Below are 144,179 nucleotides of genomic sequence, written 5' to 3'. Positions count from 1 at the left end.
CCCTGGACACACAGATCACTATTTGGCTAACCAATTAACGACCGCTACAGGGCGGCCGCTGTGCGCAGGATTGTGTGTGTGTATATCGAGTAGGGGGCAGTGATAGGGGATCTTGATTGTTCATTCCCTGCTGTGGCCACCCCTCCCCTCTGCTGCCCATTCTGTGCATTTGTATTTTGGGAATGAGTTCACATAATACAAAGGCTTCTGTGAATGGGCATAGTAGTTTCAGTGACTTTGCACTTGAAGGGGCTCTGAAAGTTTATCTTCTTGGAGCACAATATACCTGTCGGGTGTAAATAATAGAGAGAAGTCTATGAGGCAGCAGACACCTCGTTGGACTCCTAAAGGCTCCTGTTTATTTAAAAAAAAAAAATCATACTTGCCTCCACTGTGCAGCTTGTTTTGCACAGAGTGACCCCGAACCTTGTCTTCTGGGGTCCCCCCCGGCGACTCTCTCGGCGCCCCCCCCCCCTCCCCCAGAGAAGTGCACTCCGGAGTCCAGCATTCTGCATCTATAGACACAAATGCCGGACTCCGCAGCGCACGGTCAAAAGGTGAATGGACGTAAGTTAGTGTCGATTCGTCCAGGGGAGCCGACTGCGGCGGCTGGTTAGCAAGCGGTTAATGTTGTTTACAAGCCTTGTGAATACTAGTTGGCAGTCAATGCCCATTGAACAGATAAAGAAGTTTTCGTAAACATTACACTACTTTAACTAAACCTCTTTCCTGTGCTTGGGCCTGTTTGTAGGTATCCAAAGAAGGGTTTGGTTTGTCGTCCTTACTCCCTGAACCGAAGAATGCCCGTGTCGGGGACTCCAAGCGCACTCTCCTCCCTTACATCTTCACAAAGAAACAATCTGACTCTTCCGATGAATTAAAACTTCCCAAGCAGATGTCCAAGCCCAAGCTCACCGCCAGCTCCGAGGTGTCCCACACACCGTCCCCATCGGCCATCAAAGTGGCAGCCAAGAACGCCGCCCTGCAGGTGACCAAGCAGATCACGCAGGAGGAGGAAGAGGAGAGCGACGAAGAGTTCCAACAGGGTAACTTCTTCTCATTGACGGACAGCAACGAGGCTGCTATGGCTCCTGACGAGAGCTATACATATCCGCTTCCACCAGTGAATGATGATGGCCCCCCCGGGGGTCGATCCTGGTCAGTTACAGAACGATGCATCGAATGCTCCATTGGAGTTCAAGACAGCAGCTGGCCCACAATAGTGGTCAGCCATGTCTACAGAAGACTACGGCGGCCAGGAGTACAGCCAGTATCAGGAGTATAGCAACCCACAAGCTGCTGCATACTATCAGGTAGGTTAATGAGCCGTATTCACAAAAGTATCGCTTTTGGTATCGGTGGAGCCTGTTGGGCTGAGTCAGTCCCTGTGTGCTTGTATGCCTTGGATACTCAAACAGTGCAATCTCTATCATAATTCCCAGTATTGCTGTCCACCTGGGAGAATTGGCTGTCCCTGTCCTCGTTTGTGTGTTCCAGATCCCTTCTTGTCCTGTATTTCAGATCCCTCCACCCCCCATTCCAGCAGAGATGGTGGGAGCTGCTCATTTATAGGCACAGCTAGTGTGCAGTCTTAAAGCGGTTCTTCACCCTAAAGGGGAAGTTCTGCTAATCTGATCCCTCCCCCCCTCCGGTGCCACAATCGGCACCTTTCAGGGGGGAGGGGGGTGCAGTTACCTGGATAATCCAGGTAACTGCATCCACTTCCGGCCAGACGCCCCGCCCCCCCGCTGTGTTCTGGGAAACACACAGTTCCCAGAGACACAGCGAGGGACCATAAGAGACGTGCAGCACGACTCGCGCATGCGCAGTAGTGAACCGGGTAGTGAAGCCGTCATGCTTCACTTCCCGATTCCCTGACAGAGGATGGCGGCGGTGGCAGCATCGAGACGAGCGATCGCTCGTCATCTGCCGCCGACATCGCTGGAACCTGGGACAGGTAAGTGTGATTTTATTAAAAGTCAGCAACTGCACTATTAGTAGCTGCTGGCTTTTAATATTTTTTTTTTTAGGTGCAGCTCCTCTTTAAGAGCTCAGCACAGAGACCTCAATAATAGTCTGAAGAATAAGGTCATATAAAGTCCTATGTTTGCTTCTCTTCCTCGTTTGTATTGCATATAGGGATGGAGGCATATTACCATATTGCCTCATATAAAATCCCAACCTTTCTTGTCCCTCCTCATTGCTAAAGAAACTAGATCTTTAACCTTTTCGCGCCGGCGCCTCCCGACCCTTTAAGAAATTTATAATGCCGGTGGTGGGGCTTAAGATCACGTGATCCAAAAATTCCTGATCGCTAGCAGTGGTAGGGAGCTTTCGATTGGGTGTCAGCCACTGCCAGGAGCATGCAGCATGTTCGCTCTCAGCACCATTCTAGCTAGTGACAGCAATTTACGCAAATATGGGGTCTCTCAACACCAACACAAAGGACCAGGCGCTGGGAGGCTGCATATTTTCTTGCAGCTGGCGTCAAGGGATTAACGACTTGAAAACCAGGCCTTTTCTGGCACATTTTGTTAAAGCGGACTTCCGTTTAATTTTATTTTATGTTTTTTTTAAAAGTCAGCAGCTACAAACACTACAGCTGCGGGTTTTTAAAATAAGGACACTTGCCTGTCCTGGGTGCCCGCGATGTCGACTCGGCTTTTGGGGGTGGAGGCGCCGCCATCTTCGGTATGGGAATCGGGAAGTAAAGCCTTGTGGCTTCACCTCCTGGTTCCCTACTGTGCATGCGCAACCCCACTGGTCCCTGCTGTCTTTTGGGACCTGTGTGTCTCCCAGAAGACAGCGGGGGGCGGAGAAGGCGCCAGAAGTGGCGTAGAGACCCGCGGGTGGCTCAGCTATCAATGCCTGTAAGTGGGAGCAAAATACCTGGATTAGACGGGTATCTGCTCCCCCCTGAAAGGTGCCAAATGTGACACCGGAGGAGGAGGGATGTGAAAAGCAGAAATTCCATTTTTGGGTGGAACTCCCCTTTTAAATTTAAAATGTCCCCTCCTACCGCTACTTCTGAAGGCGATAACATCGGCTGATAAACCTCTCAGACCGCTTTATAAGCCAGCTGAAGACAAAAATACCGGGGTTATGGCTGGTAGCTTCATCTATAACTGGGTATAGTGGTAAACCACTTGCAAACTACAACATATATAAACGTATTGTGGTCGGAGCGTAGATGCCTCCATTCCAGCAATGAGGTGTCCAGGAGCTGCCTGCCGGCCACTGACTTCTTCAGTAGGTCTTGCGGGCCGATTCACGTTGTATACGATGGCAGACATCTGTCATTATAAGGACACTTAGGAAACGATCAGTTCCTGTGTGTCTCATTCACGCTTCAACGTGGCATATAGCCTCACTAGAATGCAGATAATGCTGCGTTTTATCGCATCGCACCGTGCCGAATAACGGTCGCTGAATCACGCACCACACGCCCCCCCCCCCCCCCCCCTTCCGACAGTTACTGTGTGAATACAGACTCTGTGTTGTGACGTTTTGTTTGGCCGGGCCAAGATGTCACGTGTGTAGGGGCTTCAGGCATCTTGACAGGTGGCAAAATCTTACACCGCGCTGTACAGTGCAAACAGGCAGGCAAGAAATCTTTTACTGCAGAAGGGACGTGGGGGAGATTTACTAAAACCGTCAAGTCGCAAAAGTGTGAGTGGAGCCCAACTAAAACCGGTGCACACAGAATCTGGTGCAGCTCTGCATAGTAACCAGTCAGCTTCCAGTGTTTGTTTGTTTTTGTTTTTTTTTACCACTTGCTTACTGGGCACCTAACCACCCATACAAAACTATTTTATATTTTGTTAATAAATTTTGCAAACAGCTAATTTTTCCTCCTTCATTGATGTAAGCTGATAGGCGGCATTGATGGGCACTGGTAGGTGACTTTGATAGGCAGCACTGGTGGGCACTGATTGCTGGCACTTGCTACTGTGGGCACTGATTTGTGGCACTGGCAGGTGGTACCTGTGGGCACATATGAGGCAGCTTCGCCTCTTCGGGACCGATGTCCCTTCAGAGGCCAGCAATCGGCTTATTTTCCTCTCACGCTGTCGGTGTGAGAAGAAAATTACAGATCCTCTGTCTACATCATTGGCTGACAGCTGATCGTGTGGTAAGGGGTCGGGATTGGATCTGTGACCAGCCGCGTCTCATTGACTCGGGTAATCGCAGCGCGTGTGAGGTGCCCCCTTCGGGGGGGGGGTTTGGGCGGCCAGCTTTGAAAGGGGAGGACGTCAATAGACGTTCTCCCGGCAAAGCAGATCCACGCTGTAGCTGTCATCCGCATCTGAACAAGTTGAAGCTTAATTAAACAAGCTGTTAGCAGCTGATTGGTTACTATGCACAGCTGCAACAGATTCTGTGTGCGCCAGTTTTAGTCGGGGTCCACTCACGCTTTTGTAACTGTGAACACACGGGGCTTGATTTACTAAAACTGGAGAGTGCAAAATCTGGTGCAGCTGTGCATGGTAGCCAATCGGCTTCTAACTTCATCTACTACGGCAGAGCGGCTTGGCTGCATGAAACGACGTACCTGGTCTGGGGCGTACCGCTGGTGACCCGCTGATGGCCTCCGCGATCGTTCGGGGGGAATGACCGAAAGGTGCTCTGCCAATTTTAAACAAAGCAGACCATTGTTTGGTCACAGGAACGGAAAGATCTGTGATTCCTGCCAATCAGGAACACCAATCTCTCTATTCCTGCAATCGGTCCATCCCCCACACAGTTGGTAAGCACACCTTGGGCTCGATTCACATCTGTAAATGTTGCTTTTGAGTGTTTCTGCAGTGCTTTTTGCTGTGCTTTCCACGCTTGTTGCATTTTTTTTTTTTTTGCGGTATAAAATACGCTACTTGCTTTTCTGCAGCTCTTCGTTGAAGTCTATTGAACCAAAAAAAGCACAGCTTTTGCGATTAACCACTTGACCACTGGGCACTTAACACCCTTCATAACAGACCAATTTTCAGCTTTCGGTGCTCTCACAATTTTGAATGACAATTACTCAGTCACGCAACACTGGACCTATATGAAATTTTTGTCATTTTTTTCACACAAATAGAGCTTTCTTTTGATGGTATTTAATCACCGCTCTTTTTTTTATTTTTTGTGCTATAAAAGAAAAAATACAGAAAATTCTGTAAAACAATGAATTTTTCTTTGTTTCTGTTATAAAATTTAGCAGATTAGTAATTTTTTTCTTCATAAATTTTGGCCAAAATTTATACTACTACATATCTTTGGTAAAAATAAGTACAAATTGTTGGATATTATTTGGTCTTTGTGAAAGTTATAGAGTCCACAAGCTATGGATATACATATATATATGTTTTTTTTAACAAACACCCTGGAGAATACAATGGTGGTCGTTGCAACTTTTTATCTTGCACGGTATTTGCGCAGCAATTTTTCTAATGCTTTTCTTGGGAAAAAAACAGTTTGTGCTTAAAAAAAAAAGAAAAAAAAAAACAGTAAAGTTAGCCCAATTTTGACATAATGTGAAAGATGAAGTTACGCTGAGTAAATAGATACCTAACCTGTCACTCTTCAAAATTGCACACGCTCGTGGAATGGCGCCAAACGTCGCTACTTAAAAATCCCCATAGGCGACGATTACATTTTTTTTTTTTTCTGGTTACATGTTTTGAGTTAGAGGTTGTCTAGGGCTAGAATTATTGCTCTCGCTCTAACGTTCGCAGCGATACCTCACATGTGTGGTTTGAACACCGTTTTCATATGTGGGTGGGACTTGCGTACGTGTTCGCTTCTGCATGCAGGCACATGGGGACAGGGGCGCTTTAAAAAAAATAATAATAATTTTTATTGTTCATTTTACTTTATTTTTAGTTTGACTTTTTTTTTTCCCCAAAATATTTTTTTTGATCACTTTTATTCCTATTACAAGGACTGTAAACATCCCTTGTAATAGGAATATGGCATGACAGGTCCTCTTTACAGTGAGATATGGGGTCAATAGGACCCCGCATCTCACCTCTAAGCTGGGAAGCCTGAAAAAAAAAATAAAAAAGGATTCTGGCTTTGATTGTATTGGCAAGTCGGTACTAGCACCTGGGACTGACAGGAAGGAAGGGGGGCTGGCGGGGAGCAGCTGCACCATTAGCAGTATTATTATCGGCATCACAGCATGTGATACAGCCGCTGCAAGTGGCCTCTCATGTGGCCCAGCCTGGCCCCTAATGGCGTTGGGCCCCCGGGCGGTGTCCGAGTGACCGACCAGTCAGTCCGCCCTGGTGAGAGACAATGTGAAGCCTGAAGCAACTGGAGGCACTGTCAGCAACCAATCTACTATCGCCTGTACTTGTCCTGGCCTCTACATTCGTAGAGCCCGCATTAGGCCCGACCAAATACCGCTGCAGGATCTGTGCCTACTCCCACCTGAGGAAGGGGTTTCACTTGTGCGTGTAGCTGGCACAGATCGACCACGTCCTCTCCCTGCAGCAGGAGCTGCACCACGACCGGGGCCACGTCCCTTATTTGACGTTCTCCTCATATTTCTCAAATTTAGGATCTTGCCCTAAATGGATGTTTTTTTGAATAGCAGAATATAGCAACAGTATCTAAATCAGGGGTAGGGAACCTTTTTGGCTGAGAGAGCCATGAATGCCACGTATTTTAAAATGTACATTCCATGAGAGCCATACAATATGTTTAAACGAAATACAAGTAAATGTGTGCATTTTATGTAAGACCAACACTTTTAATGTACAACATGTCTCTGAATTAAACAATCAGGTGTTCTTTATCAAGGGATAAATCACAGAACAAAGAAATACGGCAAAGTTGCCGAACATGACATGACCTCTGAATTCTTTACAATAACGTTGTTATGCTGTTGCTAATCTATGATGAATAAATTACTTCTTACCATTAATCAGGGGGTCAAGTCCTGAGGAAAAAAGTGTGGGAACTCCCACCCAAGATCCACTCCCCCACCAAAAAAAAAAAGATACTCTCATATGCCCGAACGCTTCAAAAGTGGTATTTTTCATCCAATTTTCATATTGTGTGTATGAAGTAGTGATGAGCCAAACACCCCCCCCCCCTCCCCCGGTTCGGTTCGCACCAGAACTTTCGAACCGACCACAAATTCGTAACGAACGTTAGAACCCCATTGAAGTCTATGGGACTCAAACGTTCGAAATGAAAAGTGCTAATTTTAACGGCTAATATGCAAGATACTGTCCTAAAAAGGGTTTGGGGACCTGAATCCTGCCACAGGGGACATGGGTCAAGGCCTAAAATATTTTTAAAAAAGGCAGTTTTTTCGGGAGCACTGATTTTAATGACGATTAAAGTGAAAAAAAGTGAAATATTCCTTTAAATATGGTGCCTGGGGGGTGTCTGTAGTATGCCTGTGAAGTGCCACGTGTTTCCCGTGTTTAGAACAGTCCCTGCACAAAATGACATTTAACAGAAAAAAAGTCATTTCAAACTGCTTGCGCTTTTAATGTTATATCTGGTTCCGGCAATATGGATAAAAATCATTGAGAAAAATGGCATGGGTAGCCCTCCCTGCCCATTACCAGCCCCTTTTGGGTCTTGTACGGATATTAAGGGGAACCCCGTACCCATATTAAAAAAAGGAAATGTGTGTGTGGCCCCCAGGCCCTATATACTCAGAACAGCAGTATACAGGCGGTGCAAAGAAGACAGGGACTGTGTAGGTTTGTTGTGTTAAGTTGAATCTGTTTGTAATTTTCAACTGGTACATTTTTAAAGTGTAGCTCCAGTCAAAAAAACTATTTTTAAGCTTTTTGGAAAACATAGGGAAGGGTTATCACTCCTGTATAATTTGTTTTGTCGTCCATCTTTTTTCATCTCACTTGCTGCTGTCTCCTTGCGTTTGCAAGTAGGAGATGTTTGTAAATTGGATGTTTGAAAGTAGGGGCCTGCCCTATATGCTCTGCAGAAATGGCGGAACAAGGTGTTGGTTTTGCCACAACATTGTAAGCCCTCAAAGTGACTCTTGGTGGGCGCTGGAGCGCCCTGCTGTGAACGATTATATCAAGAATTGGAATTACATGCCATTGTTGAACAGTGGTAGAAAAATTGGGCCTTTGGTGGTTGTGGTGCTGGTGCCACAACACTATAAGTCCTTACAGTTACTCTGGATGGGCACAGGAACGGGCCTGAAGTAACTGATCAATTCAATCTATTATTGTTATTATCAGTTATGTATTCCTTTGTCTAGTCCCTATAGTTCAGCTAGTCTACCAATACGCCAAGCACATGTTATCGTTAATATCACAATACTATCACCCTTGGCTATGAAATCAATACATGGTCTAAGATCAATCAAATCTCATTTATTTCCCAAGGAAATAAGAAAGCGTGCATAAGGTATCAATAGAAGTTACAATTAGGGATGCACCGAATGGGTTTTTTTGGTGCCGAAACCGATACCGAAAATGAAAAATACACTAGGCCGAAAACCGAAACCGATACCGAAAATGAAAAATACACTAGGCCGAAAACTGATACCGAAAATGACTGTTTTAAAAAAAAATTTTTATACAGGAGGTGGTCAGAGACTGGGGACATGGTACAGGAGGTGGTCAGAGACTGGGGACATGGTACAGGAGGTGGTCAGAGACTGGGGACATGGTACAGGAGGTGGTCAGAGACTGGGGACATGGTACAGGAGGTGGTCAGAGACTGGGGACATGGTACAGGAGGTGGTCAGAGACTGGGGACACGGTACAGGAGGTGGTCAGAGACTGGGGACACGGTACAGGAGGTGGTCAGAGACTGGGGACACGGTACAGGAGGTGGTCAGAGACTGGGGACACGGTACAGGAGGTGGTCAGAGACTGGGGACACGGTACAGGAGGTGGTCAGAGACTGGGGACACGGTACAGGAGGTGGTCAGAGACTGGGGACACGGTACAGGAGGTGGTCAGAGACTGGGGACACGGTACAGGAGGTGGTCAGAGACTGGGGACACGGTACAGGAGGTGGTCAGAGACTGGGGACACGGTACAGGAGATGGTCAGAGACTGGGGACACGGTACAGGAGATGGTCAGACTGGGGACATGGTACAGGAGATGGTCAGAGACAGAGGAAGTGGTACAGGAGGCATCCCCCATTGCAGCCAGTGTGTCCCCATTGCAGCCAGTGTGTCCCCATTGCAGCCAGCCTGTGCACTGTGTGCAGGGAAGAGAGCCGCCTCCGCCGCCTGTTTGATAACAGCGCCGGGAACATCACAGCTTTCATTTCAATTGCTGTGTGTTCCCGGCCGTGCGCCGTCACACGCAGCCCCTCCCCCTTGTCCGGGCACTTTGATAGACAGATCACCCGTCCAATCCTGCGGATGATCTGTCTATCTAAGTGCCCGGACAAGGGGGAGGGGCTGCGTGTGACGGCGCACGGCCGGGAACACACAGCAATTGAAATGAAAGCTGTGATGTTCCCGGCGCTGTTATCAAAAAGGTGGCGGAGGTGGCTCTCCTGCGCTATGATGGGCGTCACCAGGGGCGGGGGGCAGAGCCCCGCCCCCACCCAGGCCACACCCCATTTTCGGCTCCATTATCGGCCGTTTTTCTCTTTCGGCAAATTGCCGAAAAGGGCATTTTCGGCCGATATGTTTCGGCGGCCGAAATTTCGGTGCATCACTAGTTACAATAATACATAGCATACAATCAAAGTACAATATAAGCCTTATACTTATCCGACCTTCGCAGCTAAGCCTCATGATGGAAGTGAGAGGCCAAACTCATTGTTGCAACCCTTTTTGTTTAACATACCTCAGCCATACCACACCCTACTGCCAGTCCCATTTGCTTTGGACCAATCAGTGTTCACATGACAGCCCTCCTAAAATTACTGACTGTCCTGCCATACTTGGCTTCTGTGGCCAGTATTGCAGTCGATGTGCCCTGGGCCGTCTTCGTCATCAATCTCTTTGAAGCTTTGTGCATACCAGGTGGGCTGAAGATAACTCCTTTGCTATGCAGATTCTGCCACATTCCTCTACACATTCTAAACATGTGGGACTGCAAACATCAATATGGCTATTATATATATATATATATATATATATATATATATATATATATATATATATATATATATATAGTTATATAGTTCAGTTGTACCAACAGATGTGTAGAACTTTAGATATATAACGTTACTTCTTGTTCACTTCCAACAATTACACGGGTTCTGGGGCTGATTAAGGTGGTAATTAAACTCACTTGGTGCCAGGGGCAGACTGAAAACTCATGGGGCCTCCCTCTGGGCAATAGGAGATTATGGGCCCCCCCGGGCAATAGGAGGTTATGGGCCCCCCCCGGGCAATAGGAGATTATGCCCCCCCCCCTGGGCAATAGGAGATTATGGGGCCCCCGGGCAATAAATTATGGCCACACAGTATATACACACACACACACAGAATACACATATACACACACTGAAAAGGTACTGGAGAGGCGGGGCAGCTATAATCTTGGGATTTTTTTTAAAAATGCAGATTTTTACATACTGTCCCTGGTTTTATTGAGGCTGGCAACCCTGATGGGGCCCCTTGGTGAATTGTGAGTCTGCCCCTGCTTGGTGCCTTATCTGCATTAAATTAGCCTCGGAACCCGTGTAATTCATATGTGTTCGGGTTTAAAGGGATGAGGTGGCAACTCTAGTACAAAGGGCCATTGCAATACATGGTGATCACTGTCTGTTTTGGGCGTCGTTATCCTTCAGGGCCATATGAATACACAGCGAACACCGCACATGTGTTCCAGAAGTGATTTCAGAAACGCACTGGAAAGCACCTGGTGTAGATGAACCCAAAGACAGTACGTTACCACACTCTGGGCTTTTTCACGCTGCAGTTTCTGCATTACCGACGCATTTTTTCCATGTACTTTCACGCTCATTTTTATACGTTTTCAATGCATACTTGTGCGTTTCTTCCTCTTTTTTTATTTTTTTATTTTGACACCTTAAAGTGGAGGGCCACCCAAAAAAATAATAATTAATTGATAAAATAATAATAAAATAAAAAAGAAAAAAAATTCACTTACCTGAAACGCTGTTGCTAAGCAGTCTTCCTAATCTGCCTCTTCCTATTCCGCGGCGGTTCCTCCTCTTCGTTGAGCGGCCCCGTTGCCTTTTGGGACATGTGTATCCCAGAAGACAACGGGGTCAATGTTAAGTTAATGACGCCTCCAATGCAGGTCGCATGCCCAGTCGCATGGTGCAGACGTTGCATGCAATCCAGTTCTTGTTCTAAAAAATGTCTTGTATTAATTAAAAAAAAAAAATTCTCTCTCTTTCTCTCTCTTAGGATACGCGAGGACCATCATCCTGCTCATCATCCTTTCCATGGCCATGAACGGACCAGCTGCCAACGTGTTGGAGAACGTTCAGCAGGTCACGAATTCCAGCGTCTGTGGTGTGCAAGTGGTCATGAATCAGACCATCGAGATCGCGGAGCGCGTCAAAGAACCGCTAAGGAGTAAGTAGAATTATTGTGGCCCTTAGGGCCCCTTCATGACGGCAGTGCTGGGACAAGGCCATTTGGTGCCCAGGGCGAAGATGACAATCTGCGCCCCCACCCCCCCGTTTTTAAGAAAGAATCAATGTCTTTTCAAAACAAGAATATACTTAAAACACTACAAATTCAATTATCACCATACACACAGTATTTCACCCTTTACATGACCCCCCCCCCCCCACACACACTATTGTTACTCTTATGCCTGTTAACAACCCGCCCAGGGCTGTCTTTAATATTGTTTGGACCCTGGGCAAGCATTTTCCTGGGCTCCCCCCCATGCAATTTTGCTCTTCATCCCAAAAAAAGTACACACACTCTGTATAGCCCCCCTGTCCACGGACACCTCTGTACCCCCCCTGTCCACCTCTCTACCCTCCGACCACGTCTGTACCCCCCCATCCACCATCCACAGCCACCTCTGTACCCCACCATCCACAGCCACCTCTACTCCCCATCCACCTCTCTACCCCCCGCCTACGTCTGTATCCCTCCTGTCCACAGCCAATTCTGTACCCCCCCCCCCCCCCCTGTCCACAGCCTCCTCTATATACCCCCACTTCCATAGCCACCTCTGCACATCCCCCTTCCACATCCACCTCTGTACACCCCCCTTCCATAGCCTCCTCTGTATACCCCCCCTTCCATAGCCTCCTCTGTATACCCCCCTTCCATAGCCTCCTCTGTATACCCCCCCTCCATAGCCTCCTCTGTATACCCCCCCTCCATAGCCTCCTCTGTATACCCCCCCTCCATAGCCTCCTCTGTATACCCCCCCTTCCATAGACGTAGTCCCGGAAATTGAGATCCGCGCTATACACGTCATTTTACTATAGCGCGGATCTCAAGTGGTTAAGCCTTAAAAACCATTTAGCTCACTATGTAAAACGACTTGCTTTTTATGCACTGCAATACAAATACTATGCAACTGTATCTATGTTGCAGATAAAGATAAAGTCACACAAAATGTAAGCCTCCCCTTAGGAAAAAATACATACCAACAAATTTCCGAAACATGTCGGGATGAATGCTACAAATCTTCATGGACTGACCTCAGCTTGACTCTCGCAGTGCCTGGATTATTAGCTTTGGTTTTGAAAAATGTATCAACTGGTTCATTGGTATACCTTTTATATTTTAATGTTACGGTTAATGTCTAACATGTATTACATATTGAGTACCCAAAAAAAGTGGCACTTTGCTGCCTTTTACCTACTCCTATTTTACCCCTTAAAGTTCACTGCTGCACTTGTTGCATTTTTCCTCTCTTCATGTTTTAAGGATGTTAGCAGTCCATACATTCAATTCCCATAAATATTTTTTCTACCCAAATTACACAATTTTAACTAGAAAACCTGTTTACCATAATGCAAAATAGCCTGCATTTTCTTATTTATTTGATCAGTTTTTATCCTACTTACCTTGGATTTTGCAGAAGCTGCATACTAGGAATTATCAAATAAAGCAGGGGATCATGGATATGATTGCCTTTCAAAAAAATAGTTCTCACCAAGTAACAATATATTTAAAATGCTCCAGTACAAGTTAGTGACATGTTACATCAGCTTCCGATTTATCTGGGCCTTACCTCTTGATAGCCATCTTGATAATAAGATCCTTTGTGTCCTCCTCTGCCTCGACCTCTATCCTTACGCATCATCATCTTCTTATGAGGACCACCTCCCCGACTATAGTAATACCCTTTTTGTTGCTGCTCCCCTACAAACCAATAAAAAGCATTTGTAAATACACAAGTGTGAACAAATTTTAAAAGTTTTATAAAACCTATATTGATGCAAAAACCATTTAACGTAACTATTTACCATTTAACTAGCTAAAAAAAAATTGTATTGACTACCAACACATTATAAATTGAAGTTCTTCAATATAAGGAAAATCATGTGCATGTACCTTTTCATTTTTTATTCCCTACTAAATACAGTCTTTTCTTGCCATAAAACCCCTATTTTAATTAACTTCTTGCTTCTCAGCTCACGCCTCAAAGATGGCAGATTTTTGGACGATATTATTGCATGGTGGTGGCAGAGCTCATCTGTCACTCTTGTGTAGTGAACTCGCCTGTTGCGAGTTTGTGATGTACGCCTGTGTGGCATAGGCATAGGTGACATCATCCAAAAATGTACTTCTCCAAACCAACAGTTGAGAAATACAAGTTTCTATAATAAAGGCAACGACCAGCTGTCGGTGCCCCCACAACACCAATCCTGATGGTCTCCCCAACCCTTTTTAAAAATATACTTTGTCTCCATTCCTAAGAAACACATGATAGATATACAGTAGGTGACATTGATGTATGTAGAAAAAAGAAGAAGATGGCAACAGGTGGTCTCCCTGCAAAATATTCTGCATACTGGCTTATCTTCTCCTGAGAATTTTGAATATATTGAGTCTACCTCCGACAAGTAACAACAAGTCCTGAAGTCTCATCGGTGTCTATTGTACTCCCCTGGGTCCTCTCTTACATAAGCATGCACTTTTTCTTCAAGTGTCACTAACCCCAGGAGCCTGCATTCACCATATCTGGTATCCCACAGTACACAGAACATGGAAATGCAATTTTTTTATACTAAATATAAACTGCTAAATACCTTTTCCCATTAGCAGTTAGAGAAGTCTTGTGATTTCTATCAGTGTCCAGCCAAGCACTGATTAAAGCTTGTAGGAGTTTTCTGACTGTCCTATGAGACTGCAAGACTAGTCTAGACCCTCTGTCTGGACAGTGCTGATTGGCCCTGTGCTGATCACATGCACTCTTTCAAGAAAACATAAAACCTCTCTAGCAATACACACCAAACTGAGCGTGTGCAGCCTGAATCCATAGAGCCTGTCTTATCAGGAAATTATCAGGGGGCAGTGGAAGGGGGGGAGCATGTTTTACTGCATATACACACTGATATGGTACATATGGGTTCATTCAGGAAAATTAAATGTTTCAGCTTCATATTTTGGTAACTTTCATATAAATAACATTACACAAAGGGGGTGGGTTTGGAGGATTTACAATTTTATTTTACTTTAGATTTAGTTCAGCAAGACTATAGTACCTGATAGGCCAAATATTGCTCATTTTTTCGCTTTTGTTCTTTGGTCTTGTGTGTCCTTTTAATGTTATTTTATTTTTTATTGTTGTACCACTGCAAATAAGTGCAGTTATAAAAACAATAAAAAAAAAACCTGTCTGAACATTATATATACATGCAAATTTATATATATATATGGCATTTGCATATATATATATATATACACACACACACACACACACACACACACATATATACACATAGACACATACAGTATCTCACAAAATTGAATACAGCCCTCACATTTTTGTGAATATTATATACAGTTGTGCTCATAAGTTTACATACCCTGGCAGAATTTATGATTTCTTGGCCATTATTCAGAGAATATAAATAACACAAAAACTTTTTTCTCTCATGGTTAGTGTTTGGCTGAAGCCATTTTATTATCAATCAGCTGTGTTTACGCTTATTAAATCATAACCACAACAGAAACTACCCAAATGGCCCTGATCAAAAGTTTACATACCCCATTTCTTAATACCTTGTATTGCCCCCTTTAATATCAATGACAGCTTGAAGTCTTTTGTGGTATTTGTGGATGAGGCTCTTTATCTTCTCAGATGGTAAAGCTGCCCATTCCTCTTAGCAAAAAGCCTCCAGTTCCTGTAAATTGTTGGGCTGTTGCGCATGAACGGCACGTTTGAGATCTCCCCAGAGTGGCTCAATGATATTGAGGTCAGGAGACTGAGATGGCCACTCCAGAACCTTAATTTTATTCTGCTGTAGCCAATGACAGGTCGACTTGGCCTTCTGTTTTGGATCATTGTCATGTTGGAATGTCCAAGTACGTCCCATGTGCAGCTTCCTGGCTGATGAATGCAAATGTTCCTCCAGTATTTTTTTGATAACATACTGCATTCATCTTGTCATCAGTTTTGACCGAATTTTCTGTGCCTTTGTAGCTCACACATCCCCAAAACATCAGCGATCCACCTCCGTGTTTCACAGTAGGAATGGTGGACCTTTCATCATAGGCCTTGCTGACTCTTCTCCAAATGTAGTGTTTATAGTTGTGGCCAAAAAGCTAAATTTTGGTCTCATCACTCCAGATGACTTTGTGCCAGAAGGTTTGAGGCTGCTCTGTGATGTTTGGCATATTGTAAGCGGGATACTTTGTTGCATTTGCATAGTAATGGCTTTCTTCTGGCGACTCGAACATGCAGCCCATCTTTCTTCAAGTGCCTCCTTATTGTGCATCTTGAAACAGCCACATCACATGTTTTCAGAGAGTCCTGTATTTCATCTGAAGTTATTTGTGTTTTATTTTTTTCGCATCCTGAACAATTTTCCTGGCCGTTGTGGATGAAATTTTAGTTGTTCTACCTGACCTTATTTTCCACTTCTTGATTAGAGTTTGAACACTGCTGATTGGCATTCTCAACTCCTTCTCTATCTTTTTATATCCTTTCCCTGTTTTATAAAGTTCAATTACCTTTTCCCACAGATCCTTTGACAATTCTTTTGCGTTCCCCATGACTCAGAATCCAGAAACATCAGTGCAGCACTGGATGAAAGATGCAAGGGTCTGTCAGGAGTCCAGAAACCCACTGACCTTTTTTTTTTTTTTTTTTTTTTTTTTTTTTAAACAAACACACTAATTACAAGCAAACATTGTAGCAAAGTGTAATTTCTTCAGTGTTGTCACATGAAAAGCTATATATTTACAAAAATGTGAGGGGTGTACTCACTTTTGTGAGATACTGTGTGTGTATGTATATATATATATATATATATATATATATATATATATATACATACATTGTATATTTATTTTAACAGCTGGTCAAACACTCTGGTCAATAAAAGCTGTTGTGCTGGCGGTGTGAATACTAAGAAGAATCCAACATTCACATAGAGGATAATAAATTGCTACAAAGCACTCTGATCTAGTATCTAGAACTGGAAGCCTCAAAATGCACTAGTTGTTTATAGATGATAGTGAACTCAGGAAAGGTTGTTTTGTAGAGGAACTGAATTAAACAATGCTTTACAGCTCAGGTATTCAACATCTATCATCTGCCACTTGATAGGCTGTACTATTCAATAGGAACACTGTATGCAAAGCACACACTACAGTGTAATGACACTAAGCAATCAGATAGAGCAGAATGGAAGGGTAGTATCATTCACAGCTATGAGTGTGCAGCCACCAAGAATTCTAATGAACCCCAAGCCATATAAGGCTAATCCTCTTTAGATGAAGACAACTGCAACAGCAAATGACTCAGTTAGAAAGACTAGAATGTGAAGAGAAAGGTAACAGAGTCAACGTCAATGAGCTGGTAACGCAGAAAAGTAACCAGTTCCTGTTTGTGAATTAATTTAGTAATTTGAAAATGTTTACCTAGTTCTCCCCCTTTCATACCCATCTTTTTATAAGGGGGTTCTCCCATGTTCGGACTTTCCTTTGCTTGTCTGTAGTGTTTCAGCTGTTCTGCATAGTCCTCCTCATCTTCTTCATTGTAGTTCCCATCACTGTAATTACTGTAGTCATCATAACTGGGGGTACTTTTCTTGTGGGGTCCTATGTAACTCCCGGGTCCATGGCCGCGCTGTAAGATAGTTTACATTACCAATGTTAATAAAATCTGTGTTTCTTCCAATTAAAATACCCAACATAATAAGTAGTTAGAACCTCTGTCAGGTTTTAAATGAGGACATTTGTTATTGCTGCCTGCACCTCTGTAGGGAAGGACTTCTCTTTGCTTCCTGTTCTGCCTGAAACCCAACAAAAAGACTGGAAGGAGTATCTTCCAAATGAGGACACAAGCAGCAATAAAAAGCTGAGATATGAACTCTTCCAAACTCTAAATGGACAATTAAGGATTAAGGGAAACCATAATGGAGTTTTGTCAATTTTACTCTTTTAGCATCGACATGATCTTCATTTTATTAATAAAAACTTATCTGGTTTTAATATGTTGTGTTCCCTGGGGTGCTAAGAAAATCCAAAACATATTTCGAACAGTCTCTTTTGCTTTGACATGTTGTTTAAACGTAAGCCTTACCTGCGAATAATGGGAATCATAGTCTCTGTACATGGGAGGTTTGTGGGGCCTCTCTGAATGTTCATCTGAATCATAGCTGTAAACTGAACTGTTGTCACTATGCTGCAACACAAAAACATAAAAATCAAAGACCATAATGTAATAGTGGCAAAATAGCTGAGAAAGTGTAAAAAAACATTTTATCAACACAAACTATTTTGCATCAACTTTGGTACCTCAGCTTAGATCTTGTCTTCTCATAACAATAAAAAAAAATCTACCCTATATAAAATCTAATGCCCTGTACACACTACTGGTTTCCCCTGTTGGAATAAACTCTGAAGGGCCAAGGTTCAACCGTCAAGAACGCGGTAACTTACAACATATACGATGGGACTAGAAAACGGAAGTTCAATAGCCAGTAGTCAGTAGCCAATAGCCTCCGTCTCGTACTTGCTTCAGAGCATGCCTCATTTTTGGTACGTCGAAACAGCATACAGACGAGTGGTTTTTCCTGATAGGAATTGGTTCCGTCAGAAATATTTAGAACATGTTCTATTTCTAGGTCCGTCAGAATTTTTGATGTAAAAAGTCTGATGGGGCATACACACGATCGGAATACACGATGAAAAGCTCCCGTCTGACTTTTTCTGTCGGACATTCCGCTCGTGTGTACACGGCATAAGAAATAAATAAAACTGTTTTCAGGTATGAAATGGATATTCCTGATGGCTGCTGAGGTAGCTAATGATAGTGATGGGCCAGTAGAAATAAGCGAAGGGTGGGAGAGAGCAGGCAATCTTTATCACAAACAGAAAGTGTCAAAAACTGTTCTTATTCAGATGGGTGCTGGCACCTGACCTGTGTGCACGTGGTCTGCATTCAGGTTCATGCACCCACTCCTGGATACGTTCTAGATTTTGACATACAGCTGTGTCCACGCAGCCACTGCATCCACTTCTATAGGCTGCCTCAACGCAGCTCAGGGCAGATGCAGATATGAAAAATATGGCTCATGCATGGAGGGCGGGTAACAGCACCCAACTGAATGAGCACTTAGAATGTTCTAGCATGGGTGTGTAACCACACAGGTGTGTAAGCTGCTGCATACAAGTTACTATATATTTTACATAACCAAGTGTATTAGCATAGCTTCCCGTCACCCTTTCATTTTTAATTAGTACACATTTCTCACCTTGTGCTTCTCTCTACGCCTGCGTTTCTTCTTCTCCCTCTTACGTTTTCTTGACTTCTTGTGTGTCTTCTCACTAGGGGGCTTCTCCTCTTCTTCCTTGGGTTCTTCCTTTACTTCTTCTGGCTCAGGCTCCTCTTCAAATCCACCATCCTCTATTTCACCGTCCTCCAGCTCTCCCTCCTTTCTGTAGGAAGAAAAATAATTTCACATTAGGAGAAAGCCCATCAAGAAAAATATTTTTTGGTGAGGACAGATTAATTCTATTTTTTTGCGATGAGAGATTTCAAATATCACAAATTCAAAAAATAAGGGATGACTCCCTCCTGTTAGGATAGTAGGACCCATGCAAATGTGGTTTAGTGGAGGTTTTTTGATCCATTTAGGCCATCTTTAAATAACTTGTCCAGTTATATCAATGGCTCCCACTGCTGCCTCTCTGTCCAGTGAGGAGAGAGAAGGAGAGAGAGAGAGAGAGAAGGAGAGAGAGAAAGAGAGAGAAGGAGAGAGAGAAAGAGAGAGAAGGAGAGAGAGAAAGAGAGAGAAGGAGAGAGAGAAAGAGAGAGAGAAAGAGAGAGAGAAAGAGAGAGAGAAAGAGAGAGTGAAGGAGAGAGAGAAGGAGAGAGAGAAGGAGAGAGAGAAGGAGAGAGAGAAGGAGAGAGAGAGAGAGAGAGAGAGAGAGAGAGAGAGAGGAGAGAGAGAGAGAGAGAGAGAGAGAGAGAGAGAGAGAGAGAAGACAGAGCCGCTGATCTCAGGCACATTGCTGGATCGAGATCGGGTATCATAACTGATCACACATGCAGCACCATGGCAGTTGCAGATCAAACAGATGCTTAGAGAGCAGCTTTCTTGGCTGAAAAGGACAGGAGGGTTTAGTTCCACTTTAAAGTGATACTGAAGTCTCATTTTATTTTTTAATGAAAAATAACAAACATGTTATACTTACCTGCTCTGTGTAGTGAATTAGCACAGAGCAGCACCGATCCTCTTCTTCTCGGATCCTTCGGCAGCACTCCTGGCCCCGCCCTTCTGCCAAATGCCTCCACAGCAAGCAGCTTGCTATTAGGGCACCCAAGCCGATCTGCTGCTCGGTGTGCCCATTCAGACATGGAGCCACAGTTCGGCCCCGCCCCCCACTGGCTCACTGACTTTCATTAACAGCAGTGGGAGCCAATGGCGCCCCGCTGCTGTCTCAGCCAATAAAGAGGGAGAGACTCTTGTGAAACATTGTTGGATCGAGATGGGCTCAGGTAAGTATTAGGGGGCCTGCTGCACACAAAAGTATTTTTTTTTTTATCTTAATGCATAATGAAAAAATAAAAATAAAAAAACCTTCTGCCTTTAGAACCACTTTAAGTGATCGGTTTACATAAACAGTTATGAATAGAGATAAAGCAAAACCTCAACATAACCAGAAACACTCATCAGCTACAAAGCACAGCTAGAGTACCAACCCCAACTATAATACTATGGTAATTATATGTTCATTTTGATGTTCACAGAAAAAGTACTTTCCAGAATACTTTGTCACAGAAAAACAAATTGTCAGTAACACACGGACACCAAACATTTCTTTCACGCAAAGCAAAATCTGGTGCCAACATGCAAAGCAATACATTTTAAATTTGAATTAAACAATCAAGGAAATCTCTCCATGTCCTCTCACATTTTATCATTCATTTAAACAAAAAAAAAAAAAAAAACACTTGTTTTCTGTCTTTGCTGCAACAGAAAATGGCAGAAAATGTATACTTCAAAAGCCAAACCAGAATATTAAATTCTAATTAAAGCAGTTCTAATCTAACTTAGGGATAATTCACACCAGCCGCTGAGTTACAACACAGGGGCGTGTGTGTGGTGCTGTACAATAGGATCACTGCAATGTTGATATGCCGATCGCAGTGTATCGCATCGTTCACTTTATTTTTTTTTAACCAACATTTTAGAAACGTCAATCAGTAACATTTCATTAAGTGTGAGCCGGTGGTCTGCTTTGCATAATGCTGTAGTGAAAAAAGTACTGCCTGCCGTACCTCTTTTTTCACCATAAACGGGTGGTGTGAACTGGGCACATAGGAGACAAGGAATTTTCCCTTAAAGCAGAAGTAAACCCCATCCATTTACCAGTTTCAAAAACTGTAACACTCCCATTGGCTGTGCTCTCAACCAAACTGAGAAACCATCCAATGGCTGGTGTCATAACTGATCACATGTGCAGCATCATGGCAGTTGTAGAGGCAAAGAAGGCAGCTTCCTTGGCTGAAAACAATAGGAGGGTTTACTTACACTTTAAACAAACCCTAAAGCTGCCTTTCTTAACCAGGGTTCCCTCTGAGGTTGCTGTGGTAATGTGCTATGTGCTATGGTGGACTGATCTCCACTGACCACTAATGTTAGGGGACAACAGTTCTCACTGCATTACTTTATCATTTGTTTCATTCCAAGATTGTTTCTGAAAATAGCGTAGTCATATATAGCAGGAGGTGGGGGCGGACTGACAACTCATGGGGCCCCCGGGCAATAGGAGATTATGGGGGCCCCCCAAGTATACAAAAACACACAGTATACAATCACACAGTATACACAGACATGTTTCTATTGGCTGAGAAGGTACTGGAGAGGTGGGGCAGCTATAATCTCAGGATTTTTAGATGAAAAGGATGTAGGTAAGAGACATTTCAGAGACAGATGTAAAAAAATAAAATAAAAAAAAAACACCGATTTTTACATAGGCCTGGGTTTACTGAGGCTGGCAACCCTGGTGGGGCCCCCTAGTGGCCCAGGGGCCCTCGGGCAATGCTCTAGATACACAACATTCTTTATTCTCTTAAATACTACAACTTAAAGAGGTCCTTCAGCCTCAGCCCCCCCCCTTTTTTTTTGTATTCCCAGCTTACCGGGAGGCTTTCTCTGCACAATTCGGATTCTCACCCAGCCACTGGATCCAGCGTTGTCCTATTGACATCATTCTCTTAACAGACATCGCTCTGTCACATGCTGTCATCTTACTTCCACTTGTCCGCTTACATCTTACTTTTAGTAATTTAGAGTCCCATCGGCTCTTCCAAGTTCAGTTGGCAGGGCCTTGCATTGATGCTCTGCTAGGTCCCCCCTCCCCCTCCCCAGCTGAAAGACTAAAGGCCTCCTGGGATATGTGATGAGCATATCCCAGGTGGCCCAGCAAGCAGTATACACAGGGCGGCACAATTTGTTTAAAAAACAAAAAAAGTAAAAAAACAAACAAAAACAAAACAAACACTGCCCTATTGCTATAGAAGAGGGAAGTCAACACATAGATTCAAGATCCATGTAAATATGCTGTGGCTATAATCATTTGTAGTAGGGTTCCCTGAGATCTAGGCTGAACTAGATGATAGTTTGCTAAAGCACGGTGTAGCAAATGATTTTCTTTCATTAAATGCTTTTTTTTATTATTTATTTTTTTGAAACTTCAGTGCTGATGATCTCCCAGCCTTTTTGGGTCATTCAATGCTTACAGCCGTGGCCAAAAATTTTGAGAATGACACAAATATTAAATTTTCACAAAGTCTGCTGCTTCAGTGTTTTTAGATCTTTTTGTCAGATGTTACTATGGTATACTGAAGTATAATTACAACCATTTATAATTACAAAGGCTTTTGTTAATTACATGAAGTTTATGCAGCGAGTCAATGTTTCTGGTATTGACCGTTCTTTTAAAAGACCTCTGCAATTCACCCTGGCATGTTGTCAGTCAACTTCTGGGCCACATCCTAAATGATGGCTCCCCATTCTTGTCAGACTTTGTGGGGTCTTTTTTGTTCACCCGCCTCTTGAGGATTGACCTGAAGTTCTCAATGGGATTAAGGTCTGGGGAGTTTCCTGGCCATGGACCCAATATTTCAATGTTTTGTTCCCCAAACCATTTAGCCATGACTTTTTCCTTATGACAAGGTGCTCCATCGTGCTGGAAAAGGCATTGATCCTCACCAAACTGTTCTTGGATGGTTGGGGGAAGTTGCTCTCGGAGGATGTTTTTATATCATTCTTTATTCATGGCTGTGAGCACACTCCCATGGCTGAGAAGCAACCCCACACATGAATGGTCTCCTGTGTCATGCTTTTTTGTTGGCATGACACAGGACTGATGGTAGAGCTCACCTTTTCTTCCCCGGACAAAGTTTTTGGTGGGTGCCCCAAACAATTGGAAAAGGGATTTATCAGAGAAAATGACTTTACCCGAGTCCTCAGCAGTCCAATTCCTGTACCTTTTGCAGAATATCCGTCTGTCCTTGATGTTTGTCCTGGAGAGAAGTGGCTTCTTTGCTGCCCTTCTTGACCTTCACTTCACACCGACCTGCTTTCATTCCTGAGAAAGCTCTGCACTGGTGGTGCCCCATCCCCACAGCTGAATCAACTGTAGAAGACGGTCCTGTTGCTTGCTGGACTTTCTTGGGCACCCTGAAGTCTTTTTCACAACAATTGAACTTCTTTCCTTGAAGTTCTTGATGATCCAATAAACTGTTGATTTAGGTGAAATCTTAGTAGCAGCAATATCCTTGCCATGCGAATCCCTTTTTGTGCAAAGCAATGATGACTTCATGTTTCCTTGCAGGTAACCATGGTTAACAGATGAAGAACAATGATTTTGAGCACCACTCTCCCTTTAAATCTTCCAGTCTGTTATTCTAGCTCAATCAGCATTACAGAGTGATTTCCAGCCTTGTCCTCCTCAACACTGACACCTGTCTTAAAGCGGGAGTCCGCCGGGACTCCGGCGTTTTTTGTTTTTTTTAAAAGCCAGCAGCTACAAATACTGCAGCTGCTGACTTTTAAAATAGTGACATTTACCTGTCCAGTGCGCCCGCGATGTCGGCACCCGAAGCCGATCTCTAGATCGTCTCTCGGGTGCTGCCGCCGCCATCTTGGGTATGGGAATCAGGAAATGGAGCCTTTCGGCTTCATTTCCCGGTTCCCTACTGCACATGCGCGAGTCGCGCTGCGCAATAAGGATGGTCCGCGCTGCCTCTGGGATCTGTGTGTTTCCCAGCAGGCAGCGGGGCACTTGCGGAAAGGGACGGGCACTTGCGCAAAGGGGCGTAATCTATGCCCCTTTCCGCAGAGAGCTATCCCGGAAGTGGGTGCAGATACCTGTACTGTACAGGTATCTGCACCCCCCTCCCCCCTGAAAGGTGCCAATTGTGGCGCCGGAGGGGGGAAGGGTTCCGATGAGAGGAAGGTCCACTTTAGGGTGGACCTCCGCTTTAACGAGAGAATCACTGACATGTCAGCTAGTCCTTTCGTGGTAGGGCTGAAATGCAGTGTTTTTTTGGGGGGGGAATAATTTGATTTTTATGGCAAAGAGAGACTTGCCAATTCATCTGATCACTCTTCATACAATTCTGGAGTATATGCAAATTGCCATCATAAAAACTGAAGCAGCAGATTTTGCTGAAAAGAATATTTGTTTCATTCTCAAAACACTTTGGCCAGGACTGTACATGAACGAGCTCCGGCTCATCATGGCTGGGGTCTGGTTGATAGTGAGGACTATGAAAAACCCCTTTGCAATGGGGTTGATTTCCTAAAGGAGAACAGACTGTAGCAATGTGACTGTTCACTGAGCTTGGTAAAAAAAAAAAAAAAAGGTCCCCAGTAGTGTCCATAAAATCAGACAAGTGTCTCAGTGCCTGTCAATCACCAAAATCATTTCCTGCTATAGTGGTTCCACTAGTCAGGTATCAGAGACAGGTAGAATAAAAACAAGAGGCTACAGATGGTGCTGGAGCCTTGTGGAGGGCAGCCAATAGTGCAGGAGAAAGAAAAGAAAAGTTCTTAGCTAACAAACACTAAAACCATTCCTTGGCAATGCTACTGTTGCACTACTTCTTTATACGCAGATTCACACACCCCTTTCCAAAACATTACCCATCAACTATTTGTTTATAAACGGCCGCATAAAAATACAGTTCAAGGCTTTATTCACACGGACAATGACTTACATGCATTTATACAACATTTCTAAATGCATATAATGATTTTAAATGGTCAAAATCAATCTGCGCATGTATGTTAAGGTGCATTCCATTCACCTGCATTTAGAAAACACAGACATCTGTGTGTCCGGGGGGAGGATTATATGCTGTGAACATGGCACTGAGGCCCGTACACCATGAATAGGCAATTTGTTCATGTGGTTGGAGCTGGTAGGTCTAAGCACACCCTCCTACATGCACGCCTGAGCTAAGGGCAGATGGATTCCAGAAAGAAAATGCTACACGAATCATCTGCCCTAGCGCAAAAAGGCCATGGCTAGAAATGCAAGAGGGGCATTTTTCAAAGTGATTTCTCAGAAAAATAAAGCATGGAGACATGGATGGATGAGTTTGCACTGAATATTAAAAATGAATTACAGTGTAAGCTTACCTTTATCCTGCTCTGCCAGGGACCAGAACGCTGCTTCACCAGTCCGGGAAATTGAGATTCCTGCGGCTTAATCTTCCATACCTCTCAGCGTGTACAGACAAGAGGCATCCCTACTTGGTCAGTACTGTCACATGGACAACGCTGACCAATCAGAATCTGTCTAGCCCATCCTGTCAGCGTTGCAGGGAGAGGAGAAGAGAAGAAATGAGAGAAAGCCAGGAGGATTTCAAATCCCCAGGCCGGTGAAGCGACATTCTGGTCCCTGACAGAGCAGGATCGCGGGACTACAGTACAGCGGGGGAGGGGGTACAGTGTAAAGTCACCTTACAGATTTTCTGTAGAGGTGAACTTACACTTTAAATAGTATTTTTGTTTTGTGGTGCTCAGATGCAGAGTAGTTCTGCTATAATGCCCACGTAAATTAGGCCTTAAAAAGAGAAGAACATGATCTGGGATGTTTAAAGTGGAACTTCACATAAAAGGGGAAGTTTGGCTCTTCCTCCCCCCATTTACATTTGCCACTTTTTTTGGGGGGTGGGAGAAAGTACCTGATTTTGACAGGTCCCCCTTCCCCACATCCGGTCGGATCACAGCCCACAGAAGACTGTGGGACCAATCACAACGCACAAGTTCAGTGGGAAGCCGGCTGTGAAGCTGCAGGGCTTCTCTGCCAGTTTCCCTTAGTCAAGATGCCGGCGCCTGGACCCAAAGCCAATTGAAGAATCAGGTTGGGCGAGGACAGCTCTGGATCCAGGACAGGGGAGTGCCCTTATATGAAAAGTCAGCAGCTACAGTATTTGTAGCTGCTGCTTTTTAATTTTTTTGGGGGGAGACTGGAGCTCCTCTTTAAGTTTTTTTATAATTCTTAAATCAACTTTTTTCTGCATTTTAAATAAAGCAAACCTTGAAGTCCCGTGTGAATGAGCGAGACGGAATACACTGTATTTAAAACAGATGCATAAATTACAGGAAAATCCAATTATAACTAAAAGCTTGCTTTCGTAATTCAACAGAGAACGCGGCCTTTCACTGCAAATGTCATTTTTCAGATGCACTGCCTTCTAGAAATTGAAAATGATGACATCATAATGATTTATCCCACATTTGCTCAAATCTGCATATTTTACACATCAGAACAAAAGACATATCCTCACACCGATTTTAATAGCTACAGATATGAATTCCCTGCCTGATCAAACCAGGAAAATCTGATAACGCAGAGCAGGTTACATACAACACCTTTTCATGGAGTACACACTTTACACACAGCTAACAAATATTTTCTAGGTTCAGTGAACTAGGAGCAAACACTGGCAGGCTGAACTCTCCACTGGCTTCTTGCCTCTCCCAGGAATGGCAGTAGTAACATCTCTCCAATAGAGATTATCGTTATACAGAATTTCTATAGCACCTACAGTTTGTGCAACAGACAGTACAGTTACAATACAATTCAATATAGGTGGAATCAGAGGGCGCTGATTGTTAGAGCTTACAATCGATCTTCATTCTAAAGCCGCCATCAAGGAGTCCTATATCACTTCTGCTACACTCAGTCTAATGGAAGGGGGGGGGGGGGAATGAAGGTGGCATTCATCTGCCACATCCATCATAATGAGGTCTCGTGCTCCGCTTGAGGAGTCCCAAGAAATTAGAAGAAGTTGCTGGAGAGAGAAGGCCTTATCTGCATTGCACCTGAGCTATGCCTCCAAAGACAAGAGCCGCAACATGTCAGCATGTATCTGACAGCTTCCATTATAAAGAAGCAGTCCTATAGACTTCAGCCTCACACTTGCAGTGTCAAACCTGCATTTATAGGACTTTTCCAAATGCATATAAAGCAGATAATGCTTTTTCAATGGTGACAATTATACTCAGTATTTATGTACGGCTAGTTAACAGAGTTTGGAAAAAACTGAAATCTATCAGAGAGTCTAAGAAACGCTTTTGAATTCCAGCGTGCCTCCAGAAACGTTGGCATAGGCGAGTTTCATGGGGTACACTCGGAATGTGGAGGCGCACTGAGGCTGGAGTGTCCATACAGACTCCCCCAGTACAATTGTACTTCCTCCCTGCTGCTGCACCTGACAGACAGCACTGCGGTGGGGAGATTTGTACTGGGGTGGGGGGTGCAGAGCCTGATGGGGATTCACAGACACCGGTGCCCCATCAAGTCCATTCCCCTTGTGACTGATGACAAGCAGTGGGGGGATCGTTACTTAGAAGACAGCCTGCTATTGGTTATAGAATCCCAACACTGCCTTCTGTCAATGAGGAACGAGTGTCTCCACTTCCACATCAGGCTAGCGTCTTTAAAGTGTAAGTTCACCTTTACAGAAAAATGTGTAAGGTGAACTTACACAAGACCCCCTCAGATCTCCCGTTCTGAGCCCCGGTATAACCACCTCGCAGCTCTGCTGAGAGGATGGGCTACACAGGTTCTGATTGGTCTGTGCAACCCATGTGACGGCACGGACCAATTTGAATTAGGGTTGCGCCGATACTAGTATCGGTGCCGTTACCGAGTATTTGCACGAGTATCGGTACTCGTATAAACGCACCGATACCTGAAACTGATACTTTCAGGCTCGGCTCTTTGAGCTGTCAGCGGGTCTCCCCTGTGTTAAAGAAGTTCGATAATTGGAGCTGTCAAAAAAAAAAAAAAAAAAAAGGGAACCGGTGTTCTGGCACATTCAGTCCGGCCATCATATAGCGTCCGCCCCGTACTGTGCATGTGCAGTACGGGGCAGAAAAAGCTTTGTAAAATTTCCGAAGTTGAAAGGCGCCTGCGCTGTGAGTGGAGGTGGTAGCCCCACCATCCAAGCGGACATAGGGTTGTGAAAATGAGATGGCGCCTCGCCACGCTTCGGGCTCGGCTCTTTTTTATTCCTACTCTATGTCCACTTGGATGGTGGGGCTAGAACCTGGACTCAGTGCGCAGGCGCCGTTCATCCTCGGCTATTTTTGGAATCTGTAGTGCTGTGCGCACTACACAGCGGACGCTATGTGATGGGGGACCTTATATGATAAAACACCGGCAAAGTTTATTACCAACATTGCTCAGCCCCCAAACATTAAAATAAAAAGAAACATTGTTTCTTTTTGTATATTTCTGTTTCTTCATCTTCAAATCAAAAGGGCTGGACAAATGTTCCTCTGTTTAACCCCTTATTAACCCTTAATTTACTTTAATCAGCCTTAACTCCCTATTCTCCTCCACTCTATTATTTTCCTGCTTTTTTCTTTTGTTCACATCTATTTTAAAAACGATAAACAGTTAAAACTTTTTTTTTTTTGCTTACTTTGTTAGTGAATATTTTTACAAATATATATTAACATATATTTACACATTTCACATTGAAAAAGCACTAAATTAAAAAAAAAATCAATTCACTTGATTCATAAATAACTTTTCAATGCTTTGCACCATTGCTGACAGCGGAAGTGAAAACAAAACAGTTCCGGTAGGTATAATTGATATCGTCGAGGACAAAAAAAAATAAAAAAAAAAATAAAAAAAAAATAAACAACGACTGGTACTTATACTCATTGTAAAAAAAAAAAATGGTATCGGTGCATCCCTAATTAGAATGCTCCTAACGTACCTCCTGAAGGGGTACATTAAGGAGATTACGCTTCGGGGATTTCTAAGCCCCAGGGCCACAAGGCGGCTCAGAGAGGGAGGACGCCGCATTCCAGGTCGGTGGGACGGGAGGGGGGGGGTACTGTGTAAGTTCACCTTACAAAATTTTCTGTAAAAGTGAACTTACCCTTTAACAACCAGCTACAGGGAGAGGGTAACGGTGGCAAACAATCTGCTCTGGTACACTGCGTACAGAGAAAGGCACTCTGCCTGTCTTTATAAACCAACTTACAGCAGGCCCTAATTACCTCCCGTTTCCTTATCTACAAAGTGAAGATAATTATTTAATTCAGTGCTATAACACCACCACTTTGTAAATGTGGAGCTATTAAGAATCACATGAATCTGCCACAAGTCAGTAAACTACAGTCCATAACTAACTATATCAGAAAAAATGATTCAATTTATTGACATTCTGTTAGGAAAAAAATATGGGAGTTGCCATTACCGACTTGCTTTAAAGAATAAGTTCACCTTCAGGAAAATGTTACATGTTCCACCCATTTTTGAGGAGTAATAAATAAGATATTCCAGCTCCTGCAGCCACTCAGCGATCCGCTGTTTCTGTGTGACAGCAGTACAGGGAGAAGTTCCCTCTACCAGCAGTCACTTTTTAAAAAGAGCGCGGCTCTGCCCACATCATTCATGCACAGAGTTCTGAACTACAAGTACCAACATCCTTTGCGGCTGTCAGCTTGTAGATCTCAATAAACTACCATGGCGCTGTTGAACGCTGTGGTAGGTCATTGATTTTTTCCTGTTATTGTGTAACTGCCTGCCGGTACGAGGTAAAATATATGGGGCAGACAGCTTACATTGACAGTCTGCAGGAGACCTGCGTGGCATCAATGATCTGCTGATAAAAATAATAAATGCACATTTTTTTGCCAGAAAAAAAAATGTGCATTACTTTTTTTTTTTAAAGGTGAACTTATCCTTTAAAAGAGTCTTCTTCAATATGACACCCTGGCCCCGGCTTCACTAATCAGAAAATGAATTGATGATGAACAAGCTTCCAATAAGTAAAAATCGGAAAAGTCAAAATATAAGACCCTTTTGACACGGGAGTCATCTGTTAAGTCACACTTTTACCAAGAAAATAATGGATTCAGTTTACATCCATCGTCATCCGTGTTTGCATCTCTTATTTAATTGTTGCAGAGATGACAATTGCATAAACAAATGTTTCTTGCCCAAAACTGGACATAAACAGAACAGACGTACACAAACACCCTCTGTTTACATCCATTCCTTTTCAATGGAACTAGGACGTTGGATGTTCCGTACAAAAACCTGGACAGATGTGAACGGATGATCCATCAATAGATGGATGAAAGACAGACAGACAGAACGTTCATGTAAAAAAAAAAAAAAAAAAAAAAATGGGCCTCTAACCCAATATTACAATTAACATTCATGAAATAACAGCAGTTACATTTGCTTTCAAAGGTAAATTGCTTTTTCAGCTAAACGTTAAGTAGATTTACTAATGATGCAAGTACAGCTTCCTGTAAATACTGGCACATCTACTCCAACATCACACCAAATGTAAATATTGGCTTGCGAGTATATAATTGTAATTCTATTATTCAATATGTAGAATGGTTTGCCTTTTAACTTTATGAAATATATAATGAAATATCATAAAACATTTTATTTTATTTTACAATATACAGTAGAGCTGCATGATTTTGGATAAAATGAGAATCACTATTTTTTTTTTCTTAGACTAAAGATCACAATTCTCGGTGTGACATATTTTACATTATACAATAAAAATGGGCTAACTAAACTTTTTTTTGTTTGTTTTTAATTAATTGAAGAGCATTTCTTCCCAAAAAATTGTATTTGAAGGACCGTTGCACAAATAGTGTAACATAAAATATTGCAATGACCGCCATTTTATTCTCCAGGGTTCTGCTAAAAAATATATACAGAATGTTTGGGGATTCCAACTAATTTTCTAGCAAAAATACCGATCCTAACTTGTAAGCAACAAGCGTCAGAAAAAGGCTTAGTCTTTAAGTTGTTAAACTGCCCTCATCTACAGGGAAAAGTTCATGCCTTTGATCTAAAAGAACCAATCGATACAATGTTTCTTTTTATCTGAGCAATGTTGTCATGAACTTTGAAAGCTGCTCTTTTTTTTTTTTTTTACAGCTTTGAGCAGAAAACTGCTCTTCACTTATTACATGAATCATGGAAATGCCAGATTAAGATTGTGAGGGGGGGCTGAATCGAGATTGCGGATTTTTTTTAATGATCATGCAGCTCTAATATACAGTATAAAATATATAAAAAATACAGTTGTACTAAATTCATTTAATTTCTACTACATTAACAATGTATTATGAACACAACTTATAAATATATTTGACTATATAATATTAAGTATATATAATTTTTATATATATATATATATATATATATATATATATATATATATGTATGTATATATATATATTAAGTTAAAATGTAGTTTTCTATTTTTTAAAGAGTAGGAAAGGGTTAAAACCCTTCCGGTAATTTTTTTTCTTTGGGGGGGGGGGGGGCTGGGACGACTGTATCCCAACGTAAGGGCCAGTTTACACCTGAACTGCACAGGTTTGTGATCCATGCTCCTGTGCTATTCAATACGGTGTGATTTTCAACCCATCCATTTTAATGGGCTGAAATCACACTGGATCGCACCAAACCAAATCACATGGTAGTATGGTACCATGCAACCTGGTGCAGGCAAATAGATTGCGTTTTCAGTGTTTGCAGTGTTGTTAAGAATATATTGACACTGCAGCAGACTGCACAGGCAGTCTGTTTTGAACACAGTGCATAAAACCTGCTTGGAATGCAACTTTCCAGGACCGCATTCTGGTGTGAAGCGGCCCTCAGGTCAATGTGCTCTTAAAAACAGTTGTCACCAGAACAAGTGTAACTATTGAAGATTGCTATTCCTGGTCTAATGACAACTCAAAACGTAGGATTTTCTATCTCTATCTCTTAGTATTGGTTATAATCGTCAAAGAGAAGCAAAAAAATGCTGAGGAAAAAAAAAAAATGGTATTACATGGTCAATTGTTGATTCTCAAACTAAAATAGCTGCTATTTAGAGCATCATACCAAGTATTTATATTTATGGCTACACACAAATATAATACAGGTGTGTTTTAGGTAAAAAAAAAAATAGTGCTGGAACTTTTCTATATATTTATAAAATATTTTCTATAAAAAGCAATGTAGGTGTCAAAAGATTTTAGAAATAAAAATATTGTTTAGACAACCCTCGAATGCTTCTAGTAATATTTTAAGTCCAAATAATCATGCAAATATTGCAAGACCGTGCCCTAAAAAAGTAAATGGTATTACTGTTACTGTTGATTACAGACAGAAATTGTATCTATAGCATTCTACTGAGCATGTATATTTATGTGCACAGAAGAACATATTGAAAAATCTATTTAAAAAAAAAGTGCTGCTACTTCCACATAAACAATACATAAACTAGCACCAGTTAAAAAAAAAAAGAAAGAAAATTTATATATATATATATATATATATATATATATATATATATATATATATATATATAGAAATAAAAAAAAATAAAAAAATAGGGATGGTATTTCTGTTGTAGATTGTCATCCTACTGAGAATGCAAAAATAATGTTTAAAAAAAGTATTGAAAAATTGTTTCTATATAAATTAGAAAACAATGCCGGTACCTTTATATAAAATTAAAAAATAGTACCGGTACTTTTCCATATAAAATAGAGCTAGAGACAAATTCTATCATATATGTATATACACACACACACACAGAAAAACAATGGCACTACTTTTATATCAAATTATAAAATAGTGCCAGCACCTTCCTATAAATGGCCAAGTTGATATTAAATGATTATGGAAAAAAAATAAAGATTTAGACAATCTTTTAATCAGTTGTAGAGTCCCATTCTACCGTGTGTGTGTGTGTAAAAATAATAATGCCAATAATTTTCTATAGCTGCCAATGTGGATTTTAAAAGGTATCAGCAATAAAAATATTTTCAGACAATCTTCTAACTATCCCTGTGATATCAAAGTCAATATAATCATGCAAATATTGCATAATGGTGCCCTACAAATATAACAAAAATTCCAACACTATTCACAGCGCTGATAAGAGAAACAGGATGACGCTGAGATAAGAAAACAATCTTGTAATGCTGTAGTTGATTCTCATGCTACCGAGTGTATATATCTATGTGCACACGCAAAAATATATTAATTTTAAAAAAGTTTAAAAAAATAGTACCGGTACTTATTTATACACTGTGCATCTATATATATATATATATATATATATTTGGTACTTTTGTATAAAATTTAAAAATAGTGCCTGCACCTTTCTATAAATGGCAATGTGAATATTAAATTATTACTAAATTAATTATTTTTAGACAATCTTTTAATACTGTTGTAGATTCTCATTCTACCAAGCATATACGCACGCATGCAAAAATATGTAATTTTTTTTTTTTTTACTTATTCAAAAAATAGTTTTGGTAAATATATATAAAAAAAACTGTGCGAATACTTTTATATAAAAATAGTGCCAACGCCTTTCTATAACTGCCAATGTGGATATTAAAAGATTTCGGTAATAAAAATATTTTCAGACAATCTTGTAACTATCCCAGTGATGTGAATATAATCATGCAAATATTGCATAATGGTTCCCTAGAAATATAAAAAAAATTGCACCACTATTCACAGCGCTTATACACTGTGTTCGTGTATGTATATATATATATATATATATATATATATATATATATATATATATAGAGAGAGAGAGAGAGATATATTTATTTTATTTTTATATGCAGGTACTTCTATATAAAATTAAAAAAAATAGTGCCTGCACTTTTCTATAAATGGCTATGTGGATATTAAATGATTACGAAATAATTTTTAGACAATCTTTTAATACTGTTAGATTCTCATTCTACCAAGTGCATATGTGCCCATGCAAAAATATGCAATATGTTTTTTTTTTTTTAACTGAGTTATAAATAGTTCTGGTACATATATTTAAAAACAATGCCGATACTTTTATATAAAAATAGTGCCAATAACTTTCTATAACTACCAATGTGGATATTAAAAGATTTCGGTAATAAAAATATTTTCAGACAATCTTGTAACTATCCCAGCGACATTAAAGTCCATATAATCATGAAAATATTTGCATAATGTAAAAATTAAAACAAAATTTGCACCACCAATCACAGCGCTGATAAAGAGAAACGGGATGACGCCGAGATAAGAAAACAAATGGAGTTACACCATCACTGTTGTAGATTCTCATTCTACTGAGCATGTATATTTAAAAAAAAAAATATGTCTATTTATAGGTTTACGTGTATGTACATGGGCTCATACAAAAACAATATACTACAAAAAAAGAATTTAAAACGGTTCCAGTATTTTTCTATAGAATTATAAAATAGTGCCGGTACTTTGATATAACTAGCGCTGGTATATTTCGTTATCATAATAAAACGCCAGCACCTCCCTATATACGGCAATGTGGATATTTAAAAATGTATGTCGTAAAAAAAAATATATATATATATTTCCAGGCAATGCCAGCGATTGTCCAGCCCATATCATGCAAATATTGCGATATTGTGCCGTAGAAAAGCCGAATGCGATCACCAGGCACAGCAACTAGGCCCCAGCAATACACAGAATGCAATGGTCACTGTATACGATGTATATATATATATAGATATAAGATATATACATCCAGTTGGTGATCAGACAGATGAGAAGACAGTGGGATCACAATGGCCCAGGATGAGGCCCTCTCTCCCCCCCTCCCCCACCCCCATATAAATACATGATGAGCACAGAATGAGCATCAATTCATCAGAAATCAGAAGAATGAGAAGAGAAGGTAATATTACTCGACCTTTCGTCCCCTGCATGCTGACACTCTGTCATGTGGGTGTCTAGTAGGGCAGAGTTGGGGGGTCTGGAGAACAGGCTCTCAAAGGCCATGTCTGCACTACACACACTCTCTCAGTTTCTCTATTATTAGACTGTTTTAGCTTATTCTCTTTTTTTTTTTTTTTTTTACACCGAAACCAGGAGGGAACCGTGTACAGCAGACATCCCAGCTGCGCGGCCGGAGCCGAGAGAGCAGCGTCTAACGCCACCGAGTAAACGAGTGAATACGGTGACCCGGAAGCAGTATGGGAGAAGCGTAGCAACTACTTCCGGGCGAGGCGCAGGTGAGCGATGGGCCAATGACGGCGCGGCTTTTCTGATAAGCGCGGGGTGGAGAAAAGACGCGCCGTGAGTGGTTGCTAGGAGAGCCGCGTGACTCCCAAAGGAACCAGTCCCTCCCTCTGTACCGGATCTAATTTTAGAGGCTCGCGGGGAGGATGTGACGAGAGCGATGATTGGATGGGTTCTTTAGCTATGCCGCGCCTCGCCGTAGAGAGCTCTGGGAGTTGTAGTTTTTTTATTTCCATTTCGGTGCTGAGGGGCGCGAAGTGCGTCTATATTGCGCAAAATGCATTCCCTACAAGGATGACGCTTCTAGGGAATTTGCACTTTGTTTAGATTAAAGCAAAGCTCTAACAAAAGTAACAAATATAAAAGTAAAACTCCCAGAAAAATAACAAAGTGATAATAGATGGCCCATTAACCACTTCAGCTCCACAGACATTTTTGTTTACACGTTAAAAATAAAACATATCTATATTTTCTCTGACAAAATGACATTAAGTAAGGCCCTTTCACGCTGAGGCGGTTTTCAGGCACTACAGCGCTAAAAATAGCGCCTGAAAAAAACCGGCCCCTTTCACTCCAGTGTGGGCCGGAGGGCTTTCACATTGGAGTGATGCGCTAGCAGGACGGTGTAAAAAGTCCTGCTAGCAGCATCTTTGGAGCGGCGAATACACCGCTCCAAAGAGGAGATCAATGGGGCAGTGCGGCTATACCGCTGGCAAAGCGCCGCTACAGCGGCACTTTGCGGGCGGTTTTAACCCTTTTTCGGCCATTAGCGGGGGTTAAAACCGCCCCGCTAGCGGCTGAATACCGCCACTAAAATGACATTAAAACAGCGCTAAAATAGAGCCGCTTTACCGCCAACGCCACTCGCGGGAGTGGCGTTGGCGGTAAAGCGGCTCTACTTTAGCGTGCTAAAGGCACATTCACGCCAAAAACTGCACATAACAGCGTGTTTTTGTCGGCATGTTTATATGACTGTGAGTTAGGGACGTTAGATTGTAAGCTCCTTGAGGGTAGGGACCGATGTGAATGTACAATGTATATGTAAAGCACTGCATAAAATGAAGGCACTATATAAGTACCTAAAATAATAATAATAATGTTTACATGCATTAGAAGCATGTTTGACATACACTTATGCCACGTACACACGACCAGACTTTCCGGCAGACTAGGTCCAATGGTCTTCCCGACGGACTTTCAGTGGAGTTCCGACGGACTTTCTGAACAAACAGCCACACACAATCACACCAAAGTCTGACGGATTCAAACGCGATGACATACGACCGCACTAGAATAAGGAAGTTCATAGCCAGTAGCCAATAGCTGCCCTAGCTTCGGTTTTTGTCCGTCGGACTAGCATACCCACTAAGAGATTTCTCGATAGGAACTGGTTCCTGCGGAGTTCTGGAGGAAAAATTTGAGACGTGTTCTATTTCTAAAGCCCGTCTGATTTTTAGACAGCAACCGTCCCATTAAGCCCATACACGATAGAATTGTCTGGCCAGCGGATTTGTTCCCGTCGGATCTTTGCTGTCGGAAAAGTCCGGTCGTGTGTACATGACATAAGCTTGAGTTTTGCATGCATTTAACGTTTAGCACTGCATATGCAGTGCATCTATTATATGTTTTTGGGCTTCCTTGGCTTAAAGGGGCTCAGTGCGTTTGAAACACATTTGTAGCCCATTACCTGGATTCGCAGTACAGAAAAATGCAGCATGCTGTACTTTTTTTAACCACTTCAGCCCCCGAAGATTTGGCTGATCAATGACCAGGCCATTGCGTCACTTTAACTGACAATTGCGCGGTCGTGTGACGCTGTGCCCAAACAAAATTGACATCCTTTTTATCCTACAAATAGAGCTTTCTTTTGGTGGTATTTGATCATCTCTGCAGTTTTTATTTTGTTGCACTATAAACAAAAGAAGAGCGACAATTTTGAAAAAAAAACACAATATTTTGTACTTTTTGCTGTAATAAATAGCCCCAATTTTTTATTTTTTTTAAAAAACAACATTTTTTCCTCAGTTTAAGCTGATATGTATTCTTCTACATATTTTTGGTAATAAAAAAAATAAAAAAAAAATAAAAAAAAAAAAATCGCAAAACACGTATATTGATTGGTTTGCACAAAAGTTATAGTGTCTACAAAATAGGGGATAGATTTATGGCATTTTTATTATTATTATTATGATTTTTATCGAGACTGCAACATTATGGCGGACACATCGGACACGATTGGCAATTATACAGCGATCAGTGCTATAAAACGCACTGATTACTGTGTAAATGTCACTGGCAGGGAAGGGGTTAATACTAGGGGGCGATCGAGGGGTTAACCATGTTCCCTGTGTGTGTGTTCTAACTGCGGGAGCCGGGAGGTGGGACTGCCTATAGGAGATGAGAGATCGTGGTTCCCAGCTTGTAGGAACTCACAATCTCTCTCGCATCTTCTCACAGAACTGGGACATGTGTATGTATACACACACATCCCTGTTCTTCCACTCGTGCCCACAATTACTTGCCAGCAGTCATCGCGACTGCCGGTCAATGCCCGCCCCTCCCCTCACTTGAACACCCGCCGCTCTCCTCCCAATTTACCAGACCCTGGTTTCCCTAAGATTGAGAACCATTGCCCTATGGGATAACATTGGGCAGGTGAGGTTCTCTTTATAATGTCTCTCCTGCCCTTTTGTGCCAGCCTATCAAGCACAGACTTGATCTATTTATTGACTCCTTGTGTGCCCAGCTTTCAGCAAGGCGTTTGGAAGCTGAGAACCTGAAAATGCTCAGAGGTGAGCTCCAAGCCCTTGTACACACGGTCGGACATTCCGACCACAAAATCCGTCAGATTTTTTCCGACAGATTTTGTCCGAAACTGGTGTTGCATACACACGGTCGGACAAAGTTGTCAGAAATTCCGATCGTTTGGAACGCGATGACGTTCGTTCGTTACGATGGGACTACGTTCAGACTAGTAGCCAATAGCTTTGGTCTCGTAATTTGATCCGAGCATGCGTGGCACTTTGTCCGATCGGAATTCTCTATAAACGATAGGACAAAGTCCGATCGGATCATGTTGTTGGAAAATTTTATATCCCGCTCTCAAACTTTGTTGGTCGGACATTCCGACGGAAAAAGTCAGATGGAGCCCACACGTGGTTGGATTATCCAACAACACTGATCGGACATTTGTACAATGTATGTACAAGGGCTTACGGGCCCTGATTCAGGTTCATATTTCGCAGCGAGCCCCAATCTCCTCTTAATCACCATCTGAATTCTTATGGTTCTGGGCTCCTGGGAGGAGTAGGAGAGCCTGGGAACCACTGAGGGCAGGTGCCAGCAAGAGGGTACGTAAGTCATGTGAAAGTGACTGGGTGGCTCTACAGCTACTGGGATCACTTTTACAGCAAAGCCAGATGGCAGCTACACAGAACTGGAACAAGCTCATGGCTGCTGTCCAGGCTTGTATTAAACACATCCAAAGAGCCAAACAAGGTCAAAAGATTAAAAAAAAATGTTTTTTTGCTGCAATATTCAGCTTGAATCCAGTGTATTCCTCAACAGTATTTGTATCTGTTTTTAGATGTCTGCAGTTTGGACAACATAATTTAACTCACTCCTTCTGAGCCCAGGTCATCATGGACCTGCCCCAACCTGTTTTGATAGGGTGACCAGACATTTGCCAATGGTTTTTTTAAGTTACCGTATTTATCGGCGTATAACACGCACTTTTTTCCCCTTAAAATCAGGGGGAAATCGTGGTTGCGTGTTATACGCTGATCCCCTGCCGATTTTGAGCCTCTGGGTGGCTTTCGGCTACTTTTGGCCATTCTCGGCAGCTTTCGGCCGCTCTCGGCGACCGAGTGCACCCGAAAGCAGCCAAGTGCGCACGAAAGCTGCAGAGAGAACGGCGGAGAGCTATCGAGCGCCGCCGAGATACACAGGACATCCGGCTCTGTATCTCGGCGGCGCCATTTTTAAACGCCAAAGCCGAAAATGACACTGACAAGGCCACATTGATGGGCATTTAAATGTACGTTTTTTCCTTAAAATTTCCTCCTAAATTTGGGGTGCGTGTTATACGCCAATAAATACGGTACACATATTTTGAGGAGTAGGAGTGGTGCAGACTTTCTAAAAAAAAGAAAGGCCTGCTTATTTATTCAAGGCCCTATACCAAAATGCTACATAAAAAACTGATGTAAAAATAGAAAATGTACTTACCTTTCCTTCAACTTCCGCACTGCGGAATGTGACCGTTTTTTTAAAAGATCCTGCAAAGAATCCGGATCCCAAATCTTGTTAGAAAATGCTCCAGCACAAGTAGGGGCATCGGTCAGGAGCGTCTCACACTCCTGCTCCTCATTCAGCATCCTGGTTTTGGCCGTGACATTCTCCTTGTTTGTCTGTCCACCTGCAAGGTGATTAATATGGCCAGTTTCTGGGGTGGAGACCAAACCTGATTTAATCACTTCAGCCCCAGAAGGTTGATTGGTCTGTGCAAAAGTTATACTTTTTTTATAGCGTCTACAAACTATGGTATATTTTTATGGAATTTTTACTTTTTTTTTTTTACTAGTATTGGTGGTGATCAGCGACTTATAGCAAGACAGCAACACTGTGGCGGACAAATCGGACACTAAGTGACACTTTTTAAACTTTTTTGGGGACCAGTGACACCAATACAGTGATCAATGCTAAGTAATATGCACTGTAACTGTCCCTAGGGAGTGCTTTCTAACTCTGTGTGTGTGGGGGGGGGGCTTGTACTGTAAGAAGACAGAGATTTGTTATCCTGCTTAGCAGAAACACAAGATCTCTGTTTTCTCCTGTCATGGAACGGCAATCTGCCTTGTTTACAAAAGCAGACTGCTGTTATGTCTGCCTCTGCAAAGATCAGCGGGTCCCGGCGGACATCAGGTCTGCTGGGTCCACTGACCGGTTCCCACTGTGTCCAATCATCGTGGGAGCTGGGCGTTAACGGCGTGCAGGCCCCAGACCAGGAAGAGCGAAATCATATACAGGTACTGGAATTCATACAGAGGCTTCCCCTCTGCAGTAAATGTATGCGGTGCAGTCCAGAAGCGGTTCAGCCAGCCAAGCCTGCAGTCTCATGTGTGTGATAGCGTGTCTAATACCTGATCAGGCTACCCATATGTCTGCCCTGCTCTGCTAGATTGGATTACCTCGTTGACGACCTCGGATCACATATCAACTATTTTCTGAACACTGCCTGCCTTTTGACTTTCTAATTTTGACCCTGACTATTGCGAACAGTCTGCCAGCTGCAAGTACCTGTTTGCTGTGCTCAGTTCGATCATGGCTTGGCATGGTAGTCAGGCACAATAGCATTGTGTATAAGTCCTGGGGGCAACCCAGTACTGGTAGGCCTGCTTGTCTTATGGGAAAGTGGGCTGCTATAGTGAAGAACACACAAGCCAGCTATAGTTTCTGACTACCTGCATTAAGGGTAAGCGGGACAGCATCTTTGCACAAGATTTAGGATCTTTGTTGTGAATCTACCCAGATGTGATGTCCTCCACACAAAGGCACTGGAGGTACATAGTTTATTGTGTGCAGAAAAGCAAATGTAATAGAAGGGTTTCATTTTTTTTAATGTTCCCTTGTCCTGAGGTTTATGTGTGTCTATCAGATAGTCACTTGTGTCACCAGTAGTGTCATCAGCAGTATTTTGTGAGTACAAGGACAGTGGTATAATGTATGTGTGCAGTGTATACAGAGAATAGGCATAGGCTTTGTTTAATCAATCCCCTTTAATTCACTTTAACTATTAGGTGCATCTTACTATACCCACCAAGTTCAGGATTCTATCCTTGGGGCCCCAGGCCTGCCAATGGATGACCACCAGCACCCACTGAACATTGAGGAGGAAGACAAGACAGAGCTCTGTCAATGTAAACAACGCAGAGGTCTGTCTTGTCAGCAAGGATGTGCCAGTTTTTGTTCCCCTAAAAAGCAGGAATTAAAAACTGCCACATCCCTTAGTGAAAGCACACATTTACCCCTTTGATCTCCCTAGATGTTTAACCCCTTCTGAGCTAGTGTGATTAGTACAGTGACAGTACATATTTTTAGCACTGATCACTGTATTAGTGTTACTGGTTCCCACAATGTTTCAGATTGTCTGCCGCAATATTGCAGTCCCACTATAAGTCGCTGGTCGCCGCCATTAGTAGTATAAAAAAATAAAAATTCCAATATACTGTAACGCTGTAACTTTTTCACAAACCAATCAATATACATTTATTGCGGGTTTTTTTTTTTAACAAAAATATTTAGGAGGATACATATTAGACTAAAGTGATGAAGAATTTTTTTTTTAATTCTTTTTGGATGTTTATTATAGCAAAATGTAAAAAAAAAAAAAAAAAAAAGTTTTTTTTTCCCCAAATGTGGTTAATAGCAATAAAGCATATCTTAACCCAAAAACAAATGATAATATTACAGCTTACCAATTTTCAAATGTGGTGGTTGCATACTTTTTTCTTTTTTTTTTCAGACAAAGAACATTTTCTTCAAGTATGGAAAATATCTGTCGATCTTGCTAGAAATACAATTTGTAGCAGAATACATATTGGCCTATATTTATGAAGAAATTTTTAAACTTTTTTTTTTATTGGATGTGTTTTATGGCAGAAAGTAAAAAATATATATATTTTTTTTTTTTTCAAAAATTTCAGTCTTTTTTTCATTTATAGGACAAAAAATTTAAATCCAGTGGTGAGCAAATACCACCAAAAGAAAGCTCTATTTTTGGGGAAAAAAATTGCGTTGCATGTCCACACAAGTGTCTTGAAAAGGTTTTCATACCCCTTGAAATTTTCCACATTTTGTCATGTTACAACCAAGAACATACATTTATTTTATTGGGATTTTATGTGATAGACCAACACAAAGTGGCACATAGTTGTGAAGTGGAAGGAAAATGATAAATGGTTTTCAATTTTTTTTTACAAATAAATATCTGAAAAGTGTGGCGTGCATTTATATTCAGCCCCCTTATTTCTGATACCCCTAACTAAAATCTAGTGGAACCAATTTCCTTTAGAAGTCACCTAATTAGTGAATAGAGTCCATCTGTGTGCAATTTAATCTCAGTATAAATACAGCTGTTCTGTGAAGTCCTCCAGAGGTTTGTTAGAGAAACTTAGTAAACAAACAGTATAATGAAGGCCAAGGAACACACCAGACAGGTCAGGGATAAAGTTTTGGAGAAGTTTGAAGCAGGGTTAGGTTATAAAAAAATATCCCAAGCTTTGAACATCTCATGGAGCATTGTTCAATGCATCATCCAAAAATGAAAAAAGTGTGGCACAACTACAAACCTACCAAGACATGGCCGTCCACCTAAAATGACAGGCTTGGCAAGAAGAGCATTAATCAGAGAAGAAGCCAAGAGGTCCATGGTAACTCTGGAGGAGCTACAGAGATCAACAGCTCAGGTGGGAGAATCTGTCCACAGGACAACTATTAGTCGTGCACTCCACAAATCTGGCCTTTATGGAAGAGTGGCAAGAAGAAAGCCATTGTTGAAAGAAAGCCATAAGAAGTCCCATTTGCAGTTTGTGAGAAGCCATGTGGGGGACACAGTAAACATGTTGAAGAGGGCGGTCTGGTCAGATGAGACCAACATTTAACTTTTTGGCCTAAAAGCAAAATGCTATGTGTGGCAGAAAACTAACTCTGCACATCACAATGAGCACACCACCCCCACTGTGAAACATGGTGGTGGCAGCATCATGTTGTAGGGATGCTTTTTTTTCAGCAGGGACATGGAAGTTGGCCAGAGTTGATGGGAAGATCGATGGAGCCAAATACAGGGCAATCTTAGAAGAAAACCTGTTATGCCGCATACATGCGGCCGGACTTTTCGACAGCAAAGGAACTAATCCGTCAGACAATTCAACCGTGTGGGGGCTTCATCGGACCTTTGCTGTCAAAAAATCAGATGGACTAGATTTATAACATGGTTCAAATCTTTCCGACGGACTCACAGTCCTAAACACTCGTTTTGCACAGAGTGGCCCCGAACCTGCTCTTCTGGGGTCCCTTGGCGGCTGTCTCGACTTCCCCCCACAAGTACTTCTCACATTCATGCGAGCTCCCTCGCATGGTGAGAAGTACTTGCGGGTGCGCTCCTGTGATACAGCCGGCAGCTATAGCCGCTCACTGTATCACTCGGCCCCGCCCCGGCGCGGTGCGTTATTGGGTGTGAGTGACAGCAGCGCGAGCCAATGGCTGCGCTGCTTTCAATCCATCCACTCTAGCCAATTAGCGGCTAGGATGAGCAGCGAAGAGGATGTCGAGGCGAACGCGGGACTTTCAAGGGGTCAGGTAAGTAAAACGGGGGGGCTGGCACTGTCAGATGTTTTTTCACCTTAATCCATAGAATGCATTAAGGTGAAAAAAATATTTACCTATACAACAACTTTAAAGAGGAAGTAAAGGGGAAAAAAACACAACCTGCAAGGCAAAGGCATAATGAGCTAGTATGCATAGCATACTAGCTCATTATGAATAACTTACCTGAGAACGAAGCCCCCGAAGCGGACCTCCGTCTTATTCTTCGCCGCTGCTATGGATCTTGGAGCACGGGAGCCGAAACTCGCGGCATATCGCCACGATCTGCGGCCTGCCCAGTGAGCCTGCGCGCCGCTGTCTACGGCGCATGCGCCATAGACAGCGGTGACTGTCTTCTGGTAAATATCTCCTAAACCGTATAGGTTTAGGAGATATTTCTTGGACCTACAGGTAAGCCTTAATCTAGGCTTACCTGTAGGTCAAAGTGCTTTGTAAGGGTTTACAACCACTTTAAATTAACTTCTGCAAGTTACTAAAAAAGTGTCACAGGCCCAAACTCATCTATTATGAGAATGTTAGTATTTATTAAAAAGAAAATTGAGAATCTTGTACATAAAAGAAAAGATCATTGGCTGAAAATTTCTTAATAATTATGTAGCACCCTCCTCGATAAAGTACTTTTTGGCTCCACTGTAATCACTGGTGCAGTGTGTGATTGCTTTGGGCTATTCTAGGTTCCTCCAGTTGCAGGTTTGATTGTTTCTTCCTGCCTTCTGTAGAGTTCCAGAATATAGTGAGCTGGAAAGGCTAATCAGCAACCTGAATATTTATGTTGCCTCATCCAATCCCTAGGGGAAGGTGTCCAGCAGGTGGCTGGGGAGTGCATGCATATTTGGGGAACTCAGGCAGCCCTGTTCTTGTCCAGGAGAAGATGTTTCCAGCCCGAAGGGCTTCAGCTCTTCCAAGCAGCCCAGCTGAATTGCTGCCTGTGTTCACCAATGTCCTAGCTTCTGCTGAGCTGGGGGGTCTACTTGTTGAGGTTGGCTGCAGTTAATCAAGAGGATCTTGCTGAGGATCCAGTCTGGAAAGTTCACTAAGGAAAGTTTGTTGGATATTGGAAGGTGGCATTCAGGTATCCTGTGTGCAGGATTCTGATGACTGCTGCAACCCCTTGTGCATTATGGCTAAAGCTTGCCTGGCCTGGTGTCATGGTTATGCAATAGTTTGTCTGCTTACCTGTTCCCATGTGTTCATCTAGAGACCAGCCGACCCTCACCTGTCTGCTTTTGTAATCCATCCTCTGGCATGGCTCCACCCTAGCTCTTATCAGGGAGCCCTATATTAACCTGTGCACTGCAGGCCAACGCTGCTGATCAACCTTTGTGTGTTAGCTTCCTGTTGTGTGCTCTTCTGTTGTTCCGTTACCGACTTTGGCGTGTCCTTGACTATCCCTGTTTGCCTGTGATCCTGACCTTTTGGCGTGTCCCTGACTATTCCTGTCTGCTTGTGGCCCCGACCTTGGCTTTGTCCCTCACTATCCCTATCCTCCTGTGGGTGTGAGCTGGGGGACCCTGGGGGTCGCGACCTGGAGCCAGTTGCAGCCAAGTCCATCCTCCCCACTAGAGGCGCTGGTGAACACCTGCTGGCTCTTAGACTCCGCGCCCCAGGGAATCTTACGCTCTAACCCCAGTCGGATCTGTCCCCCATCTGCAGCAGTCAGCGGTAGGGTCCACAACCTTGCGGTGCACTCCTGATCTCTATGGTGTGCATCTGTCACCTCGCCTCAAGGTGACCTGACACCTGGGACATCGCATATGGTGATTCAATGCTGTCCATTTTTGGGCTACCACTAAAGGGACTGTTCCTAGGAGTAGCTACAGAGTGAAAAGTGTCCTTTTGTTACTGCTCAGGGTTTCTGGAGTATCCCATAACCCCCTAGGCCCAATCCCAGGTATTCAGCAATAAATTTGAAAGAAAAGCAACCCCTAACCTGTTTATTGAGCTTCAGGAGCAACTGTTGCTGTGTGTCTAACTGCTGCCTCACTAAACTGGAAAAGGAACCTGGGGCAATTCAGTTTTGGGGGTGGGCGCTTCAATTAAAACCTAGGGGAATGTTTTTAGTGCCTATGCCAGCCGGCTTTCAGCTTCAGTCAATGCCATCAGTTTGAGATACTTATGAGATCAACCAGAATTCACGGACAGGTGCGTTTAACTTGCAGTTGACATCCTTCTGAACTGCATTTGACTTTCTTCAAGCGTGATTTGCATTCTTGTAAACTTGTATTGGAATACAAAACCTGCTTGAAGCAAGCAACAGCCCATCACCACGGGCCTTTGAAGCTGTTCTCTTGGCACCAACTGGACTTCAAGCAAGTCTTTCTCTCTTTATCTCTGTTATATGGGAGATGAAAAAAATGTTGTTTCTAGAAGAAAGATAATTTTATTTGTGCTTTCAGTTCACTACACAGGAAATGACAAAGACATTGTATTTCTAGCAAGATCGACATATATTTTCCATACTTGAAGAAAATGTTCTTAGCCTGAAAAAAGAAAATGAATGCAACCACCACATTTGAAGATTGGTAAGCTGTAATATATCATTAGTTATTATTTAGATATGCTTTATTGCTATTAACCACCTCAGCTCCGGAAGGATTTGCCCCCTTAATAACCAGGCCATTTTTTGCGATACGGCACTGCGTCGCTTTAACTGACAATTGCGTGGTCATGCGACGTTGTACACAAACAAAATGTATGTCCCTTTTTTCCCACAAATAGAGCTTTCTTTTGGTGGTATTTGATTACCTCTGCATTTTTTATTTTTTGTGCTATAAACAAAAATAGCGACAATTAATAAAAAAAAAAAAACAACAATTTTGTTTTACATTTTGCTATAATAAACTCTTCATCACTTTAGTCTTTAATGTATTCTTCTACATATTTTTGGTAAAAAAAAAACCTGCAATAAGCGTAATATTGATTGGTTTACGCAAAAGTTATAGCGTCTACAAAATAGGGGAAATATTTATGGCATTTTTATTATAATTTTTTTTTTAATAGTAATGGCGGTGATCAGCGATTTTTGCAACATTGCGGCAGACAGATCGGACATGTTTGACACTTTTTTGGGACTATTGACATTTATACAGCGATCAGAGCTATAAATAGCCACTGATTACCGTATAAATGTAACTGGCATGGGAGGAGTTAACACTAGGGGGCAATCAAGGGGTAAAATGTTCCCCCTGGAGGATCCAGTCTGGAAAGTTCACTAAGGAAAGTTTGTTGGATATTGGAAGGTGGCATTCAGGTATCCTGTGTGCAGGACTCTGATGAGGTGTTTCTAACTGTGGAGGGAGTACAGAGACATTACTGTTCCTGATTACTAGGAACAGCAGATCTCTCTCTGCTTCCCTGATAGAACGGGGATCTGTCTGTTTACATTGACAGATCCCTGTTCTGTCTCTCTGAAGAGCGATTGCCGGTCACGGCAGACATCGTGGGGGCCGGCCGCGTGCATCGGCTCCGGCGTCGCACCACGGGCGTGTGCCGACGTACACCTATGGAGGTTTGTGCAGCCATGCCAACCTGACGTTGCATAACGACAGCAGCTATTCAGCAATGGGCTAAACTTATTAATATTATAAAATTCAATAACCAACACTTCAAAAATGTCTTAATAATTTTAATTTGGACATAAAAAACATATATACATATTCCAATCATTCGTTGGGCTTGATGCATGGGAAGTCAAGCTTGTACATTGTATTTGCTGAATATGTGTATTTCAGCATTCCCAAATGAGGGGCCGGGTGGGTCTCACACAGGCAAGGGGCCAACACAGTGGCTTAGTGGTTAGCACTTTTGCCTTGCATTACTGGGATCCTCAGTTTGAGTCTTGTTCAGGGCACTATTTTCATGTAGATTGCACATTCTCTCTGTGTTTGCGTGGGGGTACTCCGGTTTTCTCCGACACTCCAAAGACATGCTGGTCGGTTAGTTGGCTCCTGTCTAAATTGGCTTTAGTATAACATTCTTCTGAGTGCACCAAAGATATTTGCCTCAATAGCAGATACAGTACTTTGAGTCCCCATGGAGGAAGAGATATACAGTGGTACCTTGGATTACGAGCATAATTCATTGCATAAGAATGCTTGTAATCCAAAACACTTGTATATCAAAGTGTTTTTCTCCATAGAAGTCAATGGAAACTCAGATAATTCGTTCCACAGTGTCTTCTATTGTATGCAGTACCACATGTGGCCAGAGGTGGGGGGGGGCACTGGAGTCACTCAAAAACACTCAGACAGGCTAGAAAACAATCAAGAGTGTCACCGGCGCCCCCGCACCTCTGGCCAAATGAGGTAATGCAGACCGCAGAGGCCTGAATCCTGCTCGTTTTGCAAGCCAATGCTCGCAAACTGAGCCAGGATTTTTTCAAAATAGCGCATATTGCAAAACGCTTGTTAACCACGTTACTTGCAATCCAAAGTATTACTATAAAAAATAACAATAACCTTTACAGACAGAGTAATTGGTAGCAGCCCTATCTTTAAAGAGCTGTTACTATGCAAAAGGCATAGTCCACCCTTTGGAAAAAAAAAAAAAGATGAAATGCACCCACATTGATAAAAGAAAAAAAAATCTATTACTTTTTTGATTTGGAGCCTGTTGAGCAGTGGTAGTCAACCGGAAAAATATAGAGGGCCTCAAGTGCTGTCCCTGATACCTGCAGAGGGCTGCACCATACAGAGCATTTTTGTACCTCAGCACCCAAAACTTTGGTCCTGCTACGTTTTTTGTATTGCAGTACACATTGAAGGTGGAGTAAAATAGCCCTCAGCATTGGTGTCAGTGAGTGAAATAATAAATTCCCAGTATTGGTGTCAGTGGATGCAATGATAGCCCCCAGCATTGGTGTCAGTGAATGCTATAATAGCCCCCAATACTGGTGTCAGCAGGTGCAATAATAATGCCCCTGGTGTAAGTACAATCAACCCCCCCCCCACATTGTTGGTCGGTGACAGTGAAATTTAACCCTCCATACATGGTGGTCAGTGGCAGTGATATTTAACTCCCCCCCCCCCCCTCCTCTATCACTAACCCATCACAGCTCCTGCACCACTCTCTCTTCCCCAGGCTGGAATTTCCCTTGTACTCTGGGCAGAGATAACAGTACAGTCTCTCTCAATCAGTGACAGTGCTGGAATACAGAGCGCATTCTAGTACCCAGTTCCCCGCTGTCACTCTGAATTTTTTATGATGCCCAATAGCCTGTGAGCCACACGCAGATGGCAGATGGACTGCATGTGGAGCACTAGGGCTGTAGAGCATCGCAACCATTGTCAATGCAGGATGGAGGCATTGCACAAGTTCCTGCAGACTCTTCCCTCAGCCCCAGGTCTGTACGGTTGAATGGAATCATTATGAGGTTAGACAATGTTATCAATGGGCTACATTCACAGTCACACACTTGTGTGCTATTGAGATCTACAAGTCCCTCTGTAATGGTAGCATGTAGAACTTTTACTCATAGATCCCTAGAAAAGGATGATGCGAATGTATGAGGAGCCACACACAGCTGACAGCCCCGCTAAATTTTCTCAGGGCAATAGGAACTTTGCCCAGCCATGCAAAGTTCCTATTGCCCTGAGAGAAATTGGATCTATCTTCAGAGCAGGGTGGGTCTGCTGGGATAAAAAAAAAACTTATTGCCCTGAGAGAAGCTACATCTATATTTAGAGCAGGTTGGGTCTGCTGGGACAAGTCCCTATTGCCTTGAGAGACGCTAGATCTATGTTTGAAGCAAGTTGAATCTGTTGGTTGTATTGGGTAAAAACCTTATTGCCTTGAGAGAAATTAGACCTGTGTTAAGAACAGGTTGGGTCTGTTGGGGAAAGACCCTATTGCTCTGAGAGAAATTAGATCTATGTTCAGAGCAGGTTGGGTCTGCTTGGTAAAGACCCTATTGCCCTCGGAGAAGCTAGCTCTATGTTCAGAGTAGGTTGAGTATGTTGGGTAAGGACCCTATTGCTCTGAAAGAAATTAGATCTATGTTCAGAGCGGGTTGGGTCTACTGACACAAGTCATTATTGCCTTGAGAGAAGCTAGATCTGTGTATGGAGCAGGTAAGGTCTGCTGGATAAAGACCCTATTGCTTTGAGAGAAATTTTATCTATGTTCAGAGCAGCTTGGGTCTGCTTGGTAAAGACTCTCTTGCCCTTGGAGAAGCTAGCTCTATGTTCAGAGCAGATTGGTTATGTTGAGTAAAGACCCTATTGCTCTGAGAGAAATTACATCTATGTTCAGAGCAGGTTGGGTCTACGTGGACAAGTCCCTATTGCCTTGGGAGAAGCTAACTCTATGTTCTAACTATGTTCAGACCAGATTGGGTCTGTTTGGTCACTAAAAATTTGAAGCTGCTTACCACTTCCCAAAGATGTGGCCTACAATGTTCTACCAATAATATTTGTCAATTATCTGTAACTCTACTGAATGATATTCATGTGCTTCTATTTCTCAGAGCCTTCTCTCCACTAGATCCATGCGCAATGATGTCTATAAGACAAAACATTTTTTTGCTCACCTATGACCAACTGGTCTTCGCTTTTTCTTGTTATTTGATTGTATTGAGATGTGAACGGTATTTAGTGTGTCGTACATTTTATGTAAGCATAAGTCTCTCCAGTTTTCCCTGTGCAAGGAAGGATTAAAATCAATCTTTTGTGGACAATTGAGCTGTTTGAGGAAATGGTGCAAGAACACCACCAGAAGATGAACCAGGATAGGGAAGCTCACCTGCATGTAAAAGGAGCATAGAATCACAGATGGTATCTTCATTATGGATATCTATGAGCTTACAATACTGCTTATCTATACTGCCTCTTCAGTTGAACCTTCATTTTCAAACTTCTGTTGGTGCCATGGTGTCCCTTTTTTGAGGTTGTGCAGGACACTACACAGTACACTGCTTATGCCATTCAGTTTTTAACTGACACTCATGCAAAGATGGTTTCTAACAGGAGTCCTGGGTGATACCCTTCCTGACGAAGTTCCCTGCAGTGCTTCCCACCTATTTTTTTTTTTTTTTTTTTTGCATACGGTTGAATGGAATCACTTCAGATATACATGTGCATGAGATTTGCAGAAATGTTATAAACCATGAGAAACATAAGAAGTGACCTCTCGTAAAACATCAGGCCTACTATATTTTACAAACCTACGGTCCTTCTAAATGTTCCATGAATGTTCCGAACAATGGCCTGGCTCAATAGTTACTACACCCCTTGTTTTATAATTTAGTAATCTCCAGTTAATCACATCACCTGTCACTTTATTTGTAGTAAACCTCTCTATTTCGTGTGACATTAACACTGTGCTCCACATGTTGACATCGGTTATTTGAGCTACCGCTGAATGTTCTTCGCCAACAAAACTACTCCCAATAACTATACTCATTGGTACAAAATCTGTCAACCCTTTCTGTACATCTTCACTTTGATACAGTTTTCCATTGAGCCAGAACAGTAGTCTTCCAGAATCTGAATCAAATGCCACACATATACTCCTCCACTTGTTAGCATCCACGTTCGGGAAGTGGAAGCTCATTTGCAGATCTTCATAAAAGATCAGTAAGTCGGCTCCAGTGAAGGTGCTTGGGTTGGCATCAAGCAGCATGGCGAATTTATTCATGTTGACCATATCGAAGAGTTTGAACATTAGCATGTTCTCCGTGAGATTTGTACATGTTCTCAGGCACAAAGTGAATGCAGTGAAGGTCTCAAATGTTTCGGGTGAAATTTCTACTGGTCCACTATCTTTCCGGTAGAAGGAGAAGGCTTTTCCTTTCATATCTGTGTAAGAAACAAGATGACAACTAGTAAACAGGTGTCTGTGAAAGGGAACAATTTAGTGTTGAAAATATTTTTATTGGTGCTTTTCAAGAAAAAAACATGAGATAAATGTATGCAAAGAACAGTAACAGAAATACATTTACGAGAGGCCAGTCAACGACTTTCGTCCATAGCTGGTCCCCGTCAGTAAGCTTGGAGAATTGGGAAGAGAACCTATTCTCTGATCCATGAGGTTATACCAATGAGAGATGCTCAGGGGTTTCTACATGAGGCAATGGGTAATAAATAACATAAAGGAGACAGAGAGAAGCGAGGAAAGAGAAGAACAAAACAAAGAAGGAACAAGGTGGTAGGGGGGTGAACAGAACAGCAGGGAGGAAGGAGAGTAGAGGGATGGGGAGAGGGGGTAAGGGTTATGTACAGGGGGGTAGGGTAAAAGGGAGCCCAGAGTGTCCCTATGTGTTCGAGATTTTGTTCAACAAAGTGTCAGAGGAGGAGAAGCGGAGCCAGATCGACCATTGGGTTATAAATTTGGTGTATGTGTCATTGTCCAATGCCAGCATCTCCTCCATTCTCATGGTATCATTCATAATTGATACCCACCGTGACAATGGGGGAGTATTCTTTTGTCTTCCAATAAGCGGGTATCAGTTGCCTAGCAGAGGACATAAAGAAACAAAGCAATCATTGCCTCTGCGATTTTATAGACCCGGGCAGTATGGAGAGTAATGCAATTTTCGGAGAAATAGGAACTGGTCTATCAGCTATAAGATTATAACATTCGAAAACCTGTGTCCAGAAGGGGCGGATCCTCTCACAGTCCCACCAGACATGCATATATGTTCCGACTGAGGTTTCACAGCGGCAGCAAGTGGCTGGTGCAGACGGGAAGATTTTTTTTGCAAAGTTGCAGGGTCTGTGTACCATCTGGACAAGAGCTTGTAGTTCTTTTCTTGAGAGTAGCAGGAGATGGTTGACTTATGCGTGAAATGAAAAGAGGTTTGCCATTCCGGCACAGAGATGTCTTCACCCAGGTCCGCAGACCACATCCTAGTGTAATGCGGGAGTTGATCTTGTGCTAAAGTCTGCAGTAGGTTATATAAGGAGGAAAGGAGGTGTTTGGGAGTTTCTGAAAGCGAACATATTTCCTCAAAGCTGGTAAGCTTGCGATGTATTTGAGAGGAGGAGTGTAGGTGTTTGGTAAATGTGGACATATGTAAGGCTGTGAGCCAGTCTCCAGTGCCTGCCGGAGGGACCGGAGTCCACTGTGAGGAGTGTACAAATGTGTAAGCTTGTGGCCACTCCGTGCGTTTAAAGGACCCTAGGGAAGCTGCCCCATGTACCTTGTGGAAGAGCGAGATGGACAAAAAGGGACGTCAGGGGGCCTGGGTCAGAGGAGAGGGTGATGTTAAGTCCTTTCCTATGCCATAGCTTCAAGGAGGCCAAAGTCGGTGGGGATAAGGATGTCAAGCGAGTGTAGTTTTGTTTGTAACCCCATAAAAGAGCCCGGAGTCTGCAGGAGAAAGGTCTTGTTCAACGGTCACCGAAGAGGGCGGGGGAACCATTCTATGATGCGAGCCATATGGGCAGCTGTATGGTAGGTCTCAAAATCAGGGAGAGCTGTTCCTCCCATTGTCTTCGGAAGCGTAAGCAATTTAAATTTAACTCTGGGAAGTCCCCGGTTCCACATCAATCTGGTGGCTAGTAAGCGCAGGGAGGTAAAAAATGATTTGGGGACGTGGATGGGAACCGTTTGGAATAAATACAGGAATTTGGGTAAGGTGTCCACCTTTAGGGTATTGATCCTTCAGAACCATGACAATGAATACCCACCCCACTCCTCGAGGTCTTTCCGTATTCGGGAGAGTAGAGGAATATTGTTTAGGGAGAACAAGTTAGCTAGATTTGAGGGTATAATGATCCCTAAGTAAGAAATCCCCTTGGTCTGCCATCTAAAGGAGAAATTAGATTTTAGAAGGGACAGGGTGGAGGGGGTGAGGGATATGTTAAGGGCTTCCGTCTTAGTTATATTAATCTTAAAGTTACTATGGGTGCCAAAACGTTGGAATTCCCTAAGCAGGGATGGCAGTGAAATGTGTGGATTCTGGATATACACTAGGAGGTCGTCGGCATACAGGGAAAATTTGTGGTGTGCAGATGGAGTTTGAATACCGAGAATGGAGGGGTTTTGACGTATGGCGCAGGCCAGATGTTCAATTATGATGACAAAGAGGAGGGGGGACAGGGGGCAGCCCTGCCTGGTGCCATTTGCAATGTCAAAGGGAGCCGATGTGGTACCGTTGACTAGGACCGTAGCAGAGGGTCGGGAATATAGGGACATAACTTTAGAGATGAAGGGAACCCAGAGGCCCAGCTGTTCTAGGGACAGCTGTAGAAACCTCCAGCTGACCCTATCGAAGGCCTTTTCAGCGTCGAAAGATAAAAGGCAGGCTTTCAGGCCTTTACGTTGGATCAGGGATATAAGGTGTATCGTTTTGGTGGTGTTGTCCCTAGCCTCTCTACCAGGGACAAACCCCACTTGATCACTATGGATAATTGTAGGTAGTAGAGGGGACAAACGGGTAGCTAGAACTTTTGCGAATAACTTAATATCTATGTTAAGTATGGAGATGGGCCTATAGCTGCTGCACTGGGATGGGTCCTTGCCTGGTTTAGGGATAATAGAGATGTTGGCAGATAAAGATTCTTTGGAGGGGAGGTTGAAACTGTCCACCGAGTTAAAGGCCTTTGTCAGAAGGGGTGCAAGTTGGGGGGCAAAGGTTTTGTAAAACCGGGCCGTAAAGCCGTCAGGACCCGGGCATTTGCCCACTTTAAGGGCTTTGATGACCTGTAAGAATTAAGAGGTAATCAGGGGCTAATCAAGCGCTGTCGCATCCGCTTTGTCAACAGTAGGTAGGGCAGTCTCCAGAATATAATCTTGTGTAGGGTCGGGAGAGGGGAGGGACCGATCGGAAGGGGTTGCGCGCAGAAGGTTATATAGCTGTGAGTAGTATTGCTTGAAGGATGCAGATATCCCAGAGGTGTTAAATGTTTTCGTTCGATCCGGAAAGGGAACAATTTAGACAGCAGAATCAAAAGTTTTGGTGTCCACTTAGGGCCGGTTCACACAGCGGGCGATGCGAGGCGACACGACTCGCCTCGCTCCCGCAAGTCGCCCCCGTTATGTACAATGGAACCGTTCTGAGAGGAGCGACTCGAGTCGCTCCGACTCAGAAAAAAGGTTCCTGTACTACTTCTGGGCGACTTCGGGGGCGACTTGCATTGACTTCTATACAGAAGTCCTCTGCAAGTCACCGCTGAGGTCGCCGCAGGTCGCGGCGAGGCAAGTCGGAGACGCCTCGCCGCGCCTGTAGTGTGAACCGGCCCTTACAAATTACCATCCAAGATTTTCAATATTTGAATATTTGGATAACTACTTGTGCTTGAAGTAAAGCTTTTCTTTGCCCATGCAGGGGAAGCCACAGGTGAAAATAAAGCATAATTTAACCTTTTTTTTTTTTAATCAAATGTAGATTGACAAAATAATTCATGCTGGAATGGGGGATGAATTGTACAAAGTCTTTTTTTTTCGCTATGGTTGCCACCTCATCCCTTTACATCTGAACACATCTTAATTACACAGGTTATATGGTTGATTAAGGTGGTAATTAAACTCACTTGGTGCCTTATCTGCATTTAATTCGCCTCAGAACCTGTGTAATTCATATGTGTTTGGGTTTAAAGGGATGAGATGGCAATTCTATTTTGCGCTCTGTTTACACTGCCCTCAAATCTCCAAGGTTGCATTCTTGAACTTCCAGGCTGGGTCATTTGTGCTTATGTGCATTCCATTGCTCCCTGAGACCACATTTACCATGAGGCCTTGCACTCACTTAATTTGCATATGTGCTTCATGGATGTCATGCCGCGTACACGCGATCGGAATTCCGGCCAGAAAAAGACTGATGAGAGCTTTTCATCGGAAAATGCAACCATGTGTATGCTCCATCGGAATTTAGCTGTCTGAATTTCCACCAGCCAAACATTGATAGCATGTTCTCAATTTTCCAGACGGAAAAACTTTCTATCGGTAATTCCGATCATGTGTATGCAATTCTGAAACGCCAAAAATCACGCATGCTCAGATTCAACTACGAGACAGAAGCTTTTGGCTACTGGCTATTGAACTTCCTTTTTCTAGTCCCGTCGTACGTGTTGTACGTCACCGCGTTATAAATGATCGGAATTTGATGTGTAGGCAAGGCAGCTTGAGCCGAATTCCGTTGGGAAAACCATCAGAGCTTTTTCCAACGAGAATTGCGTTCATGTGTATGCAGCATCAGTCTTTATCCCTGCTGCCCAACTTGCAGCCCTCTGGGCCCCTGCAGACACTAATTAATCTGTGTTTCCTTATTGCCCTGTTATAGCTGTGAGTTTTAGTATTTTTTAGCATTTTATTGGAGCATGTCCTCAGTCTCCAGCAAATCCTATAGCATGTATACAGTTTGACTATCTCCTGCAGCAGGGATATGAAATTAGCGGACCTCCAGCTGTTGTAAAACTACTAAGTCCCATCATGCCTCTGCCTCTGGGTGTCATGCTTGTGGCTGTCAGAGTCTTGCTATGCCTCATGGGAATTGTAGTTCTGCAACAGCTGGAGGTCCGATAATTGGATATCCCTGTCCTACAGCATATTTACGGTCCCTGGCCATCTTTAATCCTTGTATAACACTTGCAATTTCTGACCATCTCTTGTATCATGTCTGCAGTCTGTTACCATCACTAGTATCATGTCTGTAGTCTCCGACCATCTCCTCTACTGTGTCTGCAATCACTGACCATCTGTCTCTAGTATAATGTTTGCAGTCTCTGACCATCTTTTGAATCATATCAACAGACTTTAGCCATCTCTTATATTATAGCCACAGTCTCTGACCATCTCTTGTATCATGTCCATAGTCTTTGACTATATCTTGTTGTGTGCCTGCTGGCTTTGACACTGATTATTCATTGAATTTAATGTGCAGCCCTTTGGTGATGTCGAGCCGGCTGTAGACTTTCTGACCCTAATAGAGGTGGGGCCTAGTGTTGGATTATAAAAGGCTTTTTAGGCCAGGCCAAGAGTTCCATGAGTGAGGCTATTCCCCTGAAGGGTCCAGGAAGAGGTGTACTTATGGAAGAGGTGACTGTAGAGAATACTAATGACCCTGGGTAGAAGCAGAGACTGTCAGAGGGAGATGGCTGCTTAAAGTGCTGCATATGCTTTCACACGTGACTACTAAAGATTGTCCACTAAATGTGACTGACTATGTCGAGTGACTGAAGAATATGTATCAATGTGATGCGACTGTTATGCCATTCCTGACTACCATCAGTAAAGTGCAGCAAATCAATTCATGTGTGGACATTCCTTCCTTGGAATATAAAGGTCAAAAGCCGGGAATGTTGTATGGAGGCCTCTGGCATGGAGTGTGGCACAATATGGCGGAGGGTACGGCTTCAGCAAGAGGGGCAGTGTTCTAGCAGGACAGTTGGGACAAGGACTTGTGCTCTTGGTGCCAACTCTAGCCAGTCACAAAGGTTGAAAAAGAACAACTAGCAAATTAGATAAACAGTGTTAATGTTTGCTGATTGCTGCTCAGGCACCCATTGCAGACATATTGGGTGGGAAGAGAGTCCTTAGCCTTGTGTAAGCTTGTGTAAATCTTAACCACTTGTCGACATAGTGGCACAGGTGCGCGAAACCACGTACCTGTACGTCACTTCGTCATCGGCGGCTAGCGGGCACGCTCCAATGGACCCGATGTCCGCCGGTGGCCCGCGATCGTGGCACGGAGAGGCAGAATAGGGAGATGAAAACAAGGCATTTCCCTGTTCTGCCTAGCAACGTGACAGGGATCTACTGATCCCAGTGATCCTGAGCAGTGATCTCTGTCATGGTCTAGTTAGAAAACGCTGAGGGAACAATAGTTAACCCCTTGATCGCCCCCTAATGTTTAGCCCCTTCCCTGGCAATGACATTTACACAGCAATCAGTGCATTTTTATAGTCCCAAAATAGTGTCAAAATGGTCCGATCTGTACACCGCAATGTAACAGTCATGATGAAAATCGAAGATTGCCGCCATTACTAATAATAAAAAATGAATAATAAAAATGCCATAAATCATTCAACATTTTGAGGATCATACCTTTCATAATACAAAGGTACACTGTGTAGTGGCAGAACCCTATAGATTGGTTTAACCTGTAAAATAAATACAACTTATAAAGGGTATTTTGTTGCTTAAAAAACGGATGGCTGTATATACTGTTCTTCTAATGCTTTCAGATTTACTAGTATGTATTTTTGGCTAAATCTAAAAAAGATTATGCCAACAGTCAAATAATAAGGCAGTTTTGTCATGGAATGGATAAGAAAAGCAATCGGAAAAGAGAAGAAAAGATGCATCAGCCAGAAGACTGAAGTCCAAAAGAAATCTGAGAGTTGCCTGCCCATGGCAAAATGCTGCACATCACCAACTTTATACCATCTTCTGGAAGTCAAATGACCATCTGTAAACTTCTATGTAGAATAGATGTCTCCCGAAGAAGGATAAGCAGAGAGACATCTGCCTATTACCATATTACTGGCACCCAATGCTATTTGTTGTGTGACTTGGCCAACAGACAGAAGTAGTGTTTATTGAGAAAAGGCCAGGTCATAAAAGAATCTTCCAACAAGCACTTGCCTTTAGGGTAGCTATAAATCTGGATAGAGACATTTATAGCTACTTTAGTTCATGCAGCAAAAATGCTATATTTAAATCTAATAATTTGAATATTTCTGTACAAATAAACTATATACTGTACTTCTATAAACTTCAATTTCCAGTATGGAACAAAAAGAAAATACGGAAAAAAAAAAAAGCAAACTTAATTTCCCACATCATATTTATACAAATATTCCAAACACCTTTACACTTTTACAAACTAAAATACACCTACCACCTTCAATAATTACCCCAAAAGACAGGATAGCTATACAATGGTCTATCTATATCTCCATCATGGCAGGTTGTGTACTGGGCTTCCAGTTTAGACCTGTCTTTCAGGAGGCTGGAGCACTGTCATTAGAAGGAATTACTATTCTTATCTAAGACACCAGCTACCATTCCTCAAAAATCAATTACCAAAAGGAGTGGACAAGATGCTCATCCAATCATCTACCACTGTTACAACGGGTAGTTCAGGGGGTCAAGAACTGGAGTTAACATGCAGACAAGTCCAAAAGCTCATTGTCAGGTCACCTGAGACCAGAGGTGACAGATGCACTCTGTAGGAGTCGGAAGTGCACCGCTAAGGTAATGGACCTTAGGACTGACTGCTGCGGATTTTACCCAGGGAGATTCAGGATGCAGGTCTACTGGATCACTAACACAGATCCCAGTGGGAGCTAGAGCATAGATTCCCCAGGGTGTGGAGTCTAAGAGCCAGCAGGTGTTCACCAGAGCCTCCAGTGGTGAGGATGGACTTCGCTGCAGTCTGACTCCAGGTCGCGGCCCCCAGGGTCTCACAGCTCACGCTCACAGTAGACTACAGGAGAAGGAAGGAGCAGGCTGGAACAACAAAGATAGTAAAGGGATAAGGCAGAGGTCAGGGCAACTAGCAGCCAGGAACAACAGAGTACACGCCAAAGGTTCAGGGTCACAGGCAGACAAGGTTGGTCGGGGACATGCCAAAAGGTCAAGGTCACAAGCAGACAGGAATCGTTGAGAACACGCCAAGGTCGGTAACAGAGACAAACATAGAGCACACGGCAAGCAAGAAACAGCCAAACACACAGTGAATACACAATGGTTGATCAGCACCGCTGGTTTGCAGTGCACAGGTTAATATAGGGTTCCCTGATAGGGTCTGGGGTGGAGCCATGCTTAAAGGAGAGGTTATAACACCACCAGGTGGAAGTGGCTGGCCTCTTAGTCTGAACACATGAGGAGCCAACTGGTCTTCACCAGGGACCCCCTAATGGGTGTCATGGTTATGCAGTAATCTTCCTCTGTTTGCTTACCTGACTTGCTGCTTTCTTCCGGAATGGTTCATCTTCCTCCGAGTCGGACTGCAAAATAAAATGACAAAAGAACAAAATTACTGATAAGATCAGATTAAGCCTCGTAGCAGAAACAGAACACGCAATGACTTTCCAAACACAAAAATTACATTGGCAAGGCTGAAGGGTCAATGTAGTTGGCACAGGCGGTCCCATGTATATTCACATTATCAGCTGACTCTTTAATGGATAACTGTACTTCTGTCTCACGTTAGCAATGGTTGAGATTTTCTTCACACACGCCCAGAAAAATTCGGAGGGACCGGACAGGAGAATTAGCAGCCGTGGCAGTGCAGCTCCTACAGTATGGACCTGGCAGGAGCATGCACAGCTAAGTAGGGCCTGGCAGGAGCATGCACAGCTAAGTAGGACTCAATCACACCGGGTGAAAAATCGATCAATGCAAGCTCTACACATGGACACTGAGAAAGCAATTGCTCTCTATGGGCCCTTGTCACATCAAACAAGTCTGTAGGTATGCAGTGCATAAAAATGCAGCACGTCAGCATTTCTTGGCAATGCAACACACAAACACTTTGCAACCTGTTATTGTAAAAATTTTAAAAAGTGATGGTGAGGTCTTTTTTGATTTTGTAATAATAATCCAGATAAGACTTTTTTGCTCTGTTCAACGATATTGCACAGAAAGATCACTTGCCTCCTCTTCTGGCACTATCCACTTTCGCTCTCCATTGGTGCTGTAGTAAGCTAGGTGCTGAAGAAGCACCCCCTCCGGGCAATGCTGGATCCACTGGATGGGCGAGAATCTGAAATGTGCAGATACCACCTTCAGGTAATCAGGACTCAAATTGGAAGAGGGGGGGGGTGCGCTTTAAAGAAGCCCCTGCATACCTGGTCATGTGCCCAGCACATTTGATACTCAACCCCCCGAACGGATCCAGTGCTGACCAGCTGAGATCCTCATCTCTTCTGGAAGTGCTTGATCCGATGCCGCTGTAAGGACATAATCGGCGACCCATCACAGTTTGCTACGGAAGTGACGTTCCGTCGCCGCCATCTTGCTACACCCCACACTCATCCACAGCAAGGATACACTAAGAAGGGGGAAAGCGGACATGTTGTTACACCCACCGGAGTTTTGCATTTAAGACGTATTTATAAACAGTAAATGAGTTTCTATAGTGAAATACGGTACTTAGAACTCCGTCTGACTGCTTAGATGTTGAATTTTAAAAGCAGTGAATTTCTGTCAGATTAGCAAACCTGTGAGATGAGCGGGGTTGCCACTGCTTTTAAAATTCAAGATCCAAGTCGTCAGACGGAGTTGTAAGTTTATTTCACTATAGAAACTCACTTTACTGTTATAAATACATGTAAAATGCAAAAACACCAGTGGGTGTAACAAGATGTCCGCTTTCCCCCTTCTTAGTGTAGGTTTACTGTGGACGAGTGTGGGGTGTAGCAAGATGGCGGCCACGGAGCGTCACTTCAGTAGAAAACTGCGATGGGTCACCGAATACGTCGTTACACCACCATGTTTTGCTATGTCATCAACGATTGGTGATCAGTGGCAAGAACGTTCCATACATTGGTGATCAGTGGCAAGACAGATGACAACCTATCTGAGGAACATTCTTCCCACTGACCACCAATGTAAGGGACATTCTTCCCACTGACCACCAATGTAAGGGACATTCTTCCCACTGACCACCAATGTAAGGGACATTCTTCCCACTGACCACCAATGTAAGGGACATTCTTTTCACTGACCATCACACTAAATGTATTCCAAGTTGCAGATACAGCAATATAGGGGGATCAGTTCCTCTAAATGCCACCCCCACCACCCCTTCCCCAACCTTCTACTGCCTAGCCCCTCCCGAGAGCTCCCCAAGCCCACCCTCACAGTACTTCCAGCTTCCCCTCCTCTCCTGCCGGGGATCATTTCAGGACGGAGAGCTTGTAAGGGCTGGTAAACAGGTTATCTACTGGCTTCTTTGCCAATAGTGCAATCACTACCTGCAGAGAAAAACAGAATGTAGTATAAACCTAACCAAATTGACGTTCCCTTTCATACTATACTAAGAGCGTACAGCTGTGCACACTGCTGGCATGAGAGTGCTCTGGCCCCCAAAAGTTCCTAGTCTCTAAACAACCAGGTCATGCGATCTGGTGGGTTAGTTGGAAACCAATCGGCATGGCTCTAGACCAGGACAGGGGTCTCCAAACAAAGGGCCAGTTTACTGTCCTTCAGACATAAGGGGGGGGGGGGGGGGGCGGATTGTGGCCAGTGGAGGTGGAAAATGACCCAGGCCAACATCAATGAGAATACACATGGCCTCGGGGTTTATGATCAGTAGTGCCCCACCATTGGCATTAGTGGTAGTAATAGTACCCCATCATTGGTATCAGTGTGAGATATAGTGCCTCATTGTTGGTGCCAGTGGGAGGAATATTGCCTCATATCATTGGAAGGGCATAGTGCTCCAAGGGTCGGATAAAGGCTAGCAAAGGGCCGCAGGTTGGAGACCTCCACTCTAGATCATACGACCACCAGGTGAGCTATGACTTGGTGAACACATGAGCTTGGTTGGTAAACAAACCCATTTGTTCTAGTGGAGACCACTGCTAAGGCTCTGATGAAGAGGGTCCTCCCTCGTAACGTGTAAGCCACTTGAGATACCATCTGGATCCTCCTATACACCCAGTGCCAGGTTGAAGGATGTCTAGAAGACACAGCTTCAAAACTCTTTGAGCAATGTCAAGCCTCTTTTAAACATTTCTTTGTGAGCACGACTTTTGTTTTTACTCATTAAATATATTTTATCTCTGGTAATGCACAAGGTCGGTGTGCCCTTCCTGCACGTTTCAGCTCCAAGGACACCCATTATTCTGAGGGCATCAAGACCTTTGACTTTCAACAAGGGTTTAAAGGTTTGGCTACACCACGTACTTATGGACTAGGTTCCTGGGTGCAGATCGTTTTGTGTTCCAGCTGTCAACCATGGTTGAGCTCAGTAGTGTTCAGATACGAATCCCAACCCGCCTGAGCTATCCTGCCAGGGAGCAGGACATGTCTACCTGAAAGCCTCCACCACGTACGATAGGTTGGCTCTCGCTGTGGAGAGCCAAAGTTAATTCTCCCCGTCATGCTAAGAGTGCACACTGCCAACCACGAGAACGTGCGACTCCCCAAAGGCTCCTGGTCTCTACTAACCAACCAGATCATGAGATCGGGTGGACTAGTTAGAATCCAATCAGCAGGACTCTAGATCAGTGATGGAGAACCTTGGCACCCCAGATGTTTTGGAACCACATTTTCCATGAAACTCAAATACACTGCAGAGTGCAGGAGCATCATGGGAAATGTAGTTCCAAAACATCTGAGGTGCCAAGGTTCCCCATTACTGCTCCAGATCATGTGATCACCAGGCCATCTGCGACTTGGTGATCACATGAGGTTTGTTAGTAAACAAACCCATGTTGAGCTCAGTCCTGAGACGTCTTAGGAAACGGTCACTGCAGGCAGCCAATCATAAGTGGCTGATGCATTTCCCACCCCGATGCCACACATGTACAAGGGGTGCGAATACCTGAATGCCTCCTCCACTTACGATTGGCTGTCCACAGAGACAGTTTTTTTGGCAGGTTGGGACTCTGAACACTCCTGAGCTCATCCCTACCGTCAGCGTATCTCTTTCTCTGTGCACTTACTGTGAAAGGAAAAAAAATAAAAATAAAGCTCACACCACCCACTGATATCTGAAGCCTCATTGGTCGACACCGCCAATCTATATCGGAATACTCACATCTCCACCGCGGAGCTCCGGGACGCTGATCCTGACTGGCTCCGATCGCTTCCTCGGCTTGGAGTTCCCCAAGCTCTCGCTCTCCGGGGGTGCAAGGTTCAGCCCGTGGCTGGGGGGTTTGGAAGTCGGCATACGTGGCTCAGCTGTGGAGGGGGAATGTTCATTGCCGGCAGCAGGCCCAACCCAGCCTGCGGAGGTGGGAGGTTCAAATCGTGACCGCCCATCGGGGGAGGCAACTTGAGACCAGAATGCGGGGAGGGAGATTCATTCCGTGCCCGCCTTGCTGGGGAGGGTGGCTCATGCCGTGTGCGTTCTGGGGAGAGGGCATGTGTTGTCCGGAGCCACCCTGGGGTGGTGGCAAATTCAGTCCTGAAGTGCCGGGGTGATAGGTTCATATTTGGGCTGCCAGGGGGAGGGGGGCATACCAGGCCCGCTGTGCGAGGGGTGGAGGTTCATTCCTGTGGACCCCTGGGATGGGGGCAAGTTCATAGCCTGGCCAGCTTGGGGCGGGTGTAGGTTCATGCCCGATGCCCCGCTGCTGTGGGGGAAGGTTCATTCCTGATGAACCTTGTGGCAGGGGGCAAGTTCATCCCCGCTGCCCCTTGCGGCGGGGGAAAATTCATCCCCGATGCCCCTTGAGCGGGGGGGGGGGGATTCATCCCCGATGCCCCTTGAGCGGGGGGGGGGGAGATTCATCCCCGATGCCCCTTGAGCGGGGGGGGGGGGAGATTCATCCCCGATGCATCTTGAGCGGGGGGGAGATTCATCCCCGATGCCCCTTGCGGCGGGGGGGAGATTCATCCCCGATGCCCCTTGCGGCGGGGGGAAGTTCATCCCCGATGCCCCTTGCGGCAGGGGGAAGTTCATCCCCGATGCCCCTTGCGGCGGGGGGAAGTTCATCCCAGACGACCCTTGTGGTGGGGGGAGGTTCATGTCCGATGCCCCTTGCGGTGGGGGGCAAGTTCATCCCCGATGACCCCTGGGGCAGGTTCATCCCCGATGACCCTTGAGGTGGGGGAAGGCTCATGCTTGCTGCCCCCTGCGGGGGGTGGCAAATTCATTCCAGACGCCCCCTGAGGGGGTGGCAAGTTCATACCAGATGCCCCCTGAGAGGGTGGCAAGTTCATCCCTGGTGGCCCTCCATGAGCTGGGGGCATGTTGCCCACTGGCGCCCCCTGTGGTGGAGGCAGGTTCATGCCAGGTGGGGGGTACCCTGCAGGACTGTACCCCATATTGGGGTAACTGACAGCCCAAGGCACCTGGCTGTTATAGGCCCCATGCCCCGGGCTGGCAGGGTTAGTTAGGAGGGGCCCGTATCCAGGCGAGTAGGGCAGGCCGTACACCCCTCCTGGCGGCCCATAGTACCCGGGGCTGTGCTGCTCCCCCTGGTGGCTGTAGGGCTCAGGATAGGCCGCGGCTTCGGCCTGAGCCGGAGGAGAGGGAGTGAAGTCTCCTTCCGTGGCTCCTGTGCCGTCTCCGAGTCCGTGCCGCTGTCCTCACTGTTAGTGTAGGACACCAGAGACATTATAGCTACCACCTCAGCCGCCACCGCCTCCTCCCGCTCACCAGCCCTGAGCAACGTGACGCCGGCCTCCGGCACTACAACTCCCATCATGCACCGCGGGGCCGTGCCAACATCGCACATGCGCAGTAGCGCCAACGCTCACGCTCGGGCTTTCTATAGCTTGTTTAACATGGTGTGGAGGAGAATTCGGCGGGACTTCCGACCGGAAATTACGTTGTTGAATTGCGCTGCGGATAGTTGTCGGTAAAGCCGCTTTTGATGACACGTGACGTCACTGTGTGACCCCCCCCCTACTCTTTATTTAACCATTTCAACCCTGGGAGGATTTACCCCCTTTTTGCGATTCGGCACTGAATTGCTTTACCTGACAATTGCGCGGTCGCCCTCATCCCAGAACACCGGCCAGGCCGTTCAAAACTGGATCATTACGACTTTGGACATGCCTGCTTTATAAGAACACTTAATAATAATAAATAATAATATACATGTGAGATAACAGTGAGTGGTGAACACGTCATAATATATTATTTTCTATTTAAAAAATTGCAGAATTGAACAAGTGTTTGAAAGGTGAAAAGATTTGTTGTGGACAGGAAGGGGTTAAGTTTTTTTTTCTAACTGCCAGATTCATATTCTGAGCTCCCAACTGCCACTGTTGCTATGGCAACAGTGTCTCTGTCTTCCTGCGCAGTGATTGGCTCCTCCCACTAGTGACATCACAGCAGGCACATATAACCTTTAGCGGTTGCAGGCTGTCAGTGTCAGTTAGTGCTAGAGCTGGAAGTGTGAGGTTGTGTCTTTGTGACGCTCTCATAATTCTTTGGAATTCTCAAGTTTTTTTGAGAAATCTCAGCGGAAGTAACTGATATTTTTACCTGGTGATAACCAGTAGTACTTTGCTTTTTTTTTTTGCGATCTTTAGTATTTTTATTGGTAATTTACCAAAGATACAAAAAAATGAGCGGCACCTATCAGAGCCCTCGTGAGTATGTGGGCGGGTGTTGTAGGACGTTCTGCTCCTACGTCAACCCGTGCATTGCGTTCCGGGCCTGCTGCGGCGCGTGTTCGCAATGTTGCCAGTGTTCCGAGATCTGTGACCGGGACTGCTGCCCTGATTGGTGCCCCAAGGCTGCCGATCTGAAGGACCCCACTCAGATCACAGCGCTTGACCATTTCGACGACGACGACAAAAGAGCCGGAGGGCTGAAGGAGAGAAGCCGGTGGGCCAAATTCCTATCCAGCTTCTTTGCGTTCCTGATGGGCTTGGTCATCACCAGCATCTACGGCTATCTGGTGATCTTCTACGACAGCTACAACATCTATTTCGGCATCTACTCCACCATCGCCATGGGCTTCTTCCTCTGCATCGGCATGGCCTTCTCCATCACCATCCGGGTCACCGTCTTCTTGATGATTCCCCATCTCTTTTCCGGTGAGTTTCTAGAAGTCTCCAATGGCAGTGGCATTTTTTTTCCTCTTTTTATTTTTTTGGGTTTTGAGACTTAAAAACACTTTATTTTCATTAAGACAATGTGCACTTTGGTGCATTTTCATGCGGTTTGAAGCATTCTGGTGCAGGTCGCACTTCTGTTAGAAGCACTGGTATGAACCAGGGTAGGGTTGCCACCTAGGGTTGCCACCTGACCGGTTTTGACCCGGACAGTCCGGGTTTGGACTCATGTGCCCGGTTTTCAAGCCACCTGAAACCCGGGCACATATAGCTGCAATTCAAACTTGAGCGGCGCATCCCGATTCCCGCACACGCGATCAGTTTTACACATTTATTACTGCCTGTGCGCTCTGCCAACGAGCCAAGCTCAGCGATGAACAGCAGGCGACATGCGTACCTATTCAGCCTGTGATTGGCTGACTAGGTCAGGTGCGGGCGGCGGACACGAGGATCTCCGATTAGCTCGGGGAACCTGCTCACACGTGGAGGCGGAGCTGGACTGTGGGTGATCGCGGCCGCCTGGAGTCCCGCCTCCTTGCCTGGCGTGTGCTCTGCCGTGTCTCATCAAGACCTCAGGTATCTTTCTCATGTGCCCTCTCACCCCCCTCTGTCAGCCACTCCCCCTCTTTAAAACACTCCACATCTGTCAGCTCCCCTCACAGTTACCCCCCCATATCGGTTACCCCCCCTCTGTCAGCTCCCCCCCTGTCAGTTACCCCCCCTGTCAGCTACCCTCCCCTGTCAGCTCCACTCCCCTCTCAGTTACCCCCCCTATCAGTTACCCCCCCTCTGTCAGCTTCCCTGTCAGTTACCCCCCTCTGTCAGCTCCCCTCCCCTTTCAGTTACCCCCCTCTGTCACTTACCCCCCTATCGGTTACCCCCCTCTGTCAGCTCCCCTCCCCAGTCAGCTACTCCCCTGTCAGCTACCCCCCATCAGTTGCTCCCCTCCCCAGTCAGCTACCCCCCGTAAGCCACTCCCCCTGTCAGCTCCCCTCCCCTGTCAGGTACTCCCCTCTATCAGCCCCCCTCTGTCAGTTACCCCCCTCTTTTAGCTACCCTCGCCAGTCAGCTACCCCCCCCCTGTAAGCCACTCCCCCTCTGTCAGTTACCCCCCTCTGTCAGCTCCCCTCCCCTGTCAGCTACCCCCATCAGCTATTCCCCCCTCTGTCAGCTCCCCAACTCTGTCAGTTACCCCCCCCCCCATCAGCTCCCCTGTCAGCTCCCCTCCCCTGTCAGCTACTCTCCCCTCATTCAGCTATTCTCCCCCATTCAGCTACCCTCCCCTCTCTGTCAGCTACTCCTCACCTCTCTGTCAGTTACCTCCTTCTGTCAGCTACTCCTCCCCCCTCTCTGTCAGCTACTCCTCCCCCCTCTCTGTCAGCTACTCCCCCCCCTGTCAGATACTCCCCCCCTCTGTCAGCTCCCCTCCCTAGTCAACAACCCCCCCCTCTGTCAGCTACCCCTCCTCATTCAGCTATTCTCTCCCTTCATTCAGCTATTCTCCCCCCTCTGTCAGCTCCCCTCCCCTGTCAGCTACTCCCCCCTCTTTCAGCTACCCCCTCTGTCAGTTACCACCCCTCTGTCAGCTCCCCTCCCCTGTCAGCTCCCCTCCCCTGTCAGCTCCCCTCCCCTGTCAGCTACCCCCCTCTGTCAGCTACCCCCCTCTGTCAGTTACCCCCCCTGTCAGCTCCCCTCCCCTCTGTCAACTACTCCCCCCTCATTCAGCTATTCACACCTCTCTGTCAGCTACTCTGCCCCCTCTGTCAGCTACTCTGCCAGCTACTCTGCCTCCTCTGTCAGCTACTCTGCCAGCTACTCTGCCCCCTCTGTCAGCTACTCTGCCCCCTCTGTCAGCTACTCTGCCAGCTACGCTGCCCCCTCTGTCAGCTACTCTGCCAGCTACTCTGCCCCCTCTGTCAGCTACTCTGCCCCCTCTGTCAGCTACTCTGCCCCCTCTGTCAGCTACTCTGCCCCCTCTGTCAGCTACTCTGCCCCCTCTGTCAGCTACTCTGCCCCCTCTGTCAGCTACTCCTCCCCTCTCTGTCAGCTACCCCCTCACCCTGTCAGCTACCCCCTCCCCCTCCCCCTGTCAGCTACCCCCCTCTGTCAGCTACCCCTCCACAGTTAGCTACCCCCCCTCTGTCAGCTACTCCCCCCCTCTGTCAGCTACCCCCCCTCTGTCAGCTACCCCCCCTCTGTCAGCTACTCCCCCTGTCAGCTACCCCCCCTGTCAGTTACCCCCCTCTGTCAGCTCCCCTCCCCAGTCAGCTACCCCCCTCTGTCAGCTATCCCCCTTCATTCAGCTATTCTCTCCCCTCATTCAGCTATTCTCCCCCCCCCCCCCGTCAGCTACTCTCCCCTGTCAGCTCCCCTCCCCTGTCAGCTACCCCCATCAGCTATTCTCCCCTCTGTCAGCTATTCCCCCCTCTGTCAGCTATTCCCCCTTCTGTCAGCTATTTCCCCTTCTGTCAGCTACTCACCCCATTCAGCTATTCTCACCCCTCTGTCAGATACTCCCCCCCCCCCTCTGTCAGCTACCCTACCCTGTCAGCTCCCCTCCCCAGTCAACTACCCCCCCCCTCATTCAGCTACTCTCCCCCCTCTGTCAGCTACTCTCCCCCCTCTGTCAGCTACTCTCCCCCCTCTGTCAGCTACTCTCCCCCCTCTGTCAGCTACTCTCCCCTGTCAGCTCCCCTCCCCTTTCAGCTAACCCCATCAGCTATTCCCCCTTCTGTCAGCTATTCCCCCTTCTGTCAGCTATTCCCCCTTCTGTCAGCTACCCCCCCTCTGTCAGCTACTCAGCCCATTCAGCTATTCTCACCCCTCTGTCAGCTACTCCCCCTCCTCTGTCAGCTACCCTACCCTGTCAGCTCCCCTCCCCAGTCAACTACCCCCCCTCATTCAGCTACTCTCCCCCCTCTGTCAGCTACTCTCCCCCCTCTGTCAGCTACTCTCCCCTCCCCTTTCAGCTAACCCCATTAGCTATTTCCCCCTCTGTCAGCTATTCCTCCTTCTGTCAGCTACCCCCCTCTGTCAGCTCCCCCCACCCCTCTGTCAGCTACTCCCCCCATTCAGCTATTCTCACCCCTCTGTCAGCTATTCTCACCCCTCTGTCAGCTATTCTCACCCCTCTGTCAGCTACTCACCCCCCCTCTGTCAGATACTCCCCCTCCCCAGTCAGCTCCCCTCCCCAGTCAGCTCCCCTCCCCAGTCAGCTCCCCTCCCCAGTCAGCTACTCTCCCCAGTCAGCTACTCTCCCCCCTCTGTCAGCTACTCTCCCCCCATCAGCTATTCCCCCTCTGTCAGTTACCCTGCCCCTCTGTCAGCTACACTCCCTAATGGGGGGGTCCTCTATGGGGGACCCCTACATTTTCGAGGGGGTAACACTGACCCGTATTTTATGAAGGGGGTGACAATGACCCCTGGTTTATAGGAGGTAACACTGTCCAATAAAGCGTGCCACATTATTGCTCTCCTTAGTGCACCCAAAGGTGTCCCAGGTCTTTACAATGCACATTTACAATGTATACTACAAAAAATTTGCCATGCACCGCTAAAGTGTTCGGGTTTGGCTTGATGAAAAGGTGGCAACCCTAAGCAATCATCCCTCCGAACACATATTAATTACATGGGTTCTGGGGCTGATTAAGGTGGTAATTAAACTCACTTGGTGCCAGGGGCAGACTGAAAACTCATGGGGCAATAGGAGATTATGGGGCCCCCGGGCAATAGGAGATTATGCCCCCCCCCCCTGGGCAATAGGAGATTATGGGCCCCCCCCGGGCAATAGGAGATTATGGGGCCCCCAGGCAATAGGAGATTATGGGGCCCCCGGGCAATAGGAGATTATGGGCCCCCCGGGCAATAGGAGATTATGGCCACACAGTATATATACACACACACACACAGCATAGCATACACACACTGAAAAGGTACTGAGAGGCGGGGCAGCTATAATCTTTGGATTTTTTTTAAAAAAATGCAGATTTTTACATACTGTCCCTGGTTTTATTGAGGCTGGCAACCCTAATGGGGCCCCTTGGTGGCATGGGACCCTCAGGCAGTGCCCAAGAGCCCGAATTGGGAGTCCGCCCCTGCTTGGTACCTTATCTGCATTAAATTAGCCTCGGAACCCGTGTAATTCATATGTGTTCGGGTTTAAAGGGATGAGGTGGCAACTCTAGTACAAAGGGCCATTGCAATACATGGTGACCACTGTCTGTTTTGGGCATCGTTATCCTTCAGGGCCATATGAATAGACAGCGAACACCGCACATGCGTTCCAGAAGCAGTTTCAGAAACGCACTGGAAAGCACTTGGTGTAGATGAACCCAAAGACAGTACGTTACCACACTCGGGGCTTTTTCACGCTGCAGTTTCTGCATTACCGACGCATTTTTTCCATGCACTTTCACACTCATTTTTATACGTTTTCAATGCATACTTGTGCGTTTCTTCCTCTTTTTTATTTTTTTATTTTGACACCTTAAAGTGGAGGGCCACCCAAAAAAAAAAATTAATTGATAAAATAATTAAAAAAGATAATAATAATAAAATAAAAAAGGAAAAAAAATTCACTTACCTGAAACGCTGTTGCTAAGCAGTCTTCCTAATCTGCCTCTTCCTATTCCGCGGAGGTTCCTCCTCTTCGTTGAGCGGCCCCGTTGCCTTTTGGGACATTTGTGTCCCAGAAGGCAATGGGGTCAATGTTAAGTTAATGACGCCACCAATGCAGGTCACATGCCCAGTCGCATGGTGCAGACCTTTCATGCAATTCAGTTCTTGTTCTAAAAAATGTCTTGTTGTATTAATTAAAAATTCTCTCTCTCTTAGGATACGCGAGGACCATCATCCTGCTCATCATCCTTTCCATGGCCATGAACGGACCGGCTGCCAACTTGTTGGAGAACGTTCAGCGGGTCACGAATTCCAGCGCCTGTGGTGTGCAAGTTGTCATGAATCAGACCATCGAGATCGTGGAGCGCGTCAAGGAACCGCTAAGGAGTAAGTAGAATTATTGTGGCCCTTAGGGCCCCTTCATGACGGCAGTGCTGGGACAAGGCCATTTGGTGCCCAGGGCGAAGATGACAATCTGCGCCCCCACCCCCCGTTTTTAAGAAAGAAGCAATGTCTTTTCAAAACAAGAATATACTTAAAACACTACAAATTCAATTATCACCCTACACACAGTATTTCACCCTTTACATGACCCCCCCCCACCCCCCACACACTATTGTTACTCTTATGCCTGCTAACAACCCACCCAGGGCTGTCTTTAATATTGTTTGGACCCTGGGCAAGCATTTTCCTGGGCTCCCTCCCATGCAATTTTGCTCTTCACCCCAACATCCCAAAAAAACGTACACACACTCTGTATAGCCCCCCTGTCCACGGACACCTCTGTACCCCCCGTCCACCTCTCTACCCCCCGACCACGTCTGTACCCCCCCATCCACAGCCACCTCTGTACCCCCCATCCACAGCCACCTCTGTACCCCCCCATCCACAGCCACCTCTGTACGCCACCATCCACAGCCACCTCTGTACTCCCCATCCACCTCTCTACCCCCCGCCTACGTCTGTATCCCTCCTGTCCACAGCCAATTCTGTACCCCCCCCCCCCCTGTCCACAGCCTCCTCTGTATACCCCCCCTTCCATAGCCACCTCTGTACACCCCCCTTCCACATCCACCTCTGTATACACCCCCCCCCATCCACAGCCACCTTTGTATACCCCCCTTCCACATCCACCTCTGTACACCCCCCTTCCATAGCCTCCTCTGTACACCCCCTTCCATAGACTTCTCTGTTCCCCCTTCCATAGCCTCCTCTCTATAACCCCCTTCCATAGCCTCCTCTGTACACCCCCTTCCATAGCCCCCTCTGTATACCCCCCCTTCCATAGCCTCTTCTCTATACCCCCCTTCCATAGCCTCCTCTGTATACCCCCCCTTTCATAGCCTCCTCTGTATACCCCCCCTTCCATAGCCTCCTCTGTATACCCCCCCTTCCATAGCTTCCTTTGTATACCCCCCTTCCATAGCCTCCTCTGTATAACCCCCTGTCCACAGCCACCTATGTATACCCCCCTTATATAGCCTCCTCTGTATACCCTCCTGTCCACAGCCACCTCTGTATACCCTCCTGTCCACAGCCACCTCTGTATACCCCCTCCATAGCCTCGTCTGTATACCTCCCCTTCCATAGCCTCCTCTGTATAACCCCCTGTCCACAGCCACCTCTGTACACCCCCCTTCCATAGTCACCTCTGTATACCCCCCTGTCTGTAGCCTCCTCTGTATACCACCCCCTTCCATAGCCTCCTCTGTATACCCTCGGCCACCGATCTGCCTCTCTCCCTGTCACAGGCCAGCTACTCTGATCCTGCAGCTTCTGACAGAGGGAGAAGCAAGATGAGTCAGCTCTTACACACACACAACCCACAGCTCTTCTCCTCCCGTCAGTGTGGCAGCTTGTGCTAACCCGGCCGGGAGAGCAAACGGGGAGGACGGAACAGCTGTGTTCGTGACCTCTACACCAGGAGAACTATTCTAAGGCAGCGCGGGCTTCAGGGGCAGCTGCTTTTGCCCTGCATTAAAGATGGCCCTGATATTGCCCCTCTCACACTTCGCCCAGGGCACCAGCCCACCCCTTGTACCGGCTCTGCCGCCCAGGGCACCAGTCCCTCCCGCCCACCCCTTGTACCAGCTCTGCCGCCCAGGGCACCCGCCCCTCCCTCCCGCCCACCCCTTGTACCGGCTCTGCCGCCCAGGGCACCCGTCTCTCCCACCCATCTCTTGTACCGGCTCTGCATAGCAGATCCCTGATTGATGAATTGCATTGGTGCACTCAGTGCATCGCAACAACAAATCTGCACTGCAATGCACCACCCTCCTCCATGCACCTCAATTGCAGCGCACTGAGCTGCAACAAACACCAGCCTACATATTTTTTGGGTGTCGAGTTGCATTGCAGCCGTTTCTTTCAGCCCCCGGAAGGTTTACCTCCCTTCAATGACCAGGCCATTTTTTTTTTTTTTTGATACAGCACTGCGTTACTTTAACTGGCAATTGCGAGTTCGTGAAATGTTGCACCCAAATAAAATTGATCTCCTTTTTCTTTTTTCCTACGAGCTTTCTTGGTATTTGATCACCTGCGTTTTTTTTTTTGCACTATAAACAAAAAAATAGCGACGATTTTGAAAAAAAAAAAACCACAATATTTTGTACTTTTTTGTACAATATTTTGTACAAACGATATTTTTATGGCTGTTTTTTTTTTTTTTTTACTAGTAATGGCAGCAATCAGTGTTTTTTTTAGCGTGACTGCGACATTGCAGCGGACAAATTGGACACCTAACTGACACTTCTGGCACTTTTTTGGGGAACCAGTCACATTATTACATCAATCAGTGCTTAAAAAAATGCACTGTTACTGTACTAATGACACTGGTAGGGAAGGGGTTAACATCAGGGGCGATCATTGGCTGATAGCTGATCACATGGTAAAGGGCCAGGACCAGTGATCACAGAGCAGGGCACGCGGGCAGCAGGTCTATGGACGCCCTCCCGGCAAATTAACCTCTTCCCAACCAGCCGCCGCAGTTACACTGTGGCAGGTTGGCTCCCCTGCGTGAACCGTCGCAGATATATGTCGGTACGCAGGGGCAGGATAGCAGGCGCGTGCTCGCCCGCTGCACAGCTGGGGGTGCCGATGCTCGTGGCACGACGGTCGAGGTGACCGCCAGCCACGAGCGATTGTGAGCAGGAGACGCAGATCAGGGACAAGTGTGCGTAAACACACAAATCTCTGTTCTGACAGGAGTGACAGATCGTGTGTTCCTATGAGCTAGGAACCACGATCCGTCACTTCCTCTAGTCAGTCCCCTCCCCCCTTCAGTTAGAATCACCTCCCAGGGAACACAGTTAACCCCTTGATCGCCCCCTAGTGGTTAACCCCTTCACTGCCAATGCCATTTATACAGAAGTCGGTGCATTTTTTTACAACTGATCGCTGTATCAATGCCAGTGGTCCCAAAAACATGTCAAAATTGTCCAATGCGTCCACCATAATGTCGCAGTCAAGGATCGCAGATCGCCCCCATTACTAGTAAAAAAATAAATAAATAAATAAATATGCTATAAATCTATCCCCTATTTTGTAGACGCTATAACTTTTGCGCAAACCAATCAATATACGCTTATGGCGATTTTTTTTTTTTTTTTTTCTTTTACCAAAAATATGTAAAAAAATACATATCGGCTTAAACTGAGAAAAATTTAGCTTTTTTTTTTAAAAAAAGGGGATATTTATTATAGCAAAAAGTACAAAATATTGTGTTTTTTTTTTTTTTTTTTCAAAATTGTTGCTCTTTTTTTATTTATATCGCAAAAAATAAAAAACGCAGGGGTGATCAAATACCACCAAAAGAAAGCTGTTTTTTGTGGGGAAAAAAAGGACGTCAATTTTGTTTGGGTGCAACGCCGCACGACCGCGCAATTGTCAGTTAAAGCGACGCAGTGCCGAATCACAAAAATAATGCTCTGGTCAGGGGCTGAAGCGGTTAAGCCTGCGCTGTAGCTGTCTTTCGGCTATATGGTGGGCTTCAAGTGGTTCATAACAAAGCAATTCTGTATATGAATAGATAGATATGTGAGGGATAGATAAATAGATAGATAGAGGGATTGATGGATAGATAGAGGGACCGATAGAAGGATCGATTGATAGAGAGATAGATAGATAGAGGGACCGATAGAAGGATCGATTGATAGAGAGATAGATAGATATAGGGATCGATAGATAGATAGAGGGATCGATGGATAGATAGAGGGATCGATAGAAGGATCGATTGATAGAGAGATAGATAGATAGAGGGATCGATAGATAGATAGAGGGATCGATAGATAGATAGAGGGATCGATAGATAGATAGAGGGATCGATAGATAGATAGAGGGATCGATAGATAGATAAAGGGATAGATAGATAGAAGGATCAATAGATAGATAGAGGGATAGATAGATAGAGGGATTGATAGATAGATAGAGGGATTGATAGATAGATAGAGGGATTGATAGATAGATAGAGGGATCGATAGATAGATAGAGGGATCGATAGATAGATAAAGGGATAGATAGATAGAAGGATCAATAGATAGATAGAGGGATAGATAGATAGAGGGATTGATAGATAGATAGAGGGATCGATAGAGGGATCGATGGATAGATAGAGGGATCGATAGATAGAGATAGATAGATAGAGGGATTGATAGATAGAGGGATTGATAGATAGAGGGATCGATAGATAGATAGATAGAGGGATCGATGGATAGAGGGATCGATAGATAGATAGATAGATAGATAGAGGGATTGATGGATAGATAGAGGGATCGATAGATAGATAGAGGGATCAATGGATAGATAGAGGGATCGATAGAAGGATCGATTGATAGAGGGATCGATTGATAGAGGGATCGATAGAGGGATCGATAGATAGATAGACAGAGGGATCGATGGATAGAGGGATCGATAGATAGATAGATAGAAGGATCGATGGATAGAGGGATCGATAGATAGATAGAGGGATCGATGGATAGATAGAGGGATCGATAGATAGATAGATAGATAGAGGGAACGATAGAAGGATCGCTTGATAGAGAGATAGATAGATAGATAGAGGGATCGATAGATAGATAGATAGAGGGATCAATGGATAGATAGAGGGATCGATAGATAGATAGATAGATAGAGGGATCGATAGATAGATAGAGGGATCAATGGATAGATAGAGGGATTGATAGAAGAATCGATTGATAGAGAGATAGATAGATAGATAGATAGAGGGATTAATGGATAGATAGAGGGATCGATTGATAGAGCTAGATAGATAGATAGAGGGATCAATGGATAGATAGATAGATAGATAGAGGGATCGATAGATAGATAGATAGATAGAGGGATCGATAGATAGATAGATAGATAGATAGATAGAGGGATCAATAGATAGAGGGATCGATAGATAGAGGGATCGATAGATAGAGGGATCAATGGATAGATAGAGGGATCGATAGAAGGATCGATTGATAGAGAGATAGATAGATAGATAGAGGGATCGATAGAGAGATAGATAGAGGGATCAATGGATAGATAGAGGGATCGATTGATAGAGAGATAGATAGATAGATAGAGGGATCGATAGATAGAGGGATCGATAGATAGAGGGATCGATAGATAGAGGGATCAATGGATAGATAGAGGGATCGATAGAAGGATCGATTGATAGAGAGATAGATAGATAGATAGATAGAGGGATCGATAGATAGATAGAGAGATAGATAGAGAGATAGATAGATAGATAGAGGGATCGAATGATAGAGAGATAGATAGATAGAGGGATCAATAGAACAATCGATTGATAGAGAGATAGATAGATAGATAGAGGGATCGATTGATAGAAAGAGTGATAGATAAATAGATAGATAGAGGGATCGATAGATAGATAGAGGGATCGATAGATAGATAAAGGGATAGATAGATAGAAGGATCAATAGATAGATAGAGGGATAGATAGATAGAGGGATTGATAGATAGATAGAGGGATCGATAGAGGGATCGATGGATAGATAGAGGGATCGATAGATAGAGATAGATAGATAGAGGGATTGATAGATAGAGGGATTGATAGATAGAGGGATCGATAGATAGATAGATAGAGGGATCGATGGATAGAGGGATCGATAGATAGATAGATAGATAGAGGGATTGATGGATAGATAGAGGGATCGATAGATAGATAGAGGGATCAATGGATAGATAGAGGGATCGATAGAAGGATCGATTGATAGAGAGATAGATAGATAGAGGGATCGATAGATAGAGGGATCGATAGATAGATAGACAGAGGGATCGATGGATAGAGGGATCGATAGATAGATAGATAGAAGGATCGATGGATAGAGGGATCGATAGATAGATAGATAGAAGGATCGATGGATAGAGGGATCGATAGATAGATAGAGGGATCGATGGATAGATAGAGGGATCGATTGATAGAGAGATAGATAGATAGATAGAGGGATCGATAGATAGATAGATAGAGGGATCAATGGATAGATAGAGGGATCGATAGATAGATAGATAGAGGGATCGATAGATAGATAGAGGGATCAATGGATAGATAGAGGGATTGATAGAAGAATCGATTGATAGAGAGATAGATAGATAGATAGATAGAGGGATTAATGGATAGATAGAGGGATCGATTGATAGAGCTAGATAGATAGATAGAGGGATCAATGGATAGATAGAGGGATCAATGGATAGATAGATAGATAGATAGAGGGATCGATAGATAGATAGATAGATAGAGGGATCAATAGATAGATAGATAGATAGAGGGATAGATAGATAGAGGGATCGATAGATAGAGGGATCGATAGATAGAGGGATCGATAGATAGATAGAGGGATCAATGGATAGATAGAGGGATCGATAGAAGGATCGATTGATAGAGAGATAGATAGATAGATAGAGGGATCGATAGAGAGATAGATAGAGGGATCAATGGATAGATAGAGGGATCGATTGATAGAGAGATAGATAGATAGATAGAGGGATCGATAGATAGAGGGATCGATAGATAGAGGGATCAATGGATAGATAGAGGGATCGATAGAAGGATCGATTGATAGAGAGATAGATAGATAGATAGATAGATAGATAGATAGATAGAGGGATCGAATGATAGAGAGATAGATAGATAGAGGGATCAATAGAACAATCGATTGATAGAGAGATAGATAGATAGATAGAGGGATCGATTGATAGAAAGAGTGATAGATAAATAGATAGATAGAGGGATCGATAGATAGATAGAGGGATCGATAGATAGATAGAGGGATTGATAGAAGAATCGATTGATAGATAGAGGGATTGATAGATAGAGGGATCGATAGAAGGATCGATTGATAGAGAGATAGATAGATAGAGATAGATAGATAGATAGATAGAGGGATCGATAGAAGAATCGATTGATAGAGAGATAGATAGATAGAGATAGATAGATAGATAGAGGGATCGATGGATAGATAGAGGGATTGATAGAAGAATCGATTGATAGAGAGATAGATAGAGGGATGGATAGAGGGAGAGATAGATAGATAGATGGAAGGATAGATAGAGGGAGAGATAGATAGATATGAGATAGGTAGATAGATAGAAAATTGATAGATATTTATTATTATTATTAAAATGAAAGGTACACAAAGGCCAATATAAAGATCTTATTTCGGCGTTGAATCTTTGGGAATTGGACAATGGAGCATTTTAAACTTATGATGTATTTTTCTTCTCTCCTGCAGATGTTTTGAGCTACTTGAAGAATATTGCGGGAAAAGTAAAAACTGTCGCTGGAAAAGCTAAGAATTTCTTCCAAAAAGTCAGAGAACGGATGAAAGTGATTGGTAAGTAACATTTTCAGCTTCGGGGTTTGGTGGGTAGATGGGGGGCTCCTCAAGTGAAGGAAAATAAAAAGCAGACAGACGTCGCTAGATTTGTCTATTATCTGTAAAGATGACACCTGGGGGGGGGGGGGGCATATTTATAAAGCATTCAATGTTACATTCACATATTCGCTGTCATTAAAAATACATGCAGTGAATGTTTGGTGAATGTCACATTCAATGCTTTATCAATATAGCACCACAAATGATAGTTTTTACCCTTTCCTTGAAGGGTTAGTTCACCTCAATTACTAGACCAGAAGAGGTGGACGAGGATAGGAGGGGGGCTTTTTTTTTTTAAATTTTTTTATTTTACTTCTGCTGTCCATTCCTGTAGATGACATGACTGATTTTATTTTTTCTTGTAGGTAAGACACTCGGTCACATATGGGCCTTCATTCATAGCATCGGGGACATCTGCAATGAAGAGCTTTTGAATCCACATAAGAAGTGCACCAGGGCCTTCGCGGATGCCAAGAATAATTGCTTGGACATAGGAGCCGGCGTTCTTTGTAACATCGTAGACGGCTTCACATGGCTATGCGAAGTGGCTAAAGGTATGTTTGCTTTTTTTTTTTTTTTTTTGTTTTTTATTGTCAAAAAAATTAGGACTCGGCTGTCAGTGTGGTCAAGTTCATTTTCATGACCACCATTTTGCTTGTGATCGAAAATCGAATGTAGCAATGGATGAAAGGGGATATGTAATCCTTCATGAACTGGCACATTTCACGACTCATAAGGTCTTTTAAGAAATTCCACTTGAAACTTGTCTCCAGGAGAAAGAAGGCTAATTCATCTGACTCAGCAAACTTTCCTTGGTTGGTTGGTTGGTTGGTTGGTTGGTATGGGGAAAACACACCATATTCCCTGATAACCAAATTCTTAGGTGTTCATGAAGAGTTACATTGACCCCTGAACTGAAGTCTTGGAGAAACAAGGCTAATTTATCTGACCCATCAATCTTGCCTTCATTGGTTGGTTGGTTGCCTGGTATGGGGAAAACATACCAAAATACTCTGATAACTGAACTCTTGGAGAAACAAGGCTAATTTTTTTGACGCATCAAACATCCCTTGGTTGGTTGGTTGGTATTTGGAAAACACACCATATCCCCTGATAACCAAGTTCTTAGGTGTTCATGAAGAGTTACATTGACCTTATTACGACTTGACTCTAATCTTTATGCTTTCTGTTTTTCTTTTGCAGTTGCCACCGTCATCTGTGTCATACCATCCTACGTAGGAGAATATATACAGAAGAACATTAAAGCTCGTAAGTATAACAACATTTCTCAAAATTAAAGGCTAACTCCAACTTTTGGACCATGTTACCCCCATATTTAGGAGGTAACATACTACAAATGGACCCCTCCACATCCAAACCATCCACCCCGTAAAGGAGTGTGGTGGTTCTTCTCCCTGGTTTGTAAAAGGTGGACTTAGCCTTCAAAATTTTTGTAAACCCGTAAAAAGAATCAGCAATAAATCTCTAACCTTGTTTCTCTTCTTGCAGCTGTCATGGTTGTTTTGCATGATCTGAAGAATAAATTTGACTACAATATGACCATCAACTACGATCTTGGCGGAATAGTCAACTCTAGCAAGAGTGTATTCACCATTGCTAGAGACATCATGGAGGAAGTGAAACAGGATCTCGATCCTTACCGGGAGATCTCGCATATATTCTCCTACTCTGTCTTCCTTATCTTCATCATCACCTACTATTTGTAAGTACCATTTATTTTCCTTTCTTTTTTTTTTTTTAAAGTAATGGGCTATCTTTTTTCTACCACTTTATCTACAGGGCCTACAAGCTACCAGCTTGGACTTTTAGCTCCTCAACAGCTTTAGGCCCCATGTACACCTCAGCCAGGGGCGGCTGGTGCTCAAAATTTGGTTTGGGAGAAAACTAACAAAAAAATTCTGGGGAAAACAATTGCAGCCTCACTGTGCCCATCAAATGCAGCCTCACTATGCCCCATTACATGCAGCCACTGTGCCCCATCACATGCAGCCTGTGTGCCCATCATATGCAGCATGTGTGCCTATCATATTCATGCCTCTGTGTTCCCTCGCCGTCTGACCGGCGTTCAGAGCTAGAGATAGACCATGTCCTGTGTATACCATTTGTAACCCCCTTGGAGCTAGAGATAGACCATGTCCTTTGTATACCATTTGTAACCCCCTTGGAGCTAGAGATAGACCATGTCCTGTGTATACCATTTGTAACTCGCCTTGGAGCTAGAGATAGACCATGTCCTGTGTATACCATTTGTAACTCGCCTTGGAGCTAGAGATAGACCATGTCCTGTGTATACCATTTGTAACTCGCCTTGGAGCTAGAGATAGACCATGTCCTGTGTATACCATTTGTAACTCGCCTTGGAGCTAGAGATAGACCATGTCCTGTGTATACCATTTGTAACTCGCCTTGGAGCTAGAGATAGGCCATGTCCTGTGTATACCATTTGTAACTCGCCTTGGAGCTAGAGATAGGCCATGTCCTGTGTATACCATTTGTAACTCGCCTTGGAGCTAGAGATAGGCCATGTTCTGTGTATACCATTTGTAACTCGACTTGGAGCTAGAGATAGGCCATGTCCTGTGTATACCATTTGTAACTCGCCTTGGAGCTAGAGATAGGCCATGTCCTGTGTATACCATTTGTAACTCGCCTTGGAGCTAGAGATAGACCATGTCCTGTGTATACCATTTGTAACTCGCCTTGGAGCTAGAGATAGACCATGTCCTGTGTATACCATTTGTAACTCGCCTTGGAGCTAGAGATAGACCATGTCCTGTGTATACCATTTGTAACTCGCCTTGGAGCTAGAGATAGACCATGTCCTGTGTATACCATTTGTAACTCGCCTTGGAGCTAGAGATAGACCATGTCCTGTGTATACCATTTGTAACCCACCTTGGAGCTAGAGATAGATCATGTCCCGTGTATACCATTTGTAACCCTTGCCTTCTTTCTTTCTTTTTTTTTCCAGGGCTTTCAGTTATCTTAGAAATTATACCAACGATGACAACTTTGACAACGTTTACATCACACGGAAATTCGTTGGTATAGATGCAAGGAGGCTCAAGCAAGGCTTGACAACCCTACTGCCTCTCTCCACAAAGGAATCTTACCACCTGATCCGACCAAGTAAGCATGAGTGGTCTTAACTTTTTTTTACCCATCTTTAAATGAAGTCAGGGCTTCAGATTCAAGGTTGGATCCCCTGCCATGTTATTTTTGCTTTCGGTTTCCCTTCTATGGAGTTTTACACTCTCTACCTGTCCTACTGACCATTGTCACCTGGACTGAAAGTGAGAGAAGATCTAAAACTCTAAAAGTCAGTGATGGCAAACCTTGGCACCCCAGATGTTTTGGAACTACATTTCCCATGATGCTCATGCGCTCTGCAGTGTAATTGAGCATCGTGGGAAATGTAGTTCCAAAACATCTGGGGTACCAAGGTTCACCATCGCTACTCTAATGCCTCGTACACACGATCGGACTTTCTGGCGGACAATCCGACAGACTTTGCAGCTGAGGTCCTCCGGACTTTCAGATGAATGGACTTGGCCACAAACGATCATGCCAAAAGTCTGACGGATTCGAACGTGATGACGTAGAATAAGGAAGTTCATAGCCAGTAGCCAATAGCTGGTCTAGCGTCGGTTTTAGTCCATCGGACTAGCACACAGACAAAAGGATTGTCCGCTAAAAGCTGAGTCCGGCCGAAAAGTTGAAGCCAGTCTTATTTCTAGGTCCGCCGGACTTTTGGGAAGAAAAGTCCGCTGGAGTCCACACACGATCGAATTGTCCGATGGACTCTGGTCCGCCGGAAAGTCCGATTGTGTGTACATGGCTTAAAGGGATTGTAAAGTGATTTTTATTTATTTTTTAAAATAACAAACATGTTATACTTACCTCCACTGTGCAGCTCGTTTTGCACATAGTGGCCCCGAACCTGCTCTTCTGGGGTCCCTCGGCGGCTGTCTCGGCTTCCTCCCGCAAGTGCTTCTCACATTCATGCAAGCTCCCTCCCATGGTGAGAAGCATCTTTGGGCACGCTCCCATGATACAGCCGGCGGCTATAGCCGCTCGCTGTATTACACGGCCCGGCGCTCCGCATCAGTGGATGTGATTGACAGCAGCGCGAGCCAATGGCTGCGCTGCATTCCATCCATCCACTCCAGCCAATCAGCGGCCAGGCTGAACGGTGGAAAGGACGACGGGGATGAGCGCGGGATTTTCGAGGGATGAGGTAAGTAAAACGGGGGGGGGGGGGCACAGACACTGTCAGATGTTTTTTCACCTTAATGCATAGAATGCATTAAGGTGAAAAAACATTTACAACCCCTTTAAGTTGTCTTGAGAACAGCAACAGGAGGGGAAATCCACTAATGGGGGCACTCAGGTAACACCATGGCAATGTGCCACTTTGGAGACATTTCCTCTCACTTCCTGTCACGTCTAGAAAACAGGAAGTGAAGAAAAACCCTCTCAAACAGGACAAAGATGGCAAAAATAATCTGACAGAGAATAAAACCCTTTCCCTACTTAATTTGAAATGGAAAAAAAATAATTAGATGTCGATATAAGATGATCATGATGTAACGTCACTCATCATTTTTATTTTTCTGTTCCACTTTACAGTGGCCTGGACATTGACCAGAAAGGAGAAAAAGGGATATTCGTTTGAGATCATGAATATAGTCCGGACCCTGCTGATCGTCTCTTTTATTATCGCTGCCGCCTATGGTGTGTACTGGGCCATAGCAGCGATTTCTTCTGTCCTGAATGGAGACATTGTTGTGAAAGGTAAGTATCCCCAACATATCCTGAGGCTGAACACATAATAATAATAATAATAATAATAATAGTATAAATGCTGATATGACAATAATGACCTCTAATTCTTCTTTCTTCGCCAGCACCGTATTTTATGAAAGTCAACATTACAGGAAGCGGATTTATCAATGACATCCTTGCCCAGCTGGCAGACGCGCTGGATGACATCGGGCAAAAAGACTACACCGTGATCTCCAAGCAATGCATCCCTGTACCTTCGGAGCCAAATTACTTTGGATATATCATAATTGGTAAGTTACTGTTTTCCGACAAGCTCCTAGAGAATTTTATTTCTGGAGGAGATACCTTTAATTGCTACACTGGAGTTGTATAATCCAGAGCAGCTTTTCTATCCCTGAGGAACCCTTGAAATAGTTTATTAGGTCTTAGGGGGAAACCCCTACTAAAACCAATTTACTGCGAGTCAATGGGAAAAATGCCCTTTACAGCAATGGCCAGTTGGAAGAATACCTTTACAGTAGTGGTCTAAATGCCCCCTAACTAAAAAAAAGCACTAGTGTCTTGATTGTGCCATGTGATGTTGGCCCTGAACTATGCAGTAACCATGAAAAATCGTGAGGGGGGGGGTCTATTAGCCACAGATCAAGTAATCCCAAGCAATCACTGGAGGAACCCTGGTTGAGAATTACTGGTCCTGGGGGGATAAGTTGTTCTTCCTCTACTATAAACCAATCACCAGAGTTTTCCTCAGAAAACATAAGTATGACTAACCCTCTTCTTTTCTCTGTTCACAGGTGGTTCGTTTATATTCGTCTTCTTCGCGTCGTTCTTTGGAGTCTACATCCACAGGCTGAAACGGAACATTTGCGCGAGTTACTATCCAGAAAGGGAGCAGGTAAGTTGACCACGTTCTGTCTATGACTTCAGCAGGCAGAAGACTAAAAAGCAGTTCCGCTATTTATTTATTTTTTTCTAATGTGAACCTTTTGCAAAGTTTCCTACCTGGAGATCCTGCCAGCAACAACGCTTTCAGCTGCAAGCTGCCTATCAATTAGCGGCAGCGTTGTTGGCCTGCCGTGCAAGCTCTTCCAGTTAGCCCTTGTACGCGCAGCCGGACATTCCGACAACAAAATCCATCAGATTTTGTCTATGGATTTTGTCCGAAACTGGTGTTGCATACACACAGTCGGACAAAGTTGTCGGAAAATCCGATCGTAGGTAACGTGGTGACGTTATTTCATTACGACGGGACTACGTTCAGGCTAGTAGCCAATAGCTTTGGTCTAGGAATTTGATCTGAGCATGCGTGGCACTTTGTCCGATCGGAATTCTCTACACACAATCGGACAAAGTCCGATCGGATCATGTTGTCGGAAAGTTTTATAGCCCAGCTCTAAAACTTTGTCTGTCGGATATTCCGATGGAAACAGTCCGATGGAGCCCACACATGGTCGGATTATCCGACAACACAGTCCGATCAGACATTTTCCGTCGGAATGTCCGACCGTGTGTACAAGGGCTTAGGCTGTTGGGCTTCCTATCTGATAGGACCCATATGCAGCCAAGTGGCCCATTTGGCAGGCTGACAACACTTCTGCTAATTGCAGGGGGGTGGGGAAGGGCAGCAGCTTTGTGTTGTCATCCTGCTTCAGGAGGCGACGTTACCTGTAAGGTCTCCAAGTGAGAAACTTTGCAACAGCTTCAGTCTTTATATTTAGTCTTGTCTAGAGTTCACTTTTATTAACTAAGATTTGTATTCTTTTAGGAACGGATATGCTTTCTGTTCAACAACCTGCTGACGAAAAGGATGAATCTGGAAAGATCTTTGAAGAAGAATGTACGGTTGAACACAGAAAACGTGGGCCGCTCAAACACCCTGATGACCCTTGCAGCAGAGTAAGTCTAATTTTTTTTTTGGTTCCGCTATGGAACTTTACTATATTGCCGTGCCAGTTAGTGAATGCGACTAACATGTTCTTCTGTCTATAGGATTCCTGGATTTGGCTTCCTGACGAAGCTTTTCGGATCGACGGAACGGTACTGCTTGGCGTGCGCCAAAAAGACCACGCCGGCCACCATTAAGGACTTTGTGGAATGCACAACCAACAGTTGCATAGGTCTGTACTGCAAGGACTGCTTTGAAATCCTACACAACATCTGCGTCATCTGTATGGGTCCATTAGCCTACAAAGTGGACCTCGACGAGGAACTGTAAGTTTTGTCATTCTATTTCTTCACACATCTAACATTCTTAAAACATGAATGGAAGTCTTTTTTTTTTTTTTTGGTTTTTAGTTTTTTTTTAATACTTACATTTTCTCTCTATTTTTTTTGCTCCTCAGACGTGATGAGAGGCTTGAACTTTGGATCGAGGCGATGAAGAGCTTGAAGGGAAAGAGGACAGAGAAGAGGAAGATGAAGGAAGCCCTGAAGAAGCGACTGAAGTACATCGTTAGAAGCCGGGGAAAGGAGACAGACGTTGTCCAGAAATACATTGGGGCCAGGCAGCAGGACAGCGATGGGGAAAGCTCCGGCTTCAGTGAACACGGATCGGATAGCTCGGAGTCTGAGTATGTATATCTTATAGAGCGACCTTGGAAAAAAAATTATCAACATATAGTATATAGTAGCCTTTCTCAATCTTTTAAGCCCAAGGGAATCCTTTAAATAATTTATTTGGGTGGGGGGTGGAGATCAATGTGCCACTGCTCATTGCTTATGGGGATCTTCTAATAACCTCTGGAGGAACCCTGGTTGAGAAATATCTTGTAGAGCAGCTTTGGAAAAAAAAATTAAGTCACATCATATATGTTTGAGTGTAGAGAACACTTTGTGAGCAGCTTTCTAGAATTTTTATTTAGTCTTTCTGGCTAGGTTGTGCTCAACAGTATTAATTTATTTTACATCATATATGGTACCAATTTTCAACGTTTTACCCCAGAGGGACCCTTGAAATCATTTCGATGAGCGGGTGAAAGTTTAATTTGCCAATGCTCACTGCCCAGGGGTCTTCTGACAACCTCTTGAGGAACCCTGGTTGACAAAGCTTGGCACATAATATGTATATCTAATAGAGCAGTTTTTAACTATTAAAAATTTGTCCTATAGTCCTTAGAAGAATTTCTCAATCTTTTTACCCCAGAGGAACCCTTGAAATAATTTTGATGGGCGGGTGAAAGATCAATCTGCCATTGCTCACTGCGCGGGGGTCTTCCATCTGAAGGAACCCCTGGTTGAGAAAGCCTGCTAAGAATTATTTGGGGGGCCATTACTAATATCACATTTCACTTTTCTTACTACAGACTCACAGACTATGACTATGATTACCAGTACAGATCAGACACCAGCGATTCAGAGGCGGAAAGCTGGCCAGCTCTTGAAGAATACAGAGAGCCTCCAGATCTCATTCCCCGAAGCAGCTTATTCCCTGGCAACAGGGGTAAGATTGGAGACCCGGGTGACGGGACATGGGCCAGCATCTGAAGAAAATCCAGATCTCCGTCCACGGCACATCTTTTTCCCTGGCTACAGAAGCAGGATTTGAGACTCGGAGATTGGATATGGGCCAGCGTGATGAAGAAGGCCATGGGAGGAGGCACCGTGAAGGCTAAGTTCACCTTTTAGAACACCTCAGTAGGGTGTTTAGATTTGTGCATTTGCATCTTTAGTAGAGTGTTTAATAGGGAGGGATGCGTTAGGGGAGGGGGGTAGAGGGTAGAAGGGAGGGGTAGAGGGAAGGAGAGGTTAGAAGAAGGGGGCTAGAGGGAAAGAGAGGGTAGAGGGGGGGTAGAGGGAAATAGGGGGTAGAAGAAGGGGGTAGAGGGAAATGGGGGGGTAGAAGAGGGGGGAGTAGAGGGAAATAGAGGGTAGAGGGGGTAGAGAGAAATAGGGGATAGAGGGAAGGAGAGGGTGGGGGGGGGGTAGAGGGAAGGAGAGGGTGGGGGGGGGGGTAGAGGGAAGGAGAGGGTAGAGGGAAATAGGGGGTAGCGGGAAATAGGGGGTAGAAGAGGAGGTAAGAGAGATAGGGGGGAGAGTGAGGTAGATGGAGGAGTTCTGTGTACAGTGCTCACTCACTGGTCTCCGGAGGCTCAGGCAGCACCATGTTGCAGCCAAGATGCAGTGCTCCTAGCCAGTGGGGCATGTCAGTAAATTTTCCATGTTTTGTGTAGAAGAATCGCAGGGGGTTGCCAACCCTGTGCTGCACACAGTGCTCTTCTATGGGTGCTCCAACAGATAGTTCCATTTCTCATACAGTAAAAGATCCCTGTGGTTCACCAGCCATATCCTCTCCCCTCGTCCTTCACAAAACAAAATAAAGTCTTGCATTCTTTTTCGCAGAATGCAAGGTGTGAAAGGAAAAGGGGAGAGGATGGGAAAGGGGCGGGCAAATAACAGGATCTCCCCTTATCCATTCACAGAACGCAGTGCATCCTTTGAAAAGGATACACAACTTTTTTGTGAATGGACACGGGGAGGGAAGGGGTTGTTGAACTACTACATCCTTTATTGTATAAGAACCAGTAACAACCTGTGTACATAATATAACTGGGTACTAAAATTTATAGGTAAAGTTGATCCAGGGAAAATCCGATTGCCTCTCGGGGGATCAGGAAGGAATTTTTCCCCCTGCTTTAGCAAATTGGATCATGCTCTGCTGGGGTTTTTTGCCTTCCTCTGGATCAACTGTGGGTATAGAATTGGGTATATGGGCTGGTATGATATTTATTCTATATATTTTTTTTTGGTTGAACTGGATGGACTTGTGTCTTTTTTCAACCTGACTGACTATGTAACTATGTAACCTGTAGAGAGCAGAAGCACCCTAATAGATAGCTCTGACTATGGAGAAGAGGTCCCTGCTAAGGTCAGGCGTATCCGACCATGTGGCCAGGTTGCTGAAGTGCTACAATCGCATGATGATTTCTGTATGCAGCAGAGTGCCGGTACTAAAGCCGCTCTACCTTTGGGTGAACTGGCAACCACTAGTGGCCCAGTACACCCTGGTCGTAGACAAACCAGCACTGTAGTAACACTTGGTGATGTGGCGAGTCCCCTAAATGCAGTACAAGCTGGTGGGGTGGCCAACACGAGTAGTGTCCCGCAAACACCAAGAATTCAGCCCATAGTGCCCTTCCTGACACGCTTGCAAGTCCTGATTGGCAGCCCAGTTTCTGCAGCGCCCGTAATTCCCCCCCATTCACTGCCCTACCCAAAATTCAGGTGGAAACAGCAAATTTAGATGGGGGGGGGGGGGGGAGGGATTTAACTCCCCTAGGTTTTTCAAAAAATCCAAATTCAAACCTTGCCAGACAATTCACATGGAAACGTATCACGGTTTCCGAATTTAACTTTTTTTTGGGCCTAACCCTTAACCATGGGCATTACAAAAAAGAATGAGTTGTGGTCAGATTGGTCCACAGACCCGATTCATCATATTCCCATGTTCTCTGCTGCCATGGCCAAGCGTCCTATGGGGGTGACCCTGGATATGATCTGTTCCAAACAATTCGACCCCTTGTAAAGTAAAAAAAGTTAATAAAAAAAAAAAAAAAAAAAAAACACTGTTGTCGTTTTATTTGTTGATGTTCGGTTCTTACTGTGTTTTATTGTTAACTGTTGTTTGCCTTGCCAGGAATGCCATTCAGCTGCAGCACTGATCTGTTTATTCTGACAGCAGCAGGGTGTGCTTTCAGTATATATACACGTCGGTGATTGCAGCGCTGTAGGAGATTTCTCATCTGTATTTAAAATAAATAAATAACATATATGCCAAAGCATGGGGGCCTGGGGTGGTCAGTGGGTGGATCGCCCCTATGCTTCGGCATATGTTTTTTTTCACTTTTTTTTTTTTGGCAGAGATGTCTTCCTCCACATCAGTCAATGTGAATGAAGGAATCTGTTAGCTTCTTTTTTTTTTTTTCAGCACACGGGCCCTGCAACTTTTAGCCAGACTGGAGGTACAGCCTGAAAGCTGCAGGGCTTGTCTGCAGAAGCCTGACATTGAACCCTTGATCCCTGCAAGAAAAAATATATATAAAATTGCACTGTAGCCACCCCTGCTTGACAGAAGGTGATCTTCTGATCCACCTTGTTTGCCTGGATGGAGGAATCAGCTTAATGAAAGAAAACTAACCATCTGTGGACACCCTTTAGGTACATTACTCTACCCTCATTCAATTTTCCTTCTCTAATAATACACAAATCATATAAAAATATTAAAATCATATTTATTGTATTTTTTTTATATAAAAGCCGTCAAAATAAAACACTCTGATAAAGATATTTCTTTGAAACACAGCATACCTTGTAACCATGAGTAATGGAAAACACACACACACCAGAAAGATACAAAAATATGTCTGCAAACTAACCATTCAAAGATCATTAAAACAGGTAACATAAAATCCAAGCCGCCCCGTAAAATGGGCGGAGTTTTCACTGGTTGGCAGATTAGAAAATAAAGTAAGAAGGTCATGATGAACAAACTACCATTGCAGATAGCAGGAATATTCTGGTGCCACAGCTTACCTCTATAATGTCTGCCCCTCCATGTTCTGCTGCATTCCTAAAGCCTACCGTAGATGGTTCGAACCTCGGCCGGTTCAGCAGGGACCAGCCGAGATTCGATCCATACATGGGCAGGCTGATTGCACCCAGGTCAGTCCATCAATGGCTCTGCGGGAGGGATTCCCCCATCAGCACAGTCAGTGGAATTAAGACCACATCATCTATGACAGTGATGGTGAACCTTGGCACCCCAGATGTTTTGGAACTACATTTCCCATGATGCTCAGGTACTCTGCAGTGTAGTTGAGCATCATGGGAAATGTAGTTCCAAAACATCTGGGGTGCCAAGGTTTGCCATCACTGATCTATGACTTGCCTAAATTCTATGCAAATACTGACTTTCCCAATAATTTCCCTTTGGGATCAATAAAGTATTCTGAATCTGACTTCCTGTTAGTAGTTATTTGCATAGGACTAGGAACGCCTTCTCTCCTCCCACTACCCGCGTGATACTGCCAAGGCTTGGCAAACAATGGCTCGGGCTCCAATCACTGCATTGTGGGATTGGGGAGGGATCCATATCTGGAAGTTGTGGGTTTTTAGGAGATGTAGAGGCACATTGGGGGGAGGGGATGCAGACATTGTAGAGTTAAGGGATGTCAACGAAGTTTGTTTTTTTGACTATCTTCACTGTTTGCTTTTGATCACAAATTTTAAAGTTCTCAACCGACTAAGGAAAATTCTACGTTGAGTGAGAATAGGTGTGTGGGAAAATTAAAAATGGCCATAGATGGAGCGATTTTCTTTCCTGCAACCATGGGTTGTCATTGCTATTGTGTTCTCCCGGCGGGGGGGAGGGAAGCCGTCTCTGCCGGGAGAACACAATGATTACTGCTAGCGGCTATAATAGCCACTAGCAAAATTTGACAGGCTGGTAGTACCCAAGCTGATCTATCAAATTGGGTACAAGCAGCCTGCCTATACATGGTTCGAATCTCGGGCAGTCCCTGCTGAACTGGCTGAGATTCGAACTGTCTATGGCCAGCTTAAGTATGCTTCCACTGTCCTACCCTTTAATTTCTTCATCCATTCCAATGGGGCAGGGCAGTGACAACTGTGTTATACACTGTTCATGTGTGTGATGATCCTGCAGTACAGAAGGCCCACCAGGAACCGCAACTTTTGTGAGACACTGTATATGCAGTCTTAGAGGAGAACAGTATGCTGTGAAAGAGGAGGACAAGGTAGGGGGAGACATTGGCAGCAGGGCAGCAACCTGGCACAGGACCTGAGCATTGGACCAATAAAACTATGAACAGAAACCATACCTGGAATTCTGCCTTAAGCCCCAACTGTAAGAGATCGAACTGTGGAAGAGCTTTGTTGCACAGTGATGGTCTACACAACTATGAACCGTGAGCCAAATGCAGCCCGCAGCTAGAATCGGTGGCCTCTCAAACAGGTCTTTAGGTCAGTCTATGGTCTCCATTTCTCTGAAACATTCACAATCCCCTCCACTTGGTCTTGAGTGCAGTTTCCCCACAGCTATGCTGTCATTGTACCATTGTTGGTTGCTAGGACCCCCAGCGCCCTGACAACCAGTCTCTACCCAGACCTGCTTTGCCTCCACCTGCTGATACAGCTACACTACCAGGGTCTCTCTATGTTCCAAGCCACACTGGAAAAGTGTGAGGTAAAGAAGTGGGGATCTTGATGTAAGGTAAGGCTCTGATGTGGACTCTAAAGGGAATGCAGATGTCGGGGGGATCCTGATATAACTGCAAACTTTGATGGGGATTTAGATGTAAGAGGGGGCACTCAGGTACAAGGGGACTCTAAAAGGACCTCTGATGGGGACTTTCATATATGGATGTACTCTAAAGGGGACTCTGATGGGGATTCATGCATGAGTGGACTATAATGGGGACTCTCATGTAAAGGGGGGCTCCAAAGGGAACTCTGATCTAAGGGGGACCCTGATGGAGACTTCAGTGTATGGGTGGACTCCAAAGGGACTCTATTGGGGACTATCATGTATGGGTGGACTCCAAGGGAACTCTGATGGAGACTTCAGTTTATGGGTGGACTATGATGGAGACTTTCATGTAAAGGGGGCTCCAAAGGGAACTCTGATGTAAAGGGGTGCTCTGATGGGGACTTCAGTGTATGAGTGGACTCCAAGGGGATTCTGATGAGGATTATTCTGTATGGGTGGACTCAAAAGGGAACACTGATGTAAGAGGTGCTCTGATGGGGACTTCAATGTATGGGTGGATTCCAAGGGGACTCTGATGGGGACTATCATGTATGGGTGGGCTCCAAAGGGAACTTTGATGTAAGGGGTGCTCTGATGGGGACTTCAATGTATGGGTGGACTCCAAGGGGACTATAATGTATGGGTGGACTCCAAGGGGACTATCATGTATGGGTGGACTCCAAGGGGACTATCATGTATGGGTATACTCCAAAGGGAACTCTGATGTAAGGGGAACTCTGATGGGGACTTCAATGTATGGGGGGACTCTGATAGGGGACTTCAATGTATGGGTGGATTCCAAGGGAACTCTGATGGGGACTTCAATGTATGGGTGGGCTCCAAGGGGACTATCATGTATGGGTGGACTCCAAGGGGACTATCATGTATGGGTGGACTCCAAGGGGACTATCATGTATGGGTGGACTCCAAGGGGACTATCATGTATGGGTGGGCTCCAAAGGGAACTCTGATGTAAGGGGAACTCTGATGGGGACTTCAATGTATGGGTGGATTCCAAGGGAACTCTGATGGGTGGGCTCCAAAGGGAACTCTGATGTAAAGGGAACTCTGATGGGGACTTCAATGTATGAGTGGGCTCCAAGGGGACTCTGATGGGGACTATCATGTATGGGTGGACTTCAAAGGGAACTCTGATGTAAGGAGGAATCTGATATGGTCTTTCATGTACAGGGGGATGCTAAAAGGAACTCGGGTGTAAGGGGGACTCTAATGGGGACTTTCATGTATGGTCAACTCTAAAGGGAACTCTGATTTAAGGGATGAGTCTGATGGGGACTCATGTATGGGTGAACTCTAAATGATTACCGGTCACACCCAAGATTCCTACTAAATACGGGCATAGTACTCAATAGGGTTTAAACATGACACTCTCAAAATTCGCTCAGGCCGGTTCACAACATGGGGTCCAGTACCTCCCTGTTCACCGATTCAGGTGTGAATCAGGTCCGAATTTTTGCCAGAATTTGCACCTGAATTGGAACCAAAGACGCACCTGACCCCTTTTGAAATGCAGACTGCGGGCCGCCCCCGAGATGTGTGAATCGGCTCCATTGAGAGCCACTCCCAGTCTCCTGTAATGCAAATTGGATGCAAAGAAAATCCACATCCAATTCGCATATATGTGAACCTTCATTATGGCATTGACCTCCTTTCCTTATGCTCCCCCTTCACAGCATCTACATATATATATAGAGAGAGAGAGAGAGAGAGAGAGAGAGAGAGAGAGAGAGACATTTTAAAATGAACCTGTCAGCCATTTAAAAACTTAAAAGGCACCCCAAGATAATTGCTTATTAAACTTTGTAGCCAGAAAACCAGCGGGCCTTTCTGCTTTCGTTTCTTTGTGTTATTGGGATCTTAAAGGGTTAGACCACTTTTAAGGAACGTTTAAAAAAAATCCTCCGTGGATTCCAGCATCCTTATCACATTGCATACCACTACTCTGCTGTTCAAGTAGGTGCTCATGTCTCTCTCAATAGACATAGGACACGTGCAACCCTTCTGAAAAAAAATCCCTTAGTAGCTAACCCCCTTTGCAGCAAGATGGATCGGATGTTAAAGGTGCGCCCCCAGCAGATCATTCACGAACACGTGCATTCGTGTTTGCACAGGGGGGGCAGGGGTGCTTTAAAAATGTTTTTTTTTTTTTTATGATCACTTTTATTGCTGTCTCAAGGAATATAAACATCACTTGTGATAGAAATATACAGTGACAGGTACTCTTGATGGAGAGATCTGGGGTCTATTAGGCCCCAGATGTCTCCTCCGCCCTAAAAGCATCAGATTACAGAAAGATCGGTGTGATCAAATGCTTTCAAGTAGTGATGCACCGAATGTTCGGCCACCGAAAATTATGGGTTTTTAGCGTTCTGACGAAAGCAAAAAAAAAAGCGCAGGTAATGGCTCCCGAAAACGTCTGCAATTTTACTGTACTAATGGTGTGAACGTCATGTGACTCAAAAAAAAAAGCATCAAAAACAAAACACGGGTTCATTTTTGATGCGTTCTTGCTGTGTTTTCGGTGCATTTCAATGAGGAGGTGCTGACCACATATGCACCAAAAATACAGCAAGCAGGATTTTTTTTAACACCGCTTCAAAAAGCCGACAATTTATATTCATTTAAATTTATGATATTAATAAAAAAGTTGAATATAATACAATTATTTATAAAAATATAGTTTTTTTTAAAAACCATGAATTTCTGCCAAATGCATCCAGAATCTTCGGTTTCTGAACCGGAATTTTCATTTTGATAGACCACTACTTTCAAGATTTAAAAATGGCGCAGTTTGCATCCCGATGTGACTACAGTACGCGTCGCTTCTCATTTCCTATACCATAGAGCCCATTGGAGACCTTCTGGTCCTTGTCGCTTCCAGTTTCCTATACCATAGAGCCCATTGGAGACCTTCCGGTCCTTGTTGCTTCCCATTTCCTATACCATATAGCCCATTGGAGACCTTTGGTCCTTGTTGCTTCCAGCTTCCTATACCATAGAGCCCCTTGGAGACCTTACGGTCCTCGTTGCTTCCCATTTCCTATACCATAGAGCCCATTGGAGACCTTCTGGTCCTTGTCGCTTCCAGTTTCCTATACCATAGAGCCCATTGGAGACCTTCCGGTCCTCGTTGCTTCCCATTTCCTATACCATATAGCCCATTGGAGACCTTTTGGTCCTTGTTGCTTCCAGTTTCCTATACCATAGAGCCCATTGGAGACCTTCTGGTCCTTGTCGCTTCCAGCTTCCTATACCATAGAGCCCATTGGAGACCTTCTGGTCCTTGTCGCTTCCAGCTTCCTATACCATAGAGCCCATTGGAGACCTTCTGGTCCTTGTCGCTTCCAGCTTCCTATACCATAGAGCCCATTGGAGACCTTCTGGTCCTTGTCGCTTCCAGCTTCCTATGCCATAGAGCCCATTGGAGACCTTCTGGTCCTTGTCGCTTCCAGCTTCCTATACCATAGAGCCCCTTGGAGACCTTCCGGTCCTCGTCGCTTCCCATTTCCTATACCATATAGCCCATTGGAGACCTTCTGGTCCTTGTCGCTTCCAGTTTCCTATACCATAGAGCCCATTGGAGACCTTCCGGTCCTCGTTGCTTCCCATTTCCTATACCATATAGCCCATTGGAGACCTATTGGTCCTTGTTGCTTCCAGTTTCCTATACCATAGAGCCCATTGGAGACCTTCTGGTCCTTGTCGCTTCCAGCTTCCTATACCATAGAGCCTATTGGAGACCTTCTGGTCCTTGTCGCTTCCAGTTTCCTATACCATAGAGCCCATTGGAGACCTTCCGGTCCTCGTTGCTTCCCATTTCCTATACCATATAGCCCATTGGAGACCTTTTGGTCCTTGTTGCTTCCAGTTTCCTATACCATAGAGGACATTGGAGACCTTCTGGTCCTTGTCGCTTCCAGCTTCCTATACCATAGAGCCCATTGGAGACCTTCTGGTCCTTGTCGCTTCCAGCTTCCTATACCATAGAGCCCATTGGAGACCTTCTGGTCCTTGACGCTTCCAGCTTCCTATACCATAGAGCCCATTGGAGACCTTCTGGTCCTTGTCGCTTCCAGCTTCCTATACCATAGAGCCCATTGGTGACCTTCTGGTCCTTGTCGCTTCCAGCTTCCTATACCATAGAGCCCCTTGGAGACCTTCCGGTCCTCGTCACTTCCCATTTCCTATACCATATAGCCCATTGGAGACCTTCTGGTCCTTGTCGCTTCCAGTTTCCTATACCATAGAGCCCATTGGAGACCTTCCGGTCCTCGTTGCTTCCCATTTCCTATACCATATAGCCCATTGGAGACCTTTTGGTCCTTGTTGCTTCCAGTTTCCTATACCATAGAGCCCATTGGAGACCTTCTGGTCCTTGTCGCTTCCAGCTTCCTATACCATAGAGCCCATTGGAGACCTTCTGGTCCTCGTCGCTTCCACTTTCCTATACCATAGAGCCCATTGGAGACCTTCTGGTCCTCGTTGCTTCCCATTTCCTATACAATATAGCCCATTGGAGACCTTTTGGTCCTTGTTGCTTCCAGCTTCCTATACCATAGAGCCCATTGGAGACCTTCTGGTCCTTGTCTCTTCCCATTTCCTATACCATAGAGCCCATTGGAGACCTTCTGGTCCTCGTCGCTTCCACTTTCCTATACCATAGAGCCCATTGGAGACCTTCTGGTCCTCGTTGCTTCCCATTTCCTATACCATATAGCCCATTGGAGACCTTCTGGTCCTTGTTGCTTCCAGCTTCCTATACCATAGAGCCCATTGGAGACCTTCTGGTCCTTGTCTCTTCCCATTTCCTATACCATAGAGCTCATTGGAGACCTTCTGGTCCTTGTCGCTTCCAGTTTCCTATACCATAGAGCCCATTGGAGACCTTCCGGTCCTCGTTGCTTCCCATTTCCTATACCATATAGCCCATTGGAGACCTTTTGGTCCTTGTTGCTTCCAGTTTCCTATACCATAGAGCCCATTGGAGACCTTCTGGTCCTTGTCGCTTCCAGCTTCCTATACCATAGAGCCCATTGGAGACCTTCTGGTCCTCGTCGCTTCCACTTTCCTATACCATAGAGCCCATTGGAGACCTTCTGGTCCTCGTTGCTTCCCATTTCCTATACCATATAGCCCATTGGAGACCTTTTGGTCCTTGTTGCTTCCAGCTTCCTATACCATAGAGCCCATTGGAGACCTTCTGGTCCTTGTCTCTTCCCATTTCCTATACCATAGAGCTCATTGGAGACCTTCTGGTCCTTGTCGCTTCCAGTTTCCTATACCATGGAGCCCATTGGAGACCTTCCAGTCCTCCACGGACTCTGTGGTAAGACAGCGAAACTGCCAGCTTCAGTTCCAGCTCTCCAGTGGGACAGAGATCCAGGAGGGGCATCCCTCTCACGGCCTGTAAAAGCAATCCAGCGGCTAATTCGCTTTTTTACAAACAAAAAAAGGCGGCAAAAACAAAACAATAGCTGCAGGCGTCATCCACTTGAAATCCCCAACGTACGTTAGACGGTCTTCAAGTGGACACTTTTGGGACAGGCTGAGCATGGGGGCAGGAGCAACTATTTAAACAGTGGAGGAGTGGTATGTAAGATGCTGGGAACACTGGGGAATTTCTTGGAAAAGGGCCATAAAAGTTAAAGCAAACCCTATAACTATCCTAAATTCTGGCGTAAGCCCTGCCTAACTGACACCCAACCATTCAATGGCCACTAAGACTCTTAACGGAAAAGCTGAAGGTTGGTGTCACAAAATCCAGAAGTTGTAGTTCTTATAACATAGTGAAACTAATACAGAGATGTACACAGAATAGGGTATTCCAGCAGCACCTTGTGGTATACGCTCTTAGGAAGGACTTTAATTTTAAAATGGCCGACAGGTTTGAGTTAATGTGTTAAGATGGCAGTGTGAAGAAACGTACAAGTTCCAACTACCATAAGGTGATTACGCTCCCAAACGTTTTCTTAAAAACATGCAGCTGGAAATTAGACATGTGCATTTGTTTTCGTCCGAATGCATTTTCGTCAGAATTTCAGCTATTTTCGTTTTCGTTTTGACAAACGATAACGAAAGCACAGAATCCGAAAAAAGAAAGATCCGACATAAATAAATGCTTTATTTTCGTTTTCATTGTTACAACAGTTCAATATAGAATAGGAGATTCGACGTGACTCTGACAATAATCTGTGTCTATAGAACCTGTGGTCGAATGTGCCTAACCTTACCTCTATTAGTCCAAGATTATATAGAGAAAATATTCAACAGAGAAAAAAGATTTGACAGAGAGAAAAGATTCTGCAAGTTACTGTCCTAAAAAGTGTTTGGGGACCTGGGTCCTGCCCCAGGGGACATGTATCAATGCAAAAAAAAGTTTTAAAAACGGAAGTTTTTTCGGGAGCAGTGATTTTAATAATGAATAAAGTGAAACAATAAAAGCGTAATATTTCTTTAAATTTCGTAGTGGAGACAGAAGGTGGATGGATTTGCTGCGCTGGATGAGATCAGCGTCGCTGGAACCCGGAGAGATGATCGTCCGTCGCTGGATAGCAAGAGTGGATTACAACCGCTGGAATCTTTTTTTTAATTTTTTTTATTTTTAATAAAGGAATTTTTCAAAAGTGTGTTTGTCTTATTTAACTATTTTTTACACTTTCTTTGTGAAATGGTAGGGGTACTTTTGTACCCCCTTACCATTTCAAACAGGGGGGGCGGGATTTGGGGGTCCCCTTGTTAAAGGGGGCTTCCAGATTCTGATAAGCCCCCCGCCCGCAGACCCTCACAACCACCGGTCAGGGTTGTGAGGATGAGGCCCTTGTCCTCATCAACATGGGGACAAGGTGCTTTGAGGGGTCACAGACCCCCAAAGCATCCTCCCAATGTTGAGGGCATGTGGCCTGGTACGGTTCAGGAGGGAGGGGGGGCCGCTCTCTCGTCCCACCCTCTTTTCCTGCGGCCTGCCAGGTCGCGTGCTCGGATAAAGGGTCTGGTATGGATTTTTAGGGGGACCCCCACGTCAATTTTTTTTTAAATTTGACGCGGGGTTCCCCTTAATATCCATACCAGACCCTTCAGGTCTGGTATGGATATTTAGGGGGAACCCCACGTCAATTTTTTTTTTTAATTTGACGCAGGGTTCCCCTTAATATCCATACCAGACCCGAAGGGCCTGGTAATTGAATTTGGGGGACCCCCACGCTTTTTTAATTTATTTATTTATTAATTTTTTTATCAATGACTTTCAATGAGTGTTCTCTGTATTACGGAGCCGACAATTCATAATAGCTGCGAGTGATTTTAAAGGACTTTTTTTCCTGCATAAATGACACTTTGTGCAGGGACAGTTCTAAGCACGGGAAACATGCGCCCCTTCACAGGCTTACTATAGACACCCCCCCCCCCCTACGAAATTTAAAGGAATATTACACTTTTATTGTTTCACTTTATTCATTATTAAAATCAGTGCTCCTGAAAAAACGGCCGTTTTTAAAACTTTTTTTTGCATTGATACATGTCCCCTGGGGCAGGACCCGGGTCCCCAACACTTTTTAGGACAGTAACTTGCATATTAGCTTTAAAATTAGCACTTTAGATTGTGAACGTTGGAGTCCCATAGACTTTAATAGGGTTCTAAAGTTCACACGAAGTATGCTATATACTAGCTCCGTCGAATCTTCTTTATACATTTGACAGACACCATAAGCCTTCAAAGACAGATTCGACCGTAATTCATGTGGATTTTCGGACGAATGCAATTTTTGAACGAAAAACAAAATAAATAAAAACGAATTTCGGGAGTAACTAAATAAATTAATTTTTCGGACGAAAACGAAATTCCGAAACAAAATATTTTACTCTGCACATGTCTACTGGAAATCACTAGGATATAAGTTGCGATAAAGTATAAGCACTCACCAATGTAACAATTCCATTCCATGGCAAGGTTGGTAGGCCACTATGGTTAAATGATGGTATGTGCCGACTGTTAGCGGCATAAAAGTTAAAACATGCGACATGCTTGTTTTTTCTTTAAATAAAAGTTCCCGTAAACAGTCACATGCAAGCAAATCTGAGATCATTGTCTGTATTGGGCGATGTTGGAAAAAGCCCACCTCCTCTTGGTACACTAGCAGCCATGCTTCTCCAGGTTCCTACATGTCTCCTGGGCTCCTGTAGGCACGAGGTTCCCATCGTGGTCAGTACTGCAAACAGGTGAAAGAGGACAGCGCATGCTCGAGATTCGGAGGGATGTCTCATCAGCTCAGGAGCAGCTGCTCAAACGCCTACGTAGGAGTGTGACGGGTTTGGTCTTCTCATCCTCTTGATCGCTCTCACATTGTCTCTGAAAGATTAAATAGGATTGTAAGCCTTTTGAGATTTGTTTCCCGCTTATTGACTGATTAGGGCTTGAACTGAACCCATTCATTCCTATGGAGAGCATGTGCATTAAGCATACCTAGCGGCATCTCCATAGTAATGAATAGAGACCAGTTGGGGAGTTGGCAGTGGCTTCTTGGGTCCTCATTGATGGATCTTTCAGGAATATGGAGAGTTGGGTTACAGGGTCTGTATTCATGGAGTTTTGTTAGTATCAGGCAGGTTTTGAATTTCCATACAAGTCCTGCCTCAAGCAGGTCAAATGCAAGTCAGAAAGAGGTCAACTGCAGGTCAGACGCACCTGTTCATGAAGTCTGAAGGACCTGATGGTGTCAGTGGGAACTTATCCGAGAGGCAAAACTGCTCAAGGAACCCCTAACAACCTCTGCAGGAACCCTGGTTGAGGAACCCTGCCTTTCAAGGGATTGTAAAGTCTCAACATTTTTCACCCTAATGCATTCAATACTTCTTTGCTGCAGAGCCCCCACTCCCCCAGACCCCCCCCCCCCTTTTCCTTACCTGAGCCCATTTGTTCCAGAACTGTGCATGAGCCCAGAGGCTCCCGCTGCTGGCTCTTATCTCATAGGACAGATTAAGGAGCCATTGGCTCGGGCCCTGAGTCCCGCTGTCTGTGTCAATGCCCGCACGTGTGGCCCCAGGGAAATTGGCTCTCCGTGGGGGCAGTCAATGAAGTGAGGGGGCCAGAAGCGCCAGCAGGGGAACCCCAGTGAAGGCTGCTCTGTGCAAAACCCTTGCACAGAGCAGGTAAGTAGAACATGTTTGTTATTTTATTTATTTATTTTAAATTAAGCTTTGCAACCCCTTTAGGGAAGCACAGGTGGCCTCCAAGATACCTAAACCATAGAGCAAACTTTTCTAAAAGAAAACCCAGAACTATCTGCATGATTGTTGCACAAAGGTCTGTTTAATTAATAGTTTACTTTTTAGCTAACCCTCCCCAATAGGTTTATAGACCCCCTTCAGACCTCATATAAAGTGTGGGCACATTGCCCGTCTTTCCATCACCTTGGGCATGAGCTACATCTATTCTTCCTATGGGCCCACTGCCTGTCCCTCCACCATGTTGGGCAGTATTTGCATCTATTTTTTCTCCAGGTACCTATGCTGTAGTACACAGCTGCTACAACGGGCTCTGGAGCAATCAATCTAAATCAGTCTTGGGGAATAGGTCCTCGCTGTATCTGAGGTCTGGGATTGGTGGAGGGGTAGGGAAACCTACTCAGCATTTTCTCTTACGGCTTGTCAGCTACAAGAAGTTGAGTGTTGTCACCCTAGAACAGGGAGTGTGCTACTAATGTATGAAAGGTAGAAAATGAATGTAGCCACCACATCTAAGGACATCTGAGGTCTGGGATTGGCGGACCATCTGAGGTCTGGGATTGGTGGACCATCTGAGGTCTGGGATTGGCGGACCATCTGAGGTCTGGGATTGGCGGACCATCTGAGGTCTGGGATTGGCGGACCATCTGAGGTCTGGGATTGGCGGTGTAGCCACCACATCTAAGGACCATCTGAGGTCTGGGATTGGCGGACCTTATGAGGTCTGGGATTGGCGGACCATCTGAGGTCTGGGATTGGCGGACCATCTGAGGTCTGGGATTGGCGGACCATCTGAGGTCTGGGATTGGCGGTGTAGCCACCACATCTAAGGACCATCTGAGGTTTGAGATTGGCAGAGGGGTGGGGAAAACTATGAAGTATTTTTAGTTAGAAATTTAAACTGTACTTGTCACCCTAGAACAGGGAGTGTGCTACTAATGTATGAAAGGTAGAAAATGAATGTAGCCACCACATCTAAGGACCATCTGAGGTCTGGGATTGGCGGACCATCTGAGGTCTGGGACTGGCGGACCATCTGAGGTCTGGGACTGGCGGACCATCTGAGGTCTGGGATTGGCGGTGTAGCCACCACATCTAAGGACCATCTGAGGTCTGGGATTGGCGGACCTTATGAGGTCTGGGATTGGCGGACCATCTGAGGTCTGGGATTGGCGGACCATCTGAGGTCTGGGATTGGCGGACCATCTGAGGTCTGGGATTGGCGGTGTAGCCACCACATCTAAGGACCATCTGAGGTTTGAGATTGGCAGAGGGGTGGGGAAAACTATGAAGTATTTTTAGTTAGAAATTTAAACTGTACTTGTCACCCTAGAACAGGGAGTGTGCTACTAATGTATGAAAGGTAGAAAATGAATGTAGCCACCACATCTAAGGACCATCTGAGGTCTGGGATTGGCGGACCATCTGAGGTCTGGGACTGGCGGACCATCTGAGGTCTGGGACTGGCGGACCATCTGAGGTCTGGGATTGGCGGTGTAGCCACCACATCTAAGGACCATCTGAGGTCTGGGATTGGCGGACCTTATGAGGTCTGGGATTGGCGGACCATCTGAGGTCTGGGATTGGCGGACCATCTGAGGTCTGGGATTGGCGGACCATCTGAGGTCTGGGATTGGCGGTGTAGCCACCACATCTAAGGACCATCTGAGGTTTGAGATTGGCAGAGGGGTGGGGAAAACTATGAAGTATTTTTAGTTAGAAATTTAAACTGTACTTTATGAAGGCTGGTGCTTTTCCCTTAGGGCTAGCCAGCTACAAGTTGTTGAGAGTTGTCATCCTAGGACAGAGAGTGTGCTACTACTCAAACTAGAAAATGAATGCAGCCACCACATCCAAGGACCAATAAGCTGCAATATAGAATATATATACTAAATATATGAGAATATTATATTATCGGGGTTTAGATACACTACATGCATACAGGAATGTGAATTCCTAAGGCTGGCTATTGGTCACATATATCAACATCTCTGTGTTTTTGAATAATCCTGACAGTATGTGGTAGATCTAAGTGACTGTTCTTTATTTTGGGGGGGTTGCCCCCAATACTTACCAGATCCTCATCAATTTTCGTGGGATGACACAGCAGCTTCATGCGGCAGAGTCGATTACACGCAGACACCATGTTGTATGACAGCTGAGGGACAGATATGATCACATACAATTACAACATACATGTACACTTCAGAAGATCAAAGAGCAAGAAAAAATCCTGGATGGCCGCACACCAATACAACACCTTTTATTTGTGAATTAAACTCCAAAACAGTCAGTCCATGCTTTGCAGAGGTAGAGGCAAATAGCTTGCGCGTTTCGCACCATGAGTTGGTGCTTATATTATCATAACTATGATTAAGCACCAACTTACGTTGTGAAACGCATAAGCTACTTTCATTCTTTAATTTTTTCTTGCTCTTTGATCCATTGCAGAGCCTGCACCTGTGTCTCAAGGAACTCCTTTTACACTGCAGAAGATGCCAGTGCTATATAAATGAATAATAGTTGGTAGCATTAGAATCCCACACACTTCTAGGTTGGATACTCAGAGATTACCAACAGTGTCGGTAGTAGCTAAGGGCTCATTCACACTATGAACAACGAGGGATTCTCTGTGCATAGGAGTACAGTGTTTGCATACAACCCTCTGTACATATCAGTCTTGGATAAGTGGTTAGGAGCACCAAAAACTTGTGTTCATCACAGAGGGATATGGAGGCCACTGATGGCCAATGACAGTCATCGTTAGAGGATCTTCTCACTCTTCTTCTGGCTGTGGTGATGGTTGTCCATACTACTGATGTCTGTGGCCTGGTCTTAAGAGTTAATGACAACTTCTAGCTACCTACTATATGTTGGACATCTTGGCTGATTATTCCCACTGTGTGGCCCCTGTTTGGTGGCCCTTTCTCCAGGAATTGTTTTTTCCCCGGAAAGAGCTCCTCCCATTTTGCGCCTCCACTGTTTTACATATAAGGTTCAACAGTGTGCATGCCTTGACCACCAAAGAGCAGAACTGCGCTATCAACCAATCACCAATAACTTGTATTCATCACAGAGGGATGTGGAGGCCACTGATGACCAATGACAGTCAGCGTTAGAAGATCTTCTCACTCTTCTGGCTATGGTGATGGTTGTCCATACTAGTGATGGTTGCCCATACTGTTGATGTCTGTGGCCTGGTCTTAGGAGTTAATGACAACTTCTAGCTACCTACTATATGTTGGACATCTTGGCTGATTATTCCCACTGTGTGGTCCCTGTTTGGCGGCCCTTTCTCCAGGATTTTTTTTTTCCCGGACAGAGCGCCTTCCATGTTGCTTCTCCACTGCTTTGCATGCAAACACAAGGTTCAACAGTTTGCATGCCTTGACCACCAAAGCGCAGAACTGTGCTATGAACCAATCACCAATAACTTGTGTTCACCACAGACAGGGCCGGATTAACATAGGGGCTATTGGAGCTGCAGCTCCAGGCCCCTTTCTCAAGATAGGCCCATTTGCCCAAAAAAAAAAAAAATCAAAAAAAAAACAAAAAAAAAAAAAAAGATTGACTTCGAGGATTGTAGCTCAGCAATCAGGAGTCACAGAGACCCCACATTTGGGGGGTATGTAGCTAAAGACCAACTCCAGCACTGGTTTAAATATTGGGCTGCTATCATCTATGGTTCCAGAGATACGGGGCTCCTTGCGCAGCCTGTCAGAAGCTACATACAGAGCGGCCAGTTTAAATACAAGCTGGAACACTCTGCAGCAGACTGAGAGGATGAACTCTCAGTGCTTATAATAATTATTTGTATATTACTTATGATAATTAACCCCTTGTCACCCAGGCCCATTCTGAGACTTCTCTCCTACATGTAAAAAACATCATTTTTTTTATGCTAGAAAATTACTCAGAACCCTCAAGCATTATATATTGTTTTAGCAGACACCCTATGGAATAAAATGGTGGTCTTTGCAACTTTTTATGTTACACGATATTAACCAGTGCCTACCCAGGGACTGACTAGTATCTCTCCCCAGCCTGTCCCCACACACCCTCTCACCTGCTGACTTGTAAATGGGGCAATCACTCCCACAGTGTTATTGTGTTCTGCCAGTGAATACAATGATTAGTGTTGCTAACTATAGCTGACAGCACTGATTGTTTTGGGAAAAACTTGACAGGCTGGTTGTACTCAAGTCGGTTAATAGGTTGACTTGTGTAAAACCAGCTAGCCCATACATAGATCGACTATGGCTGGTCTCTGCTTAATTGGTGTAATTTCAATCCATGTATGGCCCGCTTAACCACTACGCAGTCCCTAAACATCCTTCCACAAACCTTTACATTTTTCCTTCCCAGATTACTTCATCCTCCTCTCCATAGTGCCCACTGTCATACTCTCCGAACTTCTCTCCTATACATAGTGCCCACTGTCATACTCTCCACACTTCTCTCCTGTACATAGTGCCTACTGTCATACTCTCCTGTACATAGTGCCCACCGTCATACCCTCCACACTCCTCTCCTGTACATACTACTCACTATCATACCCTCCATACTCTTCTCCTATACATAGTGCCCACCATCATACCCTCCCTCCACACTCCTCTCCTGTAATTACTGCTTACTGTCCTACTCTCCACACTTCTCTCCTGTACATAGTGCCCACTGTCATACCCTCCGCACTCCTGTACATATTGCTCACTGTCATACCCTCCACACTCTTCTCTTAAACATAGTGCCCAATGTCATACCCTCTACACTCCTCTGCTGTGCATACTGCCCACTGTCATACCCTTCACTCTCCTCTCCTGTACATAGTGCCTTCTGCCATACCCTCTGCACTCCTCTCATGTACATAGTGCCCACTGTTAGACCCTCCACATTCCTCTCCCTCACCTGCACATGCTTCCCACTTTTATATTATCCATACTCCTCCCCTATGCCTCTTAACCCACAAAAACTGTTCTTTAAAATTATACTGAATATCCTCAATGTTACCAGCTCTAGAATGGGCACACATGTGTTAGTTCAACTAAAGGAAATCTCACAGTCCTCATATTTGTTCGGCCCCATTATTAGTAATTTAATTTTGTAATTACTATTGTGATGTATAGAGGAACACGGGGATGTTAGCTACTCTAAATATAGCACTTGTTTAAAAAAAAACGCCCCTGAAAATATTTTTGAAATGTTGACTATGCACCTAGGCACTGCCCAAGGGCCACAGGGTCAGTAGGGAGCCCCATTAGAGGCTCCTGTGATATTAAAGCGGTAGTAAACTTTTCTAACATTACTACTTTTTAGAGGCCCTGGGGTAGGTTATGCCATAATGTACAAGTATGCACAGCATATTAGCACTTTAGGGTACACTTAAATTGTCAGACTGAGCCCTCCAGTGCTGTGCTGTGATCAATCCGGCGGGGCCCGGGCACTTCCATCTTCACCCAGTCTTCCTTCTGGGTTCTGTGCCTTGGTCACTTGCCTTGGCCAGGCTGCATTGATGTCATTCCCACACATCCTCATGTGCATCTTCTTTCTCTCATCCCCCCTTTCTATCTCATCCTCCCTCCCTTACCCCTCACATGTCTTTTATCCCCTTTCTCTCTCGCTCTCATCCTCCCTCTCTCTCTTTTATTTAATTTGTTATAACAAAAAATAGTTAGCATTTTTATTTATTGTTTCTAAAAGGGCCCACCAAAATCCTCAGCACCAGGCCCATGATGTTCTTAATCTGGCCCTGACCACAGAGGGATATGGAGGCCACTGATGGCCAATGACAGTCAGCGTTAGAAGATCTTCTCACTCTTCTTCTGGCTGTGGTGATGGTTGTCCATACTGGTGATGGTTGTCCATACTGCTGATGTCTGTGGCCTGGTCTTAAGAGTTAATGGCAACTTCTAGTTACCTACTATATATATGTTGGACATCTTGGTTGATTATCCCCACTGTGTGGTCCCTGTTTGGTGGCCCTTTCTACAGGAATTGGGTTTTCCCCAGACATAGCGCCTCCCATGTTGCTCCTCCACTGCACTCCATTGTTTTTTGGCAGAGAAGGAGTTTTGATTCTCACGTATGTTGTATGGTTGGTGGATATCCTATAAAATGCTTCAATGTCCTGAAGAAGTGAACATTGTTTCACGAAATGCGTCCAGTACTAGGATGTCAACTGCCTATTTCTATATATATATATATATAGACACACACACACACATACAGTATATATATATATATATATATATATACACACACATACATATACATACATATATATATATATTTGTACAAATATTTATCATATTTTGATATATTTCACGGAAATTTAATATGATTTAATTTATCTGAATAAAATTATATATTTTTTAAGAATTCAGTGATTTACTGTTTTTTGGTGCATTTTGGATCCTCCATGTGAGTGAACCCTTGTTGCCGATTGTCACTTACCTTTATCCATGGGTGAATCAAACACTCCACCGCTGTCATCCTGTCGCTGTGGAGAAAACAAAAAGCAGAATTGTTACAAATCCTAAAATAAATCGATTCAGGGCAATCAGTTAAAAAAACAAAAAAACAAAAAAAAACAACTTTTGATTGGTCGGTATTGGTCCCTGAACTTTGCTCATTTGCTCTCAGTTTTGCCATCCGGGAGCAAACCAGATCAGCTAAGCATTCCCAACAGCACAAAATAATGGAGGACTGCACTGATCTTCTTGGGGTGGGTTTGCAGTAACTTGTCTATTGTATGACGTGCAAAAGAGGGGGGTGCTGCATGTCATAGGGATGCATACTAGCACATTATGCAACTGTCTTGGGGGTAAAAGTGTCCAGGAGACATGTGCAATTTGTTTCTTTCTGACTTTGTTTTTCAACGAAACTTCGACAAAATTAGTTAATTCGGAAATATTAAAATTAGTGAAAACCCGTTTACCAAATCTTTCTGAAAATTAGAAAAAAAATTTAAATCCGAAAATGAAAAAAATCTGAAAATTCAGAAAGAACAAAAAAAATCTGAAATTCAACATAAAAACGAAAATCCAAAAATAAGAACAAACTATTAAATAACTATTACTGCCTATTAAATTATAGGTATTAGAATTTCCTCTCAAATTTGGCTGTACGTGAACGTAACGGATACGAATTTATCCGAGGTTACAAATTGTCCAAAATAACAAATGCCGAATCTAAAGGAATGTAACGTAACTAATTATTAATAATAATAAATAATAATAATAATACTTTTTTATTATTATTATTTTGTTACGTTGCATTCATTTAGATGCAGAATTTGTTATTTCGGATAATTCCTAACTTCGGATAAATTTGTATTCGTTACGTCCACTAACAGCCAAGTTTCAAAGAAATTTCCAATACCTATAATTTAATAGTTCGTTATTATTAGTTAGATATTTTGTATTTTCGAATTTTCGTTCTTTCGAATTTTTGTATTTTCAGATTTTCGTTCTTATTTTCAGATTTAGAATTTTCGGATTTTAACATTTTGGATTTTTAGGAATTTATTCAAAATAACGAATTTCGATCAGAACAAATGATCCAAAAAATGAAAAAATAAAAAAAATCAATAACAAATGAAACGAAAACAAACAAATTTTTCGGCAGTGCACATGTCTAGTGCCCAGTAGGCAAGTGGTTAAGCAGGACAGCATGGAAAATTTGGCGTTCAGTCTGGATGACAAACCTGGGATCTTTGAGCAGCAGCTGTCGAATGAAGTCTTTGGCCATTTCACTGGTTTCTTTAAAGAAGCGATCGTCAAATTCATAATTCCCGGCGACTACGTTTGTTAATGTTTCTGCGTCAGTTTCTCCTTGGAATGGCGACATTCCGCTGAGACTGGGAAAAAAAAAGAGAGAATATAAGGGTTGAGTTGGCCCAACATTTTAAGAGTAACTCCAGCCAAAGAGCTACAAAATAAATCAAGTGGTTTCCTATATACTACACTTAGTTGGCGCCCTCTGTTTCCTTTATATATTGCAGAGATCACTTCCGTCTCATTGAGGAGATGCCACAGATATTTTTGGACCTATGGCCTTTTTAAATATAATCCTACACCCCCCACAGCACATTCATGTGTAGGAATGAGTTGTAGTTTGGCTGTATCCCCAACCTGCGCCATTCTCGATAATTCAAGGTGCTATAATAATTTCTAAGTGATTTGCTTTACCACCATAAAGTTCCGTAATCCTGTTCAGCCAGTCTTGTGATCCACTGTCTAGGTACGAGGGTGACATCACTGTTTACTATAGAGGCTTTGCAGCTTCCTGTGTCCCTTGCTTGGCAGATGGACTATAAAAGCTCCACCACACTACTGAGGCCTCCATGTCCTCCTCTATGTTCAACACTTCCACTGCATCACTCTCAGAGGAGGTGGCCTGTTAGTGGGTCCTGAGGACAGGAGTTGAGGACCACTGGGTTAGATGATCCGTACACTATACACTGCAACTAGTAACCCTGGAGTCCATAAGCATCATAATGCTCGCAATGGCAAGCAGTTATTGGTCAGCGAGGCCACGTGACTGTGCTGACCAATGAGGGATCTCTTCTTGCTTCTGAAATTCCATCCCAGAAGAATGGGGCTCAGAAGAAGTTCTAAATTGGTCAGCGTGGTCACATGGCTTTCGACCTCCTGGATGATTTAGCTGTGTTGTCTGTTCTCTGTGCAGTCTCCCAGAACTCTGTTTACCTGCTGTAGGTGCCACTGATCACCTCCAGCACCCCACATTGTCCCCAGCACTTCCTCCAGTGGGGAGTGCTAAAGGCCAGCTGCCAACAAAGCCAATCGGGGTGTTCCCCTTTCCCCAGCATTTCTTCCTTGACAGTGGGCAGGGTCAACGTCCAGCCGACAATGCAGCCAATTAGGGTCCTCCTCTTTCCCCGGGACTTCCTTCTAGACCAAAGTCCAGCTGCCAATGAAGTCAGGGGCCAATCAGGGTCCTCCTCCTTTCATAGGACTTCCTCCTTGCCAGTGGGCAAGACCAGCTGCCAATGCAGCCAATCAGGGTCCTACTTATTCCCCAGCCCTTCCTCCTTGCAAATGGACAGGGCAAAAGTCTAGCTGGCAATGCAGCCAATCAGGGTCCTCCTCTCTCCTCGCAACTTCCTTCTTGCCAGTGGGCAATGCCAAACTACAGCAGCCAATCAGCGTCCTCCTCTTTTCATAGGACTTCCTCCTTGCCAGTGGGCAAGGACAAAGTATAGCTGAAAATTAAGCCAATCAGGGTCCTCCTCCTATCATGGGCCTTCCGCTTCGCCAGTGGGCAAGGCCAAACTACAGTTGCCAATGCAGCCAATCAGGGTCCTACTTATTCCCCAGCACTTCCTCCTTGCAAATGGGCAGGGCAAAAGTCTTACTGGCAATGCAGCCAATCAGAGTCCTCCTCTTTCCCCAGCACTTCCTTCTTGCCAGTGGGCAAGGCCAAAGTACAACTCCCAATGAAGCCAATCAGGGTCCTTCTCCTTTCATAGGATTTCATTCTCGCCAGTGGGCAAGGCCAAAGTCCAGCTGCCATTGCAGGCAATCAGGGTCCTACTTATTCCCCATCATTTCCTCCTTGCAAAGGGCAGTAAAAAGGTCTAGCTGGCAATGCAGCCAATCAGGGTCCTCCTCTTTCCCCAGCACTATCCTTCTTGCCAATGGGCAGGGCCAAACTTCAGCTGCCAATGCAGCCAATCAGGGTTCTCCTCTTTCCTCTCCCTGTTGCACTGTCTATCACTGGTGAGCAGATACTTTGTTGACAACTCCCGTGACTTAAGGTGGCCACCACCCAGGATGCTCCATCTATGACCCTGCTTTTTATTTTTTTTTACACAATAATACAAATAATATAGGACATTAAATATTATATAAATTGAAAGAAAAATCCAGTTTGTTGATTTACCACATTTTATAAAAAATAATATGTAAAAATATACCCCATGCAGTATTGGCATTGCATTGCTATATCACAAGGCCATCCCTTTTGTAAATTGGCAATGTGACAATGAACAAACCGCACAGTAAAGTATATAAAGCCCGAACAATCCTCATCTTGGTTGCAAATAGTGCTTTGAATTGTACTAAAAAAATACTTACAGAATACATGTAATTACACCGATGCTCCTGAAAAAAGAAAAAAAAGGAAGAAGAAGATTATAAAAGACTGAAAAAAAGGAAAAAAGAAGGTGATGATTCTCATTTATCCAGGTCATAGCTGATAGAAGTCAATCGCATTCAACTGGACTAGATTTTTTTGGAACTTAAGAAGTTATGAAACATCCATAACATTACAGAACAAGTTTCAGTTCAATGCGACTTCTCCTGGCTGACGAAAGGAAGCAGATTAAATACTTTGCATGTATTATGTATTACAACCACAAGATGGTGCTAGAGATTAAAGAACAGATAGGGCACACGTGTTCTATTGATAATAAAGGGAAATTGCTGAATGGGATACTATAATTACGTTCATAAAAAAGGAAATCCAAAATTTAAAGGCAAAAGGCATAAGTGTTTCAAGAATTTATCCAAATAGATAGCAGTTATAAACCCAATCACTAAAATCTCACATTCTTTAACCTGTTAGTGCCATTTCAGAAACATTTATTTAATAATCTGTAGTAAACTCCAGTGATCCTGCCATAAAGGCCCATGTGCGGGGCACATCCTGTTATCGGGTGACAACTCAGTGTCCATCAATCAGTAGTATGACTGTGTTGTCACCCTGTCACAACGCTCCCAGTATAAGCCAGTGTTTCTCAACTAGGGTTGCTCCAGAGGTTGTTAGGGGTTCCTTGAGCAATGAACAATTTCTGTCTCTTAGATAAGTTCCCTCTGACACCATTGATCTTCTTTTTAGAGATCTGTCGGGGGTAATTCTTCCCAATGACCACAAGTGTAAGGAGCATACTTCCCACTGACCATCACACTAATGTAACAGAGGAAAAACAAGCTCTGGACTGCCGCACTCTTCAGAAGCCCACTTTCTTTTATTGGAAAATCACATCGCAGCTCAACAAACACAGCGAACATGATGAATAAGCACTACAGCTAGTGCGAAACGTCAGCAATTTTTCCTTGTTCACTGTGTTTGTTGAGCTGTGATGTGATTTTCCAATAAAAGAAAGTGGTCTTTTGAAGAGTGCGGCAGTCCAGAGCTTGTTTTTCGTCTGTTGCTAGTGGTAATAGCCAGCACCTGTGGCTTCCCATCCGAAGAGACAGTTTACAGCATGTGTGCTCCTGGAGCGGTGAGATCCCTTCCCCATCACACTAATGTATCATGAGTTGTAGATATAGTAATTTTCAGCAAGGGATCCCTGGGGCCAGAAATGTATTACAAGGGTTCCTCTGTGTTGAAAGGGTTAACAAAGGCTGGTATAAGCAGTCATGCCTGTAGGCATGATCCACTGTTGTCACCATGAGTAATCCAGCCCTGGGAAATGCCATGCAGCCATTATTGGAATGTTGAAGTGGCGGAAAAAAGGCCGCAGGAGGATCAACAGCACTAAGCTCCAGCTATGAATGAAAAGGGCTCTTCTACTCCTCCCCATAAAAAAATTAAACATCAGCAGCTACAAATTCTGTAGCTGCTGACTTTTATTATTAGGACAATTACTGTATACTTTGATGCACTTGGCCAGCTTAAACATGTATTGCAATGTATGAGAACAAAAAAATCCCTGTTTTAATGCAAAGTTTGCAAAGGAGTGTATGAGTAGAGTAGAGCAGAGTACAGTAGAGAAAAATCCCTGTTTCAATGCAAAGTTTGCAAAAAGTGTATGAGTAAAGTAGAGCAGAGTACAGTAGAGTAGAGAAGAGCAGCGCAGAGTAGAGTAGAGCATAGTAGAGTAGAGAAGAGCAGCGCAGAGTAGAGTAGAACATAGTAGAATAGAGAAGAGCAGCGCAGAGTAGAGTAGAACATAGTAGAATAGAGAAGAGCAGCGCAGAGTAGAGTAGAACATAGTAGAGTAGAGAAGAGCAGCGCAGAGTAGAGTAGAACATAGTAGAATAGAGAAGAGCAGCGCAGAGTAGAGTAGAACATAGTAGAATAGAGAAGAGCAGCGCAGAGTAGAGTAGAACATAGTAGAATAGAGAAGAGCAGCGCAGAGTAGAGTAGAACATAGTAGAGTAGAGAAGAGCAGCGCAGAGTAGAGTAGAACATAGTAGAATAGAGAAGAGCAGCGCAGAGTAGAGTAGAACATAGTAGAATAGAGAAGAGCAGCGCAGAGTAGAGTAGAACATAGTAGAGTAGAGAAGAGCAGCGCTGAGTAGAGTAGAACATAGTAGAGAACAGCAGCGCAGAGTAGAGTAGAACATAGTAGAGTAGAGAAGAGCAGCATAGAGTAGAGTAGAATAGAGTAGTGTACAGTAGAGCAGAGCATAGTAGGGTAGAGTAGTGTAGGGACTGGCCAGAGAGAGATTACTTTGACGCAGTTGGTCAGCTTAAACATGTATTGCAATGCATGTGAACCAAAAATCCCTGTTTTCATGCAAAGTTTGCTAGAAAGGGTATATGGCAGTGTGCAAAGGGTTCATTCAGGACTTCCCAGCACAGTGACCTAGCTGACAAAAACAGTTTTCGGTACGTACTAAAGATTGGAAGCTGGCGAAACCAGCTCCTGCTCATGTGACCACTGTGACCAGGGCCGTCTTTAATATTGATTGGACCCTGGGCAAAAAATTTTAGTGCCCCCCCATGCAATTTCGCTCTCCACCTTCTCTGAGACATACAATAAATAGCAGCTAGACTTAAAATCAGTTTACTGTATCAGATCAGGCAGCAATTGCGATTGGTTGCCAGAGGTTACAGCACATCATTACTGCTTACTGACTGGTTGCTAGAGGTTACAGCACTCCTTAAGGCTCACTGATTAGTTGCTAGAGGTTACAGCACATTTCTGCTTGTTGATTGGCTGCTAGAGATTACTGTACAGTAATACTGCTCACTGGTTGCGATAGGTTACAACACATCTTCTCCTCACTGCAGGGGGGGCATGATATACCTATGAATGCTGCCTTTATTTACATATCAATGCAGTTGGCCTCAGCTATTTACATATGCATGTGACTGCTATTTGCATATGAATGCCAGTATTTACATGTAAACACAGGTCTGCAGGTGAGTCATCTGTACACAACAATAGGGAAGAGCTGGGCAGCATTAGTAGCAGCACAGGACTAAAAGTTCAAGGGACAAGGGAATGTAAACTGGGATAGTTGGCAAGTATGAGGCAGCTGCTTTGGGCCCCACAACAATGACAGGGCCCTGGGCAGCTGCCCCTTTTGCCCTGCCTTAAAGACGGCCCTGACTGACTGCCACAGTGGTCACATGATTAGCCAATCTTTCCTGACCTCTGGGCGTACAGATCCAGTTAAAGGGACCCTGGACCTGGGCAGAGGGTAAAGAAAAGGTCAGTTGCTTGCATCAACCAATTAGATCTCTTCCTGCAACAAAAAAATAAATAAAAGAAAAGAAAAATACATCTTGACTGGATATTCACTTTGTGTTATTGAAGAGGCCCTTCCTGGTGGAACATTAGAAAAATTCAATTCACACACTTACCACATGTCTGTAGGTGGCCCCAGGGGTTCGTAGTTTATAACTTCTGGTGCTGTGTAATAAAGTCACCCAATTAATAGATTTTAATTGCATGAAAATACAGTTGTGTGCTTCTGTCATTACTTATGAATTCAGTTGAAGGGATAGTCCATTGTTGGTGCATAAGTACCCCAGAGTACAGAACATTCCCACTTCATAGTGGACCTCTAGCCAATTTTCTTGAATTTTGGAAGGAGTAGGGAAGAGTTAGGACCTCCTGCCAGGTTTTATTGTCCTCACTGGGGCAATTCACTTTTAGCCCCCGTACACACGGTCGGAGAATCCGTCGGAATGTGTCCTATCGGACCGTGTTGTGGGATAATCCGACTGTGTGTGGTATGCATTAGACTGATTCCATCCGAATATCCGTCGGACCCAATTTTCCAACATGTTGGAAATATTTCCCGATCAACCGGGCCGGTCGGACATACTCCGATCATGTGTAGCCTACTCCGACGGACAAGGTGCCACGCATGCTCACATTCAAATTCCGACACGGAAGCGCTCGTTCAGGTAAAACTACTGCTCGTAAGCGATATAGCACATTCATCACGCTACAATGTTAAAAATTCTTTCATCAAGCGCATTCTCTTGTTCTTTACAATGCTGCAAGAACCAACTTCTTTTGATGCTCATAGTCACACACACTTCTCCCGAACGGATTTTATTACTTTTTTAACCATTTCAGCAATACAATTTTAGTTTGCGTCACATCTACACAATTTTTGATTTCTTTTTTTGATGTTTTTTTTGGGGGATTCCCGAAAAATCTCCTTTAAAGACACTGCTCATTTCTCCTTTTTTTGTGTTTTTTTTTGTGTGTAAACTTACAACAACAACATTATTCTATTTTTGATATTTTGTTTTTCTTTTTTAATCTACAGGAGGTTGTTTAGTGTTGTTACCCCTTGTTATTCGTTTCACTTTGTATTTTTGAAATGTACCTGCCTGCTCACAAATAAACTGGCCTTTTGGAAGGAAAACACATTACACAAGTATTTCATCAAACAAAAAAAACCTTTATTTTGGTCGCTAGAAACTAAAAATAGGAACGCAGCACTGGAGAAACTTCTTAACTTTGGCGCAGCCTTTGGCCCCCAGGGCAGACATGAACAAATTCTAATTGAAAAAATTGGTGGCCTGAGTAGATATCTCAGGGAGAGAAGTCTGGTCCTGAAGTCCTAGAGAGCAGGAAATTCAGATGCCATTTTTGTCCCTAGGATGTGGATCTTCAAGAGGCTGCATCTTCTGGCAGACCAGACTGAACCCAGGCCATCACTCTCTCATCTTCCTTAGGCACTTCCCACCAGGCATCCTCCCAGGCTGTGGCTGGGCTCCTGTAGCTGGGGCAGGAGGAGGAGGGCGTTGGTGGACCTCCTGGCTGCCACTTGCCACAGCCTCCCCCCGACTGAGGTCTTCCTGTGTATGAAAAGGGGACATAGTTTTAGTTTTTTGATCATCAATCACAACATTTTGTGCTCCTGGCTTTTGCAAATTGAATGTTACCAAATAGAACAGACTATCATTCTGAGACCAGCATTTTTCTTTCCCGTCCCAATCATTTTTGGTCACTACTGTCTATTGAGATGTAAACCACTTTGAGAAATCACAACTTACTGATCAATAAGAACATCTATTTAACATAATTAAATGTAACACAAGAAATATGTTCAACAATGCAATACCTGTCTCAAGCTGGGCCCCACCACATGTTGCTGCCTGGAAGGCCCAGGTCTGTCATCAGAAGCCTCAGCTGGGGGTGAAGGATGCCTTGGAGGAAGCATGGAGAGTGGTGGCCTGGGTACCCCCTGGTCTACCAGAAAATGCAGCCTGTCAAAGTGAACCATCCTGGGGTAATAAATAGCATCTGGATCTCCTGCTCTCAAGGACTCCAGGTGCTTCTTTCTCTCCCTGATATATGTAAGCTTCATGGCCACAATTTTCCCATTCAGATAGGCCATGTCTGCCATGGGGACCATGATCTGCACCAAAGCAAGCAGTTTCTCCAGTGCTGCGTTCCGCTTTGTTCTGTCAGTAAAAAACTTGTTGTGGAACTGCCACAGGCAGAGCATCTCCATGTACAGTTCTATGAATAGCCCCATAAAGTTTTCATTTGTGAAAGGATCCATATTGTCTGCAAGACACAACACAAGACAAACCCTCAAATACTAATAATGCAATTAAAAACCCTCTTAATCTTGTCCCAACATCGGCCTAGATAGAAGCAGTCTAGTCTAGTGAAGCACCAAGTTAAAAATGTTACCTTCATTTCCACGTTCATCGCGTCCGCGCCTCACTCTCCTCACAGATCGTACGGACGATACACGCGTTGTCAGGTCACCTTGAAGCGAGGTGACAGGTGCACACCGTAGGGATCAGCAGTGCACCGCAAGGTTGTGGACCCTACGGCTGACTGCTGCAGACGGGGGGACAGATCCCACTGGGGTTAGAGCGTAGGATTCCCTGGGGCGCAGAGTCTAAGAGCCAGCAGGTGTTCACCAGCGGTGGTGAGGATGGACTTGGCTGTAACTGGCTCCAGGTCGCGACCCCCAGGGTCCCCCAGCTCACACCCACAGTAGGCAACAGGAGGATAGGGATGGTAAGGGACAAAGCCAAGGTCGGGGCCACAAGCAGACAAAAATAGTCGGGGACATGCCAAAAGGTCAGGATCACAGGCAAACAGTGATAGTCAAAGACACGTCAAAGTCGGTAACAGAAAACAGTAGCAGAGCACACGGCAGGAAACAGGAAGCTAACACACAAAGGAATACACAATGGTTGATCAGCACTGTTGGCCTGCAGTGCACCGGTTAATATAGGGCTCCCTGATAGAGCCTGAGGTGGAGCCATGCTTAGAGGAGAGGTTTTAAAAACCACCAGGTGGAAGTGGCTGGCCTCTTAGTCTGAAGACATGAGGGGAGGTAAGCAAACACAGGAAGATCACTGCATAACCATGACAGTACCCTCCCTCTTACGAGGCCTCCCCCTCCCCCGCCTGGGTCCAGGCTTAAAGGGAAACTCCAGATGGAACCTCCTTAACAGACAGGGAGCAAAGACCTCAGATGCAGTAATCCAAGACCTCTCCTCAGGACCCAACCCTTTCCAAAGTACGAGGTACTGAAGAATGCCTTTACAGAGGTGGGAATCCAATACTTGACTAACCTCGTATTTTAGATTATCCTCAGAGACCGAAACAGAGGTAGGGAGAGGACGAGAGGACTTGAGGACTAAAGGCTTTTTAGGAATGGGTAAGGGCATGAGAAGACCAGGAGTCTGAGCAGGGTCCCCCACACCCTTAAAGATGAGCTGGGCAATGTGCACTGAGCTTGCATAAAATGCCCGCCGACGCCAACCTAACTAAGACACGGATAAAAGTTATATTTTCTCTGGCACAGGGCTCAGGGCAAAAAGATTGTGCATATACATACATACGAAAACATTTCATGAATAAATATATAATATAATAAATAAGGGTGTATAAAAAAGTAATAATAGTTAAAATAGTTAATAAATATAAAAATAACTTTAAATACGGGTGTATAAAATAGTGAATAAAAATAAATATTGACAACAGCCAAATACCCCCTGGGTGCTCTACTTCTACGTGCTTTCTATGCAAATTCAAAAAATAAACATAAATAAAAGGATTAAATCTAAAAACAAAAATAAGGGTGTGTAAATAAAACAATCACATATAAAAAAAATAATAATGAGTAAATATAAAAATGAAAATAAATGGGTATAAAATAATACTATATACACATATATACACACACATACACACACACACACACACATACACACACATATATACACATTATAAAATATACTTAATAAATAAAAAATAGCGATAAATTATCAAATTTCTTCCTCACAAATAACTACAATTATTAAAACAATTATTACATGTTTTTTACATATATTATGCTGCAATCATTTTACTTTAAATTGTGAATATGTGATGTAACTTTTTGTTTATTGTCAATGTTATCATTTGTAGTACGGAGCAGACAAAGCTTCAGAAAATCTCCGAAGCTGAACGGCGCCTGCGCCGTGAGTGGAGGTGGTAACCCCACCATCCAAGCGGACATAGGGTTGTGAATATTAGAGGGCCCCTCGCGGGCGAGCTTCGCTTGCCATGCTTCGGGCTCGGCCTCGCTGCGCTCGGCTCTTTTATATTTCTACTCTATGTCCACTTGGATAGTGGGGATAGAACCTGGACTCATGGCGCAGGCGCCGTTCATCCTCGGCAATTTTCGGAATCTGTGTTGCTGTGTACTGCGCATGCGCAGTACGCAGCGGACACTATCGGATGGAGGACCTTATATGATAGGACACTGGCAGTTATAATACAGTGCTCTGTTTATGTAAAAGCTGAATTGTCAGTGACGTCACCAGCTCAACACTGCCATCTACATGCATCACTAAGAATTACACCCACACTGAGAATTTACACCTGCACTTTTTTCATTTATTTTATATTATATATATTATATTTATGTTTTTTATTGCCAATGATAACATTGGCAATAAAATAATAAAAATCTTAATATAATATTTTTTATTTTCTATTTTATATATATTATATTAATGGCTTTTACTTATTTATTTTTATTATTGTTATTTATTGTTATTCAGGCTGCTCTACAATAAAAATGTAAATAAAGGGGCATAAGCAGCCTGAATAATACAGTGAAACAGGAATATCTCTCTCTATATATATCTATATCTATCTATATATATATATATATATATATATATATATATATATATATATATATATATATATATATATATAGATATAGAGAGAGAGATATATATAGATATACAGACAGAGAGATGCCTGACTCGGAACGACCCCGTTGCAGCGTCCATAGCGTCGCTTAGCAACTTGCGGAGCAACCTTCCTTGGCAACCAGAGTTCACACCAGAATGCAGGGTTGGAAGCCCCACGTTTCCTGCAACGCGTTCAAAATGCACTGCCGCTGCGATTTGCAGCGCGGTGTTAATGTTACGTCAACAAATGCAGATCGCACATGCAGGGTGCTTGCCTACCCCAGACCACGCGGTACAGAAGTACTATGCCATCCGGGTCACTGTGCGTTTCCCTTAAAGGAGTGCATGCACTTGCTTTTGCTGCAGTTCGGTGCAACTCAGTCCATTCAAAAAATGAATAGGCTACAATCGCACACCGCACGTGAATCGCAAAGGAATGCTCAGTACGTTGTTGTGCGATTCCGTGGTGTGGACTGGCCCTTTACTCATTGGTATGCGGAGGCGGAGCTGCAATGCGACTTCATGTGAGCTCTGGTGCATTGCGGGAAAAATGCTCCAAGGCAGCTTTGTGGTGTGAACAGGGCACAGAGATAACAAGGGTTTTCTATGGTCCTGTGTGGTGATCGGTGCTGATAAAGTGCAGAAAATGCATACAGTGTGAATGAGCTCTCAGGTAAAGTCGTCACTTTTTTTTCCCAAGCTGAACCCGAACACTGTAGCAGCACGCAGTACATTTTGTGTTTTTGTTTTAGGGTGCTTTCACGCTGCAGCCGCCCGAGCGTTAGAGGTAAAGGGACGCTCGTTTTAGCGGCGCTTTACCGCTATTCGGGTGGTAGCAGGGCGCTTTTAACCCCCAAAAAGGGGCTAAAAAGGGGTTAAAAGCACCCCCGTGTTGCAGCCATTTCGGAAGCGCTGCCCATTCATTCCAATGGGCAGGGGCGGTCTGGGAGCCTTCGTATACAGCGCCCCTAAACCGCCCCAAAGATGCTGCTTGCAGGACTTTTTCTAACATCCCACAAGCGCACCGCCCCGGGGTGAGAGCACTCGGGTTTTCACACTGGGGTGGCAGGGGAGGCACTTTACAGGCGCTATTTCTTGCACCAAAATGCCTGAAAACTGCCTCAGTGTGAAAGGGGTCTTAGTATACACTATAGCAGGGGTCTCCACACTACGGCCCTCCAGGTGTTCAGGAACTACAATTCCCATCATGCCCAGTCATGTCTGTTAGTGTCAGAGTTTTGCAATGCCTCATGGGACGTGTAGCTCCGCAACAGCTGGAGGGCCGTCTATGGGAAAACCCCGCACTGTAGGATTGTACCAGACCTGGAACACCTTTGGGTAAAAGAATAGTAATGTGGCACACATCGTGCCCCCTCACCCTCCAGTCAAGCCTTGTTCTGAGCCACATTCCTGTCTGAATAATGTGTCCAGGTTTCAAATGGACTGAAACCTGGACACAGGATTCAAAACCCGGACAGGTGGCAACCCTACTCTTAGGCCTCAGCTATTCACACCTCTGTGTGAAGGACCATCTTTGCCCGTATCCATTTATGTCTATTGGGACGCAGTAGCTGCATGGATATAGCCGCCGGTCCCAGCTTGGCAGTGGTGCGGGGGCATGTCTCTGAACGTCTGTGCAGGCACTGCGTCCCAGTAGACATAAACCGCACTGCTTGCCCCCAGAGGCATGAGACACTTGGGTACCCCATGCAGGCATGGGGGGCCCTTAGATATGTACGCCCATGTGAATGAGGCCTTTAACCTCTTGCCAACCTGCTGCAGTAACTATACTGTGGGGGGTTGGCTCCTTCAGGCATTGTGAAGTACCTGTACATCGGGGCTTTCTTCTGGGTCTGCTCTCGCGCATGCGTGCGCACCCAGAAACCCGAGCTGTCATTCACTGCAGCACAAGCCAAGCCGTGGGTCCCAGCCAATGATTTATGGCTGGGACCTGCTGATCGGCTGAGCGAATGACAGAAGAGAGCAACAACACAGAGCTCTCTACAGACAGCGGCAATGTGGCAATTTTTTTTTCTCCCTACAAAGTAGGGGATAAAAACCGGAACATTACTTAGTAAAAATCAGCACATTGTACATACAGTAACCATTGTTAGGCACACAGTTAACCTTTTGATCAGCCCTGATGTTAACTCCTTTGCCAGCCAGTGTCATTAGTAAAAAACGAACGGACTTGGCCACACAAGCACGGACTAAGTCCGTTTGAAAGTCCTTCGATTTGAACGTGACGGGACGGGACTAGACGAGACTAAAAAAAGGAAGTTCAATAGCCAGTAGCCAATAGCTTCCCTTGCGTTGTATTTGGTCCGTCAGACCAGCATAGAGACGAATGGTTTTCTGATAGGAATTGAGTCCGTCGCATAGATTTGAAATATGTTCTATTTCTAGGTCCGTCTGATTTTTTTAACAAAAAAATGATCGGATTAGCCCACACGCGATCGGATTGTCCGACAGACTGATTCTATCGGACCTAGTCTGCCGGAAAGTCCGGTCGCGTGTATGTGGCATTAGGTAATAAGAGCATGTGTCTATTAGCTTATAGCTTTTCTGTATAATGTAGAAGAAACGTGGCCATCTGGTGGTCAAATTGGAATATTAACAAACTAGACTTAAATAATGTTAAAGAGGAAGTAAAGGCAAAAAAAATAAAAAAATTAAAAACACACCCTGTAAGGCAAAGGCATAATGAGCTAGTATGCATAGCATATTAGCTCATTATGAATAACTTACCTGAGAACGAAGCCCCTGAAGCGGTCCTCCGTCTTCCTCTTCGCCGCTGCCATGTATCCCGGAGCGACTTCCGGGTCTCGCTGCTCCGGCGCTGTGATTCGCCGGAGCCGCGATGACGTCACACCCGCGCATGCGCACGGGAGCCGACACTCGCGGCATATTGCCGCGATCTGCGACCTGCCCAGTGCGCCGGCCCGCCGCTGTCTTCGGGTAAATATCTCCTAAACCGTATAGGTATAGGAGCTATTTCTTGGACCTACAGGTAAGCCTTGATGTAGGCTTACCTGTAGGTCAAAGTGGTTTGTAAGGGTCTCTCATTCTGGGAGCTTTTGATGTAGAAGCAACCTTCGTGTAGGTGTGTCAGAAACCATGAAATCAGACCGAGACTGAAGTACAGTTAAATCACACTTGTTTAATAATAAAAATAAATAGAACAAACGTAGTCAAAACATAGCCAGAGTTCAGGAAGCGGAACGGATAGTCAGACAAGCCAAACGTCAGGGAGCCGGAGATGAGCGCAGTAAAACAGCAAGTTGACGCAGTTGGCCAGCTTAAATATGTATTGCAATGCATGTGAACCAAAAATCCCTGTCTGCATGCAAAGTTTGCAAGAAATGTACAGAAATGTCTAGCGGTGTGCAGAGGATTGGTGCACATGATGGGTTCATAGTTGCCAACATTGTAAAAAAAAAATTCAGGACACTTTTTTGGCAGTAGGCGGAGTTGTATTATAATTAGGGGGCGGGGCATGCGGTTATAGGCGTGGCATGGGAAAAGGTGAAAATGCGGCACCAAATATGGGCGTGGTTTACATAAAATAGTGGGCGTGGCTCAAAGGGGTGTAGTTAGAGTCTGAGATGAATGCGGGATGGAGAGGGAAAGGGGGGAGTGGAGGGACAGCAGCCCCAGATCCTACACCACAATAGCAATATGTGTTTTCCAGAGTTTGACAATCAGCAGATAAAGATACTCCAAATACCTGGTGTTAGCGCTTTAATCATCCCGGCGCCATGATTGTTATGGTGTCAGGATGATTGAAGCGCATTATTTCTATTATTACATTGTAATATAAAATGAAATCATTCAACTCACCATAATGTAGAATCAGTGGGAGCCATGAGCACGTCACTAGCTACGTTGCCTGCCACCAGATGCCATCAGGTGCCCCCTGCAGAGTCCCTCCTTACATCAGATGCCCCATCAGAGCAGCCTTCCTCACATCTGTGTCTCCATCAGCGGAGCCCCTCCTTACGTCTGGTGTCCCCATCAGTCCTCCTTACATCTGGTGTCCCCATCAGTCTTCCTTACATCTGGTGTCCCCATCAGTCCTCCTAACATCTGGTGTCCCCATCAATCTTCCTAACATCTGGTGTCCCAATCAGTCTTCCTAACATCTGGTGTCCCCATCAGTCCTCCTAACATCTGGTGCCCCTCTGACATCCAGACTGGCCCCCGACATCCAGACTGCCCCCTCTGACATCCAGACTGGCTCCCCCTCTGACATCCAGACTGGCTCCCCCTCTGACATCCAGACTGGCTCCCCCTCTGACATCCAGACTGGCCCCTCTGACATCCATACTGCCCCCTGCAGAGTCCCTCCTTACATCAGATGCCCCATCAGAGCAGCCTTCCTCACATCTGTGTCTCCATCAGCGGAGCCCCTCCTTACGTCTGGTGTCCCCATCAGTCCTCCTTACATCTGGTGTCCCCATCAGTCCTCCTAACATCTGGTGTCCCCATGAATCTTCCTAACATCTGGTGTCCCAATCAGTCTTCCTAACATCTGGTGTCCCCATCAGTCCTCCTAACATCTGGTGCCCCTCTGACATCCAGACTGGCCCCCGACATCCAGACTGCCCCCTCTGACATCCAGACTGGCTCCCCCTCTGACATCCAGACTGGCCCCTCTGACATCCATACTGCCCCCTCTGACATGCAGACTGCCCCCTCTGACATCCAGACTGCCCCCTCTGACATCCAGACTGGCCCCGACATCCAGGCTGACCCCCGACATCCAGACTGGCCCCCGACATCCAGACTGCCCCCTCTGACATTCAGACTGGCCCCCAACATCCAGACTGGCCCCCGACATCCATACTAGCCCCCCTCTGACATCCAGACTGGCCCCCGACATCCAGACTGCCCCCTCTGACATCCAGACTGGCTCCCCCTCTGACATCCAGACTGGCCCCTCTGACATCCATACTGGTCCTCGACATCCAGACTGCCCCCTCTGACATGCAGACTGCCCCCTCTGACATGCAGACTGCCCCCTCTGACATCCAGACTGCACCCTCTGACATCCAGACTGGCCCCTCCTCTAACATCCAGACTGCCCCCTCTGACATCCATACTAGCCCCCCTCTGACATCCAGACTGGCCCCGACATCCAGGCTGGCCCCTGACATGCAGACTGCCCCCTCTGACATCCAGACTGGCCCCCAACATCCAGACTGGCCCCCGACATCCAGACTGCCCCCTCTGACATCCAGACTGGCTCCCCCTCTGACATACAGACTGGCCCCTCTGACATCCATACTGGCCCCCGACATCCAGACTGCCCCCTCTGACATGCAGACTGCCCCCTCTGACATGCAGACTGCCCCCTCTGACATCCAGACTGCACCCTCTGACATCCAGACCGGCCCCCCCTCTGACATCCAGACTGCCCCCTCTGACATCCATACTAGCCCCCCTCTGACATCCAGACTGGCCCCCGAAATCCAGACTGGCCACCGACATCCATACTAGCCCCCCACATCCAGACTCTGACTGGCCCCCGACATCCAGACGCCATCATTGCCGCACGCAAAGAGATTGAACTGCGGTGCCGCCCACCTTCCATACACTTCACAGACACTGGCAGCGGGGGTGGGCGGCGCCGCAGCATCTCTATTGTAGACCAGCTTCTGGTCTTCTTTAAAATGGCGGCCGGCGGAGACATTGTCTTTACACATCCTGTATACATAACCCACATAGTTGCCAACTGTCCCGAATTTCCTGGGACGTTTCCCGGGACAAAATTAAATCGGGACAAGGGTCCTAATCCCGGGAATGTCCCGGGGAAATCGGGACAGTTGGCAACTATGTGGGTTATGTATACAGGATGTGTAAAGATATTTGGATTTGAACAAAGACATATTTCTATTTCTGTTCTATAGAGAAGTTAGATTGATAGAAACCACCAAATTTATGTATCTTGTTCTACAGAGAATGTATATTATCTATAATAACCGAAAAAATGTGAGCGTTTATTAGAATGGGGTTGTGAGAAAAAAAAATGTGAATCCTCGTTATTTCACTTGTCAGACACACATGACCAGCTCTCCTCCAATCACAGAGCAAGTCTGCGAACTGCCATGCAGCTTTTCGCATATAGCCGCACACTGATCGTTTACCTGTGGATGTCAGAGTTGGACAAAGCTGACTAGTGATGGACGAACTTCCGACGGGACGTTTCGCGAACGCGAAACGCGAACGGACACAAACGTTCGCGAAAACGACCGTTCGCCGCGGGCTCCATTGACTTCAATGGGAGGCGAATTTCGCAAACCTTTAGGTCGAATTTGCGGCCACGGGGTAATTATTAGGGGGTAGCACGTAGTCCCACCACCTGGACAATAGCATAATACATGTATGAGGTGAATTTGGGATCGATAACTACAAGCATTTTTTTTTTATTTGGGAAATTGTTCTGACAATTCAGGACTATGGAGCTAATGAAGGCAATGGAGGAGAGGGAAGGTCAGGGACCAGGGTAGGCAAACAAGAGGGTGCAGGAGATACAGAGCACTGACAGCAGCACCGTAATACAGAGCACTGACATCAGCACCGTGACATACAGCGCTGACAGCAGCTCCGTGACATACAGCGCTGACAGCAGCTCCGTGACATACAGCGCTGACAGCAGCTCCGTGACATACAGCGCTGACAGCAGCTCCGTGACATACAGCGCTGACAGCAGCTCCGTGACATACAGCGCTGACAGCAGCACCGTGACATACAGCGCTGACAGCAGCTCCGTGACATACAGCGCTGACAGCAGCACCGTAAGCAGCCCCAGGAGGAAGTCAGCACAGCACAGGGATGGTGTGATCCCCTCATAATAAGAACCCCCAGGAGGAAGTCAGCACAGCACAGGGATGGTGGGAGCCCCTCATAATAAGAACACCCAGGAGGAAGTCAGCACAGCACAGGGATGGTGGGAACCCCTCATAATAAGCAGCCCCAGTAGAAATATGACACCGCTCAACCTCTTCAAAGAGGAGGGTAGGGGCATATAGTACGGTGTGCTTTTTTGGGTCAGGGAAGTGAGCCAAATGAATTAAGAAGGTCTGTGTGCTTGATTCCAAAAATTGTTTATAGACATATACATGGTCTACTGATCACATGTGTTGAATTCCTCCGAGATCCATGCCTCATTCATTTTTAGAAATGTGAGGTAGTTAACACTGTCGTGAGCTAGGCGAGTACGCTTATCGGTCACAATCCCCCCTGCTGCGCTGAACGTCCTTTCGGACAGGACACTGGATGAGGGGCAAGCCAACAGTTCGATTGCAAATTGGGCAAGCTCTGGCCAGAGGTCAAGCCTGCCCACCCAGTAGTCTAGGGGTTCATCACTCCTCAGAGCGTCCACATCGGCCGTTAACCCAATGTAGTCGGACACCTGACGGTCTAGGCGTTCCCTGATGCTGGATCCGGATGACACCTGTCGATGGGTCGGCTGAAAGAATGACCTCATATCCGAAGTCACCAACACATCTTCAAACCGGCCTCTTCTTGCAGGCGCTGTTGGATTGGTACCCGCAAATCCTTCTCTGGGAGTGGGAATTGCTCCTCTGCCAGCGCACGCAAAAGCAGAATGCAGCATTTCTCGAAGCAAGGCCTGGAAGTGCTGCATTCTGACAGCCCTCTGCGACGGCGGTAACATTTCCGCCATTTTGTGTTTGTACCGGGGATCTAAGTACGTTGCCACCCAGTACTGGTCCTTGACCCTCATGCTTTTTATACGGGGGTCCCTATTAAAACACTGGAGCATGAAGGCCCCCATTTGCACTCAAGCGGAAGGTATGTGGTGGTGGTGGTGTTGTTGGTGGTAGTGTCTTTGGGGGTGCACATAGCAGAGAGTGAAGAAGAGGGTGCAGATCGAGAGGATGAGGAGGGTGCAGAAGAATAAGGCTGAGTGAGCCACTCAACCAAGTCTGGTGCGTCCTTTAAAGTAATTGAACGCACCTTCTGCAACTTCCCACTTTGGCTCAAGGCTGTTGCTCCTGCCCTACCCCTACCACCCCTGCGGAAGGGCCTGCCTCTTCCTCTGCCTGTCATTTTTTAAATCACCCTGTGACAAAACTCTTAGTCCCTATACCGCTGAAGGACTGCTGCAGTATAGGGCAGCGGTCAGCAGTAGTGCACGTCAACCCTATGTATTGTGGACCGATAGCGGTCCTTACAGAACAGCAGACTGTACTGCACTCAGGCCTATGTACCGTAGCACCCTATACCAAGTTACCAGTCCTTATAAGAACTTTTGTGGACCAAGCAGGTTGTGTATTAGTGTTTAGCAGACTGTGCGTCAGTCCCTATACCGCTGAAGGACTGCTGCAGTATAGGGCAGCGGTCAGCAGTAGTGCACGGCAACCCTATGTATTGTGGACCGATAGCAGTCCTTACAGAACAGCAGACTGTACTGCACTCAGGCCTATGTACCGTAGCACCCTATACCAAGTTACCAGTCCTTATAAAAACTTTTGTGGACCAAGCAGGTTGTGTGTTAGTGTTTAGCAGACTGTGCGTCAGTCCCTATACCGCTGAAGGACTGCTGCAGTATAGGGCAGCGGTCAGCAGTAGTGCACGTCAACCCTATGTATTGTGGACCGATAGCGGTCCTTACAGAACAGCAGACTGTAACGCACTCAGGCCTATGTACCGTAGCACCCTATACCAAGTTACCAGTCCTTATAAGAACTTTTGTGGACCAAGCAGGTTGTGTATTAGTGTTTAGCAGACTGTGCGTCAGTCCCTATACCGCTGAAGGACTGCTGCAGTATAGGGCAGCGGTCAGCAGTAGTGCACGGCAACCCTATGTATTGTGGACCGATAGCGGTCCTTACAGAACAGCAGACTGTACCGCACCCAAGCCTATGTACCGTAGCACCCTAGACAGACCAAGTTACCAGTCCTGATAAAGAGCTTTGTGGAACAAGTGAGTTGTGAATGATTAGCAGACTGCAGCAGAAGGGCAGCAGTCAAGTATAATATTCTTTCTATATTTGGAAGAAAGAATATTATACGTGTACAAGCCTATTACCGTACCACTGATACCAGTCCTGAAAAGAACCTTTGTGGAACTAATAGTAACAGCAAGTCTTTAAAATTATCCTCACTGCCTGACACACTGCTTCCTGCCTGTCCCTATACAAATTGGCAAAAAAGAGTAGGCTGGAACGATTAGCTGGAATAGCTCTTTTGTGGACCTGATAGTAACAGCTAATGATGATGATGATGATGATGATGAAGAAAGACTAATCTGGCTGAGCTGTCCCTAAAATAGCAGCATACAGCGCTCTGTCCCTTTATCTAAACTGACAAAAGAAACTCAGGCTGCTGACCTAACACCTATACCAGTCCTGAAAAGAACTTTTGTGTACCAAATAGCTAGCGTTTTCTCTGTCCCTACTCCACACAGGATCCTTTCCCTACAGTGACAGAAGAAAGAATGTAAAATGGCCACCGGATCGGGTGTATTTATAGGTTAGGGGGAATGTCCAAGTGTCCATGAGCTGTCATGTCTCAATTGGTTGTCCTGTAACACATGATAAACGTGTCACGAAAGGTTAAAGTTCTTGTATACATTAAACACGTAAGTCCGCCGGGGCGAACGACGGAAAAAGGCGTTCGAACCCGCGGACGGCGAAAGTCGGAAATTCGCCGCGAAACGACCGCCGGGCGAAACGTTCGTCCATCACTAAAGCTGACTCTATCAAGACTCGGACAGCCGCAGGTAAACACGCAGTGTGTGGCTAAATGTGAATAGAGGTGACCACAGTTAGCCTGTCATTCGTTTAGAGGCTGACCGGCCGCTGCTATTCCCATTATCAGGTCATTATACTGGCAAGAATCTGCCACTGGAATCCACAGAATGCAGATAACCAACCATGTGAAGGAGGCCTTAAACTCCACAGATCTGTTATTAACCACTTCAGGTCCGCCCCATTGCAGTTTTACTACAGGGCATTACCTGTGCCCCGGATCATGTATATATACCGGATCCGGCTCTTCCGGGTAGGGCATGAGCATGCGCAGCCCCGTTGGCTCGCTCCTGCTGTGACTACACAGCAGGAGCCCAGAGGCGGGTACCGCAGACACAATACCCACCGATCGTTCCTTACAGAGGCAGAACAGCGGCCTACCTATGTAAACAAGGCAGATCACTGTTCTGTCAGTAGGGAAAGCGTGAACATGGCTCCATGCCTTCCCCTAGTCCAGGGATATGCAATTAGCGGACCTCCAGCTGTTGCAAAACTACAAGTCCCATCATGCCTCTGCCTCTGGGTGTCATGCTTGTGGCTGTGAGAGTCTTGCTATGCCTCATGGGACTTGTAGTTCTGCAACAGCTGGAGGTCCACTAATTGCATATCCCTGCCCTAGTCTCACACAGTGCACAAACACTGGCTGGGCACACATTTAACCCTTTTATTGCCCCTGATGTTAACACCTTCCTAGCCAGTGTCATTAATACAGTGACAGTGCATATTTTGTTTAGCACTGATCAATGTAATAATGTCACTGGTCCCCAAAAAGTGTCAAAAATTGTCCAAATTGTCTGCCGCAATATTGTCTTTTTTTACCAAAAATATGTAGCAGAATACACATTGGCCTAAATTTATGAAAAAGTTTGATCGCTTAAATTTATTTATTGGATATGTTTTATAGCAGAAAATAAAAAATATTGTTTTGTTTTTTTTGAAAATTGACAATCTCTTTTTGTTTATAGTGCAAAAAATAAAAACCGCAGAGGTGATCAAATACCACCAAAAGAAAACTCTATTTGTGGGAAAAAGGAATACATTATATTTGGGTACAGTGTCGCACGTCCGCGCAATTAAGGTAAAAAAAGACCTTCTGTGCAAAGGATCTCCCCAGCCCCCGTATACTTACCTGAGCCCATTTTCGTTCCATAAATGTGCACAAGAGCAGCGGCTCTCTCCCTTCTCACTGGGTAGATTGATAGCAATGCCTGTGCAATGTGGCAGAGGTGTGAGAATCACAGAGAAGGTCAGCAAAACGAATAAAGGGTCTGGAGGATATTAGCTATGAGGAAAGGTTACAAGAACTGTTATTAAGGGGGACCCCATGCCAAAAAAACACAAAAAAAATGCACTGATGAAACTGCACTGATGGGCACTGATAAGCTGCACAATGGGAACTGATTAGGCTGCACTGATGAGGCAGCACCAATAAGCTCCACAATGGGCACTGACGAGGCTGCACTAATGTGCGCTCATGAGGTTGCACTGACTAGGTGGCTCTGATCGGTACTGATGAGGTTTCACTGATGTGCACTGATGAGGTTGTAGTGATGGGCACTAATGAGGCTGTACTAATGAGGCTGCACTGAAAGACACTGATCAGGTTGCACTGATGAGCCGGCAGTGATGGCCACTGATGAGGCTGCACTGGATTGCGCTGATGAGGCTGTACTGATGGGCAATGATGAGGCGGCACTGATGGGAACTTATGAGGCTGTACTGATGAGGTGGCACTGATGGGCACTGATGTGCGCTGATGAGGCTGCAGTGATATGAACTGATGAGACTGTATTAATGAGGCTGCACTGATTTACACTGATAATGCTGCCCGATGAGGTGGCACTGATAAGCTGCTCTGATGGGCACTGATGAGGCTGCACTTATGTGCGCGGATGTGGCAGCACTGATGGGCACTGATGAGGCGGCACTGATGGGCACTGATAAGCTGCACTGATGAGGTAGCACTGATAGAAGTGTAACTGGAACCTTCAGGGCCCACGGTGCCCATCAGTGCCGTCTATCAGTGCTCATCACTGCTGCCTATCAGTGCCCATCAGTGCTGCCTATCAGTGCCACCTATCAGTGCTCATCAATGCCGCCTATCAGTGCCTCCTCAGCACCACTTTAGCACTAGGAGTTAGGATAAGGTTTGGGGTTAGGGATTAATATTAGGGTTCCATTTAAGGTTAGGACTAGGGGTAATATTGGGGTTAGTGCATCAGTGTAGCCTCATCAGTGTCTATCAGTGCAGCCTCATTAGCGCAGACTCATCAGTGCCAATCAATGCAGCCTCATCAGCGCACATCAGTGCAGCCTCATCAGTATCCAGTGACAAAACTACCAGGGTTGCAAAGGCCACACATGTGACCAGGCCCTGGCATTCCACCACTGTAAGGGTGCTCCACCGGGCACTGAGCTGAGATCATCTCTCTCATACAGCCCAGAGCCTGCATTGTCAGTTCCCCCTCCCTCCTCTCTCGCACGGATGGGACAGGAGAAAGCTGATCTGCTCCTTCTACTCCTGCCCCTCTCCTCCTGTGTGTACCTCCGGAAGAATGTTCAAATTCAGTTGCTTAGCTTCAAACTTCCTGCAGTGCACACAGGAGGAGAGGGGCGGTAGGAGAAGGAGCAGATCGGCTCTCTCCTCTCCCATCCATGTGAGGGAGGAGGAACTGACAGTGCAGGCTCTGGGCTGTATGAGAGAGATGCTCTCAGCTCAGTCCCCGCTGGGGCCCTCCAACAGTGGTGGAATGCCAGAGCCCAGTCCCATGTGTGACCTTTGTGACACTTGTGACACTGGTAGTTCTGCCGCTGGGCACTGATAAGCTGCACTAATAAGGCTGCACTGATGTGTGCTGATGAAGCTGCAGTCATGGGCACTGATGAGCCTGCACTAATCAGCCTAATATTAACCCCTAACCCCAACCTTAACCTCCAACCCTAATATTAACCCTTAACCCCTCACCCTAATGCTAATTCCAACCCCTAACCCTAACCTGTAACCTAACAAAAAGAACCAACCAAATAACAAATACATAAAATAGTTAAAAAATAAATAAATAAATAAATAAATAAAGGAACCTTTAAACCTAACCCCAAACCCTAGTCCTAACCCTACCCCATAACTATAATACTAACCCTTAATCCTAACACTAATTCTAACCCCTAACCCTAATATTAGCCCCTAACCTTAACCTAACACAAAATGAAATAATAAATACATAAAATAGATAAAAATAGATAAATAAATAAATAAAACAAATGAATCCTTAACCCTAACTCCAAACCTTTATCCTAACCCTAATATTATCCCCGAAACCTAATCTCAACCTTAATCCTAACCCTGATATTGACTGCTAACCCCAACCCTTATCCTTACCCCCAACATTAACCCCTAACCCTAATCCTAACCCATAACCAAAATTCTAACCTGTGAGCCTAATATTAACCCATAACCCCAACCTTAACCTCCAACCCTAATATTAACCCTTAGCCCCTCACCCTAATGCTAATTCCAACCCCTAACCCTAACCTGTAACCTAACAAAAAGAACCAACCAAATAACAAATCCATAAAATAGTTAAAAAATAAATAAATACATAAAGGAACCCTTAAACCTAACCCCAAACCCTTGTCCTAACCTCACCCCATAACTATAATACTAACCCTTAATCCTAACACTAATTCTAACCCCTAACCCTAATATTAACCCCTAACCTTAACCTAACAAAAAAACTAAATAATAAATACAACAAATAGCTAAAAATAAATAAATAAATAAATAAAACGAACCCTTAACCCTAACTCCAAACCCTAATCCTAACCCATAACCCTAATACAAAGTATGTTATTCCAGCTTCAGCACTGGAAAAGGCTCAGAAATCTGAGCAGTCCTTTATTTAGTTTCTCACAAAAAGAACAAGGTGGGGAAGTACCCCACCTAAAAGAGATTACTAAGGACCATGCAGCTTAAGATAAGGGAACTTTAACTTTTTTTGGCTAAGGTGCTGCGATGGGAATTTTTTTACCCAGTTTTTTGTATTACCATTTGTAAATTTTGTATTAAAGTTCCCTTATCTTAAGCTGCACGGTCCTTAGTAATCTCTTTTAGGTGAGGTACTTCCCCACCTTATTCTGTGATTCATTTCTTGATTACCTGGATCACACCTTGACTGGTAAGTCAGCGACTTTAAGGGACTCTGTGCTTACTCATATATTGAGCTTTTCAGCATTTATACCCTAGTAAGTTACTGAAAATCTTTTTGTTTTTTGCTTTATTTTGTTTCCCCTGGTTTTCTGCTCATTTTGTTCACTGCTTGGCATTCCTCGCCCTCTCCGTTTCCTTCATCTCCTTCTTCTTCATCTCTTCCCCTCGTTTCCTCAGTTTTTTCATCCTCTTCTCTTCTGTCTTCTTTCTGATTTCCGCTCTCTTTTTGACGTCAGCTAAGTACTTCTTGGTTTTCTTCTTGAGGTACTTCTCCTCTTTCACCCACTCCTTCTCTCGTTTCTCTTCCTTATTTCTCTGTATCTTATACTTGTTCGGCATACGTTTCATTCCCTTCATCTCTTTCTTCATTTCACACTGTAGGTCCACGGTTTCGTGGATACATTTCACCAACTCTTTTTGCTTCTCGCTCCCTGCTTCCCCACATGTGGGTAGGCCCGAACACTTCATCAGATATTTTATCTCCTTCTGTTTTTTCTTATCCTCCTTTCTCTTTCTTTCCTTGTCTTTCTTTCTCTCCTTCTCCTTCTGTTGGTCCTCCTCTTCCTTCCTCAGTCTTGCCTCTATCTCTTCCTTCTTTATTTTATTTGCCAGTGCTAACACATCACTGAGGGTTCTTGCACTCTGTTGTTGCTCCTCATGCTCATGCCATTTCCTTACGTTCTCCCACTTTTCCTTCTCCATTCTCTTCTTCTCATCTTCGTCTGTCTACACGATGACAAAAGATATATAAATAAATTAGACAAGTTGATGTCCAGGGTTTAAAGTGTAACAAAATGAATAACTCTCATATTTTTCGGTAGAGTTAAGACTTGATGTGATTGTAGCCATATTGGTGCAATTGTGACAGAGAAAATTGAGTATCACGGACAGTACTCAATTTTCTCTGGTAGAGTTAAGAAAAGGTTACATATTTTACAAAAAATGTATTGTCCTGCATGGGGAGGTTTACCCCACTACCTGTTCATTCAGTAGGTGATGAAGTGAATGGATGCCTCCCTTTGTTCCTTAACTATCACCATCTGCTACGCCTACTACGTAGACTCATCCCTTTTATCCCAAAGAAGGACAAAGCAGTGGTAGTTGGAACAGTCATTAATTCACGACTGGACTACGTAAACTCGCTTTACATAGGATTACCACAATATCAACTTGCGCGATTACAACTCATCCAAAACACGGCGGCAAGGCTGATAACAGGAAAAAAAAACCTGGGAATCAATCTCTCCTCCCCTGAGGAGCCTATATTGGCTAACCATAAAGAATCGTATAACTTTCAAGACCATCTGCCTCACCCACAAATACATGCATAGAGACGCTCCTCAATACCTAATTGAGAAAATAAATCGTTACACACCAAGTCGCAGTCTTCGATCAGCTAACAAAAACCTCCTCCTCATGCCCAAATCCCGGTACAAATCAAAGGGGGATCGGAGATTCGCTGTTCAAGGACCTCGGTTATGGAACGCTCTACCAACCAACATCCGCCTGGAAGGAAACCACCTGGCCTTTAGGAAAAAACTCAAGACTTTCCTCTTCTAGTTGTTGGACAACCAAGCTCCTCCTTGTGCCCAAATCCCAGTACAAACCAAAGGGGGATCGGAGATTCGCTGTTCAAGGACCTCGGTTATGGAACGCTCTACCAACCAACATCCGCCTGGAAGGAAACCACCTGGCCTTTAGGAAAAAACTCAAGACTTTCCTCTTCTAGCTGTTGGACAACCAAGCTCTTCCCGGCGCCTTGAGGCGATTCAGTTCGCGTTGTGCGCTATACAAATACTTCATTCATTCATTCATTCATATCTGACATCACCAGGTAAACCCCTGTCCAGTTTATTGTCAGGTTCATAATACTAATTAATTAAGTTAAAGCAGTTTGTGGTTTGATGCCAACTCTGCTCAACTCCTTCCTAGTCCATTCTCAAGAGCAGGAACGTCTATCCAAGCGCACGCCTGGCTAAGCATTTATATCTTGTGGCTACACAATGAGGGAGAGGACCAGAAGCTCTAATGGCCTATAATGGTGTTCTTTGAGAAGGTGTATTAGAACATTATTTAATAATCGGCATAAAACTGATTATGAATCAAATTCACTATAAATATTAGAGGGCCACCGGAACTGCAGATGTGACCTGACCGCCTTTAAACTTTGACTTTAAACCTCTTGAAAATTTTAAAATTTGGCATTTCTTCTGTCTTGAAGACAGTGGTTACCAGGACTAATGAAGGGGTGACTCTCACGGGCTGTGATAAAACACTTGTCAGATGATCTAACCCTTTCCCACTCTATCCAACAAAAAAAAATTGTGTTTCCCATTATTTGGTTGAGTAAGCTGAAATAGAAATAGTCCAGGGAATTGCTGCAACGACCTATGTGAGGTCAGAAGGGAATCTGTCTCTCTTTATGAGACAAACCCTCGCCCCTTCACTTTTTTGCCTTCCCCTGGACCAAAGCGTCCACTGTTGTTGTAGATTGGACCTGATGGACGTCGTGTGCTCTATTCAGCTGCATAAACTGTAAATCTATGTAAGAAATATAAAGGTCACTTACCTTGTGGCGGCTAGGCAGATCCTTGCTATGCACTATCCGCGTGGGATAAACGCTGAAATGTTTTGCGCCAGTAGTGAACTGTACTTCCTCATCTTCTTTAATGCTGTAAGAAAAATAAAATAGATTATTTTCTAAAATGTTTTTTTAAATAGGAAACAAGAACAAGTTATATCTAAACCTGGGCTGCGGGGCCAGACCGTCAAGGTGACCTTTTAACCACTTCAGCCCCGGAAGATTTGGCTGCTGAATGACCAGGCCATTTTTTGCGAGTTGGCACTGCGTCGCTTTAACTGACAATTGCACGGTCATGCGACGTGGCACCCTAACTAAATTGACCATGTTTTTTTCCCAGAAATAGAGCTTTCTTTCTTTCTTTTGGTGGTGTTTGATCGTCCCTGTGGCTTTTATTTTTTTGCGCTATAAACAAAAAAAGAGCGACATTTTTGAAAAAAAATACAATATTTTGTACTTTTTGCTATAATAAATATCCCCTTTTTTTTTTTAAAAAAAAGGTAATTTTTTCCCAGTTTAGGCCGATACGTATTTTACTACATATTTTTGGTAAAAAAAAAATCGCAATAAGCAAATATTGATTGGTTTGCGCAAAAGTTATAGCGTCTACAAAATAGGGGATATACTTATAGCATTTTTTTTTTAACTAGTAATGGTGCTGATCTTTATCGGGACTGCGACATTATGGCAGACACATCGGACACTTTTGATACATTTTTGGGACCTTTGCCATTTACACAGTGATCAGTGCTATAAAAATGCACTGATCACTGGCAGGGAAGGGGTTAACACCAGGGACAGATCAAGGTGTAAACTGTGTTTCCTGTGTGTGTTCTAACTGCAGGGGGAGGGGACTGACCTAGAGGAAATGACAGATAGTGGTTCCTAGCTATTAGGAACACACAATCTGTCACTCCTCACAGAACAGGGATTTGTTTACACACACACTTCCGTGTTCTGCCTCTCGTGCCCGTGATCGCTTGTGGCTGTTGGTCATTGTGACAGTCGTCCATGAGCATCGGCACCCCCGCAGCGCAGCGGGCACGCGCGCCTGCTATCCTGATCCCACGAGCCAATGTATAGCTGCGACGGTTTGCAGGATTGTGCTGACCTGCGGCAGTAAAATGACTGTGGCTGGTCAGCAAGCGGCTAATAATATCGACCAATGTATTCAGCCCCAATTTTATGTGTCTGGATCAAGAATACCCGCCACTTCTGGATATGGAGGAGCACGAGACCTGCTCTCCTGTCATGGTACTTGGGTCGTTGGCCCAATCACTGCCATATAATCAGGAAAAGTCACATCACCACTCCCCAGGTCACCAACAGCCTATTTTACAGAGGGCTTCTGGGGCTCAGGGATGCTACTCTTCATACAAGAGCATAAGCAAATTGTGAAGGAAGCCTACTCATATGACCTATCAAAGTCATATTACCGGTTCTATCAGGGAGAACATCACGGCGCATCGCAGACTCCACAATGACAAACATTTTATGAATGGGCTGTGAAATGTATCTTTTCCTATGAAAAAGCAGCCTCGAAGACTTATGCCCTGTACACACGGTCGGACTTTCCGACAGAAAATGTGCGATCGGATCATGTTGTCGGAAAATCCGATCGTGTGTGGGCTCCATCTGACTTTTTCCGTCGGAATTTCCGACACACAAAGTTCGAGAGCAGGATCTAAAATTTTCCGACAACAAAATCCGATCATTTAAATTCCGATCGCGTGTAGACAATTCCGATAGACAAAGTGCCACGCATGCTCAGAATAAATTACGAGACTAAAGCTATTGGCTACTGCCCTCTTTATAGTCCCGTCGTACGCGTTCTATGTCACCGCGTTCAGAGCGATCGGATTTTCCGACAACTTTGTGCGACCGTGTGTATGCAAGACAAGTTTGGGCCAAATTCCGCCGGAAAAAATCCGCCGGATTTTGTCGTCAGAAAGTCCGACCGCATGTACAGGGCATTAGCCCCCCTCCCCAAATCTTATCCAAAGTGAAGTTCTAACTTACGTTTGCAGCGTTGATATGAGGCGAGGCATTCCGGTTCTGTACATGCTCCTGTGATTTCTGAAATTCTCCCAAGCTTTCTCAGCAAGCATCCTGTTGACAAAGTAAACAGAGAAAAGTAAGGTCTTGGTTCTGTTTAACCTTTAACTATTTGCTGACCAGCCGCGAAAGTTTTAAGGTGGCAGAATGGCGTGGAACAACGTTATGTAATGTTGCTTCGTCCTGTGGCCGCTAGGGGCGTGGGTTCGCCCGCTGCTCGCCCCCGGAGCTGATGCGAGTGCCCGGCGGTCGCGATTACCCCCAGGCTCCCACGATCGCTGGTGACACATCAAGAACCGGGAGCTCTGTGTGTAAACACACAGTTTCCGGTTCTCTGAGGGGAGAAGAGACAGATCGTCTGTTCATACAGAGTATGAACAGCGATCTGTCATCTCCCCTAGACAGTCCCATCCCCCCTTCAGTTAAAACTTAGGGAGGGAAAACAATTAACCCCCTGATCGCCCCCTAGTGTTAACCCCTTCTCTGCCAGTGACATTTTTACAGTAATTAGTGCAGTTTTATAGCATTGATTGCTGTATAAATGACAATGGTCCCAAAAATGTGTCAAAAGTGTCCGACATAATGTCGCAGTCCCGATAAAAATGGCAGATTGCCGCCATTACTAGTAAAACAAAACAAAATAATGAAAATGCCATAAATATATCCCCTATTTGGAGATGCTATAACATTTGCACGAACCAATCAATATACCCTTATTGCGATTTTTTTTTTTACCAAAATTATGTAGAAGAATACATATCGGCCTAAACTGAGGGGAAAAAAAATTCATATATTTTTGGGGAATATTTATTATAGCAAAAAGTAAAAAATATTGTGTTTTTTTAAAAATTGTCGCTTTTTTTTGTTTATAGCGCAAAAAATAAAAACCGCAAAGGTGATCAAATATCACCAAAAGAAAGCTCTATTTGTGGGAAAGAAAGGACATCGATTTTGTTTGGTTGAAACATCGCACGGCCACGCAATTGTCGGTTAAAGCGTCGCAGTGCCGAATCGCAAAAAGTGCTCTGGTCAGGAAAGGGGGTAAAATCTTCAGGGGCTGAAGCGGTTAAAAAAAAGCATTCACACCTTATTTGTTAACACAGGAACTTTTTTTTTGCATTTGTAAAAAGTATTGCATACAATAAATAGGACCGTGCAATACATATTTAAAGGGAAATATAACAGTTATGTGTTTATTTTGTTTTACATGTTATACTTTTTTAAACTGACTTTTTTTTTACTATTTATAAAATCTTTGCATTTGTCCTATGATACAGAACTCTCAGAGCTCTATAGCTTTTATAATAAGAGAACTCAGCAGGAGCTGATTACTTTTAGACTCTCTTTCTCTCTCTGACTTAAACTTTGCTAAACAGAGCAGGTTGGAAAGGGGGGCGGGGTCACTGCTCTGACTCTTTCAATTATGTGTGCCTGAGCTAAGGGCAGATGGATTCCAGGAAGTAAATGCAACATGAATCCTTTGCGCTTACTCAAGATGGCCACAGCCAAACATGATAGGGGGGTGTTTTTCAAAATGATTTCTCTGCAAAATAAAGCATGGAGACAGAGATGGAGGGACGCGTTTTCTTTGAATATAAAAAATGAATTAAATAGTGTGGATGATTTGTGGTGCTCAGATGCAGTGTAGTTCCGATTTAAGTAAGAAAAATTGACACACCGTTATACAATCCCTTTAAAGTTCTATAAAAATACTTTTTTGTCTATAAGACCCCAGTGCTGCAGGCACCTGTTTGTTCCAGAGCTACCCCAGTGCTCTTATAAAACAATAGCTGGTCTCAGTGGTGCCTGTGGGTCTCAGCATGTTTAGCGGTAAGCCAGGCGCTTAAAACGATCAGCACCTGGGCTTCCAATCGTGCTACCGCCTGAAAATTTCCCATCGAAAGATTTACCTTCACCTCCTGGTCCTGGGATGGCTTAAAAATATTGGATTTCCTTTTACTTTCTGTACCAGAGACTAGACATGTGCACTTCTGAAAAATGTGTTTGTTTTCGTTTCATTCATTTTTTTTTTTCGGGTCATTTCTTATGATTGCAATTCGTAAATTCGAAAATACGTAAATTCAAAAATTCGAAAATTTGTAAATCCAAAAATTATTAAATTTGAAAATCCGAAAATAAGAAAGAAAATCCGAGAATTCGAAAGAACGAAGATCTGAAAATTCTAAATAAAAACTTACTAGCTAACTAATAATACCTATCTATTAAATTATAGGTATTGGAATTTCCTTTCAAATTCGGCTGTTAGTGAACATAATGAATACAAATTTATCCGAAGTTTAAGAATTATCCAAAAGAATGAATGCCGCATCTAAACAAATGGAACAGAACAAATTAATAATAAATAATACGTTTTTATTATTTTTTATTATTAATTTGTTACGTTCCATTCGTTTAGATGCGGCATTCGTTATTTCTGATATTTCGGAACTTCTGTTACATTTTTATTCGTAAGGGCCGGTTCACACTGCGGGCAATGCGAGGCGACACGACTCGCCTCGCCGCAGTGTGACAAGTCGCCCCCGTTCTGTACAATGGAACCGTTCTGAGAGGAGCGACTCGAGTCGCTCCGACTCAGAAAAAAGGTTCCTGTACTACTTCTGGGCGACCTCGGGGCGACTTGCATTGACTTCTATACAGAAGTCATCTGCAAGTTGTCGCTGAGATCGCGGCAGGTCGCGGCGAGGCAAGTCGGTGTCGCCTCGCTTAGCGTGCAGTGTGAACCGGCCCTTACGTTCACTAACAGCCAAATTTGAAAGGAAATTCCAATAGCTATAATTTAAAAGTTATTATTTTGAACTTTCAGGTTTTCGGATTTTTGAATTTACGAATTTTTGAATTTTCGAAAGTACGAATTTTCTAATTTACTAATATTCTAAAAAAGGTTATTCGTTAATTCGGATGTTTCCGAATGAAATAATTTGTCGTTAAAAAACTAATTCGGAACGAAAAAAATCGCACATGTCTACCAGAGACAGAGTACAATAGCTAAAGCTGTCTTTCCAGTGGGGACACAGACCGCAATAAGAGGTTCTAACTCTTTCACATAAATAGAAGTTTGGGCTTTTCATACTAACTAAGACTTGTTTACAAGGAAGAATGTGTACTTACCTCCTCTCCTTGGATTCCCATATCTCTTGTCTCCTTGCCCTGCATCTCCTTATCGATTCTTCGTTCTCCTCAGCTTCCCTTTCCATACAATACAAAACATATTTAAAGAGAAATATAATGCTTATGGGTTCATTTTGTTTTATATCTTTTTTTTTTAACTGGCATTACTATTACTATTTACTATTAAAGCCGGCCATAGACAGGTCAAAACTTGACCGGTTCAGCAGGAACAAGCTGAATTTTGATCCACATATGGGCAGGCTGGTTTTACTGAAGTCAATCCATCGATCGACTTCAGTACAACCAGCCTGTCAGATTTTTTTCATGCGATCACTGCCAGTGGCTATAGCCGCAAGCAGTGATCATTGTATTCTGACAGCAGAATGCAATAGAATGTGTTGATACACTGAATGTGTTGCTGGGGGAATCAACCAGTTTTCTTTCCGTTAACCGCTTGCCGCCCGCCCAACATCATATGACGTCGTCAGTGCAGCTACAGGCATCATTCAGATATCTTATTTCAGCGTCGATCATTCCCTACACCATAACGATCATTCCCTACACCATAACGACCATTCCCTACACCAGTGATGGCGAACCTTGGCACCCCAGATGTTTTGGAACTACATTTGCCATAATGCTGAACTACACTGCAGAGTGCACGAGCATCATGGGAAATGTAGTTTCAAAACATCTGGGGTGCCGAGGTTTTGCCATCACTGCCCTACACCATAAGAATGATCATAGAAGCTGTTGATCGTTCTTACAGGTGGAGGGAGGGGACCGCAATCCGGTGCTTCTACCGACTCACCCCTGCGATCGGTGAGCCGTAGAAGGGATCCGCTGGCGCCGGATGTTGACGATAGAGAGTTCCGGCAGGCCAGATGGTCCCTGGAGTTTTTATGGTCGTTTGGAGGCCGGGCGCGATGTTATGACGTCACGCACGGGCCTCTGCGCTTGAAAAAATGCCACCGCCTTAGCTGGGATCTTTTTTATTTTTTTATTTCAGGCTTCCCAGCCTAGAGGTGAGATGTGGAGACTTATTGACCCCATATGTCACTGTAAAAAGGACCTGTCATTCACTATTGGCTGCATTCACACCTGAGCGTTTTGTTGCTTGAAGCCTGAAGCTACAAAACGCTAGAGGGGAAAAAATCCATTATTCTCAATGGAGATGGTTCACATCTCCACTCCATGTCGCCTGAAGCCGAACGCCTGAAGCTCAACAAGTTCCGGACCCTTTTTTGACGCTCGAATCGGGCAGATTTGGGTGTTCTTCTTCTTTTTACATTGGTGACCTTTTGCCCTGCACAAAATCGCAGCAAAACGCCATAAAAAAACGCAGTGAAATCGCGGTAAAAACGCTGCAAAATCGCGGTAAATTCGCGCTATTTTCAGCCTGAAAACTCTACTCTCAGGCAGGGCTTGAGTCCTGCGGGAACGCGTGGGAACGGCGTCCCCGCACTTTTTTCACAGCAGGAACGCCGTTCCCTTTGCAGGACCAGAGCCGCCCGAGGCTCTAGCACAGTCTGCTAGCTGCTTTGTCTTCACAGAGCTGACATCGGAAGAGCAGCACAGTGATGCACGGAGGGCAGGGGCTGGCTCAGTTAACTGATTGGTTAATAGAACTGCTCTGCATTCTATCAACCAATCAGTTAACTGGGGCAGGTCCCGCCCTCTGTCCATCCCTTTGCTGCACTTCCGATGTCATCTGCTGTGTCCTGTGTAAGGTAAGACAGGGAAGAGGGCACTGTTATGAAGGAGGGAGGGGGAAAGTATCAGAAACAGAAAGGAATGAGGAGGGGTGATATAAAAGGGAGGCAGGGCAGGAATGTGAAGGGGGGTTCTACAAAGGGGGTGAGGACAGGAATGTAAAGGAGGTGCCATAAAGGGGCTGAGGACATGTTTAAATTTTAAAACTAGCTACTTGGTCATCTTCTGTACTATGTTGCATTCGCAGTCTGATCATCTCCTGTAGTATGTCGCATTCACAGTCTGGTCATCTCCTGTAGTCGCATTCGCAGTCTGGTCATCTCCTGTAGTATGTCGCATTCACAGTCTGGTCATCTCCTGTAGTCGCATTCGCAGTCTGGTCATCTCCTGTAGTCGCATTCGCAGTCTGGTCATCTCCTGTAGTCGCATTCGCACTCTGGTTATCTCCTGTAGTCGCATTCGCAGTCTGATCATCTCCTGTAGTCGCATTCGCAGTCTGGTCATCTCCTGTAGTCGCATTCGCAGTCTGGTCATCTCCTGTAGTCTCATTCCCGGTCTGGTCATCTCCTGTACTATGTCGCAGTCTGGTCATCTCCTGTAGTCGCATTCGCAGTCTGGTCATCTCCTGTAGTCGCATTCGCAGTCTGGTCATCTCCTGTAGTCGCATTCGCAGTCTGGTCATCTCCTGTAGTCGCATTCGCAGTCTGGTCATCTCCTGTAGTCGCATTCGCAGTCTGGTCATCTCCTGTAGTTACATTCGCAGTCTAGTCATCTCCTGTACTATGTCGCATTCGCAGTCTGGTCATCTCCTGTAGTCACATTCGCAGTCTGGTCATCTCTTGTAGCATGTCGCATTTGCAGTCACTGTATTTTATGTGAAATATATATATGCATATGAGCGTATCTTTTTTTTTTTTTTTTTGGTAGGGGAGTGGATCTTGGGTGGGAGTTCCCACACTTTTTTCCCCAGGACTTGACCCCTGCTCTCAGGTGTGAATGCAGCCTCCTTGTAATAGGAATAAAAATGATCAAAAAAATAAAAATTAAAACAGTAAAAAAAAAAAAAAAGCACCAAACTAGAAAAATAAAGTAAAAATAAAATTAAAGAGCCCCTGTCCCCACGTGCTCACTCGCAGAAGCGAACGCATAAGTAAGTCACGCCCTCATATGTAAACGGCATTAAAACCACACATGTGAGGTATTTCCGCGACCGTTAAAGCGAGCGCAATAATTCTAGCTCTAGACCTCCTCTGTAACTCAAAACATGTAAGCTATAAACAATTTTAAAGCGTCGCTTATGGGGATTTTCAAGTACCGAAGTTTGGCGCCATTCCACGAGCGTGCGCAATTTTGAAGCGTGACATGTTAGGTATCTATTTACTTGG

The 144,179-nt window shown here is 44.7% G+C and overlaps 4 protein-coding genes, 1 long non-coding RNA gene and 2 pseudogenes across 8 annotated transcripts in view; 2 read left to right on the top strand and 5 right to left on the bottom strand.

The window, feature by feature from the left end:
* LOC143973447 (uncharacterized) overlaps positions 1-11,497 on the top strand; it is a 16,528-nt pseudogene extending 5,031 nt beyond the window's left edge.
* LOC143973424 (uncharacterized) overlaps positions 1-35,108 on the bottom strand; it is a 107,120-nt gene extending 72,012 nt beyond the window's left edge. For 2 of the 4 annotated variants that reach the window (XR_013272033.1, XM_077474405.1), the window contains exons 1-5: positions 34,813-35,108; positions 18,815-18,998; positions 17,641-17,742; positions 16,977-17,184; positions 13,117-13,247 (exon numbers count right to left, since the gene is read on the bottom strand). Coding sequence is in view for 2 of the 4 variants with exons in the window: in XM_077474405.1 (XP_077330531.1) it covers positions 13,117-13,247; positions 16,977-17,184; positions 17,641-17,742; positions 18,815-18,998; positions 34,813-34,901 (714 nt within the window). In the remaining 2 variants the exon portion in view is untranslated. The remainder of the gene's footprint in view (positions 1-13,116; positions 13,248-16,976; positions 17,185-17,640; positions 17,743-18,814; positions 18,999-34,812) is intronic. The other 2 variants (XR_013272034.1, XM_077474406.1) reach the window with 1 other exon arrangement.
* Positions 35,109-47,136: 12,028 nt separating this feature from the next.
* LOC143973444 (uncharacterized) lies at positions 47,137-63,820 on the bottom strand. The gene is made up of 3 exons (XR_013272038.1): positions 63,178-63,820; positions 59,369-59,416; positions 47,137-51,319 (listed from the first exon to the last, which is right to left on the bottom strand). It is a non-coding gene; the product is annotated as an uncharacterized LOC143973444 (long non-coding RNA).
* A 77-nt stretch (positions 63,821-63,897) lies between these two features.
* On the bottom strand, positions 63,898-64,927 carry LOC143973443 (uncharacterized; annotated as a pseudogene).
* Positions 64,928-65,659: 732 nt separating this feature from the next.
* LOC143973442 (DC-STAMP domain-containing protein 2-like) lies at positions 65,660-87,144 on the top strand. Its single transcript, XM_077474424.1, has 14 exons — positions 65,660-66,134; positions 70,986-71,156; positions 78,509-78,610; positions 79,018-79,206; positions 79,856-79,921; positions 80,162-80,375; positions 81,645-81,802; positions 83,303-83,467; positions 83,581-83,748; positions 84,253-84,353; positions 85,224-85,354; positions 85,448-85,669; positions 85,801-86,028; positions 86,761-87,144. Exons 1-14 carry the CDS (start codon positions 65,660-65,662, stop codon positions 86,939-86,941), a joined length of 2,571 nt encoding a protein of 856 aa, XP_077330550.1. The 3' UTR covers positions 86,942-87,144.
* Positions 87,145-99,301: 12,157 nt separating this feature from the next.
* On the bottom strand, positions 99,302-109,036 carry LOC143973427 (death-associated protein kinase 2-like). Its single transcript, XM_077474408.1, has 4 exons — positions 108,664-109,036; positions 107,412-107,457; positions 103,036-103,119; positions 99,302-100,086 (listed from the first exon to the last, which is right to left on the bottom strand). The coding sequence occupies exons 1-4, from the start codon at positions 108,804-108,806 to the stop codon at positions 100,006-100,008; spliced, it is 354 nt and encodes a 117-aa protein (XP_077330534.1). The 5' UTR covers positions 108,807-109,036; the 3' UTR covers positions 99,302-100,005.
* Positions 109,037-132,527: 23,491 nt separating this feature from the next.
* The window catches only part of LOC143973428 (uncharacterized), a 13,087-nt gene continuing 1,435 nt past the window's right edge, over positions 132,528-144,179 (bottom strand). The window contains exons 2-5 of the mRNA XM_077474409.1: positions 141,082-141,159; positions 137,917-138,006; positions 135,886-135,988; positions 132,528-134,042 (exon numbers count right to left, since the gene is read on the bottom strand). Coding sequence (XP_077330535.1) covers positions 133,419-134,042; positions 135,886-135,988; positions 137,917-138,006; positions 141,082-141,159 — 895 coding nt within the window. The 3' untranslated portion in view covers positions 132,528-133,418. The remainder of the gene's footprint in view (positions 134,043-135,885; positions 135,989-137,916; positions 138,007-141,081; positions 141,160-144,179) is intronic.

Source organism: Lithobates pipiens, unplaced genomic scaffold (assembly GCF_037356315.1).
Source record: "Lithobates pipiens isolate NorthernLeopardFrog02 unplaced genomic scaffold, aLitPip1_a1.2 Scaffold_82, whole genome shotgun sequence".
Lineage (NCBI taxonomy): Eukaryota > Metazoa > Chordata > Amphibia > Anura > Ranidae > Lithobates > Lithobates pipiens.
This window is presented reverse-complemented; position numbering and strand designations above follow the sequence as displayed.

Coding starts and splice junctions, on each gene's coding strand:
- LOC143973442 (XM_077474424.1), top strand. CDS start 65,660: ATGAGCGGCACCTATCAGAGCCCTCGTGAGTATGTGGGCGGGTGTTGT. Junction 71,157..78,508: donor CGTCAAGGAACCGCTAAGGA/GTAAGTAGAATT, acceptor TCTCTCCTGCAG/ATGTTTTGAGCTACTTGAAG. Junction 83,749..84,252: donor CTTTGGATATATCATAATTG/GTAAGTTACTGT, acceptor CTCTGTTCACAG/GTGGTTCGTTTATATTCGTC.
- LOC143973427 (XM_077474408.1), bottom strand. CDS start 108,806: ATGTCGCCATTCCAAGGAGAAACTGACGCAGAAACATTAACAAACGTA. Junction 103,120..107,411: donor TGATTCACCCATGGATAAAG/GTAAGTGACAAT, acceptor TCTGTCCCTCAG/CTGTCATACAACATGGTGTC. Junction 100,087..103,035: donor CGAAAATTGATGAGGATCTG/GTAAGTATTGGG, acceptor TTAATCTTTCAG/AGACAATGTGAGAGCGATCA.